Source organism: Mus musculus, chromosome 7, assembly GCF_000001635.26.
Source record: "Mus musculus strain C57BL/6J chromosome 7, GRCm38.p6 C57BL/6J".
In the NCBI taxonomy this organism is placed as follows: Eukaryota; Metazoa; Chordata; class Mammalia; order Rodentia; family Muridae; genus Mus; species Mus musculus.
Window position 1 is genome coordinate 78,743,638 of NC_000073.6, and position 143,759 is coordinate 78,887,396.

The 143,759-nt window shown below is 46.2% G+C and overlaps 3 protein-coding genes across 16 annotated transcripts; 1 reads left to right on the forward strand and 2 right to left on the reverse strand.

Annotated features, from left to right (window-relative positions):
- Positions 1–31,703: 31,703 nt before the first annotated feature.
- On the reverse strand, positions 31,704–39,452 carry Mrpl46 (mitochondrial ribosomal protein L46). The gene is made up of 4 exons (NM_023331.2): positions 39,170–39,452; positions 37,763–37,949; positions 36,801–36,974; positions 31,704–32,088 (listed from the first exon to the last, which is right to left on the reverse strand). Exons 1-4 carry the CDS (start codon positions 39,389–39,391, stop codon positions 31,820–31,822), a joined length of 852 nt encoding a protein of 283 aa, NP_075820.1. The 5' UTR covers positions 39,392–39,452; the 3' UTR covers positions 31,704–31,819.
- A 41-nt stretch (positions 39,453–39,493) lies between these two features.
- On the forward strand, positions 39,494–49,351 carry Mrps11 (mitochondrial ribosomal protein S11). Of its 3 annotated transcripts, none has more exons than NR_153793.1 (6): positions 39,494–39,786; positions 39,936–40,043; positions 45,038–45,136; positions 47,000–47,129; positions 48,241–48,302; positions 49,005–49,351. NR_153793.1 is itself a non-coding variant. In NM_001360702.1 (6 exons), exons 3-6 carry the CDS (start codon positions 45,087–45,089, stop codon positions 49,110–49,112), a joined length of 354 nt encoding a protein of 117 aa, NP_001347631.1. In that variant the 5' UTR covers positions 39,494–39,786; positions 39,936–40,049; positions 45,038–45,086; the 3' UTR covers positions 49,113–49,351. The 3 variants fall into 3 exon arrangements, 2 of the variants coding, with proteins under 2 accessions (NP_001347631.1, NP_080774.2); NM_001360702.1 differs by having other exon boundaries at positions 39,936–40,049; positions 48,237–48,302; NM_026498.2 differs by having other exon boundaries at positions 48,237–48,302.
- A 28,556-nt stretch (positions 49,352–77,907) lies between these two features.
- Det1 (de-etiolated homolog 1 (Arabidopsis)) lies at positions 77,908–103,887 on the reverse strand. Of its 12 annotated transcripts, none has more exons than XR_391369.4 (7): positions 103,470–103,887; positions 99,535–100,627; positions 96,368–96,555; positions 90,474–90,665; positions 84,326–84,475; positions 83,935–84,027; positions 79,319–79,623 (listed from the first exon to the last, which is right to left on the reverse strand). XR_391369.4 is itself a non-coding variant. In XM_006541268.4 (6 exons), exons 2-6 carry the CDS (start codon positions 100,615–100,617, stop codon positions 84,006–84,008), a joined length of 1,635 nt encoding a protein of 544 aa, XP_006541331.1. In that variant the 5' UTR covers positions 100,618–100,627; positions 103,470–103,887; the 3' UTR covers positions 83,834–84,005. The 12 variants fall into 12 exon arrangements, 6 of the variants coding, with proteins under 6 accessions (XP_011249211.1, XP_030098936.1, XP_006541331.1 ...); XR_391368.4 differs by having other exon boundaries at positions 84,132–84,475; XR_003946577.1 differs by lacking the exon at positions 84,326–84,475 and having other exon boundaries at positions 77,908–79,623.
- Between the last annotated feature and the right edge of the window lie 39,872 nt (positions 103,888–143,759).

Below are 143,759 nucleotides of genomic sequence, written 5' to 3' on the forward strand. Positions count from 1 at the left end.
TACCACCAAGCTCCTAAATTTGAGGCTGCTTGCGATGTTTACATTTAACAAATTGTCATTATATGTTTTAAATGCCATATAATTGCACTATCTATAAAATATCATAGGACTTATGAACTATTAATTCTTAGGGCACTGCAGGCGGCATGCCTTGGTAATGCAATGTACTTAGAGCCGGATGATGAATGTCTTCTCCTCTGAGTCTTGTCAGCTTATCTCTCGGACTGCACATGTAACCTCATTTGGAAATAATATCAAGAGCCTACATCTGAAGCCCTCGGTGAGTGGGAGGCCCAGCCAAATGGCTCCTGTCAACCCCTGAATGTACATTCACTGGCAAGCCCTGGGCCACACACTAACACCCACCCTACACGCTTGCTGCATGGAAAAATCCAGAGTGCTATGATTTGCTGATAACCTCAGTCAGCCTGTGATGGATGAGAACAGATCCTCTATGCCATCTGAATCAGCCCTCCTTAGGACACAGACCATTCCTGTAAACCTGGGATGACTGACCATTGTGCCTTGCCTTGCACTCTCCCTCCTGACACAGCAGCTGGGACCAGTTCTTTGGCCCCTAAGATCTGCCAGTTCCTTGTCTTAGCATCCTCTTACAGCTTAGGGACAGAAATGGAAACATTCCACCCTATTACTTCTCTCTTCTCTGGAACAAAAGGCTTTTGTTTCTGCCCACTAGTGCCTTGAAAAACACAGTGCAGATTCACACACAGGGACTTGCTCACACACATGTACACTCATTCACTTGTGCCCATGCATACACGTAGGTGTGAGGACATACGCATTTTAAGTTTCTTACCTTTAAAAGCAAACCATCATCTGAAGAGTCCTCTGTCCCTGAGTAGTGGTCACTTGGAAAGGTCACTTTTGATCTCTGAGCTTTAGTTTATTCCCAAGTCTAAATCAGATCACCCTAAAACAGCCTCATAAGTAACTGGTAGACCCTACCTGGGGTACCTACAGAAGCACCTAACCAAGTACCTGACAGAGTTCCCTTTCTCTGATGCTCTGTAGCTGACATGAGGAAAAAGCAGTCTTCCTGGTAAGGAGGCTGAAGGCAGAGGGATTGTTAAATTGAATACCTGCCTGGATGAGAGCAAGCTCACAGCCAGTCTGGGAAACCCTTAAAATTAAAAAAAAAAAAAAAAAAGCAAAAAATCAAAAACAGCTGAGGATGTAGGTTAGTGGAGCAGTGTTTGCCCAGTATGTGTAAGGCCCTAGGTTCAATTCCCAGACTACAAAAATTAACAGAAGGGAAGAGAGAGAGAGAGAGAGAGAGAGAGAGAGAGAGAGAGAGAGAGAGAAGAAGAAGAAGAAGAAGAAGAAGAAGAAGAAGAAGAAGAAGAAGAAGAAGAAGAAGAAGAAGAAGAAGAAGAAAGAGGAGGAGGAGGAGGAGGAGGAGGAGGAGGAGGAGAAGAGAAAGGAAGGAGAGGAAGGGGAGAAAGAGGAAAGAGGAAGAGAGGGAGAGAGAGGAAAAGGGAGGGAGAAAGGGAGGGAGGGATGAAAAGAGGGACGAAGGGAAGGACGAAGGGAGGAAGAAAGGCTTTCCCTTTTAAGTAAAAATTATTTAAATTTACCTTTTATTTTGTAAACTAATGAATATAATTTTAAAATGGCCTAAATTTGGTCTCTGGGGTGTGTGGGGGGTGACTATGTTGGTAAATTTCTTGCTGCATCAGCCTAATGTTCTGAACTTGATCTCCCAGAACCCAGAGAATCCTGATGCTGGGAAAGCGGAGACAGGGGAGTGCCCACATCTTGCTGAATCCGTGAGCTCCAGGTTCAGTGAGACCCTGTCACAAAACATTCCATGGAGAGCAATTGAGGGAGACACATGGTGTTGACCTCTGACCTCCCCTCCTCTCCCTACATATACAAGCACACACATGCTCACACACACACACACACACACACACACATAAATGTAAATGACCTGAATTCCAAGAAAACCCTATTCCTCTGTGCCATAGAGGACAAAGAGAATTAAAATAGGAATCCAAGGTATGAAATCTGGCTCTAGCTCTGTCAAAATTAGTTGCATACCATTGTCAGGGCTGGACAACGCTCAGTGTAGTACATAGAGAGGAAGCAGCAGAGCTGAGTCCAGGCACTCTTGGGTGAGCATGACACAAGACTGCTACTGCTTAAACAAGTGATAAGATTCTGAACAATGTTTTAGATATGGCTGCATAACATGTTTAGAGACATTTGTACTTGAAAACTATTTTCTGTTTTATTGGTGATTGTACTGGCTGGTTTTGTGTGTCAACTTGACACAGGCTGGAGTTATCACAGAGAAAGGAGCTTCAGTTGGGGAAATGCCTCCATGAGATCCAACTGTAAGGCATTTTCTCAATTAGTGATCAAGGGGGAAAGGCCCCTTGTGGGTGGGACCATCTCTGGGCTGGTAGTCTTGGGTTCTATAAGAGAGCAGGATGAGCAAGCCAGGGGAAGCAAGCAAGCCAGTAAAGAACATCCCTCCATGGCCTCTGCATCAGCTCCTGCTTCCTGACCTGCTTGAGTTCCAGTCCTGACTTCCTTGGTGATGAACAGCAGTATGGAAGTGTAAGCCAAATAAACCCTTTCCTCCCCAACTTGCTTCTTGGTCATGATGTTTGTGCAGGAATAGAAACCCTGACTAAGACAGTGATTTTAAACATATTACACTTATTTGTGTGTGTGTGTGTGTGTGTGTGTGTGTGTGTGTGTGTGTGTGTGTGTGTGTATGTGTGTGTGTGTGTGTATCTGTGTGCTCAGAACAGCACACTCAGAGCCAAGGCTGTGGTGAAGTCTTGAGATAGAACATAGACAGGCACACAGGCAAGCACTGACAGGTATCTTGGCAGCAGAGGTCAGGGACCAACTTTAGGAGTCTGCTCTCCCTTTACACCACGTGGCCCCTAGGGACTGACTTCAGGTTGCCAATCTGAGCATCAAGTGCCCTTACACACTGAGCTCTCTTACCAGTGCCTAATGATTTTTTAAATGCATTTTAAATACTTAATTTTCAACCCTAAGTCGTAATGCTGATACAGGCAGTCCTCTGGCTAATAATGGTTCATCTTCATCCCTGGGTCTAGTGCAATTGCAATAGGATGTACTCTGCCAGGCTGGCCTGGCCAGTGGTAACCACAGCTCCCAGCTGGCTCCACAATTCCGAAGAAAGACAGCCATGTAGCTAATCTGGGATATTCTTGTGACTAGGTGGATTCATTGCATTTGGGGATTCAGATTCACAATTCACAATGAACGTATGGGAACTTAACCACATCATCAGTGTGGGGGGGGGGCACCTGAATGTGAACATCATGTGAAATACTCAATCAGGCTATGAACACTGTGTCCTGATAACTGGAGTCAGAAATCCTCTGGTCATAATAGGAAACTCAACCTAGAACTGGCTGCTGCAGAAGGAATTTGATAACTGAAATGTCTATGTATTCTAAGAGTGGAAAAACTTCGAACCATGCTCACTACAATGGATAGAAATAATGCCACTACAAATGGAGAGGCTCAACCTTCCAGCTGTTGTCCTCCGTGGACTGTCTAGGGCCCCACCTACTCTCTGGGGATGGCCAGATGACAATGGTAGTTCTGAACCTCACTCTCTCACTTCACAGCCAGGTGGGAGGAGGCCTTAACCCAGACTTAACAGTGGAGTCTGGCTGCCTCTCCCACTGGCCATGGGTTAGGTTGTAGCCCACGCTGAAGCAGTTATGCTATGGGTTATGGCCCTCAGCCTCAGGTGGCCTCTAGAATGTGCTCAGCTTTTCTGCAGTTTGGATGTTGTGGGTCCCCACAAAGCATAAAAACCACCAAAGGAAACAGGGAATCGAACCAGGGACCTCTGGAACCACAGTCAGTTCTCTTAACCACTGAAGGCTCTATGCACCAGTGTAGAGGAATGCCAGAGCCAGGAAACAGGAGTGGGTGGGTTGGTGAGCAGGGAGGTGGGAGGGGGTTTTCAGAGGGGAAACCAGGAAGGAGGATAACATTTGAAATGTAAATGAAGAAAATATCTAATAAAAAACTGTAAAAAAAAAAAAAAAGAAAGAGAGGGAAGGAGGAGGGAGAAGAAGAAGAAGAAGAGGAAGATGAAGAAGAAGAAGAAGAAGAAGAAGAAGAAGAAGAAGAAGAAGAAGAAGGAGGAGGAGGAGGAGGAGGAGGAGGAGGAGGAGGAGGAGGAGGAAGAGGAGGAGGAGGAGGAGGAGGAGGAGGAGGAGGAGGAGGAGGAGGAGGAGGAGAAGAAGAAGAAAAAGAAGAAGAAAAAGAAAAAAAGAAAACAGCAAAGATGACTGCGCTGATGCTGGGTTACCAAACCTTAGACACACCTCCTGATTCCCACGGAGTCCTGCACAATCATCTCAGATGATTCATTTGCGAAATTTAAAATTAAAAAAAAATTAGAGAGGTCACAAGCCCTGCCTGCAAGCATGCTGCACAAGACAGAAGATAGCCAGAGGCCAGGAGTGCCACAGCATGACGAACAAATACGAGGTGAAGAGATGAAAGAGAAAGAGAAGCAGGGCAGTGTGGGCACTGTAAGGAGAGGCAGAACTGGAGACTTGATGGCAGTGAGGAACAGCCTGACAGAAGAGGCCTGCACTGGCACCTGAGGCCATGTGCTATCTGGACCCGTGCTGCTTCAGCAAACCATACCTGGGGCCGTGGCTCTACCACAGTAGGGGTCTATATTGATGGGGTCTGTGGATCTCATTGATGTCCAAGAGCTATGCTGCACTGGCCCCGCCCATCACCAGCCACCCTACGGTGGCACCAGCAGTGATTGTATGCAGGAGAGATAGCTCTGGTGTCATTGGCGCAAGAGAGCTGGCCAACTGACCAACTCATAAACAACCCAGGTCTAGATCCAAGGCTTTGAGTTGGCCCACCCCGACATCTATCGCATCTATGAACTGCTGGAGGGTATGAAGGGGCCAGTCCTGCAGATCCAAAGCTTCAGAGTCTTCATGACACAGGACAACAGGATATCTGAGAAGAGTCTGGTGAGAACCCAACACTGTTGATGTAGCAGAAGCCAAAGGCCTCGAACCAGGCCAACGACTCATTGCAATGGACATTTGCAAGTAAAGCTGTGTGGACGAAAGGGTATCGCTGTGTGACACAGCATGGCACACCACAGCTCCCACCGAGAGATTTATTTTTTTACATTTTATTTTGTATTATCTTTTGTGGGGAGGTGACAAAGGTGGAGGACAGATATGGAAGGACTTGGAAATGAGTGGGATTGGGACGCATGATGTGAAATTCACAAAGAATCAATAAAGAACTGTGAGAAAAAAAAATCTTAGACGAAACTGAGGACGACAGAGACTCCCATGCATTCCTATGCAACGCCTGGTGCCCTCTGACTGCTTCTGAACCACATGACCTAGGGGTTCGGAGTGAGGATAGCTTGTCTAGGAACCCTCTACATGGCTGGCTGACAGAAGAGAATTTCCTGGAGAGTTTTTACAACAGAGTTCCTGGCTCTATTCTAGCCTGACCCAAATTCTGAAATTCTGGTTCAGGACGCCTGAAGGTGCTGCAGGTACCCAGCTACACTTTGACAGCACCCATAGGAGAGCCTGAAGCATCCAAGGAACCCTGTAATACTCAGAAACGGGCCCTCATTCATGGAAAAAACAAACAAACAAACAACCGTACGACAAACAGTGCCCCTGAAGCTGACGGATTAACTGACCACTTCCACGAAGCTTTGCTCAATGGGGTTCATAATGAAAGAACTAGAACTTTCAGAAATATCTGGTAGGAGATTTATTCAATTACGGTAATTCGATTTTGAAAGGTATTTGTCCCTTCGTGGAAGCAAAGCTGCACTTTTCTAATTAAAAGCTAATTACTGGCTAGTACACTTGTCTCTCTGCTCATGGCACAAGGAGGCCATAGGAAAGAGGGAGCTTGCTGGCTATGCTGGAGCCTCAGGTAGAGGGGTTGGCCCCTGGGGGGCTTGCAGAAGAGAGTCGACAATACTGCTGTCTTGATCCATTCATGCAGCATTTGATTGATTGATTGATTGATTGGTTGGTTGGTTGATTGATTTGGTTTGGTTTTTCATTCAAGACAATATTTCTCTGTGTAGCCCTGGCTGTCCTGGAACTCACTCTGTAGACCAAGCTGGCCTTGAACATAGAGATTCACCTGCCTCTACCTCCAGAGTGCTGGGATTAAAGGCGTGCACCATCATTTCCCGTCCACTAAGAGCAACCAGCATTTTAAAAGAGAGACTTGAAATATTTAGTATGGTGAGTATCTAAATGCCTAAGTCCCGAGAGCCATCATGAGTTCTGATGCATGGGGTCTGAAACAGGATGAAGTACAAAATCTTTAACTCAGCCAAGTCCTGAGCAAACCACCTTTCGCCCATTCCTGCTTCATCTTGTGTTATTGGGCTCCTGACTTGGGAGCTAGTCACACAGAGCTTCTGTCTGTGGGTCCTGTCCAGCTTCCTAAGATACACATGGCAATCGCACATGGCATCATATACCTGAACGTAGAAAGACGAGAATCAGGTGACAACACATACTGACCAGAAACTGCTTCAAAATCAAATGTCTCTTGGGTCCCATGTGTGCTGGTGGCACGCCCATGTGACAGCACGACTTCACGGGAGCCTCAGCCCTGAACACACAGCATGTGCTTTTCTGGGCTGCATATGCCATCACACTGCCCAGTCAATGCCACTGAACGCTGGCTGCCCCCAAACACCTCGGCTCAGATTCCAGACTGTTCCAATGAATTGCAGTGGGCCTTTTTAAAAGATTTTGTTACATTTACTTGTGTGTCTGTGTGTGTATACACACATGCTCACGTGCACCACAGTATATGAATGAAGGTCAGAGGGCAATGTACAGAAAAGAGTTCTCCTTCTTCCATGTGGATCCCAGGGATTGGACTCAGGTCATCAGGCTTGGCAACAAGCCCCATTTCCCACTGAGCCGTCTTACAGGCCCCTGCAGGGATTTTAACTGTGCAAAGCTGTCTATTCGTATAGAAAACGAAGACCAAAGTGTGGACACTTTGCCCCTTCTTAGAAATGGGAACAAAACACCCATGGAAGGAGTTACAGAGACAAAATTTGGAGCTGTGACGAAATGATGGACCATCTAGTGATTGCCATATCCAGGGATCCATCCCATAATCAGCTTCCAAACGATGACACCATGGCATACACTAGCAAGATTTTGCTGAAAGGACCCAGATATAGCTGTCTCTTGTGAGACTATGCCGGGGCCTAGCAAACACAGAAGTGGATGATCACAGTCAGCTATTGGATGGGTCACATGACCCCCAACGGAGGAGCTAGAGAAAGTACCCAAGGAGCTAAAGGGAACTGCAACCCTATAGGTGAAACAACAGTATGAACTAACCAGTACCGCGGAGCTCTTGTCTCTAGCTGCATATGTATCAAAAGATGGCCTAGTCGGCCATCACTGGAAAGAGAGGCCCATTGGACTTGCAAACTTTATATGCCCCAGTACAGGGGAACGCCAGGGCCAAAAAGGGGGAGTGGGTGGGTAGGGGATTGTGGGGGTGGGTATGGGGGACTTTTGGGATAGCATTGGAAATGTAAACAAGGAAAATACCTAATAAAAAAAAAGAAAGAAAAGAAAACATTCATTTCATTATGCAAAACTAAGGTTTACCATTATTTTCCTACCATCACTACATACCATGTAAATATTAAATCAGAATATACTTGAACTACCTTGTGTTCAAACGCTTGACTTTAAAATCGATGTTTTGACTTGAATCTCAGAATAAATCACTCTGTGACTGATGACTTGGGGTTAGAACAGCTTTAGACAGTTTCCAAAATGGCCCTAGATACATTTCAGCCATCTTGGACTACTTCTTTGTGCCATGTGGTGTACTCAGTAGCGGCAATTATCAACTGCAGATCAACTTTGAAATACAATGATGTTCTCTTCCCTGTAGTACCACATACATCGGATCATAATATGATACAAACCTAAATAAACATATTCATCTCATTAATATACAAATTTGCTTTTTTTGTCTTTGATAAGTGGTAAAATTATATGTATACCAAAGAATTATTTTAAAACAAGTGTGTGATCAGTTGCCGGTAAATGTTCAACATGTGGCGGTATTTTAAATAACTACGTGCATAGAATGGTATAAAACTTATACTCTGGCAAAAGGGATTGAGAGTAGAACCATCTATTATGTATTGAACTGTGTAACCCACCCCCTGGAAATCACAGGTTAGTGTCCTAATCCTCGAGGTGGTAGTACATGGAAACATGATCTTTATTGACAGGGCCTCGGGTTGGAGAGATGGCTCAGCAGCTAAGAGCACTGACTGCTCTTCCAGAGGTCCTGAGTTCAAATCCCAGCAACCACATGGTGGCTCATGACCATCTGTAAATCTGATGCCCGCTTCTGGTGTGTCTGAAGACAGCTTCAGTGTACTCCTATACATAAAATAAATAATTCTTTTAAAAAAGAGAGAGAGAAAAGATCATATGAGGAGTCCATGTGAAAGATCTGGAAGCTGAAAAGAGAGGAAAGCCGCACCAGAACCCGGCCCTGCTGCTGCCTTCATCTGAGCCGTCTGGCTGAAGCTTGAGCCAGCCTGCCTGGATTCTGGTCACGGCTTCCCTTGCAGTCTCGTGAAGAGGCAATCCCTACCTCAAAGCCTTCTCACATGTGTAGCTGTTGCCCATCCCAAAGAGCGAGTCCAGTCTCCCGTACTGAGCCAGTGACCCCTGCTCATCTTGCAGGTCTCGGTGGAAACATCAACTCCTCCCACTTTTCCTCTAGAGAACCCACCAATGAGACAGATTTGAGATTCCAGAAACGAGTCCAAGTACGAGAAAAGATGAAATAGACGGTCAACACAACATTTTTAATCAATAAAACTAGAGATGGGGGTTCAACAAATGACGACAGGAGAACTTTGGCCCTAACTTGAAAGGAAGAGAATTGGGTCTCAGAAGCAAAACTAAACTAAATTCTAACCCAGATGTGATCGTATGTACCTACAATCTCTGCACTTAGGAAGCTGAGTCGGGAGGATTTTGAGTGATGCTAGCCTAGGCTCCTCTATGAGCTCCAGACCAGCCTGAGAACTGGTCTAAAAAAAATGCTGGCCTAAAAAATAAATAAATAAATAAATAAATTTTTAAAAAAAGTTTGCTCTTAGCTTTATTATTTACACCAATATAAATTCCTGAAAGAAGAAGCCTTTGAAAATGTAAGATAAAGCCATAAAAGCACCAGAGGAAACTGTACATCCCTGGAGTACCAAAGCTCTTCAGTTCCTTTTAAAATAGGCATGCAAGTTATTAGACATCATTGTGGTATCTTTTAGTGAAGTGTGCTTTAGTAGGTTCTCCTAACTCCCCTGGGACCTCTGATTCCACCTTGTGACCTTCCCTTCCTCATGGATTCATTCAAAGTTGGACACCCAGGCGAGAGCATAACTCCATGGGAGAGCACAGCATGTAAGGCCTCGGGTTTGATCCCACGGAGAACATACATGAAACTGATACAAACCCAAAGCCTGTGATTAGGAGACTGGCTACACGGACCTCAAAAACAGAAGGCTTTGGGGCTAGAAAGATGGTGACATCTGTAGAGTGTCTGCCACACAAATGGGAGGGATGCCTGAGTTCAATTCCCAGCACCAATGAAAAACAGCCAGTTGGGATGGCCCTATTGGTAATTTCAGCCCTAAGGAGGCACAGTCCAGAGAATCCCTGCAAGCTGAATAGCCAACCCAGCCAAAAAGAAGAGCTATGGGTAACAACGAGAAAACTCGTCTCAAAAACCAAGGTGGAGAGTTCCCAAGGAGCAACAGCTGATGTTAACCTCTGGCTTCCATACACAGGTGCACACCCACACGCACACACAAAATATCTTCGTGGAAAATGATGGGAGAGTCTTAAGAAGATTAACAAACTGAGGAAAGTGCTTGCAACGTGTCACAGACAAGCTAATTTGCATAATATACAAAGAGCTTCTACAAATCAATAAGATCAATAGTCCAATGGGAGAATGTGGGAAAGATAAAACAGTTAACAGTAACTGAAATGAGATGGATTTTTAAGTACATGAAAAAGATTTACAAATTCAAATGGGATGCCATTTTTACCTATTATGTTAGCCAAGTTGACAAAGCTTAATAACAGATTGTTGGCAAGATTCTGAAGAAGCTGAGGCGCTCATTCATATTCACTCTCCGTGCATGTGACCTTTATGGAGGCAATAAACCATAATATTTAAAATGTGCAGACTCTTTAATCCAGTAATTGCAATTCCAGAAAATTATCCTATGGCATGGCTATGCCTGCACATGCAAGAAATGACATATGCCTGAGAATATTCATGGTGGCAACGTTAAAAATTGAGAAGGGTGGGAACAAGCTAAATATCCTTTGCTATCAGGCTCGTTAAATAAACTGCAATATAATCCATATGACTGAGTATTGTACAGCCCTTAAAATGTAGGAGACATTTCCACAAACTGGCATGGCATATTTTTCTAGGATATATTGTTATGTGGAAAAGCAAGTTATTGAAAGGGGTATATACCATGCTACAGTGTGTGTAAAAATAAAAGAATATGCATGCATATACTTATGTGTGCATTGATTAACTTTGGAATGAAACGCCAGGCCTGGTAACCAAGGCTCCCTTCCAGGAAGGGTGGAGGGGAGGGAGACCGCTTCCTCCCTGCATAATCCTCTGTAAGGTTGGAATTTTGTACGTACTGTGCATCAGGATGAATTTCTGATTAGGAATAAATGAATTAAAAGCCATTTCAAGGGGGGAAATACCAAACTGGGAGATGGGGGCACAGAAAAAGAAATGTTACCCTGGCTGTGGTGCACTAAGGGTGCACACTTGTTTCCCTCCTGTATTTTTCTATATTTAACAACTTCTTTAATGAGCATGTACTGATTTAAAATGGGGCAAAAGAATGGCTTTTAAAAGCATTGGCAGAGCTGGTAATCAGCGTCTCTCATTGGAGCCCCATGTGTTCCCAGCTGGAAATCTCTAGGCCACAGCTGCCAATCCTGAAACATCCCCGCAAAGACCCTCCGAGCCTCCGTGTGTGGCTTTGGGGGAACCAAGCCATCCCTGCTGTCACTAGGGTACCTCTCCAAGCAGGCTGGAGGACAGGTCCCTTGTAGGTTGGCAGCAGAGTTTCACTCCAAGAGGAGGAAATGAGGCTCACTGGGCCCACAAGCTTGGAAGAATTACAAAACGATTAACATTTGAACAGCACTAGAGTTTGCCAAATGCGTCTTATACAACATCTTATTTGATTCCCGCAACCTGTGAAACGTGGCTCTGATAACTAGCCCCACTTAAAGGTAAAGAAACTGACAGTCTGAGAGACAGTATCATGTTCACGTTGCCAGTTATCTGTCCCGAAGCCAGGTGTTCAGATCTCTTCCAACCTCAAACATCACAAACATCAAACTCTCCCCTCCCAGCCAAGGTGCATCCCTGAAAGAGCTCGTGGAGACAACGGGGTGTCTCCATTTCCTGAGCACACGGCAAGCTCACATCCTCCTGCCCTTCCTACAGTTAAGTGTGGTCACTGAATGAAGTGCCTCTTTTCTAATCTGTGGGTTTGACATCTAGGACTTTACTGCCCTGGAGAAAACTGGCCCCTCTAAAGTTAGCAGGCCCTCCGGCTGGGAAACAACCTTCCCAAGAACGGCTTTCACGGCAAACTAACCAATCCGAAGCCAATTCCTCAACCACTTGCTTTACTGGGCTCTGATGCCATACCATGGGACACCATTCTCCCGCCCCAGTTACCAAGGACCAGACTTGTCACAATGATGTCTCCTAAACCCGTAAAACCACACTGCTGAAATTGTTCACGTTAGCCAATCAGAAGCCTGCTTCCCCACCTCATCCGCTCCTTCCTGGGTCATCAGTAATACTCTCCTGACGCTTCCCAACTCCCACCTCCTTCAGACTCACTCCAGTTTCCCCCAGTGACCTCATGCATCATAGCATGTCCCCCACCTCCTAACTGTCAGTCGTCACGGATGGCAGTCATCTGATGATGTACCGACCTCTTCATACCTGGTCTACATTGTTAGAAGTTGCAAGGCCAAAATTCTAGCCAATAGGGAGAATTGAAAGATGTCACTTCTAGGCCAGGCCCATGAAAGCATTCCATGTAGACAAACAGCATGTTTTCTCTCCCTCCCTCTCCATCCTTCTGCCCCTTTCCCCCCCCCCCATCCTCCCTTTCCATTCTAACTCTCCTTCTCTCTCGTTATCTCTCCTTAATGCAGAGTTTCTAACAGAATATTTTGAGGTCCTAGAGGATAATAGAGCTACATTGTGGAAGGAGCCTAAGTGTTTGAATTACCACATGGCAGGCCACCTGTCAAACGCCCATATCACACTTATATATGAGCAAAAAATAAACTTCTATCATGTAAAGACACTCCAGCCTTGGTGTCTCTGCTCTGGCACTCGAACTATCCTAAGTAATTTAGTTGCCAAAACATATCTTTGGTTACCTCCCTCCAAATACATCCCTAACTACTGCCAAGACTTGCCTCGTTCCTTTTCTCTATTCTTCCAGAGCCTTGGGACTCTACAGATCCCTTTAGATTGCAAAGGACCCTAGAAGAGAATACTATTACATCAAGCACAAGCGCCTAAATCCATTTCTGCAAATGTCTTCTACCATCTACCCTAAGTTGGTACAGAACGGGATATGAGACAAAGTCCCAGGACAGAGAATTGTTTAGTTCCAACTGTTGGAGGCCAGGAGCTTGGCAAGGCCCAGAAAACCCAGGGACAGATCAGGCCTCCTCTGTCACCTATACTGCAAGCTCTTTAGTTACTAGGATAGAGATGCTAGCATCAAAAGGAAGAGGAAGGTAAGAAAGAGGGTGGAGGATGAGATTGAGAATCAGTGAGTCAATGCAGGGCTGATGGAGGGCACCTCGGGGAATGAGGGACCATCTTGAGAGCCTTGGGCCAGGCCAATGGAGCCCTAGAACTGTAAAAGGAATGGAGCCAGTGAGAACTCTGGAGAAAAGCAATACTCATGTGTCACAGGGTTTTACAGAAGTCACTCAGGCTAGTTGTCTTCTGTCCAGAAGCTAACACCCCCATTAAAGACAGCCCAAATGTGTCCGGGAGCTAGCCAGCCTCTTCCCAGGGTTCTCAGACACAGTTCTTTCTACAGCAGCTCTTTTCTCTGGCTATGACCTATGCACCAGTGAGTGGCTCACCCCTCCCTTGTACTTTCATAGCCTCTGACACTCATCCATGTATCCAGCAACTCCACGGAGTGGGAGATACAGCTTGTGAGACACTGTCTTGATCAGGAATCACTGAACTGCAAAGAAAAGAAACTCCTTCCCAAACTAGCTTACTGAGTAGGGTGTTAACTGAAGGACTATGGGACCCTCTGGGAAGCACTGAATGGGAAGGGAGAATACCATCACCGTTGGAAGGATGATCCAGGTTCCCCCTCCCTCTCTCCCATCTCTCAGTGGTACCTTTGTTCCCAAGACTCCATCTAGACCCTGTGGTTCTAGCTCATCCATCACTTAGGTCTTCCACGGTTGTCCTGGAGCCAGGATGGCTGGATCAGACTCTCGGGTGCTTCCCTCCTCAACCTTACAACTCACCAGCTCATCTTCTCAGAGTCCTTATTTCAAATTCATGGGCGAATTGATTTGATGGAGGAACTGAGTATATCAGGTCAGAGAGCCACTCCTGGTCTGATCGACAGAAACAGGGACTCCAAGTCCTATCTGATTGATCAAGTTGTGTGTGGGGCCGGGGGAGCAGGACCCACATACGCAACTTCATTCACAAAGCCACTGCAGCCAGACCCTAGCTCTCTAAAATTCACTTAGCCTCCAAGAAACACCTTAACAGGAAATGACAGTAAGGCCTTGTTCCCAAAGGGAAATCATGAACCCACAGGAAAGCAGCCTGAGGCAGGTCGGGAACTCACTTGGTCCTCGATAGAAGTGATCTGCCACATTTCACTCTATCCTGGGTGGACAAATGTTACTGCTAGAAACTGGAAAGCGGCTGCTTGGAAAGCAAAGGTGACACGTTCATGGTGCCAGGTTACACGAGGTTGGGACATTGGTAAAAGTACATTTCCCACATAGACGTAAAGCATGGGAATGACTTCCATCAAAGCTATGGGTTAGCACTGCATCCTTCTATCAAGGGGTAAAGCTTAGCCACTGTTCTACCCACCCACCCACGAAGTGCCTAGGACAGGGCCTGCCAGGTACATGGTAAGAACTTAGTGCCAGCTTTTTGGGAACGTGTTCAAAATTCTGGGTGGAGCACATCCAAATTAACACTGTAGGCAGAGTGTAGGGGGGGGGCAGAGACACCATAAGCCTCATTCTGTGTGAAGGAAAGCTGAAGATTGCTGCAGCTAATTGACACAACCTATTGGTGAGTGTTGACACAGCATCTGAAGCTGGGGACTTCTCAACCTAAATATGGGCTTTTTCCTCTGAATGAAAGAAGGCATCAGCACTGGGGTGTGGGTGGGTCCCCAGCCCTGACTTGACTCAGCCACAGTAAGCCATTTTCCACTCCCTAAGCTAGCCATCAGTGACTCCATTCCTACAGAGAGAGGCATGGCCCTGGTTCTACATATCACAGAACCCTGGAAGTAAGAATCAGTGTTAAACCAGGTCCTGTGATGCCGAATGACAGGATGCATCTATCAGAACTCCCACCTCTTGGACCCCTCCATGCCTCTACTGAGTTTCAGGCCAGGTCTGAGCTGAGTTCTGTACCTCATTATTTATATTCAAAATATAAAACCCAAGGTTCTGCCCCCCCAAAAGATTCCCCTGAGCCTGTGTTTTTAAAGTAGCATTAGCCACTGAAAAACATTCCTGTCCATTTGGTTACTGCCTCCCAGAGAATTGATATGCTTTGGAGCATTTGTTTATTTAATAATTCCAAATTAGATTTAGAATTTTACGGCATTGCTATTAAATATGTGTCACCTATTTTGAACCATATATAAAACTGTTTATAAGAATTGTGTGCACTTCCGAGTATTTATTTAATCTTCTGAATTAACCTTTGGAGTTCTGCAAAGTGCCTCATTAAGCATGTCACTTCTTCTCTTAACACACTGCATAAAGACATCCATGAGAATTATATTGTTTTTAGCATTTATCCACTTAACCGAAATTGTGTGTGTTTGAGTGCATCTAATTAATTGAGGATTTTAAATTTTCGAGAAAGGTAAAAATGGTTAATCAAATGTAAGAACTCTGAGAAACCACTGAGGACCAGTGGTTATTCACCTTCAGAGGCGCAGTCACATGAGCTGTAATGCTGAACAGAAACCGCCATGCTGAAGAGAAGCAGGGGCTTGAAGTGGAGAAGAAAAGATGGGGGGGGGGGGAGAAAGTGCTCCCAGATGAAGATGAAGAGCTACTCCAGACATCCATCATCAGCAACCTCCCATCCATGGCGGACACAAGGGAGGGAGCACACAGCAAGTCTAGCAATCCCAAGAACTCACTCATACCCCCCCCACCACCAAGTTGCCCCCCATCCTCAAAAGAACAGATTTCTGGGTTGGGTTTTTTTTTTCCTTCCCACTGATCAGTTACAAACCCCAGGGAGAAGCTTTTGACAGAACTTCAACTAACTCCTAGAGAATGATATATTCTGTGAAGAGTTTTATCATTGGACTCATTAAAAGTGTCATTAGAGAAGTCTAAGATTAACTGTTCCCAATGAAACGGATGGGGAAATGATTGCAATCATAGAAGATAAGATCTGTTGGAATGAAGTGGGCTTCACTGGGAGTGGCTCATTTCCCATCAGCCCCTACCCGTTGGGTTCTCTGTGAGACATCCTGATCTACACTATGGGCACAAACTGGGTTGGGAGAAAAGGCAGCTGGGTAACGGTGTCCAGGGTGTGAGAGTGAAACAATGCAGTGCACTTGATGTGTGAGAGTCTTAGCTATTTAGCTTCCCTAAATGTGTGCATATGCATGTATGCGTGCATATGCATGTGCACACACATACTGCATGTCTCTGTCACCCTAATTCTTCCTCTAGAAAACACCATCATGTGTGGACTTAAGGTAGGCTTTGATGCAATCCAGAGACTTCAGTGGCTGGAGGTGTGAGTACATAGGGCCTTATCAAGTACATTCTTAGCATTTTTGCCTACTGTGACACTTAGGAAGGCCATGAAGAACCCAAGGTTACCATTTCCCAAGTACCAGCAGATCTTAACCAAAACCTTTACCCTGTTTCTTCGGGAAAATAGACCAGGGGCTACAAAATAAAGGCTCATGGGTTATCTTAGTCCGTAAAATCATTTCCTTTGTTCTGTAATTTTTAATAGTTGAAAAATTTTGCTAACTTAAAAATGGAATCATTTCACACTAAAGAACCAAGATCTGGACTTATGGGTAAATTGGACAAATCCATGAAAGATGAAAGACAGCCACTTTTTCCCATCATAACAGTGAGTAAAAAAGGGGGAGAAAAATCAAACCTAAGAGAATTGAGGATTAAGATAAATCTAAATGAGTTAAGTTCTAAAGATGGTGTCAGTCTTTCATAAGTCAGTAGGGACTAGAAACTGATTTCACTCTTCCTGAGGGATGCAAAGAGGGAAGCCTGTAGTGTGTAGGAGGAGGGAAGTACTAAATTAAGGAGAACCAAGATAACCTGGCAAGACATATTGGCTTTTAATGAAGAGGTGACAGTTATGACTGACCTTTCTACCCCACTGGATTTTCCCTGGATATACAGTATTATACAGACTTGATCTGGAAAGCAGAGAAAGAGTTCTTTCACATAATAAAAATGTGAAACCAGGTGAGAAAACCAGACAAAGATCATATAACCTTCTAGCTTCCAATGGAGAAGTTGGACCCCACTCAAAACATCTGAAACCACTGGTGCCCATATTTTTGTTTCCTGTCGAAAAATTAAAAAAAAAAAAAACATTACCTTTGAAGGGGCAAACATTGCCTGTTTTGATTTCTCCTACTTCCACTTTATATTTCATTTTATATAGCTGTGATTCAAAATTCAAATAAATGTAAAGAAGAATGATGCCAACTGACGTCAAGAGAGAAATAGTCAATAGAAGCAGACCTACAGGTGGCCTGGAGAATAGAATTCTCAGATAAGGACTTTAAAATAACAATGCAAGTGGTTTAGGAAATTGGAGAAAATCATAAAAGCAGAAGATAAACAGTGAGTTACATTTGAGAGTCAGAAACATTACAGAATAGTCCAACAGAAAGTTTGGACATATGGGGGGAAATGTATCTCTAAAATGAATAAGCAATTTCATAATAGACTGTACAGCCTAGAAGAGAGGATTGGTTAACTCAAAGCCATGTTAGTAAGACAAACAGCAGACATGAAGGCACAAAAATAAGAGGAAGATGATGTGTAAAGGAAGAGAATGGGGAGGAGGAAGAAAAGGAGAATGTGTCATTAATTATTTAGGAAAAGAAACAAGCTCAAACATTGCTATTTTCAGGAAACAGACTTTAAATGTAAGGACACAGCTTAAAAGTAAACAGATAAGAAAAGATGGTCCATAAAATCAGTAGTCGTGTCTATGTCAGGCAAATAGTCCTTTTACTAGAAACAAATGGGGTTCAATGTAATGAAGAAAGAATCAATTCATCAGAAAGCCTTCACCAGCATGAGTACCTGTGTATCTAAGACAGAGCTTCAAAGGATACAAGCAATATAATATAAGCTAAATGGAGAGACAAACAAGTCTACAAACATGTCTATGTTGATATATTTTCTCAGTAGTGGACTGAACAACTAACCAAAAATTAATGAAGTATATGGGCAACCAAACACTGTCAACACCATCAACTGTAAATACATCTACTTTGATCTAATTGAGATTCATCCAGAGAAAGCAATATTCAACATCTCTGGATTAGATTCTTTGTGAAATATAAATAAAAGAGGTCTGGGAGTGTAGCTAAGGGGAGTTTTTAATCTAGTATGTATCAAAACCCAAGTTCAACCTCCAGTACCAAAAATAAACCCACGCAAAATTACAAGGAAGAGTCACCGAAGTAGCCCACAGAGTTGGGACATAAACCAAAAATTGATAAATCTCAAAATCCTAAGATCATACAGCAAGTTCTCTGACCACAATGGATTAAAATAAAATAAAATTACTAACCAAATAAAGCCTAAAGAATACATATAAGTAATATACATGTGATGCAAACCAATAAGGGCCAGCAAGATGGCTCATCGGGTAAAGACACTTACACCCAGCCTGAAGACCCGCGTCAGATCCCCAGATCTACATAGTAGGAGGAGAGGATCAACTCCCAAGGGCTACCCTCCACATGTGCACACACACACAAAGTAAACAAACGTAAAATAACAACAGCCATAATGACAATGACAAACTACCTCAAGTTTGGTGGAAAAAAAGAGGAAGAGAAGAAGTTGAACTAGAAGGAGTTTGGTTGGTTGGTTTTCCTTATTTTTTTTTTCTTGCAATGCTATCAATCCATCTCTCACCTACTAGGCAAGATGTCTACTACTAAGGAACTCCTCAGCTCCAGAAAACAAACTGGCCAAAAAATATATGTCAAAATGACCAACTCATCATTCATTGAGGAAACACAAGTTAAATTCGCACTGGGGTTCCACTGCACAGTCATTGGAATGGCCAAGAGTGCCAACGAAGAGGGGAGCCACCAGAGCTCCCCCACACTGCAGCAGTGTAAATGGATGTGATCATTAAGGAATCGAACCAGTTACATGCACCAATCTCCCTGCCCACTCATGTGTATGTATGCCTCTAAGATAAAATGAATGCCTGTGTGTACAAAAAGAGACTCTTGGAAAGTTCACGGTAGCTTTGTTCACCAAAGTCCATAGTAGTTGGGAAGGAACATGCCAGACATGTGTTCCTCAGCGAGAGCGTGCACAGACAAATTTGAGAATTTTGTCATACTCAGCCACAGAAAGGAATGACCCAGTGGTTCGTGCAACACGAATAAATCCTGACAGTGGAGCTGGGCACAGAAAGCTAATGTTTTAAGAGGCTGAAGCAGGAAAATTGAGAGTTCATAGCCAGCCTGGGTTATATAGTAAGAACCTGTCTTAAAACAAAATAAAAACAAAAACAAAATGCACATAAATCTAGAAAAGGCTTAAGAAAAGGTGGCTGTGAGAGGATATAGACTGTGACGTTACCACAGGAGCTCTAAGGGCAAAGGAAGTTCATCTCTGTCTATTCAAGGCAACAGTCACCCCAGTGACCAGAACCAAACAGGCAGGGCATTTCTGGGGGTGGGAACCGACCAGATCTTTACATGGATTAGGCTTACATACATAGAATGGACACATATGTGAAAACTCATTAACTTTGTGTTTTATTGGATGCCAACTATGTCTCAAAAACAAATCCCCACACATATGTGGTTTCCTTTGAAAATACAAGACAGACCGTTAACCTTGGGCCCACGCTCCTACGTGGCCACAGCTGGCTCGTGAGACACACACTTCACCACAGACCTCACCACACTCTGTTGACACCTCCAGCCCATCCCACCCGTTTCTATGCCTGCCTTGCTCCCAATTGCCTGCATCCAACTATTTTGGCACATCACTCAGGCTCTGAGTCCTGAGCAAAGCCACCAACCCAACCTGCCAGCCAGCCAACTGATCTGACTCGAATTGTTTTTCTGCCTGGCGTTTGAAACTAGGACTACTTCCTTCATAAGGAGCCAACAACTCAATGGGGCAAAAAGCCTCAAAAGAGCAATCCTAAATAAACTTTTGAATAATCAAGCCTGCTCAAGCAGCTAATTGGAGAAATAAAAGAAATATGATACTCCAAGCCAGTGAAGCTGGTCATATTGATTGCATTTTTAATCATTTAAGCAAACCATGTACGACTCTATTCTAATGGGGATAGACACCTCCAATTACACCAGTTCAGACTCCAGATACAACGTTTGTCCCTTGTCTTATAGCCATTCTTTGAGACTGCAAGGGGAGGAGGTCTCAGAAAGTAGCTGACAGCAATGAAGCACGCCCATAAGTCAGGGACACTAGATAAACGAACATAACATCTTGGGGGACACAGGCCTGTGATACCCAAGTCATTTATCTACTGGTCCAGTTCAGCCATGATCAACCAGGAGTAGCACTGACTAGATCACTGACTCGGGCCCACTGTTGTGGTAGATGGATGACTGAGAGGTTAAGATGCTCACTGGAGGAAGGCCAAGGCTAATGGGATAAGGGAGGGGCTCTTGAAATAGTGACCATTTACCAACCAGTATGAACACCTGTCATTTTATTTCCAGTGCTGGCACCAAACCCAGGGCCTTGCGTATGCAAGGCAAGCACTCTCCACCTCTGAGCTACATCTGTGCCATGGAATACTTGTTACGGAACCTCCTCCCACCCATGGGCCACAGGCTTGAGCATCACTGGAACCAACTCTTTACAGCTACTAGCATGCCCCTCTTCTCAGCTCTGCAGTGAGTGGGACCTCAAAGCTAACCCTGACGGGAGTATTTACACCAAGGAAATCAGCATGAGGTACCATATCAAGGACACCTACCACCCATCCACCACCTCCAAATGCTTACCTACCAGCACGCCACGGGTGTGAGGGATCCACTACAACCTCACTCATAGACAGAATGAATGGGGCCCTGGCAACAGGTAGAAGATTCTTCTTTAAATGCAGACACTTAAGGGCTACAGGTGTGGCTCAGTGCTAAAGTGTTTGCATAGCATCGTGAGTCTATGAGTTCAACCCCCCAGCACTACAAAATGAATGAATGAATGAATGAATGAATGAATGAACGATTTTTTTAAAAAAGCACATCTGGGCCGGCAAGATGGCTGAGCAGGTAAAGGTGCTTGCTTCCAAGCTTGACAGCCTCTGTTCAGTCTCAGGAACCCACGTAGTCTAAGTTGCCCTCTTATTTCCACACACGCACTGCTGCATCTGTACGCGTAGATAAATAAACAATTTTTAATTTAAATAAACACACTCATTCCACGTAACAACCACAGAAGGTAAGGATGACTTGCTAAGGGTCATACGGTGACAGTGAATTCGTACTAGGTGGGCTAGAGCCAAAATCCATGTGCTTTGCCCCTGTACATCACCCTGTTCCGCTTCCTCCCCTTTAGACAGCTTCAGGAGATTGCACTCTGCCACAAGTGCATAATTCAAAGTCCTGGCTGCAGAGAACCTGCATCCCCTGGTTTGGAGGCAGAGAAGGGCTGGGATTCCATTGCTCGGGATTCTTTAGAAAGATGGAAGATGCAAGCATCTCATCTGGAGAAAAATTCCCCTCCCAGCACTCCAACCCTAGAAATGTGCCTAATGATGCTTTCTAAACTGCAAAGTCGGGTTTTCATTACAAACACAGGTTGACGGCCCATATGCAGCATTATTGGTAATGAATGGTTTTCCACATCTCTGCCCTGCTATAGCTGCCCTGCCCACCTCTCTGATACTGAAGGCACAAACTGTACTGGCCCTTCCAAGACCCTTGGAAAATGCTGCCCTGGCCTGAGGAATAAGGAACATGGCCATCCCTGTCCCCAGCCCTGTGTGGGGACCTGGGGGGAGGGGCGCTTCTGGGAGGTCCTGGCTAAGTGGCATCAAGGACCAGATGGCTGAGGAGATTACTACGATTTCGTTTCCATATAATCCATAAACTTGGATGAGTTAATGTTTCTTCAAATGCATTATCTTGTAATCCCAGGGAAAGCTGTGCAGAGCCAAGAGCCTGGTTCTCTGGCCTCTACATGCCTGGCATGCTGGGTAATCCCTGCTTTGCCCAACAGGTCTTAACAAAGGCCAAGGAGCTTGGCCAGCAGGGGAGGAGATGCTGGCGGCAGGGCAAGGCTGGCACCTAGGAGGCTGGCATTTGAGGGCAATTGGGCAGGCCCGTAGGCTCCCAAACAATGCTGGGAATCCCACACTACAACCAAGCAGAGCCCACAGGACATCTGAGCAAAAGCCCAGGTGGGGATGAAGATTTCCTACTCTCTTGCTTTTGGCTCCATCCTTGGCAAAATGACTAACTCTGGGCCTTATTGTCTCAAAATATAACAAGGGATAGAAGCAGGTGACTCAAAGAGTCCACTTCGATTCACTCTCTGCTACATGTGAAGCCAAGGTCAGCACTGTTTCCCTGTCATATGCCAGGAGCTGTGACGAATAGATTCCACCGAACCCACTCCATGCTCGGGTAAAAACTAGCTGCTTCCAGGATCCTGGGTGTGCTGCTTGAACCTGGCATCATGGCACATGAGGACTGGTCTTAAGATGGAGCTCTGCCACTGACTAGCTAGCAAGCCACCTCCCTCCAGCTCTTCCCTCATCTGTCAGCTAGAGTTGCTTCTTCAACTGGTATCTCACGAGTGTCAGAGAAACTCAGAACACAGGGTGAACCTACCAACCTGTGAATATGTAACATCGAGTCCAGTACGCGGCCGGCAACCTGCCTGCAAGCTGGTGTCCTTGCCCTTTCCCCCAGTTCTTTCTACCTCTCCTGAGCTGCCTCACCCTTTTAGTGATCTCAGCTTAATCCTGTCAGCTCCTTCTGATGCATTAAGCTAATGCATTAACGATTTGGTTGGTGACTTCTTCCTTGCAATACAGTTGCGTGTTTGCAGTGGCCATCGTGCCTTGACTCGTTGTTGTGGACAGATGGCCACCTGGCGGTAATAACACGCTAGAAAGCCTAAGAGCCAGTGGGGCTTTCTGACCCACAGCCCAGCTTTTGGCCAAGCGTACCTAGGAGGGATATACGTTTGTGTGTGGCGCCTCCCTGTGGATACGATGTGTACTGCACAGACTCACCCAATCCCTGACGCACATGAACCAGCAGCTGCCCCAACCAGGACGTGAATCCAACATTCTTACACTGCCAATGCAGAAAACGAGGCCCACATGCTGGCATAGAACTTGTTCAAGATTATACAGTTCCCTTGGCATTTTGAAAACAGTAATAAATGACTGGCAACAATCTCTCATAATTTTGAGAACAAGAAAGCCAGAATCAAAGTGTGGTTTGCCCAAGGGTGTGTCCATGAAATGTGAATTTAGTTTCGGTGGTCAGTTCTCACACCATAAATCTTTAGGGAGATAGAGATGGCTCCCATTCTTTCCTGAGGAGCCAGGTAGTGATGACCCACGTGGCTTCTGAAATCATATCTAGCTAAATGATGCAAAAATCTGGTCCTATAAAATGCCCCTTTAAGTTTCTGCAAGGACACTGTCCATCAAATGGACTCTATCCAAGAAGATGGAGTCTGTCGTGAGGCTGGGCACTGTTCTCTGTATCCACCTAGAGAAGGCAGAGATGCTTCCTGAAGCTTTAGCTCAGTAAAGCCCTGGAGAAGCAGAGGAGAAGGTGCCACTGAACTCAGCAAAATACTGAATGGTATGAACTAGGATTTAGTTCAACAGAGATTCAACCACACCTAGAGAGCTACGGGCAAGGGATGAGACTGCTCTCCTGTGAGTGTTGCTCCTGAGGATTATCTGAAAAGGAATCAAAACTGACACATGTCAGAGACTTCTGCGTGCTGGTGTTGATCACCAACGATTCACAAAAGCCAAAATGGTTCACCCACAGATGAACACAGAGAGTGTAGTATGTATACACAATGGAGTGCTACCTAGCCACAAAGAACAAACTCATGTCATTTATGGGAAAATGGACATTAAGTAAAATAAGCTGGATTCAAAAAATACTATCACAGGTGCTCTCTCATATGTATACTGTAGAGAAAAAAAATAATTGAAGATGCCCCCAAAATTGAAGAGATGACTATGGAAGAAGAAGATGAGGAGGTGGTTACTCCCAAATACATTACATGCGTGTTTAAGTGACACCGTGAAATCCATTATCGTCGTGGCGTTGGCTCAACATCAGTCAGGATGCAGTTAGGAAAATGTAGCCCACGCCATGTCGTTCAAAAGAGACTTTTCAACATGGAGAATGAGTTCCCATGGTGTTGAGAGAGCTGGAAACCAAACAGGGTATGGAGAGGCAATTTGGAGAGGAGCAAGAGTAAAGCCATCACCCTGAGGGCTGGGGACAGCAGAAGAAAACAATGCTACCAGGAGCAAGCCATGCTGCAGGAATGTGAATCAAAGAGGGCTGCCGGCTGTGGACCACAGAGATGCTGAGCAGGCGATGTATGCACGCAGTGGGAAGGAATATTTAGCCTTAGCTTCCCTTCCCTTTAACCTCCTGCCAGTACCTCTCCCTCACTGGCCAAATCCAGTTAGAATCCAGTCAGTAAGAAAGCATGAGATGTGTATTTAAAGGGGTTATCACACACATTCCCCCCAAACACACACACACACACACACACACACACACACACACACACACACAGAGGATCTGAGAGCAAGAGGCAAAGGACCTGAGATGATGCGTGAGGTGAATATTCATGAGTGTATGTGTGATGTGAATGTTCAAGAAGGTGCACGTGTATTATCAAATCAGTTTCAAGGTATGCAGGAATCGATGTATGCAGGCGAATGTGGTAGGTACAGTTGTATCAGAGGTACCGATGTATCGGATCGATCTCAGAGGTTTGTATCGTGTGTGGTAGGAGAAGCATCGTGGGTTTTGGGTGTGATGTGAACATTCAAGGGTATGTGGATGCGTGGCTAGAATATTGATAGCTTTTGATGTGCACGCTTGTGTGTGCTGTGAATGTCCAAGGAGCTGAATGTGATGTGAATGATCAAAGGCATATGACGTGATGTTCCAGAGAGAGAGAGAGAGAGAGAGAGAGAGAGAGAGAGAGAGAGAGAGAGAGAGAGCATTCACAAGAGAGATTTTAGAGAAGAGAGAGACAGGACAGCAGATGTGTACAGAAGTGTTCTCTGTGTAGCATGTGATAGGGAAATGCAGTCATGGGTCATCTTTGACAGACATGCATGCTAAGCTGGTTTTGCCCCCTTATGCACTCAAGATGTCTAAAGAGGATAGTGGCCTAAGCTTTTCATGGGCACTATGCCTCAAGATCCATATCAAAAGCTTGTGTCATCCCACGTCAAGATGCATATCAAAGCCTGTGCCTTCCGGTCTCAAGATCCGGATCACAGGCACGCCTTCCATTTCTGGATTGTCGATCATTTCAGATATAGCCAAGTTGACAACTGGGAATATCCATCACAGGCTCCATCAGATAAAGCATGATTAGTCCCGTCATCTGAGGACACACTGGCCAGGTTGGACTTAGGTGACACCTAAGATCCATCTCCACAGTTGACTTTGACAAGTTATGCATTGCCACTTAGATCCACTCAACATGGAAGATCCAGAAATGCCTGCCTTTGCCTCCAGATAACTGGCCTAAAACTGTTTGGGACAGTTAAGAACCAAAGACACAAAGATGGATTTCCCATCTGCTGCTCTTACACCCCACAGAACTCTGTCCCGGCCTCTGCAGATGGCTTTGTGTCTCTTTCTTGTCTGTCCTGACCTGGCTCCCTCCTCCTCATTCTTGGGCTCTTTATGATCTCCACTCTGCCCTGACTAGGAGGCCTTTGCTGAGCCAGATAGGAGTGAGAGGCAGGCCCATATTCCCTTTGGCTTGTTTTAGTCTGTTTCCTGCCCCCCTCAGAACTGAACCATCACAGGGACGTTAGCCAGTATTTTAATCACCATTTTATCCCCAGCGTTTGGCAGTGAAACCTTCTTCTCTGCAAATGTTTATTGAAGGATCACTGGACTATTTCAAGAATTCGCTCTCATGTGTGAAGGAATTCCTATGTGCTCCTTCCCAGAATTCCTACTACCATGCCTTACGCTTACTCATTCAGATGGAGAGCCGACCTCCTGGGTCAAGGAGGATCAAAATACCAATGGGAGGAGATACAGAGACAAAGTTTGGAACAGAGGCTGAAGGAAAGGCCATCCACTGACCGTCCTACTTAGGGATCCATCCTATATACAGTTCCCAAATTCAGACACTATTGTGGATGCCAACAAGTGCTTGCTGACAGGAGCCTGATATAGCTGTCTCCTGAGAGGCTCTGTCAGTGCCTGACAATTGCAGAAATGGATGCTCACAGCCATCCATTGGATGGAGCACAAGGTCCCCAATGAAGGAGCTAGAGAAAGGACCTAAGGAGCTGAAGGGGTTTGCAGCCCCCTAGGAGGAGGAACAATATGAATCAATCAGTACCCCCCAGAGCTGCCAGGGACTAAACCACCAACCAAAGAGTCCACATAGAGGGATGCAAGTCTCCAGACACATATGTAGCAATGAATGGCCTTGTGGGACATCAATGAGAGGAGAGGCCCTTGGTCTTGTGAAGGCTCTATGTCCCAGTGTATAGGAATGCCAGAACAAGGAAGCAGAAGTGGGTGGGTTAGTGAGCAGGGGGAGGTAGGATGGGATTGGGGGGGGGGGGGTGAAGGGGAAATGAAGAAAGGGGATAAAATTTAAAATGTAAATAAAGAAAATACCTAATTAAAAAGAAAGATCGTGACTTTCACCATTCTCTTCTGCACGCTTGAGAATCTCAGCTCCTTAAGCCCTACAGTTCTCTACTCCAAATCCTCAGACTCTCAACCTATCCAGCGGTCCGATCCACCCACCCGAAGCTGACTGCTCCTGGGTCAGTGCTTCAAGAATTCTGATTTAGCAAGGCAAGTGTCCAGATAGCAGGAGATATGGGTAGCTTCAGCATCATACAGCTCTGGGTTCAAATGCTGTCTCCAATATGTTATCTGGGAGACTGTCACAAAGTCTCCGCCTCCCTAAGTGCATCTCCTGATATACAAATGGTGAGAATAAAACTTGCCAATCGGGGCTGACATGACTGAGCCAGGTGGCGTGGACAAGCAGAACTGGCCAGAACCACACGAAGTCGCCCCAATACATAAGACCCTGGGTCCCTTCCCCTTCTGAAGGATACAACATCCATCTATGACACCCCCCAGAGATGGCCACAAGAACCCAGAATCTCCCCCCGACTGATAATAAATATGTCAGCTTCCAATTGCCGCAGGCCCAGAAGTCAGGGCATCGAGGACTGTGCTCAGCAAACGGCTGCTCCAGAGGCCAGGTACGGTGATGCTAAGTGCACATCACACACTTGTGTCACCTGTGGTACTTACATGCATAGCTCCACTCACCAGTGAAGAAACTGCGAGCTAGCCCTCTACCTGGCTTCTCAGTCAAGGGGGTTTTCCACTCATCTACTACAGGCTTCCTCACCTGGGTGTTTTCCCAAGCCCATTCTACCAGTGTGCCCATTCTGTCTATCAGAGGTTACACCCAAAGGAGTCCTCATCTGTGTTAGTGTGGTGTTCCCCTACTGGGGAAGAAGAGAGCTTAAGGGGAAGGCTCTTTGTGGTGATTTGAATGAAAATGGTCGCCATAGGTTCACAGGAAGTGACCCTATTAGGAGCTGTAGCCTTGTTGGAGTGGGTGTGGCCTTGTTGGAGGAAGTTTATCACTGGAGGCAGGCTTGGAGGTCTCAGATGCTCAAGTCAGGCCCAGCGTCTCGCTGTCACTTCTTGCCTTCAAATCTGGATGTAGAACTCTCAGCTAACTCTCCAGCACTGTCTGCCTGTATGCCGCCATGTTTCCCGCCCTGATGATAAATCTCTGAACTGTAAGCCAGGCCCAATTAAGTGTTTCCTTGTAAGAGTTGCTGTGGTCATGGTCTCTCTAAACAGCAATAGAAACCCAAACTAAGACACTCTCCCTCCCCCCAAGTCAGCCCCTTCTTCAGGGACTGAAGCAGGCAGGACATCCACTTTCAGTTTCCAGTGACTAGCGATGTCTGTCTGTCTGTCTATCTGCCAAGGCCTTCAAAAGGACTTGTTCATCGCTTTTCAGAGTGGGAGAGCTAAGAGTGCACACAGGCATCCCGGCATCTGCTTCTCCTTCTGTATTTCTCATAGCCTCCTACCTTCCTGGGGAGCAACCACCCAACCCCATTAGCTGAGGTAGCATCGCATCACATCCAGAATGACCCCCAAACCCTGTGCAACCCCCACAATGGATGTGTCCGCTGGCAACAGTGATGAGCGTTTTCCTCCCTCACCCCATTTTATGAAGTAAAGTCCCAAGGCAGGTAAAGTAACTGGCCATCACCCAAGCCTCTTGGAAGGGAGGGGGCTGTGACTGCCCTGAGATTTCAAGCTAATGGGTTTTATCTCACCTTGTGTGTCTGGAGCTCCGATATCTGGGAATGCTTAATAATTGGGTTCCTGGCCTTTCAGCTGGCATGTTTTCCCCTCATAAGATAATAGAATGGGTCGGCAGAGGTCTGCTTTGCTTTTAGTGCCCCCATAAGTCTGGGTCTAAAGGTAGCTCTAGAGTCCCTGGTCCAGGGTCGAGCAAAGCTAACGCATCCAAACAGCCAGAGGTAGTTACAGGGCTGATCCACTTCACTCCTTTTGTTGAGTGTAACCCAGTAATGTTCAAATTACCCATGTCCCTTTCCAAACAGGTCAGAAATGTTTGGCTATCACAATACACACCCTAGGAAAGGTGAGAGGAGTTTTAAAGAGATATGACCTACACGGGTGATTCCAGAAGCATTTGGGAGCCTACATAGGAAGCAGGACAGACAGACAGACACACACATACACACACAAACACAGTGATGTCAAGTCATGCATGGTGCTAAAGAGCTTTCAAAAAATTATCACATCTCCTGGGTGAAGCAACATCATCTTGGTTTTCACTGGCAAGAGAGTTCAGGCTGATTAAGAACTAGCTGCTTGCAGAGATGGACTTCAGTACCAGCCCCTAACACCTAACAAGAAATCCCGAGCAACAGAACTACTTCTTCAAGTCTACTCTTCATTGATAAAATTAGGGTAAAGATACTTGCCAGCTGGTTTAAATAAAAATGTACCTTGTGGATCAGTAACCTCATTCTGTCCCTCGTTCCTGGGAGTGCCTTCACTATGCTTATGGTAGCAGTAGCCAACACGTGTCAAAACCTCAAACAGCCTGCTGTTTGCAAGCCTGGTGTCCTAGGGAGAGCCGACTAACTGGCTACTCTCCGAAGTCCGGGTAGATAGAAGGATAGGCTGACTCGTCTTACTATAAAGAGTTAAGTATGGCAGCACACAAGAAGTCAGACGTAGGCCCAAAGGGAGCTGACCTTGAAGGTACATTTACAAGCATGCCAGGATTTTCACTTAAAACTAAAAAAAAAAAGTCGTCTCAAGAGATTGGGAATCACTGGGACAATCTCCATACCCCTCGAGACTCTTGGGGGGCTCAGAGGTTGTTTTACAGACTATCCACAGGCGCGCGCACACAGGCCCCAGTCCCAGCCCTTCCTGACTGCACAGCCATGCCTGCTACTTGAACTCCCTCGCCATCATGTGCAACGTTCTCTCCTTCTCTCGTGGTCCACTCTGAAGGCACTCAGCCCCTGAAATAGAACCGTCACTTAGTTTGCCCTGGCCTTCTCCCCCAGGACAATGTGCTGGATGGGTTTATGTCAATGTGACACGAGCTAAAGTCCTCTGAGAGGAGAGAACCTCAATTGAGAAAATGTTTTCGTAAGATAGGCCTGCGGACCCCACAAGCCTGTAATGCATTTTAACATCGATGGATGGGGGAGGACCCAGTCCAGTGTGGGTGCTGCCACCCTTGGGCTGGTGGTCCTGTGTTTTATAAGCAAGCAGGCTGATCAACACGTGATGGGCAAGCCAGTAAGCAGCACCCCTCCATGGCCTCTGCACCAGCTGCTGGCTCCAGGCTCAGGCCCTGTTTGCGTTCCAGCCCTGATTTCCTTTGATGATGAGCAACGCTGTGAATGTGTAACCTCTTCCTCACCAGCTTGCTTTTGCTCATGGTGCTTCACCATCTCATCACAGGAATTGGAACCCTAAGACAGGCAGATACACAAGAGACAGTTTTTGGTCGCATTGGCAGCCAGTGGACGGTTCAAGGCGACACTCGGCAGTCATTTCTAACACCGTGCCGATCACCTTTGCGTTCTGCAAAAGTCGCACTCTGAAAATAAAAACCGCCTTGGAGAAGAATCCTGAGACCTGTGAAATTCTGTAGCTAATGAAGACACGGGCACAGCTAACCTCCTCAGCTTGCTAGTCCCTGCCAGTCTGGAATCCTGGGCATGTTAGTTTTTGAGAGGTGAGCCTTGCAATACAAATCCTCAAGGACCAGTTCCAGCAAAATTAAGAACATGGTCTATGATGAGACCATCTTCATCAGTTTTTTTTTTTTAAACAAGAGGTTGGGGTACCCTCACAGCCCCTCTTTTACACTCAGCCCCCTCCCTGGCATGGCTGACCTCCTAGAAAGGCTACTAGTGATTCTGGCTACTAAGCCAGTCCCTATTTGCAATAAAAGAGGGCACCTCTAAAATCTCTAGCCTTTCCCTAAGTACTCAATCTTGTCCCTGCTATCTCAAAATATTGACCTTCTGGGGGCAATCTCACAGGAACTAGCAGAATGTCAGGTTATTCTGAAGCCATTTCTCAACTTACTGATTGTAAATATGCTATTTACCTCTGCAGGCACAGCTGAAAGCTGAGCATGTGGCTGTGTGGAATGCTTGCCCAACACATACAAAGACCTAGGCTGGATCCCTAGCTCCACAGAAAGTAAAAATAAACGCAGAAACACTAACAGGATCTTATGCATGGAAACAAAAATAAACCCGGTGCCCCTGCCTTCTAGGTTAGAGATACCCATTGCCCTAACAGCAGGCAGAACAGTTCACAGACACAACACACTCCAAAACCCAGAAAGTACACCTTGACTCTATGGCTATGGCCATTCTAAAGCGCCACTACCTGCTCCTAATGAGTCAGCCTCCCCTAGGGGCTATCAGTTATCGGAGAAGCCATGCAGAAGGTAAAGGCCAAAGAGAGAAGCAACAGGATTTAGGAACCCAATCTTGATTTAAAAAAACAAAAACAAAAAAACAAAAACCCATCCAATTCCCTGACCCTACGCAAGAACAGTGGGTCTGCGAGTGTCTGAGCACTCTGAGCAGACCCTGCACCTCAATCGCCTGCACTGTGGACTCTGCAGTAAGTGTTTATCTGTAGACCAGCTTCTGGGGATGAGTCTGACCCAAACACTACACTCACACATCAGCCAGAGCCCCAACCCCACAGCAACAAGCCAGCATCCTCCCTGTTCCCATGAATCTTTGTGCTTTACAAGCGGGGCATATACGATTCTGCCACTGGCAGGCTGGAGAGAAGCTGAACTTATTTCAGATGACCATTGCTAAACAGTTAAGAAGTGATTAATCTCCTAAATATAAAACTTCCAAAATGGAAGCTCATGAAGGTAGGAGAGAGGAAGAAGGTATTTCTTCCTATTAAACGGAAAAGGGAAGCTAAGATGGGAAACAGATGTATGTATGTATGTATGAATGTGTGTGTATGTATGCATGCATGCATGTATAGTCACACGCGTTCCCACACAGGCTTTTCATGGACCCAGAAACTATCAGCACTGGTGAATTTAGGTCAATTCATTTCTTTTTTTCCCCTGGGCCCAGTAGGTCTGTTAATTCACTGTAACATAACGCTTTTACTTGCTATAGAGAAATAAGCTGTCCAATCTGTCCTGGCCCTCTTCACTGGGTAAAGCCAGTTGTCCACCAAGGACAAATCAAAATTCAACACAATGACAGACACATTTAATTCTCGAATTGAGTCTGCTTCTTGACAGTCCTGTAAATGGTCTATCAACATTGTTCCTGAGGTCCTACATTTGGCTCGTGTGAGCAGCATTCACAGGCAGCTGAGTCCATCAGAGTCCAGGAGAAATCGCCTGACCTGAGCCAGGTACTTGGGCTGCAGATAGTCACCCAGCTCTTCCTTACTGGCCCACACATGGCGGCTCTTTTTCCCAGCCTGCACAAAGTCTCCAGTGAGCAGCAGAGCTTTGAAGAAGAAGACCTTGACCCCAAGGTCACTCTCTGTCTGAATTGCCTTGGGGAACTTGAACTTGTAGTGGCCACAGGGTGCATTCCCTAGGAACTTGGCTTCCATGTTGTTTTCTGAAGAGAAAAGAAAGAATTGGAAGATTAGGGTACAGCCATCCACTGCTGCTTCATCCAAAGCCACTTCTAACAGAGCTAAAGGTGATCCAGTTGCATGTGGCAGTCCTGAAAGGGGCTCCTCCCTCTCAAGTCAAATGCTCTCTCCCCTAGGTGCCAGGCTGCCACTCACTGTGGGCCTACAAGTTCACAGTGCAGTTAAGATTATCTGGGAGCCATGGCAGGTGGCTTCTGCACTCAGCCCTGTCATCAACTGTTAAAACGGGACCGATAAACTTGATATCTGTGCATCAAAGCTCATCACCTCTTAAGGGTTTCCAACCCAGCTGGGCGTGGTGGCGCACGCCTTTAATCCCAGTACTCGGAAGGCAGAGGCAGGCGGATTTCTGAGTTTGAGGCCAGCCTGGTCTACAAAGTGAGTTCCAGGACAGCCAGGGCTATACAGAGAAACCCTGCCTCAAAAAAAAAAAAAAAAAAAAAAAAAAAAAGGGGGTCTCCAACCTGACCTTAGGGGAGTGGCCATGAGGGAGCTTCTGCAAGCTTTGCCTTGTGACTTGGGTAGCTTAGAACCCTCTATAGCCCAGGCTGGCCTCAAAGTGGTGATCTCCCTGCTTCACTATCTAATACTAGGATCAAAGGCATGTATCACCACACTCAAGCCAGATCTGCGCTCTGCAGTAAGCAATGAAGGAAGAGTTAATAACCCTAACCTAGCATTTCAAAGATGGCAAAATGCAGAATTGCTAAATGGCACCTGAAGAACAGTCAGCTAAACAAAAAAGCAGAGTTGGAGCCCAACCTCTCAGTCCTCACCCTGTGACTGAGACCATGGGCACTTGAAAGAAACTTCATCATCATAAAAGTTTGTCCGCGTCAGATGATGCTTTCGTGAATAATTTGTATTTTCTCAATTATGATGTATTTTCAAATTTTTCAGTTAAAAAAAAAAGAGTATTAGAAGAATATATATTTTACATATCAAAAGGGGCCAGCCTACCAAACAAGACATTAAGTTAGAAAAAGCAATTATGTTTGCTCACAGAAAATTCAAATCTTCCAGAGAAAAAAATAAAACACACACACACACACATACACACACGCATACTACAAAAATAAAATGATACACTGGAGCAGAATGTGTTAGTGACACCAACACTCCCAATGTTCTCAAAGCAACCAGCTCCTTGGGAGGCAGAGGCAGGAGAATCAGCAGTTTAAGGTCATCATTAGCTATGCGGTGACTTCGAGGCCAGCATAAACTACATGAGATCCTGTCTCAAAGAACAAAACAACTCAGAAAAGCATTTTCAGCACACTTAACCAAGGAACAGCATCTTACAGTATCAGGAAGCACTTGGGAGCCAGGCTTGGGACAATGCCTCTCTTGTTCGGACTCTGGAGACGGAGCCAAGAGAGCTGCAAACTCAAGGGCAAACTGGACTACGTGGTGAGTTAGTTCTAGGCCAGCCTGGGCTACACAGTGAGATCCTATCTCAAAATAAGTGGAAGTCAGGACTTGGGAGGTGACACAGAGGGTATAGGTATTCACCCCCAGCCTGATGGCCTGAGTAAGATCACCAGGACCACGTGGTTCAGACAACCAATCAATCAGACCTGTTCTCCGACCTTACACTCCATGCACAGCATGTGCGTGACCACACAACATACACACAAATAAATAAAAGTAATTTAATTTTTTTAACAAAAAAATCTTTCTGTGCTTGAACATGTGCAGATCATTTCTAAACGACTGCACGGGAAAGCACTCTCAGTGAGCACGCCTCAGAGAAGCACTGTCAGTGAGCGCGCCTCAGAAAAGGTGAGAGATCTTCTCGTGCTGCGCTTACTAGAGCTTGATGCCATTAAACATATGCATGAACTGATGTTCTCAACACAACATGACTAGCACCAGATGAATTTACATACAAAACGTGCTCCCATGTACAGCGAGTATCTGCGCGGGCATCTGGACGTGGTGGGATTGAACTGGCACAGTTCTTTATATTTTCCTGCACTCTCCAAACTTAAGTGAATAAGGTATATAATTTTTCTAAATCTGGAAAACACAGATTAAAATATTATCAAGTTAAAAAACCATTTCACTACAAACAGGAATGAGGAGTCTGAGCTGACAGTTCACAGATTCACAAATATGATGAGCATATTAAAAGATGGTTGGTCTCAGCAACAAAGAGGCAAACACTACACACTAATTCAAGAGAGACTGTCTCTACCGCTGCCACAGCTACAAACTCAAATAAGAACAATCTCCTACACTGGTGAGGTCCAGGTAAGCTGGCTCCACCATAACAGCTCCTGTCACCACACAGGAAGTCAACAGGCTTGGCTCCCGAATCCTCACCTCCTCCACGTGCACACCTCTGGCCTGGCGCATGCGCACCTCTGACACGGTGACTCCACCTCTTGAAATTCCACGTTGCAGAAGGGTAGAGCCAGTGGGGACGGAATGTACTTTTGCTTTTCTTAAATATTTATTACGAAAATTCTTCTTTGTTGTTCCATTTTAAATTTTCTACTTTAGTAACTTTGTAATAAACTTCTTTACCATCAGTTTATATTTTATGTATTTATTAAATAGAAATATACCTATTTGGAACCCTTTATTTCCTTAAGCATTTATTCAGTGGGAATATTAAAAGACACCGTGTGCCAAGACAGAACCCCTTCCCTCAGGCAGAGAAAAGGAAGAGCCGAGCAAGCACCATGCATGCTTGTATGAAGGAGCCTGAGAATGTGCGCCCAAAACCCAACTGCCGATTCCTACGTGACCGCTAAGAGACCGACAGAAGCAATGTAGCTTGTGGCCTCTCCTATAGACTAAGGAAGACCCTAGTGAGAAAGGCTCAAGGGGCATTTCCTAGGAGTTCTCATCCTGGCACAGCCAGTCAAGTGGCCATGTGCTTACGCTACTACCAAAGCCACGTTCTCAACACCAGAAAGTGGACCACGTGACAGGTACTGCTGAGAACTCACTAAGAAGTACAGACTCCTGACCTTCAGGGAATTCAGAATTCTAGCAAGAACAAAATGTGCAAATAAACCATTATGGTGCAACGGTGTAGGTGAAAGAACGTGTTCCACACGACGGCAGAAGCAACCACAGGGCAGGCACTGTGCCCAGCTGCTAGATAGGCCTGGAAAAATGGCAGCCACAGAAATGTCTCCTGCATAAACTGCCTGCATATGCAGGAGCCTGGGGTAAAGAGCTCTCCACTTGGAGATGGCATTCTTCCTAAATGGACCTGCATGCCACAAGCAGAGATGCTTGCAAATCCACTGACTCAAGGAAATACAAGGGCTCTCCGTGGTTAGAAATCAGGTTATATATTAACTTGCTAAGAGCTGCCAGGATTGGGACCAGAATAAAAACTGTAGGCTACTTGTGTGTCTATGGAAAACAGTTAAAAATTCTATGCAAAGTGACATGGAATTTTTATGCAGAAACCACATGTCAGCAGCACTGGAGATATAAAACAAAATCGAGGCGGAACTTCCTTTTGCATTTTCAGTAGTGTTTCTCCACCATGCTAATTTTGCTCTCTAGCAATATGGAGAGACTTTTTTTGGTTGTCACACTGGGGCTAGGGGTGGGAAACAAAATATTGCTACTAGCAACTTGTGAGTAGAGGCCAAAGATGCTAAACACCTTACAATACAAAGAAGAGTGTCTCACAAAGAATTACCTGGCCTCTAACATTAACAATACCATAGTCTAATGAGAAGTGAAGGACATCACAGCTAAAGCTGTGAAAATAAAGCCGGATGACTTGCAACACTCCAGTATGACCCAAAGATGCATGCATCATAAAGACGGCAGGGATAATGTTGACAATTCGAGTTGAATCAATGGATAAGCTATGGTACAAGCAGCAGTGCTAGGAATAGAGGTCAGTGGTAGTATGCTTGCCCACTAATCACAAGGCCAGTAGCTCCATCTCTAGTACTTACTGAAAAACAAAACTTACATTTCCTGAGTGCGAGAATTCTGATTGATGCAATTGTAGCTAAGTGATTAAGGCAATGGACTGGAAATTCTTCTCCCAGCTCAGGTACAAGCTTGCCAAATAAGGTTTCTCCCCTTGGTGCTGGGGCTATACCTCAGCTGGCACAGTGTTTGTCTAACATACACAAGGCTCCGCGTAAGACTGTGGCTCAGGCATATAATCCCAACACGCATGCAAGAGGCTCAGAAGTTCAAGGTCATCCTCAGGTACAAGGCCACCCTGGCTACCAAAAGGAAAAGAAAGAAAAGAAAGAAGAAAGAAAGAGGAAGAGAAAAACAGAAAAGGAGGGAAGGAAGGAAGGAAAACGGAGAGAAGAGAGGAGGGAAGGGCTAAGAATAGTGTTTACTGTACCAAAATCTCAATATAGAAAGATAAAAATACTCACTTATTCTAAGGAAAATCATTGCCAAGATTTTTGTTTGATTGGGTTTTGGTTTTTTTGAGACAGGGTCTCTCTATGTAGGTCTGGCTGTCCTTGAACTCACTATATAGACCAGGCTAGCAGTGAACTCACAGAGACACACCCCTGCCACCTCTGCCTCCCAGGTGCTGGAGTTAAATAAGTGTGCCTTCATACCCAGCCTCTTACCTGAATTTTTACTCATCAGTATCCATTAAACTTTCCACTGTCTATCCTTATGCCAACCTGAAATGAATCTGGGGGGATTCAGAGGGTAAAGAGTCTACCTGAGAGTGTGGCCAGGATTCGCTCAGCTGTCCCCCGAAGGGTCTCCCCGGGCTGCCACTCGACTTGAGGAAGCATCCAAACATCTTGGTCTCCAAGTTTCTCTCTGACTAAGAGGACAAGGTTTCTGTCTAGCTTTCGATGCAACGAGGTCCGGTCATTTTTTTTGTCAGCTTCTATAAAAGGGATGATCAGAGGAAAGAGAAAAATAAGAAATAAAGGACTATGATGTACTACGGGCAAGGGTTTTGAGTTTTAGAGCTTTCCATCAGGAACTACCACAAACCCTGTCCTCTGTTTAAGCCAAAGTATAATCCTAACTCAAAATGAAAGCTAAGAATCGAAACCAGAAATAAACTCCTCTCAAAAAGCAACGTATAGCTGAAACATTTGGAAAAGAAGCAATGCCTGTGAAAGTTCGAGCGTAAACACTAGAATCTAGCTCAGAGGCAGTGAGTGCACTTGCCCTGCAAGCAGGAGGTTCTTGAGTTCAGACCTCGGCAATGTTACACAGTTACAAACAAACAAACAAACAAACAAAGTCTTGCCGTTGGATTTAACGCTATTACCAATCTAACTAACTAACCCCCACCTTCTCTGTTCTCCAGTCATCATCCTTGAAACAGGGACAATAGCACTCAGCCCCTGCTCTCAGAATGACTTCTAATAAAACAGGAATTGAGGAGAAAGGCTCAAGTCCTCCCACTCTCTGATCCAGTGACAACCTCAAGTTTTAACAGAAAGAAAAGACTCTTTACTTCTACTGAAAATAGCATAAGCCTTTTTAAAAACTCATGTTAGGGAGATATAAGGAATAGGGAGGGAGTACTACTTTCCTGAAAACTGTTTTGTTACTTGAAGCTTGTTATTAAAATGCAAAGCAAAAGACAGGCAACTGTCCTTCATTTGGAAGTGAGAATTCCTGTCTCTCGCTCCCTTGTGGTTGGCCCAGGAGGTCACAAACCTGTTTCCCGAGCTCCAGGTCTGAACTGTAGGAATGCCTGCTCCCACATATCTTCTAAGTCTTGTGCGAGCGTAATGCCCTGCTCTTGTTCCTCATCATAAAGGTCAGCTTTCTTCTTTGCCAGTCGCTGAGCTTCATCCAGAGCACGGAGCTCATGGTCTGAATACAGGCTTCTCTCTACCTCGATCTGGGAAAGGGAAAAGGAAAAGGAAGAAGAAAAAAAACAAAGCTTCTGTGACCTTGACAGGCTCAGACGTACAACTCTTAACACAATCAGAAATAGAATGAAACACTATACAGATTTAAAAAAAAAAAGCCCACTGGATTGTAAGTAGGCAGTAGGAGAACTTCATTAAGACTGTCAAGGAGAACAGAGGGCACTGAAGACCCACTTCCCACACACTAGGTCTACTCGTCTCTGATCAGCATCTATTCAAGGACTTTCCTGCCATGAAGACTTTCCAACATCCTTCTTCCTAGTCTCTCTTTCTCCTCATGCCATTTCTTCCAGATTTCTATCCATCCTTCTTATTTCAACTCAAATACCTCTTTCTCAGAAAGATATTCCTGGATACTTCTCAGGAAAATAAAACCTATGTGGTCCTGTGTAAAACTCTTCTAGTACTCTATGTTTTCCTTAATAGCACTTACCAAAGTCTATAATTAGTCATAAGACTGGTTACTGATTGTATCCCTAATTCCAGTACCTGGAAACTCTCTGCGAAGCAGAGCGATGTGCCTGTCACATCCACAACTGCCTATCACTTTGCACACAGACGCACAGTATTGGCTACGAATACCTTTATGGTGAAAGAAAAAGGACTACCAAAAAAAAAAAAAAAAGTCAAGTGAGTGAATACATTGAGCAAAAAGCACTGACGGGAGTTTCCATTAGTATTCTCCAGACAAAAGCCTTTTGGAGTCTAGGGATACGGAAGACCTTCCATCACTATCTCCTGACCCAACAGCAACAACACTTGGGTTTTTTGTCTTTCACAGAAATTGCTCCCTGAGGTAAAGCAAACTTTACCGCATTATCTTAAGGATGTGCCCACAGTCACCACGACTTTCGTCCTAACATCACAAACACTTCTCTATAGTCTGAGAGCTCCTAAGTTAAAGGGAGTGATTCCTGTTTGCCCCCGGATCCCTACAGTATTGAATGAACAAGAAGGAAGCTATCCACACCGAATGATCAAGAGAAAACAAGCCAACTAAACTCTTTCAACACCTGCTATATCCTAACCCAACTCAGTACGGTAACTTCATCTTGCAGATGTCACTAAAGGTCGAGAAATGAAACGTTTGCTCAAGGTCACACGAAGTACCAGAGTCTCCATGGAAATCAAGACCTCCTTGATACTGTTGCTTCCCTCCGCCGCACCAGGAAGCCCGTGACTGCCTTACCTGCTGTAATAGACCCGCCATCTCTTCCTGCAATGGAGTGAGCGCCTTGGTGATCAGCGGTGGCCGCTGCAGACACAAGGCGCCCGACAAGCGCCATGGAGACCGGCTGCTTGAGGACGCAGCCTCAAGGGACAAGCCACGAGAACTACCTGCCCAGAACCTGTCAAGCTGCCGCCAGCCTCTAGCCAGCCCTAAAAGAGTACGCCCTACGGGCGCCGCCATCTTTCTGTCTTCCCACAAGGTACCGCGGCGCCCGGCAGAGCCCTCAGCCAACCCCAGGTTCCCATGAGGCAACGCGGGCCGGCGAGGGGCGGGTTTACCGAGTGGAATGAACCATTCCCTTTGGGGGAGGTAGGTGAAATTCTAGTGTTAGACCACTAGAAAGGGGAAAGTTCCTACATAAATGGTTTTATAGAGCTTTAAATTTGAAGAAAAAATACTTACAGGACTATTTAAGAGCAATCAGGTGATTTCCTGTCTGTGAGCACCCCCACAGAGGCTCATGGTGCTGGCTCGAGCTAAGCCAAGCGCCGCGGAGGGTCAATTTCAGTCATGCAGGTTTTAAGAAACTCCGGGTCGTGGCTCCTGCGGTCCTGGGCTGGACATGGAATGACCAGGTAAGGATTACTCTTTCGAACCCACTGTCACTCTCGAGCCTGCCCGCCTACCTTCCTTCCAGACCTATGTGCCACTTGAACCCCCCAAAATACCGTTAATCCAGTCCCTCATCGTACTCTCTCTCTCTCTCTCTTTTTTTGCCCCCCAGGTTTGTGGGCATTGCCCCAGCTAAGAATATCCACACCGGAGCCCCGAGATTAGAAGACTCAGCTGCCAGGCAGAACACTGAAAGGGAAGCGGCTCCAAGTCGCTTCAGGTGAGGGTAAGTGGATGCAGCGCTCTGGAAAGTTGCATCCTGTGACTTCTGCCCGACACCGTCCAAAATCATAGAAAAAGTTAATTCCTGGCTGTCATTTGCCATCTGTGGGAGCTTGTGCAAATCAGCACACTATACGTGGAGATAATGCTTAGAGGGGTTGTTGGGAAAATAGAGGGATGAGCAGGGGCATAAGGTAGCTGTTCAATTAGCAACTGTTAGCTAAGTGTCCAATGTATATAAATACCAGCTTTCTTTTCCTTGTGAGATAAGCTTTAGATCCGACTAGCAGCTTTCTCTGCCTCCAACATAAAATGTCTTGAAGAACCACACTAACTGCACATCTAGATTGTGCCTTTCTTAATTTCGTGCCTAGCCCTGGGACCTGGCATCCTGCAGCATCCCACTAGTAGAAATACTTAATATGCAGGCGGTATATATGTTCACTTACCTTCACATCTGTTTAACAGTTACAAAAGCTACTACTACCTGTTGAGTACCAGGATAAATACAGGAAATATAGGTTATGTCTCCCCAGAAGTAGTACACAACTTGCAAAAACAACACACAGGCAAATGTATTAACCATAATCTGATCAAAAGGATAATAGAGGTAAGAACTGGCTGGACATTTAAGAGAGTAAGGCACACTTGAGGAATTCAGGAAAGACTAAGTACCGTGGACTGTGGAAGTGACTAGGATCTCAGCTGGACAAGATCATTGTGATCGTGGCAGGCAAGGGTAACGTCTGTGGAAAGGCAGGCTGTCAGAACTGGCTTGTGATGCCTCTAGAAAGGCATTTCGGAACCTGTGGGTTGCAACCCCTTTGGGGTTCCTAAGGCCATCAGAAAACACACATACATACGTTACGATTCATAACAGTAGCAAAATCACAGTTAGGAAGTAGCAACGAAAATAATTTTATGGCTGGGGGTCACCACAGTATAAGGAACTGTATTAAAGGGTCACAGCATTAAGAACACTGAGGACCACTGCTCTAGAAGGATCCAAATGGCAGAGGACAGCCCTGTCTCCCTAGAGCTTTTACACTTTATCCCCTGCAGGCAACGAGGAGCTACTGATGGAATTTGATCCAGGACCGTTGTAGCCGTTCATTTGGCAATCCCAGACACTACTAGGATTGTTGGGGTTCTGTCCCTGCTCCAACAGTAAAGCAGGCAATCAGGCATAGCCGTATCTGTCCAGTTCTGGGACGAGTTGATGCCATGTCATTCACTCACTCATTCATTCGTTCATTCATTCATTCATTTTTAGGATGGCCTTGCTGTGCAGCCCAGGCCACCCTCAGACTCACAATCCTCTTGCCTTGGCCTCTTGGGTGCCTGAATTACTAGAGCATGCCCCAGCCTCAGCCTTACTCTTTAGGGAGTCTATAACCACTGTGTTGATGTGAAGCCATGGGGAGCAAGAATGGAAGCTGAGAAGACTTGAAAGCAGTTAGAAAGCAGTGGATATAGGTAAAAATAATGGTGTCTGGAATAGGGTGATAGTTTTACTAGCCAGCGGACTTTGGTTTTTGTGTTTTATTTTGTTTTGAGACAAAGTCTTGCTGTGCAACCTAGGCTGGCCTGGAATGTGCGGCAGTCCTTAGTCTCCCGGGTGCTTAGGGATTACAGGCATCTGTCCACACCCAGCTACAGATCTGTTAATATAAAATGTGAGAAAAGGAGAGGTGTGAAGGCTCAAAACTGGGCGCCAAACAACTGAAAATATGGAATTGTTATATATTAAAATGTCAGGGACTAAGAGTTGAGATCTGTGTGGTTAAGTTTAAGATGCCTTATGCTTGCTTTCGAAAGGCCTTGTGTAATCATGTATAATAAAAGAAAACATTTGAGACACTTAGCATCAGAGTAGGAGTAGAGATGCCATATAGACGGATATCTGGAAGGAGGAAGAACCAGCAAAAGAAAACTCCTCCCCAAGACAGGAAGAAAGCCAGACAAGATTTCCCTTTTAGTGTGGTGCAGCAAAGTAGGGACCCGAGCCGTGTTTGGCACTGCAGACAGGATGGGGTGGCAAGCAGCTAGCATGATTGCTCATTGGATTTAACAGTATGGAGGTGGTTGGTGACCTTCAGTACAGCCTTTCTGATGGAGAGCTCAGAAATAACTTCTCATTGTTTCAAAGAAAATAAACAAGTATTGTCATTCCTTTAAGGAAGCATTGCTGTAAGGGAAAATGAGAAGTTCTTAGGAACTTGGGGTTTAAAATGTGTGGAGTTTTGGGTGGGGGGTTGTTTGGGGTTTTTTTTTGTTTGTTTGTTTATTTGTTTTGTTCTTGTTGTCTTGACTTTATGACATGACCGTATGTTTTGCTTCTGGGAACCAGAGAAAGACTGATACTGAAGTGGGAACATTGCCAGAGCAGTGTCCTTGTGGGGCTAGTGATGCAGCTGGAGCGCGATGACAGGAGAGTCCTCCAAGGCCTTGGGCACAGATGTTCCGTGGTGGAAGCTGGAAGGAAGTCTGATTGATTCTATTTCTCTGCAGAGGCCATCAGCTGGCCCCGAGGAAGCAGGCAGGGCTCAGATGTTTACAGAGACAAAAGGAAATATAGAAGAGGCATCCAGGAGAGTGGGAGGATAACTGAATTGAGGATGATTGTCAGGCATCTTGAGAGCCTGCTCGATGCTGGCAATTCATTAAGATGAAGCACTGGGTCTTGGTTGAGTCAGATTTTGCCCCTCCCCACCCCCAGGTTCTTAGCAGTGTCTAAAAAGTTCTAGTGGTCATAAATTAGGAGATAGAATCCAGTGAAGTAAAGCCAGAGATGCTACCAAGCACCCCACTGTTCCCAAGGCAGCCCCCCACAGAAGTGTTAAATCCAAAATGTCAGTCAAAAAGCCCTGGTGTAGAGAGAGACCAGTCAACCATGCCGTGTTTGCACAGACTCAAATTATCTAGAGAGATGGATTTAACAAGGGCTGGGAGTTTGCCAGGAGACTGTGAAGAGAGACAGGGGAGTTGAGACTAGGATTTAGTCCCCGTGAGGAGAGAAGTAGTACCTGAGGTATGTGGAGTGACAGCAATCTGACGGGCTCCTCAGAGTGCTGCCCTGAAGATAGCAAGGGGTCAGGGGCGGGGGTGACCAGGAATGCTTGAAGCCAAAGTTATGATGCATGCGTTGGTAATGATAATGGCTGCCTGAGACCCCAAAAAGTGCATAGCCAAGGTAGGACAGATGACGGTTAAAGGAGACAAGGTTTAGAAATAAAAGTGCAGATCTTTTGGAGACCTAGCAGAATTAGTCAGTAGCTATTTAGAAGTAGTGCCAGATGACACTGAGCCAGCTATGGTGTTTGCAGTTTATTTGCATTTTAAATATTTTTTTAAATTAAATATAAGTGTATCATCCCCCTTCCATTTTCTCTTTGTAATACTTCCTTTATATCCCCCTCTCTCCTTCTCAAATGTATAACCTCTTTCTTTTTTTTTTTTTTATTTAATTGTCGGAGGTGTATTCCTAACTACATAAATATTACCTGATCAGTCTGTATAATGTTACTTGTATGAATATTACCTCAGGGTTGACCACTTGGGATTGGATCTCCCATTTTCAGTATTCCTTAATTGCTTATATTTGCACTTTTAAAGATTTTACAATTAAGCCAGGCATGGTGGAGCACACTTTGATTCCAGTACAGTACAAGCGGGGGCAAGTAGATCCCTGTATTGGGGGATAGCCTGGTCTACATAGTGAGCTCCAGGCCAGCTAGAGCTATATACTGAGACCCTCAAAATAAAACAGTCCATTGGTAAATGAACCTCCCCGCCATGAGAGAAGGCAGAAAGACTAGTCCCAGAAAGCTCTATCTCTCTTAGAGCCTTCCTTAGAAGAACTCAGTATACCTTCAACCTGAGAGAATCTTGTCTTGTTTTGTTTTGTGATTGGCTCTTGCTATGTAGCCCAGGATGACCAGGAACTCTGTCATCATAGCTGGTCTTAAACTCATGGTTGCTCTCCTGGCTGGGGTGTCTTGATCTTGGCCATGCCCTAGATTAAGTGGCTTAGGCTCCTAGTTTAGATCTTGCTATATAAAGGGCATTGTACTGGTTTTACTCAGACTGACACTTGTATTTGCACAACACGGGTGGGGAATCCATGGAGAAATGATGGTCACTGAAACAGTAGTGTCATCTACAGGACTGGGACACTTTCCTATCAGTACAGAAGCTGATAGGCCAGCCGCCCACAGAGGCTGTGTGTCAAGCTAAGACTGGGCCACAGAAAGCAATGCAGTGTGCTGAGCTTTTGAAAATATCCCTACAGAAGCAGATGGGGCGGGGTGGGGGGATGCTTGAATGGTAGCGTGTTTTCAGCATAGTAGAAATGCAGTGTGGGTGTGTGAGTACAAGTCTGAGTCTGATTTAGGTGTGTAGGCATAATGAAACAGCCGAGTGACTCCCATCTGAAATGCTGAATGACAGTGCTGTGCGTGTTTACACTTATAAAGAACACAGACCCAAGGCCAGTCCCCTGGGCCCAAGGCCTGGCTTTTCGTGCGCGCTAGCCCTCTTTCTGTTTGGGACTTGAGTTCTCCACCTGAACAGGAAGACTCCAGCCTCAGGGGAACCCAGTAACCCAGCACACCGTCAAGGCCAGTGTTCCCAACGCTGAAACACTAGAGTCTCCATAAGGTTTGACCCGTAACAGGAGCAGAGCGCCTCCTCCAGAGCCAGGGGTTTGTCAGCGCTTTTTTGATCTGGTGTGTGTGTTGGGGGAAGGATGGTGTGGGAGGTTTGAGGCCTTTTGTGGTGGTAGATAACAGAGGCTGGGCAGTCTTACGGTATATCCTAAGCTGTACGTATCCCTGTTAACCTTGAATTCAGCCTTCCACCCTGCCCTCCACCTTGCTTGGCTCACAGTATTCAACTATTTTATTTTATTTTATTTTATAGCATGTATGTATTTCCTTTGATTTAAAGAACTAACAATCAGGAAATTAAAGAAAATGTTTCTTCTGATTGCAGCCTTTACCCTCCGGTTCCAGGACAGGAGAGCTCTCTGCAGTGGGCAGGGATGAAGTTTGAGGACGTCCCAATTGCACACATTAAAGCAACCTACAACAAGTAAGAAAAGGGTGCCCGCGTGAGTCCCCTAGGAACTGCTTCTGCCTCAGGCCTTCTTGGAGTAGAAGTCGGGTGTCAGATGCTAGCTTCGTCTCTTCTTTCTTTATAAGCTTACTCAAGTTTCATGAAACTATAAAATAGATTGAGTACAGTGTAATTGTAAGGGTTTCTGCCGTCCTTGGGACTCCTATGCTAGCATCAGAAGGGCTGCATTCGAAGCAAGTGGAGAGAGAAGCAGTGCTCAGATACATGATTTACTTGTAAAGTAGCCAGAATGTATAAGCCCCTTAGTTAGCCTTCTTACCTTAGGCCCTGTGCACTGCCCTTTCCCTAGCAGGGCTAAGTGTGGCGGTGAAGGAAAGACTACTGTGTGCTGTGGGGTGCTAGCACAAGACACAGGTGCAGTTGGGCTCCCAGCTGCAGAAGCATAGGGCACTGGCGACAGCTTTGCAGGCTAGGTCCTACTTGAAAGTGGGATCTGAGTTTGGTGGCATCCTGCCTGCCACACAGTTGCAGCACAGCACTGGAGACGATAATCCTGGCCTAGAATGCGAGCACCCAAGAGCCACAGAGCCTACAGCAGCATCTCTCTCCCTTCTCGTGAGCTAATGCAGACGTGGCTTCTGAGCTCTCCACACCCTGCTGTGTCTGTGCCTTTTCAGTACGCCCTGAATGAGAATGCTTCTGTGTAGCTCCTGAAGTGTAAGCGACCCCAGGGGAGGAGTGAACTCCATAACAAGACCAACAGGCAGGTGGTCCCTGCTCAGGGCTGACCCAGCAGGTCTCCTGGACAGCTCCCCTTCACTTTCCCCTTCCCAGGAACACCCAGAAAGCTCTGCAGAAAGTGGGGTGATGATAACCAAAGGGGAGACAGAAAACATGCCTTAGAATTTGCTTAAAGTCAGTCTTGGGGGGTGGGTGTTTTCTAGACAGGGTTTCTCTGTGTAGCCGGGCTGTCCTAAAACTCACTCTGTAGACCAGGCTGGCCTCAAACTTAGAAATCCATCTGCCTCTGCCTCCCAAGTGCTGGGATTAAAGGTGTGCACTATCACTGCCCAGCTTAAAGTCAGTCTTAATTACAATTTACCATTTTAAAGCAAATTAGGAAAAAGCTTCACTTACTTAAAATAATTTTTGGTCAGAGAATAGAATGTCATAAGCATTTGAATTATAATAATATTATAGGATAACTGGTTTTGTGGGATTATTTTGAGTCTTTATGGTTACCTCTGAAATGATAGATACTAGATTCGCTTCAAAACAGCCCATGGATGAGGGCATGTAGCGGGTTTAGAGGAGACACTGTATTTGGATGTGACGGTCATTGTTGGAGCAGAATGAGGTAACAGGTCTCTGGCATTTATTCATAAACTTTTTTAAATTACCTTATTACATGTTTACTTAGTTGTCAGGAGTGATCATAAACATGAGGTGGTCAGAGAACAATTTGCACAAATTCTCTCTTCCCACCGTGTGGGTGCACCTGTAAGCCATCCCTCACACACTCTTCTTTACATTGTTGTAGTGGAAGATACTCGAATTTTCTCAGCATTGTCTTTTTAACAGTTGCCTAATGCAACGCATGTAGGTTTTTATAAAACACCAAGCGATGTCACATCAGGGAAAATGCTGCCCCAGGGAAGGCTTCATTCAGGAGGAAGTGGTTCCTTCGGGTGACGCTCCCCTGTTGGGTGACGCTCTCCTGCCCTTGGATTATGGCACTCCCCCTAAGTGTGTGATTTGCCCATCTTCCTTTAGCGGAGGAAGCTAATGACCTTTTCTTTCTCACTGTGGCTCCTAAGGACTTTAGCAAGCTCCCTTCCTTCCTGAGCAGTACTAGATCTGTGTGCCTCCTTTTCCCAGCACACAGATCCAGGTAGTCTCTGCCACCAATGCGTCCCTGGCCCGCGCCTCCTGTGGCACAGAAGGCTTTCGCAATGCCAAGAAGGGCACCGGCATCGCCGCACAGACAGCAGGCATAGCTGCCGCAGCAGTAAGTACCTGACTACGTGGCTCCACTTTCCTTGTGGCTTACAGTGGGGAAGTCTCATTAAACCAGATTCGGAAACCAGCACATGCCAGTGTTTGGGGGCCTCTGATCTTTGCCCACCCCTGTTAGATGCCCTGACACTGCCGCTGCTTTAAGAGGCCTTTGTAGAAAGGTTACCAACTTTCTCTCTCAGCTTCAGTGGAGAAGAAAGATGTCATTTATGTTCAGAGGAATAAGCAGAGAGCTGAAGGCTTAGGAACCAACACTCCCTCCATGAAAGACCACTGGGCTGTATTCTATTCAGGAAGCATGTCTTATAGCACGGGTCCCAAAATGACGTCATAGATCTTTCTAGAAGCAAATCAGGCAGCTCCATTTCAGACACTTCATTAGTACCCTGTCTTCAGAAGAGCCTGCTATTAGCCACTCTTTCAAGAGACTCGGATGCTGGGGATTGGTCAGAGTCAGGGAGCCAGTTGAGCTCTCTGATGTGAACCCAGATGGGCCTTGAGCCAGAGCTGCGTGTTTTCTGGTATAGCAAAGACCACAGATGTGTGCACTCTGACAAGCAGGATACTTCCTGAAGGAACACCTTGACCTTTAAGCTAGACGTAAGGCAATCTTTGACTGCTATGAGTAGTGATCACCAAAGCACAGAACGATGTAATTGCCCATCAGACCATCAGACGGAGCATAGTCGGCTAAGCAGCACATGCCAGTGTTTGGGGGCCTCTGAGTGGTAGCTCTTGAGTATCTTCCAGGACCTGTAGTGAATGTGTTCCTAATCTGGACACATACTTAACTGTAAAGAAACTAAATCCCACTGTCTAAGTGGGCCCGACCTTGATATCCATGGTGACACCTCAGCATTTGGAGGAAAACCAGGCAATATCTACAAGTGTCCATTAGATGGCAGTGCAGTCCTGTCACCTTCGTTCCTTGGCTCTGTTCACTAGCATCTACCCTTGTCCACTAGGCCTTAACTCCCTCTGTGTCTTCTGCCTCACTGTTTGCTTCTGTCATTGCCCTTATCCCATGAGTCCTGGGGACAGTAGCCAGAGACTGGGCTGCAGCACTGTCTCAGGGGCATTGACACTTGCCTCTCTCCAGAAAGCCACAGGAAAGGGAGTGACCCACATCAGAGTCGTAGTGAAAGGCATGGGGCCAGGACGCTGGGTAAGTTACTAGCGGTTCTCCTGGGGGGGGGGGGGGGTCTGTGTATGTATGTCTGTGTGTATCTGTGTGTCTGTGTGTGTGTGTATGTATATGTATGTCTGTATCTGTGTGTCTGTGTATGTGTGTGTGCGCACGCGCGTGTGCATACACGTGCACACCTGTTCTTCAGAGTCAGGTATAGAGATAGAAATGTCCCTTAGTGAGTGACATGGTATTGTTTAAAGTTCCTTTCTGTTCCTGTGATCTGCTAATCCCCGCAGAGCAAGCCTGGGTCATGGATTAATTTATTACCTTCTTGGGTCCCAGCCCCTTGGATGGAAAAGTAGTCTCTGGGGGACCATCTCAAGCAAGTCCTCAGCACAGACAGTGAATGCGATGGAGAAGGGTCAAGGCGCTGGGCACCTTGAGAGGGATTCTGAGACCAGTGGGGCTAGAGCTTCCTCCAACAAATGACATCTCTCTGACTTTAAAAGAACGAGATGTTGGGGTGTGAGTGTGTGTGTCCCAGGAGAAGAAAACACTCCTGTAAAGCTACCAGAGTGCATAGATAGAACCTCTTTCCAGACTGTAAAACACAAGGTGGAGGCAGGGGGCTGGAACCGTAGACATCAACAGTGAGCTTCCATCCTTCTCGAGCCCTGCCTGACGATGGCGGTCATCATTTTGAAGCCTGTGCCTTTTGCCTATTTCTGATCTTTCCAGTCTGCCATCAAAGGACTGACCATGGGGGGTCTGGAAGTGATCTCAATCACAGACAACACCCCGGTCCCACACAATGGCTGCCGACCCCGGAAGGCTCGAAGGCTGTGACGGGAAGGGAGCCTGCACTTGGACCTGGCCTCAGGTCTTGACTCCTGTGGATCCTACAGAAGGCCCACTGTGGAAGCCGCTGGAGCCGGCTGTTCTCGAGCCCTCCTTGGGGAAACACTCCTCTCCTCGCACCGAGGCTGGAAGTGCCAAGCTGGCCTCTTGGACATGAGGGAGTGGGAACCCCAGGCCCACTGTGGCCAGCTCAGCCTCTGCTCCAAAAATAAAAAACTATTCTCTGTAGTAGCTGTGAGTTTTTGTTCCCAGTATTACAGACTTCTGAAAGATTGTGAATAGAGGTGTGCCTGGATAGAAGGGCTACGGTGTAAAGTGGGCTGCACCCCTTCTTCTCACACTGCCTTTAGAGCCTCTTAATTGAGGTGGCCAGATCTTGTCACAGCCAACAACTGAGCAGTTAGCCCGGGTGAGGGGAGAACTTTTTGCCATTCTCTGGAGTCTGTTGGATCTCACAGCTGCTGGGCATGTTTAAAGTTAGCCTAGCAGAGTGTGGGTGCTCTCAAGCTCACACTTTCTGGGACTGTTCATCCGTCATACTCCACGAACTTTGCCAGTCCCCAAATCCAAACGAAAAGTATCTCAAAAGTAGGCTGTAGGCTGGTGGAGTTTTATAAAACAGGATTTGCCAGGAAGAAGCGTGAATAGCACTATGAATTGTGCTGGTATAGAACCTAGGTGGGCCAGACAGATGGGCACAGCTCTGAAACCCCGAGTTGCCCCTCAGCCAATCATGCATCACCATGGGAGGCCAGGATAGGGGAGACAGCTCTTCCCAAGCCTCCCAGCTGAGAGCAGCAGATACTTAGCAGGAAATGCCCACAGCATAGTGCCACTCCTTCCAGGCAGGGCTTCGACTGGGCGGGTGAAGCCCTGAGCCTTCCCAAGCGTGGTAGAGTGAGGCCCAGAGCTGCCCTTGGGTAGACAGGAGGGGCTGTGTTGGAGCTGGAGAAAGGACAAGACTACCAACATAGAAGAAATGAAGGGAAAATGTCTCCCTGCTCCTTTTCATCGTTACAGGACCTGAGAAGTATCCTGAGTGACTAAAGCTCCTCCTGGAGTCTTGTGTGACAGTCACTGCTAGAAGGAGCGTTTTAATATAAAACTTTCCAGGACAGTGTGTTAGAAAGGACTTTGGTGTTTTAGAGACTCTCACTGTATGGCTCAAGCTGGCCTTGAACCTTCTGAGAACTACGATTACAGTGTTACCATGCCCCATACACACATACACAAACACACAGACACATGCTGGGTACGAAAAAGTGAAAATGGTGGCAGTTTATTTACGACAGTAAAGTGACGTCGAAGAAGATAGTCTTTAAAATGAGCTTTTGAAACCACGCTTTCTGGTTTGCTGTGGTTTGGCTTTTATCCAAGTGGAGAAAGGGCCTGAAGCACCTCATGGCTCAAGCCAAAATAGTTAAAAGGTTTGTGAAGATTCTCTGCAGAGGATTGGGCAGGGTTCAGAAAAGAAATGGGTGGTGGGTGTGTGTTAGGGGATCGAATCGAGACTACTGAGAACTAGAAGCAGCTGCCACCCTAAGCCTGAGGTCAGGTGAAGGATCTACAGCTTTGACAGGATCTGAGCCGTGGAGGCAGGTACCACCCAGGAGTGATCACAGACTGGCATGGCCTGGAGGGGGAAGAGGAGGAAGTTCCCCAGTAGCTCCACTGGGGCCGGGGTGGGGTGGGGAGGATTGCTTCCGGTGGAACCCCACAGACAGCTGAAAGACAGTAGTATAGTCCTTGGTAACTCAGGATGGATGTGGAGGGGCCCACGGTGAAAGAGCAAGCACAGCGACAAGTAACAACCACCATGGCCCACTACTGCGCAAAGTGCCTTGCTTATCTGGGTGAGGTGGCACATGTCTGTCATGTAAGCACAAGGGATGGGGGAGGAAGATCAACAGTTTAAGAGTGAGCTTGAAGCCAGCCTGGGCAGAGGACATGTTTTCATTTCTCTCAGCCAAGGCCATTATCTGACACCAAGATAGAGTGCCTGCCAAAAGAAACCTGTTTAACAGTGTGCCCCTGGGTGCTAGCAGAATATCTCTCTGGATATAGTCTCAAAACAACAAAAGGGTTCTGTCACCTAGACCAGGCCCACTGTGGAGAAATGCATGCCCCCAGCACATCCCTAGCCTCAGGAGCCAGCCCAATATGGGCCTTGTTTCCAAAGCTTCTCGAGGAAATGAACAGGCTTTATTTTGGCAAACTCTCAATACACTCTCGTTTCCAGCCTGTGAGTACCCAACAGCCTCCTCTTCTGTTTCCCGTATTAGCTTTCAGACTTGGCTTCTCAAGGGATAATGTCGACCTCCTCGCAGAAACTACAGCTTCCTTACTGCTCAATCTTGACAACTTTTGATTCCTCAGACACTGGGCTGTTGCCAGAGGCCCTGCTCTACATCTGTCTCTGCCTGGAGGAGCGGTAGCCTGTAAACTTAATTGTCCCACAAAGAGAAGAGGCAAAAGAGGTGTTGACATCCTCCTACCAGCAGGCTGTGGATACCCTCTATGACAGCATGTCCAGCACATACAGTTTTACTCCTACCGCCAGTACCTCAGGACTGGTGATGTAAGGGACCCCTTTCCGTTCCTGTGCACACAAAAAGAATGTCATCTCTCCACAGAGGACGCGCTTTCATTTCTCTCAGCCAAGGCCATCACCTGACAACGAGCTATAGTCCCTGCCAAAGGAAACCTGCTTAACAGTGTGTCCCTGGGCGCCAGCAGAGTATCACTGTGGCTTTCCAGAAACCATATCCTAATTGCACCTGCCCACCACCTGAAAATGTATACCTTTCCCCGTCTAGGCTCCCCCTCACCCCATGTTCTTTGTTTTGCCTTTTTTGAGACAGGGTCTCACAAAGTCCAGCCTGGCTTTGAACTTGCTTCTGGCTGGGCATGACACTGAACTCCTGGTCTTCCTGTCTTAGAAGCATCCACGGTGCTGCTTACTGATGCGTGTCACCACACCATGCTTGCTTTGCTTACTAGCTTTCACCCACACTCATGTTCAGTTACCTCTGCTACACAGCCCGGGTCCCCCTGCCTAAGGACGTCACTTTGTACAGTGGCCCAGGCCCTCCTACATCAATTACTCATCAAGAAAATGCCCCTACAGACAGACATGCCCACAGGTCCATTTGATGGAAATTTCTCAGTTGAGGTTCCCTCCTCCCAAGAGTGTCAAGTGACAACTGGATTAACTATCACAAGTGGACACCTCAGTTTTCTTGTACCAAAAGCAAAAACTGTCCACTCTCCAAAACTGAGCTCTGATAGGTTCTTCCACAGTCACCGGGGCTAGGTGTAGGGAGCACCGAGTTCTGCTGTGGATGATATTCCCCTGGGGATAAGTCTGAGGGGGTAGACAGGCATGTAGCTAAATTCCAGAGATGTTCCTTGAGGGAAACATAAATGTTACCAATGTTCATGGAAGTAGTGGTACTTTTAAGAGGATAGAAGGGAGGGTTTAAGGAAGAGGTGGCACTAGACAGAGTCAGATGGCTTAGTGCATGCTCTTGGAAACTGATTCACAGCCAAGGCAGGGTGAGAGATCATCAGTTCAATGGGGGGTCATGGGATTTCAGACTGGAGGGGGAGGCATGGAAGTCAAGGCTTACCAAAGAATCAGAGGGGAAGTCTGAGGTGAAAAAAAAAAAATATCTTATAGTTACACCAAGAATAAAAACAAGTTCAACTGATATGATAGAGAAAGGTACATATCTAGAAAGCTGTGGCCAGGAAAGACCTTGAGTGTCGGGTCTTAGAGATGGCTCAGTTGCAGGAGATAAAATTCATTACAGGGTGTCTTAGTTACTTTTCTATTGCTGTAACAAAACCCTGTAAGCAAGGCAAGTTTAGGTGAAAGTGTTTAATTGGGTTACAGTTTCAGAGAGTTGGAGTCCATGATGGTGCTGTGTGAGCGCTCACTCTTCACTCTTGGTCTGAGAGCAGCAGGCAAAGAGAACAGAGAGAAGCCTCAAGGGCCACACCCATCACACACCTCCTCCAACAAGACTGTCTCCTAACCCCAAACAGTTCCACCAACTGAGGACAAGGTATTCAAACAGATGAGCAAACAGATGGGAACCATTCTCGTTCAAATTAGCATACATACTGTCTGAAACTGAGTGCGTTTAAATAAAGCAGTTATGAGGTGTGAGCCAAGAAAACTATGGCTTTAGATTTATAGTAGAGAAAGAACTGGAACAAGGAGCAAGAGACATGCACAACTGTCTCAGCAAGAAGTGGCTCCACCCATCATTTTCTCCATTCTGAAGACATCCTTGTACAACACACCCCCATCTGCTGCCATTTGTTTGAGAAGATATCTGGTTCCCGTAAGATGGTTCTTTTATCCCAGGTTGTAGCCTTGCCTTCATGGATAACTCCCCTCCTCTGGGGTATGGGAGCTGTCCTGTGATGTTCTATTCTCCGTGGGATCTAAGGTGGCTTATGAGCCCAAGTGAGGAGTCAATGCTGTCTCACAGAAGCACCGTCTACATTCTCGTTTCCATGGTGGGGATGAGACTGCCCAGGGAAAGGTACAGAACTTGGCAAGAAGATGGCCTGGTCTATAAACACTTCAGGAGAGCCAACAAGGGGGCAGGAGAGAGTGATGAGAGACAGGGGAGCAGCTGGCCTCTTGGGAGCCACGGGGGCCCAGTACATCCTTCATAGAATGCTGCCTAGGGGTCAGCTAGCTGCTGTGTCGGGGAACCCTAGCAGCCTGGAAGGTCATGTTGATGTACCAAAGGGCAGAGAGAGTAGAGGGTCAGATCCTGAGTCTGGTAAAAGATGTGTACTGTCGTGGGATCCGTGAAGGGCCAACAGCTTCCCTCTCACATGTCTGGGTGTGGGTACATGGAAAGGACTCAGAGCTTAAAGGTAAGACGAGGCTTCCAGGGCTGTCACGTGAGATCCCAGAGGCAGGTGTGCCCATCGTGAGCCGGGAATAGCCAGACGAATCAGAAGCAAAATGTCCTTGGAATCAGTACACAGGGACCGTTCCTTGTTCTTCCTAAGATGTCCTATAATTGTCCTGAAACAAAAGAGTGTTCCTTCTCTCCCAGCGCTTACTGAGGCTCCACAGACAACTAGAGCTGCTTCAGAGGGGAAACTGGCTGTGTCTGTCACTATATCTTACACGGGGGGGGGGGGGGGGGGGGGGGGGAATGCTCTGGCTTTGTAATTGCTCGTAGGAATACTCCATCCCATAGGGAGCTCATTCCCCAGAACGCTGCCAGATGGCAACACTCTGCATATGCTCTGCCAGCACAAAAGCAGATCGCCCCACGTGGTTCTTCAACATGGCAAGTGTGGTTAAAGAACTAAATTTTAAGTTTCCATTGGCCTGAATAAATTTAAATATAGATAGCTATAGGCAGCTGGTGCTACTGTACTGAGACAGTATGGCCTTGGGTATCCTCCCTGCATGCCCACTATGCAAAGATAACTTTAAGGCCTGTGAGTCAGGCAAAGATGGGGACTGATGTGTCCATCAGGAGAGTGCTAGTGAAAGAAATGGCAGAGTAACACGGGGTATGTTGCCCAGGAAACAAGTCAAACTGTGTGGCTAAGTGACAAATGGAGAGAGAGGTGGGCGGTGGAATGATGTGTGTGGTATAGTTGCAGATGTTGGTAGGGAAAGAAGAGAATGTGGAGCACACATGTTTGTACGTGCATTGGCTCTCCAACAGTAGAAAGGAAGCAATGAATGGAAGGCATAGCCTTTTCCCTTCCTCACCTTTAGATTCAGGTATGCTGCAATTAACAAACCAATAAAAAATAGAAGTAAAGACCTGGTTTTACCATATGTATTCAGTGTACAGATACACACACACACACACACACGCTACAGTTGGGCAGTATATAAATTAATTGTCTGCTGAAGTGTGTACAGAACATCTCATGAATATAATTTGACACAGTGAACCTGTAACACTGCCTATGTCCCCCAGCTCCTCCCATCCTGTAAAAGAGGCTGGCTTTAGCCTAGAAGTTTGTTCTGCTAATTAATCTGATTTCTCCCCTCCACCAAGCCAGGTTCAAATCGAATTGTGCACTTGCTCTCAAATTAGCATAACAAGTCTTGCCAAAAAGTCACCTCAGTGTCTTTATTGCCTGGCTGGAAGTGGGGTGGCCCAGCAGGTGCTGTTTCCATAGTGCCCTGTGGCAGCTTAACCACCTAGGATTTGTGTAATCCCCTTGAACTAAAAAGAAATGTCAACTGAGGGGCAGCGTTGTGTCACAGGGGACCCGGGCTGGAAGGACACCTGCTGTCTAGACTCAGGTTGAGCCCACACTCCCTCCTCCCTCCCTGTCAGACATTGGTGGTCCCACACAGGATTATAGAGGAGATTGGTGCTGATCCAAAGAGCCTAAAGTCATTTTTGGAGAATTACTTAAGGGAGAACCTAAGACTGCTGCAAAGACAAGCTGGAAGCCCTAGAAACCCATTGAGGTCTCTTCTGGGCTCTGGATACTGTTCCCTGTGGCCTTTAATTCCTCCCCATTGGGAGGGAAAGAGCTTGGGAGTTAGAGTCCCACCTGTATTGTGTGACTTTAGAGAAATAACTGTACACTTGGAACCTCAGCTACATTAGTCACTAATGTGGGGATCTGGGCAGACTGCTGTACTCTGCTTCTCCTCAGCTGGCATCATCCAACCTGGCTCTGCCTCCACTCTGAACACATGAGATGGAGAGACCTTCAGCTCCACTCTGGAGCCCTGGCTAGGAACCTTGTAGTGAATGCAGATGTTAACCCATCTGGCCCTGGCTATACTGTTATCATCATCATCATCATCATCATCATCATCATCATCATTATACACTAGTTTTTATTTTTATTAGATATTTACCCTGAAATTGTAATTAGAAAGTTTGTATAAGAGCCATCACCCATCTTCCTGTTTCCCTTACTCAACTGTGGAATAAGCCAGATTGCTAAAAATATGTAGCCAAAATCTAAGATGAAATTAAAAAGCCAAATGATTCGAGAATATCCCTCATAAGAATTTCTTCCGTCCCTCCTCCTTCAACATCTCTCTGTAACCAAATGCAAAGTTCCGATGCCCTGGTAACTACTGTCCTGAGCAGATAAGAGGCCAGTGGGGAGAGAAATTCGGGAGCCTTCAGTAATTTCACAGGACAGGAAGTAAGTATAAGTGTGCATGTCTGATATGAGTGTATGTGGTGGCAATAGTATTGATAAGAAGGGGATCCAAAAACAGAGCACACTGGCACTCAAAATCCTAATAGAGGCTGGGAAGGCAGGGTGGTGGGCAACAGTGACTTTCAGCGAGGCCGTGGGCAAGCGCAGTGCACAGTCTATATGGCAGTCGCTTTTCTCATTGATGCAACCAAAATACCTGACAAGAAACAACTTATTTGGGCTCACCATTGAGGAGACACAGTCAGGGAGGCACTGTGGCAGGAACATGGATCTCATTGCATCTACAGTCAGAAGTCAGAGAAGAGTGGGGAGAGGAAGGGAGAGATAAGGAAGGGGAGAGAGACAGAGACAGAGGTGGGGAGAAGGAGAGAGGGAGGGGAGGGAGAGAGAGAGAGGGGGAGAGAGAGAGAGAGAGAGAGAAATGCTGTGCTCGGAACACTTCCCCCTTTTTCTTCAGTCTGGGACTCCAGCCATCAGTGGTTCCACCCTTAGAATGGTCTTCTCTCTGCACTTAAACCTTTCTGGAAACACCCTCATAGACATACCTAGAGATTCTAACTCCAATTTTGTCAGTAATTATGGTTAACCATCACAGTGTGGCAAACAGCACAATGTGAGGTCGAGTCGGGCACCAGATCCCAGGCAGGACCCTTTAGATGCTGCCTCATAGAACAGAGAACTTCATAGTCTTTGCAGATGCATTTTAATTAAGGATTCTGAGGCTGGGGGCAGAAGTGCCCCGCCACCCCCATTCCTTATAAAAATGTAGGAAGCTTTGACCATAGGTAAGAATGAGAGTCATGTGACTCAGAAGAAGACTAGAGAGATATGTCACAGGAAGCCAGAGAATCAAGAGTCTTTCTCAGAGCCTCTAAGGATGAACAGACCCAGGAACAAATCAGTTTTTGTCCACTGCTGCCTGACCTCAGGCTCCTGATCTCCAGAGCTGCAAACAACAAAGCTATTTGCCTGTTTGTTTGTTTGTTTGCTTGCTTTCCTTCCTTTCACTGTCCTGGAAATCAAACTTAGGGGCCCCAAACCCCTATGTACCCTACCTCTGGGTCCCAGCCCCAGTCCCAGCATGCCCTTGCTTTCCCCACTTTTTAATCTAATACAGATCTCAATAACAGCTAGCCTTGAACTTATTCTATAGCCTAGACAGGCCTTGAACTCCAGAGCCTCCTGCTTCAGCCTCCAGTGTAGCTGGGATTACAGACCTGTGCTACAAGCTCTTGCTAGCTCCGTTGTTTTGAGGCCTCTGGCAGCACTCATTTGTTCCAGAAGCCTTAGGGGTGCATACAGAGGGGCAGGAGAGAGAGGTGGGGATGTCGGTGAGGATGGAGAGGTGTGTAGAGGACAACCGGACCAGGCTTGGGTGGACTGTGTGTGGGGAAAGGAATAGAGGGCAGCTCTGGCCGGGAGTTGCCAGGGTCACAGCATGGGAGGAAGGTATTTGAGAAAGATCTTTCTGGAGCCTGGTGGAGGCAGGGAGATCTAGGAGCCCTGCTTTATTTAACCCAGGTGGAAAGTGAAGGAAAAGCTGAGTAACAGAGGAGCAGGAACATGATGCAGTGCTTTTCCAGACAGGCTGGGGAGGGCAGAGATGGGGGAGACGCTCTGAGGCTGCTGCAAGGAATAGCACAAAGGAGCCTGCCAGTCCTCCCCAGGGCCTCCTCCTCTGAGAGATGGGCTGCTTTTTCCTTACCTGCATCCTGGACCCTTGGAGGGGGCACGTGCCCCTAAGCACAAAGCACAAAGCACAGGCAGAGATCCTGGGGACACGCAGGGATCCTGAGCCCAGCGTCCCTGAGAGCAGGCAAAAGCACTTTTTTTTTGTCCTGTTGGGACTGGGATAATTGGGGCATTAAGGAAAATGCATTTCTCACCTATTTTCTGTCTGATTGAAACGTACTTTGCAGTCATTTAGAGCTCTCACACCTCCTCAAATCAGAGCTCAGCTCACTCAGATGGAGGCAGAAAACTGGGACATCACATGGCTCCTGAGGCTCCCAGGATTTGACAAGCAAAAAAAGATACAACCTCACCCATATCCCTAGCATCTGAAGACATGGCCAGTCTGGGCAGACTACGCCCCTTGCCTGGCTGCACCCTTCAGAAGTGAGGTGGAGATCCAGGAGGACTGCACTTGCCTCCCATCACTGCCTCAAGACAACTCTGTGTCTTGTCTTCTTCTCTAGATCCTGACGGCACCATTTCAGGAAGGGTCCCTGGCTCCGAGGTTATTCTTGATTGTAAGACTAAGAGCTTAAACAGGGAGTGTGGCTCAGTGATAGGGTGCTTGCCTAGCATGTGCAAGGTTCTAGGTTCAAGCCTCAGTCTCATACACACACAGAGACACTCATACACACACATACACAGACTCATACACAGAAATACATAGATGCACATATATGTACAAAGACACACACACATACACAGACTCATACACAGAAATACATAGATGCACATATAGGTACAAAGACACACACATACATACACAGACTCACACATACAAATACACACAAACACATTCACACATGTACATAAGACACACACATACATACACAGACTCACACATACAAATACACACAAACACATTCACACATGTACATAAGACACACACATACATACACAGACTCATACATACAAATACACACAAACACATTCACACACATGTACATAAGACACACATACATACACACATATATGCGCAAACACATATACACATATGTACAAGGCATACACATACACACATGAGGCCTAGAAGTATCTCTTTTCTTTTCTTTTCTTTCTTTTTTTTTTTTTTTTTTTTTGAGACAGGGTTTCTCTGTGTAGCCCTGGCTGTCCTGGAACTCACTTTGTAGGCCAGGCTGGCCTTGAACTCAGAAATCCGCCTGCCTCTGCCTCCCAAGTGCTGGGATTAAAGGCATGCGCCACCACCACCCGGCTCTCTTCTCTTCTCTTCTCTTCTCTTCTCTTCTCTTCTCTTCTCTTCTCTTCTCTTCTCTTCTCTTCTCTTCTCTTCTCTTCTCTTCTCTTCTCTTCTCTCTCTCTCTCTCTCTCTCTCTCTCTCTTCTTTTCTTTCCCACAACCATTTGAGTTAAGAGAAAAAGGCTGGTCTTTAAGAATGTCCCTTTCCTCTGGCACTGTATAAAACTGGGTGTAATGGCAGCAGACAGCTGTAACCCCAGCACACAGAGAGCAAAAGCAAGATCCGAAGTTCAAGGCCATTCTCCCAGGATATGTGAGACCCTGTTTTCAAAAGTTCAATCTGATAGTCCTTTCGGCGACAAAAGTTGAAAATCTGCCCAAATATTAAACCAAACTTGAGCCTCACTGACTACTCAGAGCTTTTAACCTTCCTCTGGCTCCTCTCCTCCACTTCAAGCCTGAGCAGAACATGGAGCCAAGAGGTGAGGCAAAGCCTCAAGCAGTATTCTTGGTCAGCACGCCTCCCTCACTGACAGTGTTGTAGATGGCCCCTACAACACTCCATTCTGTGGGCACCATCCCACCACCCTGCCCCAGCGTCACCCACGCAGAACTCTCTGCGCTAGACCTTTTCTATGCTGCCCAGAGATCTGTGCACCCAGACCTTCTCAGGGAAGGGCCTGACACTCATCTGCTAGGAGTGCTGCTGGCTGCAGGGACCACCCCAGACAGCTGTTTTGCCCAGTTCACATGCTTCCAAACTACTCTGGCTATTTTAGGCAACCAAGAGTTTGTTAACAGAAAATTGTATTTCCAAACTCTGGGAGTGGTCTAGCTTTGTCCCTACAGATACAACGTGCTCCAGTTTGACCTCATCAGGAAGGGATTCTGATGGCATTGTGAGAACGATGACCTTCAGACCATTGCTTCTCCTTGACCCAAGGGGAAGAAGAGATTGCCAAAGCTCCCAGCCATGACTGTCTCTTATAACTGGCAAAGCTACCATGGAAAAAACCCTACTGTTTCTCCAACCACCATGGGAAGCAAAGGAGATAGTGAGATAGTTTCTGACTCCCTTCTTCCTCCCAACTCTTATGCAGCTGACATCATCCATCTACAGTCCTGGCTGCTCCCCACTGTGCCACCAAGTGGTGGAAAGTGTGGCTTGGAGTGGGGGAGGGGAGGCACAGCAAACAGTACAGTCCAAAGTGAAAGCAAGACTCCCCAGTTACAGACCTGTGAACTGGCTCCCTGCCACCTGGAGAGCGGAGTCTAACAGGAGCGTTTCTCGTAGCAAAACATTGGTGATATCTCACAGAGCCTGACTATGGCACACACACACACACACACACACACACACAAGATGGAGATGGTGCCTGTTGCCACCCTGGAGAAAACAGCCTGTAGGGCAAGGGGAAGGGGCAAGGAAGCCATGTTGTTAACAACTGCTAGCACAAGGGTAGCCAAGGGCCAACACGGTTCTGCGGTCCAGTGGGAACTGTGAAAGGGGCTGGGCTTGAACCCATGTCGAATTGTCCTTCTCACCCTGTTAGATCCAGAACGGGGTGGACTCAGGGCTGGCGCTGAGAGGTATTGGAAGGGCTCAGCCTCAGGATTCCATGCTTGTTGAAGGTGTTTGGGTTCTCCAGGAAGCAGACGGTGAAGCAGAGCTGTCCTCAGGCCATGCTCCTCCCTCTAGAATACTGAGTCCTCCGCACCTCTGCAGCACGATTGTCTTGCCAAGTCTACCACCTTGACCGAGTAGAGAAGCTGCTGGCTTCCCTGTTTCCCTCCACCCTCGTCTTTGGGCACAGCCCTCAACTTTCCACCATTCCCAGAGTGATCTTTTCAGCACAAATCAGTTTCCTTGACCGTACTCAGGTTCATCAGCTTAGTCGACCCAGGAAGAAACTTGTGGGCCTGCAAGAGCGCCGAGGTGACAGCGCTCAGGAAGTGGGTGCTTAAGGGCTTCGCTGAATAGAAAAGTCTGGGCCAGTGGCTGGGGTGGGGACTCCATGCTAACCCCCAACCAATCTGGTTACCCAGGATGGCTCTGACCCGGCTCCATATTCAGTCATGTTCCAGAAAATGTCAAGGCCATGTTGAAGAACATTAGAGGTGTCACTCTTTACGTGGTTTTCAAGACTGTTTCTAGAACATTCCAAAACAATAATGGCAAAGCCAGGTTACCAACAGGATGACTAACATGATATCTATGACTCAAAATACTAAGCCAGGGTCTGATTCCAAAAAAAAAAAAAAAAAAAAAAAAACTACCACTGCAATGTCCCCAAAATATAACAAAGTTGGACATTAAATGGTTTAAGATATTTTTTAAAGTAAGCACTTAAAAGATATTTATTGAAAGAATCCTCTTTGTGTCACAAAGAAAATATGCCTAAAGTCACTGTGGGCTTTAAATATACAGCGATATCTGGGTATAACTACAGGAGCATCATTTCATTTTGAGAAGAGTACGAGGGAGTCTGGGCATTCTGGCCACCCTAATGCCTGCCCATGTATTCCTTTGGCTCTCAATCACTCCTGTCGCTACTTCATTCTCCTGCTCAGGTATTAAAACCACTGGCTGCTCCTTCCTATAAGAGGACTGGATTTGGTTGCCAGCACCCACATGGCAGCTCTGTAACTCCAGTTCCAAGGGACCTGAAGCTCTCTTCTACCCTCCCTGGACTCTGCATGACTGTAGTACACACACATTCATACAGGACACTAATGCATATAAAATAAACAAAATCTTTAAAAAGAGAAAGATTGTCAGTTAACCCTACCTGCTCGGTGCAGTGTAGAATATACAGATGTCTTTTAATGCTTCTGGAACCTTCTTGGCGCATCTATCAATGGGATACAACAGTTCTCTATATCGCCTGGCAGTGTGGTGCATGTCTGTAATCCTAACACTTGGGAGTCAGAGACAGGATGAGGAGTTCAAAACATCCTTAACTATGTATGGAGTTTGAGACCAACAGGAGAGGCCCGGAGAGTGACCCCTGTCCCAGCTGTAGATGAATGGCACATGGCCCTAGTGTTCCACCCTCCTTTCTGGAAGGGAGGAGATGGGGAGGCACTCTGGGAAATCGGGAAAAGCTGTCATTCTCAGCTCTTCAGACAAGGAGACATTTCCATGGTGAACAGTTCGGCCCTTGAGAAATGGGAGATGTACGTGTCTTAAGGATGGCTCTGGTACTTTCTGCTGTCATGGGGACAGAGATTAGCAAACAATATGCACCCAGGATTTGGAGTTGCTGGAAAGGCCACCCAGAAGGGCCCATGGTACATCACTATCCAATAGTCACCGAGGTCCCCGGTACACCTAATCCCACAAGTCACTCTGTACTCACCACTGGAGCCTTTTCCTGCAAACAGCAGCTGGTCCCAGCTAAGTTCAATGGCTGCCCATCTGTTCCTCACCCTCCTGGACCAGAGATTCACAGGTGTGTCTAAGCCAGCCCTTGTCCTTTGAGCATCTCACCCCATTCCACCTGCCTTGGATCAGTAGCTCATGTGGGGATTTGCATCTTTCCCATATGGCTAGCCTCCTACATGTGGCCTGGCCCCAGATATCCCGACTGCCTCCCTCCATCCACACCCGCCCCTCATGCCCCTCACCTGTCAGGTAAGAGGGTAGCGAAAGGCAGACTCTAATGTCTGCCTTAGAATTCTGGCTCCAGTGACTCACTTAAACTCTCTGCTGTAGTTCCTCATCCAGAGATAAAAATCACTCCAAAAGGAACCTCACACACACACACACACACTATACACACACACACACACCATACACACACACACACACACATCAGAGCACTGCATCTGCCTTAAGTGTGCAGGAAAGTATTACTCAGCTCCCCCATAAGCCCCTGGGGACTCACACCACAAGCACTGGACACAGTGACCTCTACGAGGGCTTCTATTCCATCTACTTAACAGCAGCTTTAAGAAGACGTTCTAAAACAAATGGACCTTAAGAACATACCAGAAAGGCTGTCAAATAAAAGCCCTGCACACCAGCCGTGTTCCCTCAGTTTTTGCTGACCTCCTTGTTCTCTTTGCTGGTTTCCCACGCAGTACAATGAGAATAGTTTTGACCAACCTTGTTACTCCAACCTAGAGTCTCAATACTTTTGTGCGGTTTCCAAATATGAGCTAAAAAAAAAATACTACTTTGCTACTAAAATATAGCCTTACTAATGAGAGGCCTACTGCCATAGCCAGGAAGCCCCCCACACCAGCCGCCAAACCTCTACACAGCTGGTTCCAGAAGTCTGGCACGAGAGGGCCAACTGACAGAGCCTCAGCTGCCATGGCCCTATGGGGGAATCTGGTCTTTGCTCACACAAACCAGGAAGCAGTTCAAATGGTGGGAAATAAAACTGACAAATGACATTGTCTCTCAAAAGTTGTGAGAACTGGGGAGGTCAGACCGCTAAGGTCATGGATGAACGAAGGCCTTAAACTCAAGGCTGCTGGGAGCTTCTGGCCAAGGTAGCCTCTGCCCCCCTTTTCCAGTTCTGCCTTTGCGTCAGAGTCCATGACACCCAGAACAGATCCCAGCTGCTCTTCTGTATTCTCGAGCAGGGTGTGGAGGGTCTAGCTTTCCCTGATCTTCCTGTGGTCTCCCTCCTCCAGCCAGGCTTCCTATTGTTCTGTGGCTCACACACTATAATATGCACACACAAGGTGTCTACAGGCTGGGACAGGCCTGTCTTGCCTGCTCCGCAGGGAGCGGTGAGGTGGTGGCTTCCTATTTTCACTTCATCAGTCGGAAGCAGCTGGAAGGGAAGGCAGGGTTGTCATCTCCCGTGGACTTTCTAGAAATGGAAAAACCCTAGTCTTTTCTTGCCATGGATGGAGTGACTCAAGCTAACGAGCAAGGTTAACCCTTCAAATGCTTGCTTGTGCTCACCTTACCAAATAAGAGGCTGGACGCTCTAGAAGGGAAAGCAAAGGCCAGTGCTTGGCAGGTGTCTTCTATTACTATTAATTATTAATGTGTTTGTAACTATGTGGATGATAGGAAGGACAGGCCACCACATATGTTTGGAGGTCAAACGACAACTTTGTGGACCCATTTCTTTTGTTTTGTAATTTATCTTTACATGGATTCTGGGCATCAAACATGGTTATTAGGCAAGTGCCTTTACTCCCTGAGCCATCTTGTGGATCCAGCAAGTGCTTTCTGCTGTGTGTTGAGAACCATGTGTCACCACCAGACTAGATCCATGGTCTCTGATTTCATAGACAGCACAACCCCGGGAAGTCAGGATTACCATCCAGCTATAAAGGAAATGAGGGCGAAGAGGTGATGAGGTGATGCGACAGAGTGAAGGGAGGCGGGATTCCAGAAGGCAAACCGTAGTCATTTGCCAGCCTTCCCTCCCTCAGTGAGTCTGACGAACCCTTTCCTTCTCGTGCTAGTTTGGATCACAGATGATCCCTAACAGCTCCTGAGCGGACAGACTGGCCCCCGGCTAAGTGTCACTAGAAGCTGGTGGAGCCTTTAGGAGGTGGAGCACAATTTTTGCGGGGCAGGGAAGAGAAGGTTTGTCCCTCTCTCTACTCCCTAGTGGCCACTTTAGTCCCCACCATGATGCCTCACCATAATCCCAACAACAGTGACCCTGACCTGAAGTCCCTGAGGCTGTGAGCTAAAATAACGCTGGCCCCCTTCCAGGTGATTTGCTTGAGTATTTTGTCACAGCAATGGAAAACTGACACAGGTCCTCCTCCTACTTACTCTCTGTACTGGCTGGTTTTGTGTGCCCACTTGACACAGCTGGAGTTATCACAGAGAAAGGAACCTCCCTTGAGGAAATGCCTCCATGAGATCCAGCTGTAAGGCATTTTCTCAGTTAGTAATCAAGGGTAGGAGGGCCCAGCCCATTGTAGGTGATGCCATCCCTGGGCTGGTAGTCCTGGGTTCTATAAGAGAGCAGGCTGAGCAAGCCAGGGGAAGCAAGCCAGTAAAGAACATCCCTCCATGGCCTCTGCATCAGCTCCTGCTTCCTGACCTGCTTGAGTTCCAGTCCTGACTTCCTTTGGTGATGAACAGCAATGTGGAAGTGTAAGCCGAATAAATCCTTTCCTCCCCAACTTGCTTCTTGGTCGTGATGTTTGTGCAGGAATAGAAACCCTGACTAAGACACTCTCCCTCCTATGTGCATTCTCAGTTAGGATTACTGAGTATCAATGAAGCACATGACCAAAAGCAAGATGGGGAGGAAAGGGTTTATTTGGCCTAGGCTTCCACACTGTGATCCATCATTGAAGAAAGCCGGGACAGGAACTTCACCATGGCAGGAGCTGTGAGACAGGAGCTGATGCAGAGGCCGTGGCGGGTGGGAGGTATTCTTACTGGCTTGCTCAACCTGCTTTCTTATCAAACCCAGAACCACCAGTCCTGGGATGGCACAATGGGCTGGGCCCTCCCCCCATTGTACTGGCTAGTTTTCTGTAAACTTGACACAAGCTGTAGTTATCACAGAGAAAGGAGCTTCAGTTGAGGAAATGCCTCCATGAGATCCAGCTATAAGGCATTTTCTCAATTAGTGATCAAGGGGGAAAGGCCCCTTGTGGGTGGGACCATCCCTGGGCTGGTAGTCTTGGTTCTATAAGAGAGTAGGCTGAGCAAGCCAGGGGAGGCAAGCCAGTAAGTACATCCCTCGATGGCCTCTGCCATCAGCTCCTGCTTCCTGACCTGCTTGAGTTCCAGTCCTGACTTCCTTTGGTGATAAACAGCAGTATGGAAAGCATAAGCTGAATAAACCCTTTCCTCCCCAACTTCCTTCTTGGTCATGATGTTTGTGCAGGAATAGAGACCCTGACTAAGACAAATTGGTACCAGCATAGTGGGGTATTCCTATGACAACCTGACCATGTTTTGGGGAGGACTGTGGAAGGACTTTGGAACTTGGGCCAGAAGATCCATTTGGTGTTAAGAGCTCTGTGGAATGTTGTGTAGGAGCTTGGAAGATAATGTTGAGAACAGTGCAGAAGATGGAGGCCTGGCTTGTGAAATTTCAGAGGAAAGATTAAAGACTCTTATCAGGGCCGTTGCTATTTTGATTGTGAAGATTCTGTGGTTCTGGTTAGCTGGGGCTTGAAGAATCAGCTGTGATTAACAAGATAACCAGAATTACTAAAGTGAAACCTTTGCATTACTGGGACTATTGATGCTGGTGCGCTGGAGCTAAGAAATTAGCAGTGATTAAGAAGAGACCAGCATCATTGAGGTGACATCTTCTGGAAAGTGTTTTCTGAGAGCACAGAAGCTGTGTTCCAGAGATAGTCAAGGTTGTATAATGTGCTGTGGTAACGTGTAAGAGTTACACAGGTGGTACTGGTTTTGAAAGCATGAAGGGGTCACACAGAGCAGCTGAGGCTCGGCACTGTGAGAGGCCATGGAAGGTCATTGGTGAAGGTACAGCCTGGGTTGCAATTAATGGACCAGGACTGAAGGGGTCATGCAAAGGAGTTGAGGCTTGGCACCATGAAGAGAGCCTATGAAAGGCTATTGGTGAAGCCTAGTTACAGTGGAAGACAGCAGCGTTTTGGAGATGCCAGTACCATGAGATCACTACCAAGAACAGCAGCAGCAGTGGAGTACAGGCAGCTGGAGCCTAGAAGACAAGGTGTGTGCTACAAAGGGCAGGGCTGGAGAAGTGACCTTGGAGGAGCCCAGAAGATCGTGAGTGGATCCCAGACATTGAACAATTGGATCAAACAATTGGTTTGATTTTGATTTTGACTGTGCCCTGATGTTTTTCCCTCTTGAAGGAAGTATTTTAGTGGAGCCCACAGTTAAGAGACTTTTAACTGTAAAAAGACTTTGCATTTTAAAAAGAGATTGGATATTTTAAAGAGATTGAAATTTTAAGAATTTGCAAAGACTGTGGGACTTTTAAAAGTTATCTTGGGAATGAATAAGAACTAAGGGTTGAGGCTTACTAGTGATGTGTTTGTGTGTCAAGTTGACAAGGGGTCAATTGTACTGGCTAGTTTTGTGTCAACTTGACACAAACCGGAGTTATCATAGAGAAAGGAGCCTCCCTTGAGGAAATGCCTCCATGAGATCCAGCTGTAAGGCAATTTCTCAATTAGTGATCAAGGGGGAAAGGCCCCTTGTGGGTGGGACCATCTCTGGGCTGGTAGTCTTGAGTTCTATAAGAGAGCAGGCTGAGCAAGCCAGGGGAAGCAAGCCAGTAAATAACATCCCTCCATGGCCTCAGCATCAGCTCCTGCTTCCTGACCTGCTTGAGTTCCAGTCCTGTCATCCTTCGGTGATCAACAGCAATGTGGAAAGCATAAGCTGAATAAACCCTTTCCTCCTCAATTTGCTTCTTGGTCATGATGTTTGTGCAGGAATAGAAACCCTGACTAAGACACCCATCAATCACTAATTAAGAAAATGCCTGGGGCCGGAGAGATGGCTCAGTGGTTAAGAGCACTGAAGTCTTAGTTCAAATCCCAGTCACCATATGGTGACTTACAATCATCCATAATGAGACCTGACACCCTATTCTGGTGTGTCTGAAGACAGCTATAGTGTATCACATATAATAAATAAATCTAAAAAGAAAAAAAGAAAAGAAAATGCTTACTGCCAGATGTGACTCAGGATATCTAAGCCAAACAAAGCCTGTCCTCCCCAAGTTTCCTTTGGTCATGGTGTTTCTTTTCTTTTTTTTTTTTTAATTTATTTATTATATGTAAGTACACTGTAGCTGTCCTCAGACACTCCAGTCAGATCTCGTTACGGATGATTGTGAGCCACCATGTGGTTGCTGGGATTTGAACTCCTGACCTTCGGAAGAGCAGTCGGGTGCTCTTACCCACTGAGCCATCTCACCAGCCCGGTCATAGTGTTTCACATCAGCATTATTGATCAACCCTAACTAAGAGCACCTCCTTGACACCCAACTCTTTGGCTTCGGGTCTACATGAAGTCTTGAACATCTTCACTAGCCTAGTCTGGACCTAAAGACAGAATTATCTGTGAAAACAGCTGGCATTAGAATCTGGCAAAACTAGATTCAAATCCTGAATTTTTCTCAACGTGCCCAGTACTTTGTTCCCACCTGAAAAACAGGAATACTGTCATTCCCCTGCCAGAGCCTCTATTCTGACTGCATGCCTGTCTGATAATGCTCTAACACAGGAGCTCAGAGGCATAAGGATGGAGGCATGAGACCATGGGATAGGACTCCATAGATGCTCGGGAGGTAGATCACTTACTTTCAACCCATAACCAAGACCAGAGGCTGAGGACCTAGAAACATCTCCTAATCGCCACTTGGTCATCCTCAGAATGACAGCTCGTAGTTCCCAGCCCACTGGCTTTGTGTTAGTTACTTTGTCATGGTTGTGCCTTAAATACCTGCTAGAAACAGATGGAGGGAGAAATTTATTTGGTCTCACTGTTCCCGAGAGCTCCTTAGCCCATCCCGGCAGAAAGGAGATGAAAACTAGGACCCTTTCATATCCGAGGCCAGCAGAGAAAGGGGACTTTCCCATCACTCTGCTGACTTTCTTCTTCATCTTCTTTTTATTCCACCCAGGCCCCGCCTCCACGGAATGGGACCACCCACATTCGAAGGTGAGTTTTCCTCCTTTAGATAATCTGCCCTGGAAATGCCCTAATACACATGCACAGAGGTGTGCTTCAATTTCTCAAGTGAATCTCTCTCTCTCTCTCTCTCTCTCTCTCTCTCTCTCTCTCTCTCTAATGTGTGTTAGTATTTTGTGTGCCTGTTTGTGCACCCTGTATATGGTGCCCACAGAGGCCAGAAGAGGGAGTCAAATCTCCTGGAACTGGAGTCAGAGATGATGGCGAGCCACCGTGTGGGTGCTAAGAATTGGATCTGGGTCCTTTGCAAGAGCAGCCAGTGCTTTTTGGTACTGGGCCATTTCTCCAGCTCACCTGAGTGATTCTAATTCAGACAGGTTGCCGTGAAAATGGCAGCAGCTCATAACTTAGACATTTCTTCTTAAACAAAGCACTTTCCTGGGTGTGCCCTGTCCCTGGCTCCTTGGGGTCAGTGGATACTTTACCTCTAAGATCTCAGGGACCTCTAGACTAGAGCTCTGTCCCTCCAGATTCATGCCTCCCTGCTGTCTCATGAACATGGCCAGCCACTTGTACCTGCCACCTTCCCCTCCCAAGGGGCCTAACTCATCCTTCACTCTGTCCATCCCTCATTTCCCACATGGGACCGCTCACTCCTTTACAGTTCCCCCACCCCCACCCCCAGAAAGAACTCCATTATGTAGATTGTGTTATTTGGGTTTTTTCTTTTTATGTTTCACACTTTCATTTCCCCCCAAAGACCTAATATATTTATCCTTTTAAAACACTATTAATGCATATTAATGGGCTTCTTAGTATTTCCTGTCATTAGTTGCAGTAATGTTGTGAACATAAACCTGACAAATGGCTTCCAGATTAAACTCTTCAAGGGCTCTGTAAGCACATAGCCTCAGCAAGCCAGCAAGGCTCTTCACATCTGGGTTGGCTCCTACCATCCCTGCCTATCTACTCCACAGATATGCATAGCTTTAGGCAACTGAATGTCTTGTTTGCTGGTCCCTACACATGCCTCTGTCCCCATCCTTCTTGACCTTGTCCCCTGCCTCTCCCCGTCTGACATCAGGTGAATTTTCCTAATCATGCAGAATTTTCTGCTCAGTCAACACCTTTTCAGAATTTTCTATGCCATCTCCTTCAGTTTGGTTCATATATCAGAGATCTTTGCATGCCCCAGGGGGACCCTTCTATCTCCTGAAGACAGTTTGTATCTGCCGCCTGTCTACTTATCTAGCTCCCATTCTGGCCCATAAATGTATAGAGTGCAAGGACCATACCTTATTGGACTTTTCAGCCACGTTCCTGACTCAGGATCAGACACTCAAAGACAACTCAGTAAATATGCCCAGGATAAGTGGGAAAGGTCACCTTTGCCGAAGGAGCCATGCCATGACGGTGGCCGCCAACTAGCACAGCAAGCGTCACATACTCACACAGGACTGGATCAGAACACAAGCCCAGTCTACATGGCCCCAAATAGTTGGCATGCTGGACAGGAGGGCCCCTGGTGGCAACATGAAAAGGCAGGATATTAAGTTGGAAAAAGACCAAGTATGGCAAATGAAGCAGAGCAGCAGGCAGCGCCTTGGCTCACAGCCTCCAGCACTGGAAGGAACCAGCCTCAGCTTGGCCTTGGAGTATGTCTCTTAGGCACTGAAGAAAGACAGCTTCAGCTTCAGAGTCAAGGCTGCTGCCTCCCCATTGCCCGCTTTCCAATGTTCTACAAACCAAACACAGCTAGCTGGCCATCCACTCTGAGGCATCCTGGTTAGTCCCACACAGATGGTGTGTGCTTCAGGAGCCTAGAACAGCCCCCATTACCTCCTGAAAGCTAGACTCACCCACTGGAGCCTGTGATGTTCTCTCTTCTTCACGTACCTCGTTTTACCTACACTTTAAAATCCCAGTGGCCTTCATTTCTTAACATACATTTACTGTGTGTGAGAATGCATATGTTCATATGTATATAGATACACACATGCATATGTGTATTATACATTCATATACATACGTATGTATATATAATATACTCATGTGCTATGGCAGATGTATGGAGACCAGAAGATAACTTGGAGTCAGTTCCCTCTTTCTAAGGAGTTCTGTGGATCAGTTTCAGGTTACCAAGCTTGACAGCAAACACCCTCACCCTCTGAGCCTACTTGCTCTCACCGGGTGGACTGTCTGTGGCTGTGGCTGTTTTACAGCTGCAGTGTTCTTTCTGTCTGCTTTAATCATGAAGGCAGGAAGAAGAGGGTAAGGTACCTGAACCACTGGGAATAGGTCATTCAAAAGCAAAGGGGCTTAAACACTGTAGCTGGCAGAAATAACAGGTTCAGCTCACTAACACCTCTGGAAAATTAGCCCAAGACCCAGGGCTCCCTACCCCCCACCCAGACATGACAGCAGGTGGACAGCCATGGACAGAGAGTACCTTAGAGCAATCTGCTGTACAGGCTGCATGTTGCTAGGAAGCAACTGGTAACAGCTGGCTGAGAAATAAGTCCTGGCCTTGGCAAAGCATGTTCCTGGCTACTAATTAAATGCTGCTACAGCCTCTCTTTCTTCAGGGAGCCACAGAAATGTGCTGAATTAATGCAGACTGGAGTAGCTGGGTTCACAAACAGTCTAAGCCTCCTCCTGCCTCTGTATGAAGGCTCTGGGGGCTAGAATGAAGTTGCCAGTCCCCTTCCCCCAGGGAGAGGGTAACAAAAACTCTGGCCTCAGCATACTTGGTTCATCTCATTCAGAGTATCTCCCTGATGCCTGTACTGCCAACACAGATGAATTCATGGGGTTAACTACTTCTGAGAAAACCCATTAAGTTCCATGTCTGGATAGATATCTAAAATAATGGAAAGCAGCTTTCAAGAGATGTTTGTATTTCCATAATTCATAGCAGGCAACCCTGTGATTTAGCCAAGAGGTCACAAGCCAAGCGTTCATCAGTGACTAAGTAGATAAATAAATGTATACTGGGCCATGTTCTACCTTAAAAGGGACATGCTGCAACATGAACGACGAACCTTATGCACATGGTGCTGACACAGTCAGGACAAGCCACTCGTCTGAGAGGACAGAGTAGGCGAATTCACAGACAGAAGTAGGATGGTGCTCACCAGGGACTTGGGGAGAAGACAATGGACAGTTACTATTGGATGGAAACACAGTCTCAGTTGCACAAAATGACATTTGCAGGGGCTGGGTTCAGTGGTGGAACACAGGCTTAGCAATCCCTAGCACTGAAAAACAAAACGAAAGTTCTAGAGACTGACATTAAGTATACATAGAATAATGTGCATGGGGCCTTGAAGATGTGGCTCAGTTGGTTAGAGTGAATGTCTAGCATATGGAAAAGCCCCAGCGTCCCCAGTACCACACAGACCAGGGACGCTAGTGCAGACTTGCAATCCCTGCTCGGTCAGGATGGGAGGATCAGCGGTTCAAGACCATCCTCCGCTACATAGGAAGTTTTAGGCTAGCCTGGGCTACATCAGACCCTGCCTCAAAAAAAAAAAATCAATATACTTAACGCTGCTGAACTGTGTGTGCACTTATAGTTCATATGACAAAATTTGTTCTTCACTATAATGAAATATTTAGGTAGAACTGGGGATTGAACCCAGAATCCCACAAATGCTAAGTGCTCCACCAGTGAGCTATATACCAACCCTGTAATCTGTTTTTTTTCTTTGTTTTTGAGATTTTATACATGTATTTGCTCCATTCCCGCCCCCACTCACATTCTCACAACCCACCCCATCTTTTTAACTTTTTTGATAAGCCACTATGTCTGTGATGCCCTTACATGCACATGTAGGGAGCCATCCGATGGAGCATGGGAAACCTAACAGAGGCCACACCTAAAGAATGACTTTCTCTCTCCTCAGCACCTATCAACTGTAGGTACCAGCTCAGTAGGGGGCGGGGCCTGGAGATCATCCATCCAGTTTATCCTGGGATTCTAGCTGTCTTGATCTTGTTCAGTGCATGAAGGTAACCATAGCCGCTTAGAATCCACAAATGCCAAAGCATGTCGTGTGCAGACGCCAGCAGTTTAGGGCTCTCCGTCCCATCCTCCAGCTCTCTGCACTTCCTGGATGGTCTTAAAGGTCTTGTTGTTTTTAAGAAACACATGTTCAGATGGACGGGATAGCTCATGAATGTAATTCTAGCACTCAAGAGACAGAAGCAAGAGGATCACTGCCAGTTTGAGGCCAGCCTGGTCTGCATAGTGAGTTACAGACCCTGTGCCAAACAGAAAGCGATAAATGAATTTTTTTTTTGCTTTTAAAAATATTTTTTTTAATTGAAGGAAGATCTAATACTGGATAGAAAAGATTGTGCAAGTTCATTTTCTTATGGAGAAAGAAATTTTCAAAGTAGCAATGTTCATCTGAGGTCAAATTTATAGTTTTGAAATTAGACAAAAAAAAAGTTTGGTATTTTTACTGGCTCTTACAGAAGTTTTGTTGTGTTCATGACAGTGTTAGCACTAAGGGAGAGGTCTAACCTGGGACTGAACACAGACATTTCTAGTCATCATAATAGGCCAAACTTTCCATGTGGTTATCAATAAATCTATGCGCCTTGAGTCTAGTTATAAATGAGAGACAAGCTATGATTTGCTATACATTCATCAAACATTACGATGATTGGCTTTGCATCTTTTCTAACTGATAAAAGAAAATTTAAATCTTTAGAAGAAAGGAGGGGACAGAAGGAAGGAGAAGGGAGAGAAAGAAATGTTTACAGCCATTCACAAAGGAACTCACACAATATGTACTCACTGATAAGTGGATATTAGCCCAAAACCTAGGATATCCAAGATATAAGATACAATTTCCTAAACACATGAAACTCAAGAAAAATGAAGACTGAAGTGTGGACACTATGCCCCTCCTTAGAAGTGGGAACAAAACACCCTTGGAAGGAGTTACAGAGACAAAGTTTGGAGCTGAGATAAAAAGATGGACCATGTAGAGACTGCCATATCCGGGGATCCATCCCATAATCAGCTTCCAAATGCTGACACCATTGCATACACTAGCAAGATTATGCTGAAAGGACCCTGATATAGCTGTCTCTTGTCAGAGTATGCCTGGGCCTAGCAAACATAGAAGTGGATGCTCACAGTCGGCTATTGGATGGATCACATGGCCCCCAATGAAGGAGCTAGAGAAAGTATCCAAGAAGCTAAAGGGATCTGCAACCCTATAGGTGGAACAACATTATGAACTAACCAGTACCCCGGAGCTCTTGACTCTAGCTGCATATGTATCAAAAGATGGCCTAGGCGGCCATCACTGCAAAGAGAGGCCCATTGGACACGCAAACTTTATATGCCCCAGTACAGGGGAACGCCAGGGCCAAAAAAGGGGAGTGGATGGGTAGGGGAGTGGGGGTGGGTGGCTATGGGGGACTTTTGGTATAGCATTGGAAATGTAAATGAGCTAAATACCTAATAAAAAATGGAAAAAAAAAAAAGAAATGTTTACAGCAGGGCTCACCTATGATCCTAGTGCTCGGGAGCCTAAGGTAGGAGGATCCCTGCTAGCCCCAAACCAGCTTTGGCTACAGAGTGAGTTCAAGGCCAGCCTGAGAAATATAATAAATCCAGTCTCAGAGTCAAAACCAAACAAAACAACAAACAAGAAACTCGAGTTTATCATAAGGCTAATCGCAAAGATAAAAGGATTAAGCAAACTAGTACACGCCTGCCTCACCCACACCCAGGCCCACCCTCCAGCTGAGCACGGCAGCCTGTGCCCTCTCAAAATCTTCCCTAGGTGTAACAAGCCCACACCTATTTATATCTGTACTGACCTCAAAGCAGTACAAAGCTCAGAGCAGTGATTCTCAAGGTCATATCGGGTATCCTGCATATCAGACACTAACGTCACGATTCATCACAGCAGCAAAGTGAGTTATGGTTGGGGGTCACCACAACATGAGGAGCTGCATGAGAGGGTCCCATCATTAGCAAGGTTGAGAAACACTGGCCGAGAGCTCAGTTGTTTGTTTGTGGGTTCGTTTCTCCCTAGCACCACCCTAACCGCCTTCGTCAGCCTGGGAGAACCATCTGTCTACACAGCCTCGCTGTTATCTCTCAGAGCCCGGTCAGATCTCATCAGCTCGTGGATGTTGCACCATCTAGCCTGTCTTCTATCAGCACGCATTTAATAGCTTCCAGTTTTTTTTATACTGAAAACATTGCAATGAACATGCATCTTGCTCACACGTGCAAATATTTTGCCAGGATACGTGTTAGAATTTGGCTGGTTAAAATTTAGGTGAATTTATTAAAGTATTGCTTTGTCTTATGGGAAATCTGGATCAACCTATTCTCCCAGCATCAGTGGGCCAGGGCAGCCCATGTCCCTGTCAGCACAGAAGCAGCAGGTGTGTCCGACCTTTAACAATCGACTAGGCAGAAATAGATACTAAAGCACTTTCTATCCAGCTGCTGTGCGCTTGTTTTTCCTCTTGAACACCCTGCTGATAATAGCTTTTACTTAGGTTTAGTTTTATATTGTTCATATTTTTCAATTATAAATCTATAAAACCTAAGTGTTATTACTATTGAAATCAGCCCTTTGATAAAGGTATGTATCATTTGACTTTGTATGACTTTCTGGTATGCTTTGCCATACAGATATTTTCCTTTGTAGGAATTCAATTTCATAGGATCTTCCTCCCTCTAAAAAATGACAAACGGCATCTCGGCTTGTCTCGTCTAGTCTGCAGCCCCGGCTCTCTCTGATCGTGACACCGGCTCATCCTCCCACGAGAAAAACTGGTATTTTTCTTTTTCTTTCCTTTTAGTCTTCAGAATGGGATCAGATTATATAGCTCACTCTGCCCTCAGACCTGTGTGAGCCTCCAGCCCTGGCTTCCCAAAGAGCTGGCGTAAACAAGGGCACAGTGAAGCCATCAAACTAGACTGCTCAGTGGGGGCAGAGGAGGGGAAGGCATGTTCCTTCTGGTGAATTCAAAACTATCATGGCTAGCGCTGGGGGTCAGAGGAAAGGGCAAAAATGGTAGAAGATTCTTGCAGGTTATACAGGGATATGCTGTGGTGAGGGGGCTGGGGGGCTAGTTAGCTGGAACAACCTAGGAATCAACTGAAGGCTTGTTTGAGGTAGTAGAATAACTAGCTGTCCTTTCCAGAAGTTGGAGAAGCTGTAGGTGGGAGACAAGAAAGTAATGGCTTTTCCTGGCAAACAGAAACCCACTTTTCAAGGTTCCCGAGGAATGCCAATTTTGAGTAGCAATCCTTCTTTCTACCGGTCTGAGACCAGCCTGAGGAGAGCACAGACTGCAACCCACAATACTGTCCATGGCACTGCCATGTTGGGCGTGGGGACGACAGGCATGTGCCACCATTCAGACACGATATTTTCCTAATACATTTCTCAACCTTCTAAACCTTGCAATGCTTCCCACCCCTGTGCACACCACCAGTTTGATAACCAGGAATAGCAGGCTATGTTTAACTATCCATTGTTACATCCCCTGGAGGACCCCATCAGGAATGTTTCTCAAACTCTTAAGTTTCTAACATGAAAACGTATGTACTTTTTACTCCTCCCCAAAATGATGCTGACTGAGGTGTTGTTGTTGTTGTTTTCCAGCTGCCCTCAGGAGGACAGATTCCAAACCTCTGAATCTGCAACAAAAGCTTTCAAAGAGCAGCCTGAGGAGTCTGAGTTTGACCTCATGAGCAGGCATTCCCAGCCTTTCGACATAGGGACGTGACATCACGGTCTATAGAGTTCATACACACACAGAGCACCATGCAATAGAGATCCAAGACATATCCTGGGTTTTAAGTTTGCAGTTTCGTGCTGGGTGGCGTTCAAGGCATTGTTGAAGAACATGCAGTTTCTCCAGGGTTCCATATTCAGCTTACATCATCTGATTCCTGTTTTCCTGTATTGGATCACCTATCTCAGGAGTTAATCAGCTCCTGTTCAAAGTCAGCAGGGAGCGTCTGACAAATCCATTCCCACCTTAGCGATTGATTAGCCCTGGGCTTTATAAGCATAGGTCATGCGAGGTTCTGGCCCTATTAAAATTTCTTCCATTTATTTCAAGGGGAGAGACAATCTCTCCTCCATTCACGTGACTTCTTGATGTGACAGGTGATAGTTCTACCCAGTTTATCATGTCAGTAAAATGTCATTTCTTGGTGACATCTTCCTCTTTTACTTATAAAGAGCACTTGCTGCTCTGGAAAGGGCGACGACTTGGTGACAAATCTGCAGTTCACTAATCTGAACACTGCCCCCACGGCTCTGCACCTGTCTTGGTTAGGGTTTCTATTCCTGGACAAAACATCATGACCAAGAAGCAAGTTGGGGAGGAAAGGGTTTATTCAGCTTACACTTCCATACTGCTGTTCATCACCAAGGAAGTCAGGACTGGAACTCAAACAGGTTAGGGAACAGGAGCTGATGCAGACGCCATGGAGGGATGTTCTTTACTGGCTTGCTTCCCCTGGCTTGCCTGCTCTCTTATGGAACCAAGACTACCAGCCCAGAGATGGCACCACCCACAAGGGGCCTTTTCCCCTTGATCACAAATTGAGAAAATGCCTTACAGTTGCATCTCATGGAGGCATTTCCTCAACTGAAGCTCCTTTCTCTGTGATAACTCCACTGTGTCAAGTTGACACAAAACTAGCCAGTACAGCACCTGTGCCATATACAGCAGCCTCGCATTAGGATACCCAATCATTGTAATCTTTTTGACAATACCTTACAAGGCACTTCTGTAGAATACCAGTGAAGCCAACAGGGAACATTACAGAAGGAATGTCAACAGGGACAGACACAGCCAGTTTGCATGTGCACAGGTGATGACAGCAGTTATGTCACAGCAGCTGCATGCCTGATCCTGACAAGAAACCAGTCATAAAACAACCTCCAAATTTTAAAAATGTATCGCAAAAACACACACACACACACACACACACACACACACACCCCACAGAACTTCCTACGGAAGGCACTTAGTGTGGCTTCTGGCTCTTGACAATGGATAATCAACAACACCACAGAAACAAACCCATGGGAGACCAAAGTCTCTTTAATCAATGGGCCTCGCTGCTGCAAGGAGCAGAGGGACAGGGATGCGCAGGTCCTCTCAGACATAGGTGTGCTGGCAACAGAGACTGTGACACCACTTGAGATGCTACCAGTTGTCATTCAGTGGCCAGGAGTTGAAACTGGAAAGGGGTCAAGTTGAGTTCAGTTACCAGAGCTGAGAGAAATCTCTGAGGGGCTGAAGAAACAAGAAACTTCCCCTCAGGCCTAAATGGGTAAAGAGAAGGAAGAGGGCAACAGACATTTAGTGAGTCCTTAGTAGGAGCTTTAACTGATGTCCACTGTACCAAGTCTGTAAAGTAGGGAAACTACCCTCATTTTATAGACGGGAAACAGACTTGGTAAAGTTCTGATAAAGGGCTCAGTGTGTTACCCTGCTAGTAGGTGATAGAGCCAAAGCTGGTACTAGGCAGTCATGCCAGCCAGAGCGAATCCCATAATTAGATAAGGGTACCATGGATGAAGAATCTCGTTCCTACTACTCACCCCTCCAGTCCCAGAATGCATCTCTCAGTTTCCTTCAAGCATAATCAAATGTTGTCTGATGCAGAAAGCCTTTAAAGTGTTTTCTTTGAAACAACAGAGTTACAGCGATCAGAGATATGTAGACAGCAAATTAATGTTGTAAACAAAATTGCCCCTTGGAACATTCGAGTCACTTAATAGGCTCAATTGCTTTCAAGGCACGCATTTTGGGGAACTATTATGCTGATTAGCAATAATTATAATCTACTCCTTAAGAAATGTCCCGACGGGCTGCTACGGCAGAGCACTTCCTTGACGAGTCTAAGATACTCTGTGTGCTTGAAAATAATGAAGCTGCTGTCCTTTTAAAAATTATCTAATTTAGGTTTTCACTCACTTAGGCTTGTCTGCAGGGGCTACAAACGAAACAGGCAGTGCTAAATTAAATGGCAGCATTCTCTGAGGTCCACAGCAGCTTCGAGCCAAGGCCAACATGGCCTCTCTGCCGAGAGTGAGGCTCAGGAGGCTCAGGGAAGATTTAGAGCTGAAAGACATTCCCTGAAGTCCACTCCCTTTTTTTTTTTTTTTTTGGTTTTTCGAGACAGGGTTTCTCTGTGTAGCCCTGGCTGTCCTGCAACTCATTTTGTAGACCAGGCTGGCCTCGAACTCAGAAATTCGCCTGCCTCTGCCTCCCGAGTGCTGGGATTAAAGGCGTGTGCCACCACGCCCGGCTCCATGTTTTCTTAAACATCTGAGTTTCAAAGAAGTTGTTTCTCCAAAGAGTCCTGAGATTCTTTGGACACTTACTGAGCAGAGATGCCAGAATTTACTAAGAGCCACCTTAAATCCTGCAGGCGCAATATAAACAATATGCACAATTGAGAGCCTAATAGCAGCAAGTACTCAACGGGCCAAGTGCTTCAACTCCAATTTTAGTTAAATCTCCACAGTTATCAGAAACACATAAAGAAACTCAAGGAAGGCTGCAGGGAAGCCGAGGGAACACCAGAAACTATCACAGAGTCCTGAGAACAGGAACCCTGGGAGCTGGCGTCATGGAAACCAGGACCAGATCCATCAAACTCCAGCTTCCAAAAAATCCCATGGATCTAAGATGGGCACATGGAACTGTATACTCCGGAACGCTCTGAAGCTGTAATCCACTCCAGGCCAGTCAAGACAAGAAGACCTCCTGAGTTCAGGAATCAAGGCCAGCCTGAGGAACATATCGAGGGAGGGAGGGAGGGAGGGAGGGAGGGAGGGAGGGAGGGAGGGAGGGAGGGAGGGAGGGAGGGAGGGAGGGAGGGAGGGAGGGAGGGAGGGAAAGGAGGAATGAAGGAAAGAAGGGAGGGAAAAAGGAAGAGAGAAAATGAGAATGAAGGACAAACCTTTCCACAAGGACCTTTCTCTTTGCATCTATGAATTTGCCCTCAACCAGACCCACCCCATCCAACGAGCTTTAAACAAGAAGAACTTTGCCTCACAGATCTGAAAATGCAGCGGTAGGATGGCTTCCAGGGCCAACTAGTTCCTTTCTGTCTTTGTTTTACCTCAGCCCAACTTTATCCTAAGGCTGATCCTTTTCAATTGGGATGTAGAGCCTTGCATTACGGGAGGGTGGGCTTATTTCTCTATTGGTAGTAGCAGTGAGGGAATGTATATTACTCAGAAGCCTGTACCTCATTATGCCATTGACCTAAATTAAGTGCACGGCATCTTTAAAATAACCCTGTAGGTTAACAGGTTTTGGTCTAGGCTCCTGTCTAGTTAGTAACAATGGATACAGGGCTGCCAAAATTGCTTTAGAGTGCTCATGGCAACCCCCTGGAATAAAGCCAGGTATGGGGTAGAGAACAGAATAGACAAGGTATGTCCTATTATTTGAACTCCAGTTAATGGGTGTAGATTTTGAAGCCATGGGAAATCATTTTGTTTGATTGGTTGGTAGGTTGGGTTTTTTTGAAACAGGGTCTCATTTAACCCAGGCTGAAAACTCACTATGAGCTGAGGTTAGCCTTGAACTCCTGATCAACTTGCCTCAGCCTCCCAAGAGGGCCACCATACCTGCCTGGTTCCTGATGGGAAATCTTGAAGGAAAAAGGTTGGAGAGAGGGAAAGAGTCAATGGTATTAGGAATGTTTTGAAAAGCATACTAGATATCTGTGTAAGTCATGGGCCATGTGAATGAGGGCCACCAAGGCGTTGGGGGGAGGGGCAGCTGGAGTTACAGCTTTGAGGACCATCAGTCTCAGTCTATAACTAAAACTACATGGATGGGGGTGGGGAAAGAGGTAAGAATTCAAGGTCCAGTGCTAGAGCAGCCCAACCTCTGAAGATAGAGCTTAGAGAAGCCAGGAAAGGAAACCAACAAAGAGCAATCACAAAGGCAAGAGAACTGGAAACCAGTTCTAGAAACAGAACCAGGTGTTTCTCTCTTGACACACTACTGTCCAGCAAAACAGCATATAAAAGGCAGTGCATTAGTAATGTGGAGAGTAGAAGAATTTACCAAGATGTGAAAAGACAGAAAACTTATTGAAATACTCTGCAAGATGCAATGGGCAAGTTCCCAGAGTGGGGACTGTACCATTGGGGTTGAAGGCTATAGCAGTTACATCATCTTATCATCACACAGATGATTCGATGATCAGTTTTATCAGTTTTATTATTGTTTAACTTGAAACAATCACATGGGAAGAGAGTCTCAGCTAACTGTCTAGATCAGGTTAGCCTCTGTGAAGGGGATTATGGTAATTGTGTTAACGGACGCAGGAGGACCTACCCACTGTGGGCAGTACCATTCCTTAAGCTTAGGGCACTGGAGTGTTTAAGAATAGAGAAAACAGCCTTTTAAGCTCTCACTTTTCTTACTCTCATCTCTAGCCCTCCTTCTCTCTCTCCCTCCCCCCCTCTCTCCACGTGGCCATGGCCAGCCTCTCTCCCTCTTTCTACCTTCTCTCTTTCTCCCTGCCTTTCTACAATAAAACTCTAAAACCATAAAAAAACAAAACAAAAACAAAAAGAATAGAGAAAACAAACTGGACAGTAAGCATGCACGCATTTGTTCTCTCTGCTCAGAACTGTAGATGTCACTGGCTATATCAGGTACCTGTAAGAAACAAGTACAAACATATCTCCCAGTTGACATGGTAAAGGAAAGGGAGGGGAGGGAAATTCCCATCTGATAGTTTCTGTCTAGACATGGAGGGGCAAGGTGGCAGCTGAGAAACATAGAAAGAATTCTGAAGCCAGAGGCAAGAGAAAGTGAGAACCAACAGCCTCCATGGAGTAGAAAACAAGACAAGAATACATGAGGCTAACTGCAACACTGAGAGTCTTCAACGTCAGGGCTGTGTCATGCACTCAAGAGCAAACATGGTTTTCAGCCACTCAAACACAGATTAGGCGTTGAAGTTGTTCTAATACATCACAAAGAAAGCAGAACAATATTAAAAAAAAAAGTCAAGTGCACTGGCAAGATATTATCCATATTACACCAAGCCAACTAGGCTGAATAAGGAAAAAGAGAACCTTGAGGGAGGTGAGAGCTAATGAAGAAGCTAAGGTCTCAGTCAGTAATGGCTACTTGTCTATCAAAACTCAGCTTTCCTCCTTCTGGAAACAAGAAAAGCCAGCACATGGCTAGCCAGGCAAATGACAGTTCTCAGAGTCTCTTGCTTAGGTGTGTGTGGAAGGGATGTCTGTCACTTATGAATAGGGGCCTAGGACCAAGCAGAACCTTCTCCACACTCCCCACTACCCCAACTCAATGCAGGATGACTGCCACAGAGGACAGAAGAGAACCAGATGTAAGACTTTTGGGTGCTGGAATAGCCGTGAGGCAGAAGCAACTCACTGGCTAAATGTGCCTGGTCCTGAGTACAGAATGTCCCTTGCAGGCTTGTATGTTTAACTACTCATGTCCCCACATTGGTGATGCCAGTCTTGGAGGCTGTGGAGCCCTCTGCATCTGAGGCAGATGTGGAGGGTCATCACAATGGATTATACCTGGCCATTTCTTTCCTAAGGGGTCTCTTTCTGAGCTGAGCCAAGATGAGAGAAAAGTGAGCGTCTCCGGCCCCATGGACATCGTTGCCTCTTCTTCACCAGGTGACTTTATTGTGAACTAGATAAAAAAGACCCTTTCACCCTCAGTTGCTTCAGTCAGGTTATTTGGTCAAAGTGACAAGAAAAGTAATACAGGGGTATACAGGGGGTGTCCATCCTGGCATTGACAGGAACTGGAGTCATTTAAGAGACAGAGCTCTGGGATTGTTGGTGGCCGTTTCGGCAGGGTTAATGGAAGCGGGAAGGCTCATGGGAAAGGTGGGGTGGCACCATCCTGAGTCACATAACAGTCAGTGCTGCCATTCCCTAAGCTCTTCCCCAGCATTCCTCTCCTGCTGCTTCGCCTCCCCCCACTGTCCTCAGAGAAGCTCTGCTGGGACCCTTCTTCTCTGCTGAATGCACAGCCACATCTTCCTAGCTCTCCTCAGTCTTAGCTCACTACCACCCTGATTCATATTAGGTGCTCAGAGCTTGTACTGAAGGCAGAGACTAAAACTAGCTACTCGCACTGTGAATACAGCTCAGCTGATAAAGCACTTGCCAAATATGGGCATGATCTTAGGTTCAATTTCCAGCAGTGCAAAAATAAAAATTGAAACAAAACAAACAAAAAAAACCCAAACACACAAAATTTAGGCCGCTGAGGATGACCTTAATGGGACTGGTTTCAGAGGGGCTCAGCACCTCCTATCATTCTTAGAGTTCCCAGAAAAGTCTGACTAGCAGAAGGCATATGGGACCCAGCTGCTTGTATCCGTGGCTCCTTTTAGATTGCTTTGGTACAAAACATTTCAGAGGTACCTTCTGAGACAGATGTTTCTAAACAAGCTGACTACATTATGACAGGGGAAATTATGCAAATGAGATAGAAACAGGCTTACAGGCCCTCTGGAGGAGCCTGGTGGACAATGTGACAGAAGGGTGCAGTCTGGTGCCAGCAGGGGGCTACAGGAGAGCTATGAGAGCTCAGGCACCCGGGGACAACCAGTTTGATCTGTTTAGGGACACCTGGAGCCTTTCAGCTTCTGCTACTCAGAGGACAGTACGTGCTACTCAGTGTTTGTTTCTGCCAAGCCTCACAGGGCTGCATGCTCTCCCACCAGCGTGACACGGGCAGCAGATGTGAGCATGCTTCCACATGAGGCTGTGTGATTACTCCCACCTCTCCGGGGCTAACAATTACCAGCAGAAAGCCCTGGGGAAGGAGACAAATGACTGCCTTTGACAAGGGCACTGGCCACTTAGCACGCAGGAGCAGCTGCCGCATCCAGGGCCTGCCTGTCGCTTCTCTCTCAGTCCCTCTCTACCAAGTGGGGAAAAAGCACCGGGGTGAGGGAAACATCAAGGAAGAGACAGTGTCCTACGAAAATACCAAGGCTTTATTTTCTCGTATAAAGCCAGCCCTGCCTGTTGTGGGAATGGAAAGGAGTACATAGTTTCCAGAGTAAACATGATTTACCTGCTGCCAGCTTCACACCATAATGCGAAGAGCGACATCAAGGCGGAAAGGCGGGAAAGGTGTAAATGCTTCTATCTCCACAGACATAAAATGCTAAGTAAACAAAATAAAATGGATTTAATGCTAGGTGTTCCCACAGGGAAAAGCGAGAGGACATGAAAACTGATCATCCGGGTAAGAGGAAAACAGAGTCCCACCAGGTTGCCCCCCATCCTTTCTCTCAGGCTCTGTGGTAGGGGAGGCACAGCAGTCTGGAATACCGACGAAAGCTGGCAGCTCAGAGCTTTTGCTTTATTGCCCACTGAGCGAAGCAGGGGCAAAGTCCTGGACAGCACGATTGTAATGAGGTGACTAGGTGCAGCAGTGTCGCATGTGGAAGTTGACAACATACTCTGCGTTAGTCCTCTGCACAGAAATGGCAAATGGCTCAAAGGGGTGAAAGGTGAAGGCCACGAGGCGTCGCACTGTGTGGTTGATGGGGCGGCCCAGCAAGCCCGCCTGGATCTCAAACTTCAGCAAGCCAGAGTCCCGGGCATAGAACCTAAACAGAAAAGGGACACGATGTTGCTATCACTGCCACCTTGAAATCTAGCCAGCAGGGGATGCAGACAGAAGAGTTCATCGGATAAATGAGACAGCCTCTTGCAGCAAGCCCAGCTCAGCAGAACCTCAAGCCACTCATCTCATTAGTGACTGTAAAGTCAGCTCCTGACCTTAGTTCTCACAGTGGCCCTGAATCAGACTCCAAATTACAACCCCCCACTTGCAGAAGCTCCAGCCTAAAGATGTCTAAGCTGGCATTAGAAGTGAAATACTAACAGCATACATAACTTCCTGTGTGCCTTTAAATCTCCAAAGAGCCACATTGTAAAAAGAAGCAAAACAAAAAAGTAGAATTTATCTTGTAATATATTTAATTTAATTTAATATATCTGAAATAACCAGCTACTGTATACCTACACATGTCTCAGCTTGGCCTCATCTCACAATAAGTACCCAACAGCCAGCAGTGGCTAGCAGAGACTACACAATAGTGCCATTTTGGCCTAATCTTGAAGATTCTCAGTTTTAAGGACAAATTCTCACACCAGGTGTAGTGCACACGTCTGTAATCCTAGCACTCTGGAGGCAGAGGCAGGAGGGTCAGGAGCTCAAGGCCAGCCTTGGCTACACTGCAAGTTTGAGGCTTGCCTGGGCTCCATGAGTACATCTCAATACATAAAACACTAAAAAATGAAATGCATTCTCTCTGAAGGTTGTCGCTTTTCACATATAGCAATCACATGGCATGCTAGTATGCAGCTCAGCAGCAGGGCACTCAGGAATAGACCAAAGGGTGAGTGGGTGAGCTTGGGAGTCTCCGTCTGATACAATGAAGCAAAAGATGTTTCTGAATGACTTGTGGTTTGGGAAACTAGAGATGGTGAACAGGCTTGAAGATAATAACTAAAAAGCTCTGATTACCCTTTCCTGAAAGCAAAGAAACAAATATAAAGATACTTACACTTTTTATTACTATTACTATTTTGCAGAGCTGAGGTTCAAACCCAGGGCCTTGCACATACCAGGGAAATGTGCCACCCCTGAGCTCAGTGGTGTTCATACTTTTTGATAAAATAACCCCATCCCTAAGAATTCATACCCTCAGAACTTAATTTAAATGATTGACACTATCAGAATTGCTGTAATATAAAAATGCATAAAAAGAGATGGGCAGGAGGCTGGGTAAATGGGGCACATCTACTCAATGGACCAGTGTCAGGATGAAGACTGGGTAGCTCAATGGAAGACACCCTGCAGTTAAAGCAGTCAGCAAACTGTGGTGCCTCCTGGGACTAATGCTACAGATGAAAACGTGCACACAATTGTTGGCAAAACCAGAATGACATAGACAATGACTGTGCCTGGCAACACCACCTCCTCGGACGTCTTCAATGTCCTTTCAGGTCTCATTTTAAGTAAATTACAAGAGAAGCCTCTTCTGTCATAGCTATGACATCGCAGGCCTGTTATTGGGGCTCATCTTTTCAAACCAGAAAAGCAGGAAGTTTTGTCAGCAAGGACCAAAATGAATCTGTTTGGCTGTATCAAATGAGGCCCATTATGTGCTTTTATGCACAAAAAGCACATTAACCTACCCACATAGTTCCCAACACACATGGCTTTATAATTTAAAGTGAGTTGTCTGTGCCTCTAAATCTAACTACCAGTTTATAGAAAAGCAGGAGGGATAAGGAATACCATAAATACAACTCCCAGCATGCAATGGACAGAGCCCAGGTGTGAGAAAGACTACAGGATGAATGTGTTGGTGATGAGCAATGATTTCATTGCAAGAAAAATAAAGAGGAAAGCAAACCTAAGGTTTAAGGCTAGCAGCCACATGTATATGAGCCTTGTTTAGCACATGAGGCAAAGGAACTGTGCAAATAAAATTCTCAGGCAACACAGGGAATACTAATTAAATGGTTGGTGACATTATCAAATGTGTGTTTGTTCTGAGGTAGGGTCTCATATCCCAGGCTGGCCTCAAACCTGCCTTAAAAACCCAGCAGTAGGAGTGAAAAGACAGATGGCTCAGTAATTAAGGGTACTTGTTGCCCTATCAGAGAGCCTGGGTTCAATTCCCAGCGTCCACATGGTAGCACACAACCACCTGTAACTCCCAGTACAGTGGCTCACAACCAACCAGAACTCCAAGTCAGGGTATCTGGCACACTCTTCTGACCTCTGTGGGCACCGGGTACACACAGAGTGTGCATATACACAGCAAGCAAAACATTCATACTCATCGGATAACCTTAAAAAAAAAATGCTGGAGAGATGGCTCAGTGGTTAAGAACACTGACTGCTCTTCCAGAGGTCCTGATTTCAATTCCCAGCAACCATATGGTGGCTCACAACCATCAGTAATGGAATCTGACACCCTTTTCTGGTGCATCTGAAGACAGGTACAGTGTACTCAAATCATAAAGTAAATAAATAAATAATATTTTTTAAAATGCAAAAAAAAAGAATTCCAGCAGTAAAAAATTATCTCTGCTTTTTCTACTAAGTAACTTGGATAAAATAACTTGAGTAACATACACTAGATACAAAAATCTGTGAGAGAATGTCATTAGGATATTAAAAATGAAAATTACAGTTCCTTTTCTTGGATGCTTTTGCTTTTTTGTTTGTTGTTTTCAATACAGGGTCTCTTGGTATGGCCCTGGCTGTCCTGAACTCACTCTATAGAACAGGCTAGATTCAAACTCAAAAGACAGACAGAGATCCACCTGTCTCTACCTCCCAAGTGCCAGGCTTCCTTGGACACTTTTAAAAGCAGACAGCATTTATCTGAATAAAAGTTTTATTCATGGGGCTAGAATAATACCTAAGTGATCCAAGCTCTCACCACACAACACAGACAGCCTGCTCTTTCCATCCATCAGAAGCACAGGAGAAAGAGTCAGTCATGACCCATGCTATAGAAGAGGGAGAGAGAGGAAGCCTCAGTCACTGACCTATGCTATAGAAGAGAGAGAGAGAGAGGAAGCCTCAGTCACTGACCCATGCTATAGAAGAGAGAGAGGAAGCCTCAGTCACTGACCCATGCTATAGAAGAGAGAGAGGAAGCCTCAGTCACTGACCCATGCTATAGAAGAGAGAGAGGAAGCCTCAGTCACTGACCTATGCTATAGAAGAGAGAGAGAGAGAGAGGAAGCCTCAGTCACTGACCCATGCTATAGAAGAGAGAGAGAGGAAGCCTCAGTCACTGACCTATGCTATAGAAGAGAGAGAGAGGAAGCCTCAGTCACTGACCTATGCTATAGAAGAGAGAGAGGAAGCCTCAGTCACTGACCTATGCTATAGAAGAGAGAGAGAGAGGAAGCCTCAGTCACTGACCTATGCTATAGAAGAGAGAGAGGAAGCCTCAGTCACTGACCTATGCTATAGAAGAGAGAGAGGAAGCCTCAGTCACTGACCCATGCTATAGAAGAGAGAGAGGAAGCCTCAGTCACTGACCTATGCTATAGAAGAGAGAGAGAGAGGAAGCCTCAGTCACTGACCTATGCTATAGAAGAGAGAGAGGAAGCCTCAGTCACTGACCTATGCTATAGAAGAGAGAGAGGAAGCCTCAGTCACTGACCCATGCTATAGAAGAGAGAGAGGAAGCCTCAGTCACTGACCCATGCTATAGAAGAGAGAGAGGAAGCCTCAGTCACTGACCCATGCTATAGAAGAGAGAGAGGAAGCCTCAGTCACTGACCTATGCTATAGAAGAGAGAGAGAGAGAGGAAGCCTCAGTCACTGACCTATGCTATAGAAGAGAGAGAGGAAGCCTCAGTCACTGACCCATGCTATAGAAGAGAGAGAGAGAGGAAGCCTCAGTCACTGACCTATGCTATAGAAGAGAGAGAGAGAGAGGAAGCCTCAGTCACTGACCCATGCTATAGAAGAGAGAGAGAGAGGAAGCCTCAGTCACTGACCCATGCTATAGAAGAGAGAGAGGAAGCCTCAGTCACTGACCTATGCTATAGAAGAGAGAGAGGAAGCCTCAGTCACTGACCTATGCTATAGAAGAGAGAGAGAGGAAGCCTCAGTCACTGACCCATGCTATAGAAGAGAGAGAGGAAGCCTCAGTCACTGACCTATGCTATAGAAGAGAGAGAGGAAGCCTCAGTCACTGACCTATGCTATAGAAGAGAGAGAGGAAGCCTCAGTCACTGACCTATGCTATAGAAGAGAGAGAGGAAGCCTCAGTCACTGACCTATGCTATAGAAGAGAGAGAGGAAGCCTCAGTCACTGACCTATGCTATAGAAGAGAGAGAGGAAGCCTCAGTCACTGACCCATGCTATAGAAGAGAGAGAGGAAGCCTCAGTCACTGACCTATGCTATAGAAGAGAGAGAGAGAGGAAGCCTCAGTCACTGACCTATGCTATAGAAGAGAGAGAGGAAGCCTCAGTCACTGACCCATGCTATAGAAGAGAGAGAGGAAGCCTCAGTCACTGACATATGCTATAGAAGAGAGAGAGAGAGGAAGCCTCAGTCACTGACCTATGCTATAGAAGAGAGAGAGGAAGCCTCAGTCACTGACCCATGCTATAGAAGAGAGAGAGGAAGCCTCAGTCACTGACCTATGCTATAGAAGAGAGAGAGGAAGCCTCAGTCACTGACCTATGCTATAGAAGAGAGAGAGAGGAAGCCTCAGTCACTGACCCATGCTATAGAAGAGAGAGAGGAAGCCTCAGTCACTGACCTATGCTATAGAAGAGAGAGAGGAAGCCTCAGTCACTGACCTATGCTATAGAAGAGAGAGAGAGAGGAAGCCTCAGTCACTGACCCATGCTATAGAAGAGAGAGAGAGAGGAAGCCTCAGTCACTGACCCATGCTATAGAAGAGAGAGAGGAAGCCTCAGTCACTGACCTATGCTATAGAAGAGAGAGAGGAAGCCTCAGTCACTGACCTATGCTATAGAAGAGAGAGAGGAAGCCTCAGTCACTGACCTATGCTATAGAAGAGAGAGAGAGAGAGGAAGCCTCAGTCACTGACCTATGCTATAGAAGAGAGAGAGGAAGCCTCAGTCACTGACCCATGGTATAGAAGAGAGAGAGAGAGGAAGCCTCAGTCACTGACCCATGCTATAGAAGAGAGAGAGAGAGGAAGCCTCAGTCACTGACCTATGCTATAGAAGAGAGAGAGGAAGCCTCAGTCACTGACCCATGCTATAGAAGAGAGAGAGAGAGGAAGCCTCAGTCACTGACCTATGCTATAGAAGAGAGAGGAAGCCTCAGTCACTGACCTATGCTATAGAAGAGAGAGAGAGAGAGGAAGCCTCAGTCACTGACCTATGCTATAGAAGAGAGAGAGGAAGCCTCAGTCACTGACCCATGCTATAGAAGAGAGAGAGGAAGCCTCAGTCACTGACCCATGCTATAGAAGAGAGAGAGAGAGGAAGCCTCAGTCACTGACCTATGCTATAGAAGAGAGAGAGGAAGCCTCAGTCACTGACCCATGCTATAGAAGAGAGAGAGAGAGGAAGCCTCAGTCACTGACCTATGCTATAGAAGAGAGAGAGGAAGCCTCAGTCACTGACCTATGCTATAGAAGAGAGAGAGGAAGCCTCAGTCACTGACCCATGCTATAGAAGAGAGAGAGGAAGCCTCAGTCACTGACCCATGCTATAGAAGAGAGAGAGAGAGGAAGCCTCAGTCACTGACCTATGCTATAGAAGAGAGAGAGGAAGCCTCAGTCACTGACCTATGCTATAGAAGAGAGAGAGAGAGAGGAAGCCTCAGTCACTGACCTATGCTATAGAAGAGAGAGAGAGAGAGGAAGCCTCAGTCACTGACCTATGCTATAGAAGAGAGAGAGAGAGAGGAAGCCTCAGTCACTGACCCATGCTATAGAAGAGAGAGAGGAAGCCTCAGTCACTGACCCATGCTATAGAAGAGAGAGAGAGGAAGCCTCAGTCACTGACCTATGCTATAGAAGGGGGGGAGCATGGGGCCTCTCACTTCAAGCAGTTTGTAGCTGTGGTGGTGATAAAGTACCTGATCGGGTGATCTCCACAAGTCTTGGGTCGCTCCATGACTGACACCCACTTGTCATCGTAGCTGAAGAGAGACAAATCCAGGTATGGGCTCCCACTGTAAGACTGGGCACTGATGGGGAGCTGGCCTAGCAGTCGGCGCACAGCCTCCGTGTGCCCTCCATACTTGGCATTTATAATCGTGTCTTTGAACCTAAAACAAAGCACCAGTAAGGAAGGCTTTCTCAGTAGCTGCCGCAGTTTAAAACTCACATCACGCCTCAAATCTAAAGCGCTCCCCAGGTGAAAGTGCTTGCCACACAAGCCCAAAAACCTGGCCTAAGTTCAGTCACCAGGTCCCACAGTCGAAGGAAATATTTGACTCCCAAAAGTGGTCTTCTGACATCCTACATGTGCCAGGGCACATGCATGCACTCTACACATACACACTCTACACATACACACTCTACACATACACACTATACACATACAGTGATTTTATTTTACAAACAATTAAAATCCTAACTTCCCCCACTGCTCTTGTGAACGAGTTTTCTCAGCTATACTCCTACTCAGTGCTCTCTGGAACCACCCTAAACCTCACTCACCAGAAAAGAAAGGTTCCTTAGCAACACTTTTAGATATAACCATAAGTCCCCCAAACCAGTTTATATAGCTATTTAGACATTTAATCACAACTATCATTTGAGAGCTCAGATCCACGTGGGCATAGCTCAACTTTTCCCAAGTGTCTCTCTGCTAACCCTTGTTTCTAAATCTGTCCGAAATGTTTTTTAAAAACTTTCTTTTTTTTTTAAGATTTATTATATGTAAGCACACTGTAGCTTAGCTGTCTTCAGATACCAGAAGAGGAAATCAGGTCTTGTTACAGATGGTTGTGAGCCACCATATGGTGGCTGGGAATTGAACTCAGGACCTCCGGAAGAGCAGTCAGTGCTCTTAACCACCGAGACATCTCTCCAGCCCTTTAATAACTTTCAATTCTGCCACATCCTGAGACTCTTTTCTGTAGCCATGCCATGGATCTGCAGTAAAGGTCCCCAAAGGATAAGTAAACTCCTCAGGCTACTTACAGGTGACACCATGGAGCTGTTTCTCTGTCCCTGCCACCACTGATGGCCACACGATAGGCGCTGACTCACGGCTGTGTAATGACCACAAAGTCTCTAGGACAGCCTGCAGATCTGTACATTGAAGCGGCTCCTATTCTTCAGCAACACTCACCTGATCTCCATTCTCCAGCCCCACACTGCCTGAAATATAAAGAAGCCATCTCTCTGGACTCTGCAGTTCTTAGCTCTTTCTTAGCTGTGTCATTCTGTCCAACTAACATCTCTTAACTCTGGGTGACTCCAAAATTCTTGGTAAAGATCCTTCTAACAGCATAGCCTAGCCTGGCTTTCCCCTCAGCCTCTGCCCTGTATTCCAATAACCTCGCCTCACCCTGCAAGCACTGCACTCCAGGTGACCATCCCATGTTCCCGCCATCCTCTCCTAGCTCCCCAACATTTTTCTTCCATCTCACACACCCATTAAGTCTTCTTTCTTCTTTAGGCATCTTAGAACTCATAGTCAATCGTGAAACAGCTCCACCACCTGCATGCTCAACAACCTTGAATTCTGCTTTCCAGGACACCAGTGAAGTTCAGCTCTCTCTCCTGATTCTATGCCTGTGGCTGGAGAAAACTGAAAGTAACGCTCACTCCAACCTTTGGCCACAAAGCCACATAGGCTCTCAATGTGGGAGGATACTAATCTGAACTTCCACAGTCCAGCCTGCCTCCCACTCTCTTCCATGGTTACCTCATCTCCCCCTAGTTTGTCACTAACAAACACAGAGGACCTTTTAAGGTCTCCACCGAGCATCTGTCCCTGCACAGCACTCCAATCTCTCTATTTGGGTGGCAGATCTCATGCCCTCTAGGCAGGATACTCTCCCGGATCAGCCCCATCAACACACAAACATGCCATTATTACTTCGGGTTTAAATTAAGGAAAACCATCTGGTTTAGTGACATGGGTCTGTAATTCCAACTATTTGGGACACAGATTTTTCAGGACTGAAAATTCAAGAACAAGATTAGACTAGCCTGGGCAACTTGGTAAGACCTCCTTAAAATAAAAGTGTAAAAACCTGGCTGGGGATAGAGCTCAGCAACACAGCACTTGCCAAACATACAAGAGGCCTCCAGGGTCAGTCCTTAGTGGACAGAGGCAGGGAGGGAGAGCGAGCGAGAGATAAAACCAGTATCATCTGCCACTACTCTGGACCACCTGAAGTTGTAGAACAGCCAATCGTTTGTGTCTCTGGCCCTATGTCCAACTACTGCTCCTTTCTCTCTCAAATCCAGCCACCTAACCTCATTAGTGTCCTTCAAAGGCCTCAACAGCTTTTAGGCTTGCTCTTGTTTCTTCTGATATCATCCTGATTAGCCCTGGGTAGTTCCTGGTCTCCTTCAATAGCTCCGCATCCATACCATTGACACCTCTACCAGAACAGCAGTGATGATACACTCAGACCCACCAGATACCGCTCCAGCTCTGCCTTTTCCAGTAACACTTCCTTCCTGGATCCTTCACCACAGCCTTCAAGGCTGACCTGTGACCTGTGACCTGTGACCTGTGACCTGTGATCCTGGAGCTTCCTATTCAGCACCTTCAGAACTCTGACTCTCCCTGGTGCCCAAAACCCATTCCTTTGTGGTTTACTGGTGACAGGTATTTTTCCAAAGGCTTCCTCAGAAAGATACATAGGAGGTGATTTTATTGTTTAGTCTCACAGACATGAAAATATCTTTGTTCTATTCTATTTGAATACAGGATTCTACATGAGAAATCATCCTTTTCACCAGGACCAGTAATCTGTAATTCCAGCATTCCGGAAGCCAAGGCAGAAGAACTGTAAGTTCAAGGGCAGCCTAGTCAGCTCTTCTCATGAAAGAGAGAGAGACAAAGAGAGACAGAGACAGACAGAGAGAGTTACTTTTGGGTATCTCTACAGGTAGAGACAGGATTGAACCCAGAGCCCACTGAATGTACTAAACTACATTCCCAAGGCCTTGAAATCATCCTTTTCACAAAATTTTGAAGGCAAGATCTTAACATCTAAGCATTTAGCATTGTCACTGACCAATCTGACAGCATTCTAATAACATTTTTGCATGTGAAATGTAAGTTTACTCCAAGTTTTTATAATTTACCCTTATCTCCAATGTTTCAAAATTGTACGGCATGTGGGCCTTCTCTCACTGACTATGCTAAGTACCAGAATGCTGGGAAAGTGGGTGGTTTTTCTTGGCAGGGGGAGGGGCATAATTTGTAGCATGTGCCAATTTCTGTGGTATCAAGCTTCCTGCTGTGGCCAATTTCATGGCACCGGCGTTAACATCATCAAACCCAGCTGGAGATGAGCCATAGCCCTGCACTATGCAGCATCCAGCATCCGGATAACAGAACCTCAAAAACATGGACAATTGTAAACAAAGAAAATATCTAGTAAAAAAGTTTAAAACAAAAAACCATGGATAATGTCAAAAGGAGTAATTACAGCTTAGTAATGGCTATGTTTAACAATCAGCTTGCAAAATTTCCTCAAAGTTTAACAGTTGGTTCCAATAGTCATGGATGATCCTGCTAATCTAGAAAGTTCTATCCGTCCAGGTCAGGAAGTACTCACATTGTTTCTACCTCTTTGGCCCTCAATCTTTCTCTCTCTCTCTCTCTCTCTCTCTCTCTCTCTCTCTCTCAGGAACAGCAGATACAGAACTCTAGGGCAAATGCTCCCAATTTTTCTTTAACTCTTTTCTTTTCCATTTTGCTATGCCCTCACTCCCTCTTTCCCCTTGGAGAGTTCTTCAGCTAAATCTAAGGCATTTCAGGTCTCCTAGAGCCTTGCTTACATCTCCACCTGTCTCCGTGACAACGATTCTGCCTCTTCCTTTCCTAGTCCTTTTTTTTGGGGGTGGGAGGGGTGGGGGGCAGAGGGAGGTCTCTTTTAGGATAAAGGTACTTCTTTTTGTTTTGTTTTACTTTTTCTTTTCCTTTTTTAAATTTAATTTTATTTGTAATTCATTTTTTATACTCCATATTCCATTCCCTGCCCCTCCCCATCTACTCTCCATTTTTTGGTTTGTCTTTTGTTTTGTTTTGTTTTGTTGTTTTGGTAAAGGCATTTCTTAAATGATTCCGGTCTTAAGCATTCATTTTGTTTGCTTGCACGCTTTATGCTAAAAAGTGTTTTTACATGAAGATTACTAGAGAACACTTACCACACAATTTTGCATTAAGAGCCGTGTATTCACAAGAAACAGAAAATCATTTCAATTTCCATGTACATTATAGTTTTAATAAAGTAAACTATGACTGTGTAGCTTAGAAAACCTACTCAAGATAGTGCACATTTATAACTTTTCAGTCTTAAGTGGCAGGAAAAAACTTTTCAGCTCATGAAATGAGCTTGCAGCTCCTCTCAGCTGATAACACACTAGCCTTGGTGTGGACCCAACCGTGAACAGAAATCAAAATTCCTGACCACATGGAGCGGGCCTCTTTAGTGCTTTCACTGAGGGTACCCACTGTACTAGCTAATTTGGAAGAGGGACCCACAACTGAAGCATTGCCTGTGGCCATGTCTGTGGAGAACTGTTTTAATAGATGACAGATGAAGGAGTGCCCAGCCCACTGTGGGCAGATGATCCTGGACTGTATCAAAAAGCTAGCTAGGAACAAGCCAAGAACAAGACTGTAAGCAGCATTCCTGTCAGGTTTCTGTCAGTGCCTGCCTCTAGGCTCCTGCCTGGACTTTCTGCTGACTTCCCTCGGTGGAGGACTGTGACATGGAAGTAGAAGCTGGAATAAACCCGTTTCTCCCAGGCTGCTGTTGGCCATGGTGTTTATCAAAACAACAGAGAGAAAACCAGGACGCCTACCTTCTGCAACTCACTGAGGAAATGGCTAACTTAAAAGTTAATGGTGAAAGAAGACACTCAGGTTCAAGACCCAGCACGGCCACCAAAATGGGAGGGAAGTGGTCCACACCTGTGCACTAGGAGACTGGGAAGGTGAAGCACCACGGGTACAAGACCAGCCTGGGCTATACAGGGAGACCCTGCTTTCAAACTGAAAAGAAGAGAATGAAGCTACTATGGCAGAAGACAGATGTGTCGGAGAGAAGGCAGAGGCAAATGAGGGTCAGGATCTGTGTAACCACAACTGTCCCTGTGCCCAAGCATGGAGCCACTATAGGACGTTTACCTGTTTGCTCATCTTTCCCACAAGTAAGAAGGCCCCGATTCATCCGCTCAGTGTGGTCTGGCCTATTTGGGGACCAAAACCAGATATTTTCCTTACCTCATTAAGGCTAGAGCAATTGAGGTATGAAAGCTGAGGAGGCCCAGAGACTTTAGCCCAAAGGAACTACTCCTATCATGCTAATATACTAAGAAGGCTCTTAGATACCACGCGTGGACTTCCTACTTCCAAACCCGTATCTATAGTTGTGGTTTGTCTTCTCTGCTCTTAAGGGCCACCCCTCTATTCCTTTCTTTATTTCCAATGGAGCAGAGATAGGTGGATGTGTTCAACATGCCATATTAACCAGAAGTTCTAATGTGATCTCCATCACTCATTCCTCAAATATTTAAGGACTTGACAGTACACCACTGAGAATATAGCAATAAACAGACTTTCTGTCTTTCTGCAGCTGACATGTGGTCTAAGGACCCAGAAGATACACCAACAATTACACAGGTTCTCAGAGATGGATGACAGTGCAACAGGCAGACCTACCAAGGCCAGGTGGGCACACAGAATACAAAGTGTCCTGAAGCAAATGGCTACCAGCCTAACACCAACCATTTTCAAGTTAAGCCTGCGAGGCCTGGCGGGACAGCTTACCGGCGCTGGATCTGCCTTGCAAAGTTGTTGCTAGAAGCTGAGCAAGGGAATTGGACTTCACTGTGCAGGGTGGCGTTGCGGAAGAGGTCACAGAAGTTCTCGAAGAGTTCCAGAAGCTCATCGGATGTGTTCTCAAACACGGCAATCACCTCTGTTGTCACCATGTTGTATACCACAAAGAAGGAGGCCTGCAGAAAGAGGCAGCCAATGAGGTGGCCATGGCTAGGTAACTTTCCACTTCACCTGAAATGCACTCCGCCCAACCACACACTCGGGGACCTCCGCCTTGGCACTAGCTAGGGAGCACAGCTCCACAAGGTCTGGGAACGGAGGAGGCAGCATTGGCTCCATCGTTGAGAACCTTGATGCCACCAGGTTTCCCGCGCCGCTGCGCTGCTGGGATTACCGAGCTGGCCAGCATGTATACATAAAAAGGCTTTCAATCTTCCATTTCAAACTGTGCAAATTCAATATTTTTCCTTCCAAGTGTTTATTCGCTACTTGTTCCCCAATCTACCCTAAGGTTTTTTGTTTTTTTTTTTAAGTTTTAAAAATGCCAGATTTAATTTTCTTTCCTGCTGGGAAAGTGATTTGCAGCCCTGGGCTGCCTGTTGGAAAATGATTTTCTCTTCTATGTGTACAGTTGAAAGTTCAATTTCGGGGCATTTATTTTTCCCTCTTAATATTTCTAGCATGCAGAGAGACGCCTTAAGTACAATGTGTGCTAAAACTGCCTGGGCAAGTTGTATCCACGCAGGATACTAAAGATGAACAAATGAAAAATCAGACAGGCATTTTCCATCTCTTTCTCCACAAATGTTCTTTCAGTCAAGAGCTTTTGTAAGAAACATCTGAGATTTCTGCCAATTAGGATGGGGGTGGGGGTGGGGGACCTGAAAAGCATTCAAATGCCATAGGTGGCAGTCACCACTTTTCCTGAATGGAGCCCTGGTGACTGGGGCCTTTTCCTTGACATCTTGAGTGCTCTGCCTTGCCTAACAGGAAGCTCCAGGTACCTCGAGTTTTTTGTCACAGTGAACTAAATCTGCAAGCTTGCAGCAGGAGTCTAAGATGTCCAGGACACACGGATTCACATTTCCCCTGATTGAGTTCTAATCTCTGTTACCCATCTCTGCAGCCATGTGGCCCACCTGTCTCATAGTAATTAGTCCTTCCCAGAGCTCCTCTTACATGACTTTGCAGTCACCTGGAAATTAAATTTGGCTGCAAATTAAAGAGGCTGGAGACAACCTGAGAATAATACCCATAATATTACCAAGGCTTTGTCTATGGATGCAGTTTTTACTCATTAACCTTATTGGAACTTATCAAATTAAACTGGAAGGGAAGAAAAGAGGACAACTGGGGCACAGAGACTAGGTGTCGAGTTTCAAACTCCGAGCAGAGGACACAGCCCCGGCAGCATGTCCAGCTATAACTGACTCTAACTACCAGGAAAAAAATAGGTCACCTGTTAGCAAAAGAAGAAGGATAATCTTAGTGCAGTGATAACAGACAACTTAGTCCTTCCAAAATAGAAAGGTAATTATAGCAGAAACCTAAATAAAAGAGTGACTCATGGCCCATCTATAGACCAGGACACCACTTTGATCATATCAGGGTTTTAACAGGATCTTTCATAATTATGTGACTATAAGATTACACAAACGTTTACCAGATTTCCCGCTACAGCAGACTGGGAAATTAAGGACAGGAGGGGAAAGAAGTTAAGGACTCTCCCACCTATCTTCCATGACGCAGAAGATGAACTGGATGTTCACCCATGGTGGCTCAGTGACCACCCATCATTAACAGGGGAGACAGCCAAGTTTAAAAATAGACTCGGATCTGACCACTTTCCCCTTTTAGAATATACAAGCTCTGATGTTTTTGTTTGTTTGTCGTGGAGGGGGTCACTGTTGGAAGATATTTTACCACAAGTTAGGTGAGGGCTTAGAAATGATGTCCTGTATACTAGCTCTTATTCATTCATCCATTATTTATTATTTATGTTCCTCATGCATGTGTGGTGCGTGTGTATGTGTGTGTGTGTGTGTGTGTGTGTGTGTGTGTGTGTGTGTGTATGTGTGTGTGTGTGTATTTTATGTGCCAAACCTGGGCACATAAAGGCCCAAGGTTGACTGATGTTACTAGTCTTCTTCAACCACTGTCTGTCTTAGTCATTAAGGCATGAAAGTCTTTCACCTGAACTCAAGAGCTTGCAGATGAGCCAGCTTGCTCTTGGAATTGTCTCCACTTTCTGAACTCTGGAATTACAAGCAGGCCGCCACTCATCTGGCATTTACAATGGTTCTGCTTTAACCACTGAGTCAACCCCCAACAACGTATAGTATCCGTTGAAGGGGGAGTCGACTGACTTCCTAGTTTACTATCTGCCTCACTGCTCTGTTTCCAAAACAGGAGGATTGGCTTGGGGCAAGGGAGCCAAAGATGCAGCGAGGTGGGCCTCTTACTCAGACCACACTGAAGTGGAGAGCTTTCTAGGGCTCCCTGGATTTCCAGAAGGTATCTGAACTCAGCTCCTTATCTTTTTGTTTGCTTGTTTGTTTCATTTTGTTTTGTTCTTTGAGACAGGGTTTCTCTGTGTAGCCCTGACTATCCTGGCCTTGAACTCAGAAATCCCCCTGCCTCTGCCTCCCAAGTGCTGGGATTACAGGTGTGCGCCAACACGCCTGGCTTTTGCTCCTTATCGTTTTAAGTCAAGGTCTGGTAACAAAGACAGGTCTGGAGCTCATTGCCCTGGATCCAAGCTCTGTAGTCCCACTGCTGGGATTGTGGGCATTACGCCACAAGTACGCCCACCGTCATACCTGGCTGCAGTGGCAGCTTTGTAGGTTTTGTTTTCGGTGCTGAATAAGCTGCTTTCCACCACTGAGCCCTACGAACTTCCAGTTGTGCATGGAGTGCTCATTCTTCCTGCCAGAACCTGTGCGGTTCGATGATCAGTCTTATAAAGTTTAGGTGAGACTACATCTGTGTGGTCTAAACCCTGACCCTACAGCATCTGAGCTCCTACGTGACAGGGACTGAGAATGTCCTGAGGAGTAATTTGGCAGACTTGGCTGTCCACGTGGCAGTGGCTTGTCACTGACCCAAACTTAGCAAGACTTGGCGGCACAGCGCCCAGGCAGGAGCGCTCCCCGTACCTGAGACGGGTCTGTGACCCGCAGCGTCACTACGTCCTCGCTGGTGTACTTGATGAACAGATGGTTCTCGTCCAGGAGCTGCATCTTCCACATGCGCAGCTGGCGCAGCTGGTCAAAGTACTGGAAGAACCGCCTCTTCGCCATGGCACTGCCATCCTGCTCTGCCCGGCGCCAGAGGTAAACCAGCAAGCGGTGCTTCAAGGAGTTGATGAAAGGGTCCCTGAAAGGGTTGGCCATGCCTGTCTGGCTGTCCCGCTGCACCTCAGGGAAAACGGCAGACACAGTGAGCAGGTCATCCTCATAGCAGAAGCGGCCGATGGTTCGAACGTCGATAAAGGTGCCTTCAGGGGTCACCTGGAAGACATGAATCGTCTGCTGCTGCACAGACAATATGGCCAGGATGTTTTTATACAAGTAGAGCCCTTGATTGTGCGACAAGACCACTTTGTCACACTTGAATGTGCGTGTGTCACACAAACGGCCAGTGTGAAGGTCAATGATGTGGAGGGAATAGTCCTCAAGTGGGGACCGTGGATTGGGGGTCACCGACTCACTGTTCCGATACACCTCATAGAATGGAGGGTGAGGCTCGTCTGGGAGGTAGGCAGCAGAGCCCACGATGACGCAGCGGCAGTCATCTGTGAAGAGGCTACACTCCCGGTTCAAGTGCTCGCCATTGGCCGCCACGTTGGTAATGTGCAGCAGAACAAAAAAACGCTCAAAGAGCCGACCTCGGATGCTGACCGACCTCTGGTCATTGCCATTGGACAAGATCTCCCCTTCGTATCCCTGCAAGAGGTCCTCTGCTGCCTGACAGCCCTGGTACTCATAGATTTCAAGAGATGTCTGGTCAGATGAAAAGGCAATAAAGTAGCGCCCGTCAGGCGAGAATTTCCGTAAGAAACAAGGAGGCTTTTCGACGTTGACAACCGTGAAGTTGGGGAAGACGTTCTGGTGGAACACTCGGACCTGATGCCAGTGGGTGCCCGCCTTGCCTGAACTGATGCGCCGGCGTTCGAGGCGGTGAATGACATTTTGATTTTGGATTCTTCGAGGTTTAATTGTGGAAACATGATGATCCATTATAACATCTCTGCATGGGGAAAAAGAAAAAAAAAGCAGAACTCAAGAAAACGGAACAAAACATACTAACACCTCTATATGAACCTGAGAGCTTCCCGGACAACAGTGACCTGGATTCCTCTGCGATTACAGTTGCACAGTGACCCTGACATTTTGAATTTTAATATCTGAAAAGAAGGATACAAGACACGAAGAATACCTTCCAAGTATAAACTAACAGGAATTTTCGAAGAATAAGCCAAAAAGTACATCAAACATGAACAGCACAAAAATCTCCTACTCAGGGTCTAAGGGCACACAGTAAAAAACCCCACCACCTCCACTCAGGAGGCCAAGGAGGGAATATCACTTGGAGTTCAAGGTCAGGCTAATGCAGGTTGAAACCTTGTCTTTATTTCTGAGACAGGAGCTCAAGCAGGCTTTGATCTTGCTATGTAACCATGGACGGCCTTCAACTGTGATCCTCCTGCCCCAGCTCTCCAGTGTAGGGTTAAAGAGTTACGCACCCACACTTCACTTATAGGGTGCTGGAAATTGAAGCTGGGGCCTTGCACAGGTGAGGCAAAGGGTCAACTCTTTTACTTTCCCCAACTTTTTTTTTGTTTTTGTTTTTGCTTTTTAAAAAAGTTAACATTGCAGATTTCTGAGTTCGAGGCCAGCCTGGGTCTACAGAGAATGTTCCAGGACAGCCAGGGCTACACAGAGAAACCCTGTCTTAAAAAAACAAAAACAAACAAACAAAAAAGTTAACACTGGACTGCGCATATACATTTGCTGGGCTGTTATATTAAAGCAATTTGTAAATTTAAGCAATCTCTATCGAAATCCTAATGGCATTTTTTTTTTGAAAACAAAATTTCACGCTAAAAGCAGCAGGAAATCTCAAAGAGTAAAAAGTAGCTAAGATGATATGAACAGTAACACAGGTAGAGCTCATACTTCCTGCTTTCAGAACCTATTATACCACAATCAATCAATCAATCAATCAATCAAATGATTAAAAAAAAAAAACACCAAGTTCTAACACTTGTATAGACAGGCCAATGGAGAATAGAGTCCCAAAATAAGCCTTCTCTTGCCACAATTAATCTTGTCAACATGCCTGGCTTCGAAAACTCTAGGAGATCCGTGAAGCATACTTCTGGGTGTCTATAAATCAGTGCCAGAGACAGGAAGACTATGAGGGCTTTCCTCAGGTATCTAGCCAAAGGGTCTCATACATGAACAAACACCATTTGGTAGTTAATAAGGCCTGGACCAACCGCAGGCACGTGGATCTCTGTGAGTTTGAGGCCAGCCTACTCTACATAGTGCGTTCCTGGACAGTCAGAGCTACATACACAGTTAGGCCATGTCTCAAAACCCCTACCCACCTCCTACCCTGCTACCCCAGGGAAAGGGGAAAGGAAAACCTACAGGGTGAACAGAGTATTTGCTGTCCAAATATCTGGTAAGGGGTTAATACTTAACATATTTAATGAACTCTTAGAACTCGACAAATAGCCACAAACCCAGATTCAAATACAAATGGCCAACAAAGAAGGTTTGCACATCAATAATAGAAAGAGAGAGAGAGAGAGAGAGATCTATCTCAAAAGCTTGGAGGTGGTAGTAGTGTTCTGGCAAAGGCTTTCATAAAGAGCAGCATAACAGATTCCCCAGGACCACAAAACAAACAAAACCCTTACAACACATAGTCAGGGTATTGTTTTGCAATCCTTTTGTTTCAAGCTTATCCTCATACAAGCTACATCCATTGGATAAAGATCTAAAAGGCTTGCAGAGCCGCCAGACCAGAGGGAGTCAGGTCTCTAAACTACCACCTCTGGTTGTTTTTTGGAAGGAACCCTTCCCTGAAAGCCACTCGCTCATTTGCATATTGCCTAGAGCCACTTTAGCCCTAGGAAAAGAGCAGAGTGACTGCAACAGACCACACACTGAACTCTACTATCTGGTCTTTTGTAGACACTAAATTCTTCACCTTTGAGAACTGTCTCCAATATCAGCCTCATCATCCTGTCTTTGAAGGCCTTCCTTCACTTAGTGAGACATAGATTCCAACACACTAGCCACTCAATTGCAACTCTCTGTATTTTACTAATGTGTATATTTATGGTGATCTCTCTGGGTCAAGTATACACTTATCTGTTGTATGCCCACCACAGTGCTTAACACGTAGCAAGCTTCCTTCTTAAACGGTGGGCATACCTCAAGCCATCTTCTTGGCTAACGTGGGTAACCACAGGGGAACTTTCATTTTCCGGAAGACATTCTCTCCGGTCCACGCCATAAATTCTCTCGTTGCAACGTTAGTAGTGTCAAGTTTTGGGGAAGTCTTTCTGACCACCCCACCTAAAGGACTCATCTTTTTCTTGTTTCTTTCTCTAGTCATCTGTCACATTTTTTTTTTTTAATTTACACGGTCGCTTGCATGGTTGTGTTTAATGTTTGAGTCTCCTCGTTGAACTGTACCCTCTCTAATGGAAGTAACCAGGTCTACTTCGGTCACCGCGGTATACTCTTCCAGCCCTGGGGCTGGCACATGGTAGACGCTTTGGTGCGGTGCGGTCTGAAACGAAAGCCTGGCTAAAGCGGGTCACTAATTGTGTGAACGCAAGGTTTATTCCTCGTTGGAGCAAGTGCACATGTCCCCACACTCTTGGCGACTGCTTCCAAAACAAGAAAAGGATGCCAAGAGGCAGACACACATGCCCATGGTCGCCCCCGGAAAGAAAAGCCCAGGGCGGGGCCTCCCCGGGCAAAGCCGGGGGCCGGAGCTCCTGAGACCCGGCGAGCATGCGGGGAGGAGCCCGCCGCGGAGCTCTCGCGGGCCGCAAAGGGCAAGTCCTCACCTGTCGAGTCCTGGCTCATGGGGCCAGGGCAAGGGTCGCCCTAGCCTGCTCCGCGCACACCTCCCCCGGCCCCGCCCCCACCATGCCTCGGGACCCCGGCGTCGGCAGCCACCAGCCCGGGTTTCCGCCCGCTACCGGAAGCGCTGCGCAGCGAGAAGGGAAGATCGGAAGATCGAGACGCCATGCAGCTAAGGAGCGGCGCAGCGCACCCTGGCGTCCGGAGGAGAGATCGAGACCATAGAGGCTGGATAAGCCCCGGACCAAGTGATCCAAGGCACGTTCATAACTACTATGAGTAGGAGTTAAGTTTTCACCTGCTTCTTGCATACTGGTGGAAGATGGATTATACATGCACCATGTCACTGCGTTTTCCATGCTCGTGGTTGCACGTGGGGATACAATAAAAGCTTCTGTACTAAATGAATCCAATACCATTGACTGGCCTTTTCACCTACACGTTACTTCATTTAATTTTCTTTTTTCTTACAAGCTATTTCTTCCCTGTGAGTCGGTGGCTTCTCTCCTTTGTGCTTGCGTGTGTGTGTGTGTGTGTGTGTGTGTGTGTGTGTGTGCGCGCGCGCGCGTTTGTATTTGGGTGTATGGTTTATTTTTGATGCTTTGGCAGGAAACCAAACCCAAAATATCTTCTCTTAAGGCTTCTGGGTAGCCACCGCCACTGTTCACCCACCACTGTCAAATATCTGTTTCTGTTGATGTGTATTGCTTTGTTGTGTCTCTCCTCCCTTTGGTAGATTATAAACTGAGAACAGGGATTTTTGTCTTATTTTCTGTTCCAGCCCCACCTCCCACCCCATAACAAGGTTTGACATCTTATAGAATCTCAGTAAATATTCCATCAGTAATCCATTGTGGTCTATCTCTTCTGGACCCCCATGCCATCTCCATTCTATATCCCCAGCTCTTCTGAGACATAGGATATAGAATTAGAGGCTAGGTTGAGCCTTGCTCTCTCTCCCAACCCTCTCCATACCCAAAGGACTCAGAGAATGAATATCTCTGCAGACCAACACATGAGAAAGGGATATGTGTTGACTTTGACCAGGGAGAGAGGAAAATTAAGGTCTAAAGGGGAAAGGTGACTTGGGGATATAGACTGACTATGAAGAGAATGATAGGTTTCTGGCCCAGTCCTACCATTTCCAGGCTCAGTATTCTTAGGTGCTGGCTTTAGAAACCTCATGCCTTTTTCTGGAAAATGACTATACCTGCCTCTTAAGGTTATCCCAAGTATTAAACCTGTTAGCCCTAAATACTTGAAGTCTTGATAAAATATTACTAAAGCTTTCCAGCCACAACTCTCTTCCTTTCCCATGATGAAACTGAGACCCAAAGGGGACATACATCTCTTGCACAAGTTCATACAAGAATAAGAGCCAGTAGGGGTGGGGCCACAGATTATAACCCCAGCATTTAGGAAGGGAGGCAGAGGAATCAGTAGCTCAAGGCCTGTCTTGGCTGCACAGCAAGTTGACCTTGGCTACATGACACCTTGCCCCAAAGCAAAGCAAAATAAACATGGGACAGGGCTGTGCTAATACTCAAGGCATCAGGTCAGATCCCAACTCGGACAGGTGGGTCCCCATGTGGCTTCAAGACACGCATCAGCTTCTCCGAGTCTGGGTTTTTCTTTTTGTATTTTTCATCTCTAATGTGTACAGTGTTCTGACTTCGTTGTAGAGAGGTCAGATAGAAGGATAAATTTAAACTAGCAAAAGCTTTGAACTTGGAAATAGTTCAAGCCTGCTCCTTCAGTTCTGGGCCTGGGGTTTGAAGGTAGGCGTTCCTTAATAACTGCTGTTTAGGATTAGAAAGCAAACTCTCCCTTCTGTGTGGTTGTGGTAGGGGCAGGGTAGGGTCAACCTTCAGAGGGACTCCACCCTTATCTCATGCGGAACAAAAATAACTCAAAATGGATCTAATCCACAAGTCAGGCTAAGCCCTGGGAAGACATCTTAGACATAATTTATTGTAACCTTGGGTTAGTCAACAGCTTAGAGGAAAGCAAAAAGGAAGCACGTATCAATGACTTCCTTAAAAAAAAATAGTTGTTGTATTCCAAAGGACAGTTATTAGAGTATAAAGTTAAAGCTGTGTTCAACAGATACAGGGGGATTGAGAGTTCGAGGCCAGCTTGACCTACGTAGCAAGTTTAGGGCAAGCCTTGGTTGCATGAGACTCTGTAGACCAAACCAAAAAGAATCAAGTACTGGTCCATGCAAACACATGGGTGAACCTTGAAAGCATTATACCAGGTGAAGGGAGCCTGATATGATTTGCCACATACTGTTTGACTCCATCATTTGAAATATCCAGAATGGACAAATCTATAGAAATAGGAATCAGATAAGGGACTTGGAATGCTTAGAGAGGTATACAGTGGTTGCTAATCTGGATCGTTTTTTTTGTTTTTGTTTTTTTTTTTTTTTTCAGGGGCAGGGGTTGATGAAAATGTATTAAAATTAGGTAATGGTGAATGCCACACTTCTTAATATACTACAAACCATTGAACCAATAATTTTGAAATAGTAAATTTTGTAATCTGCAGGTATCTCAAAAAGAATTTGATGGTATTATGGTATCTCCAGCTCCATGGATGGGATTCGACATCAATTTTTCTACAAAGTAATTCAGTTCTTCTTTACAGCTGGAGAAAGTTCCTAGTTCACACGTGCCATGTTTTCTTTATCCATTCCTCTGTTGTTGCACACCCAGGTTGGTTTCATGATTTAGTGAATATGAATATTTCTGAAATTAATTGATGTGCAAGTAAAGATAAATTAACTAAACAAATAGGCCTGGGGATGTAGCTCAGGGGTGAGGTGCTTGCCAGGCCTGTGGGAGGCTTTAGATGCCATCAAAAGGAGGAGGAAGAGCAGGCAGAGGGGTTGGGGTGGGGGGTAGAAAGAAGGGCAGTTCATCCATCTAGATACAGAGCCAAGATCGGCTGCCCCTGACCACAAGGGACAATAGGACAACAGAGAGATGGATAGTAGGCCTTCTCTTCCTCAATGGCCTTCCTTGGCATCTACACTATCCCTAAAAGCCCATTCTTCAAGCTTTAAATTCAATGGAGAATGACCTTGAACTTCTATCCCTCCTTTCTGTACCTCCCTGGTGATGGCATTTCACACATGCACCACCATGCCTCATTTATGTGTTGCTGGGAATCAAAGCCAGGGCCTCAAGAGGGCTAGGCACTTTACTAACTGAGCTAGACCTTTAGACCCACTTCCTTTCAAAGATATCTTAAAGGAGTGGGGCTTGAAGTGAGACTAGTTCACCTCATCTTTCAAACCTCCTACCTGTGAATTCCTTAACCTATCTGCATCTTGACCTTCCCTCCTAGACGATGAGGCTAATGACACAGATCATAGGGTTGAGGGCAGGGAGTAAAATTCATTATATTCATAATAGTGTTATAATTAGGATGTGAAATTCTTAGCACTCAGTCTAAAAGAGCTGGTTATGCAGCAAAAGCCAATCTCATGTGTTGCGCCCACCTTGTCCGGCAAGGAAAAACGCAACACGGTCGGATTCTTCTCAACAGCTTTATTGCAGGAACACCTCGATGCTACGGGAACCCCGGAAACCCAGGGAGGACTGCTTATATACACCCCAGCACTGGGGAGGGCTATGTGTCCTCCTGGGATTGGTCAGTCTGCCGGCACCTTAATTTGCATGCACCCACTTGGGAGGGGTTGGCTCCAGATTTGGGCTAGCGCCTGCACAGTGGTGTTATTTACTGCGACCTGTACCGGAGACCGGCGCTATCTTTTAGGCGCCGGCTGCCTACACTCATGATCCCCCTGCCTCAGCCTCCCCAGTGGTGGGATTATAGGTAATGTCACCTAAGTGGGCTTGTGACTCTTATTTGGTTGTTATCAGTTAAGGCCACTTTGCCTTTAAATACTGAGGGTTTGTTTCTCCAGTGAAGCTCAGTACTCCTCAAACAAGTCAGGGCTGCTGCAGACCCTACTCACCACTTCAGGGCAAATACTCCAACTTCTCTGTGAGAACTCCTTTTCTATACCCCCAGATGTGAAACCTCAGTAGAACACTTATTCCTAGTTGCTTTTGCATCTGTGAAATGGGTACATGTGGGGCTAGGGTATAGGAGAGCCACTGTATTTATAGAAGACCTAATTTTTATATGAGTTTTAAATTAGTCAAATATGAGTATGCTTACACTTTTTTTTAGATAGTGGGGATGGGACATGGGGCATTACATATACAGGGAAATGTATTTTTACTTTGAATTTAGAGATATAGTCTTACTAGGCTGGTCTTGAATGCACTCTGTAGACCTGGCAGGTCTTGAATTTGTGATGCTCACTCCTGAGTAGCTAGGATTACAGGTTTGTGCTAATAGGTCCAGCCAGAAAAAAATTTGTTTTCTTTTGAGACTGGGTCTTCTGTAGCTCAGCTTCGTCTCAACTCAGTATGATCCCAGAAGGCATTCAACTTCTGATTCACCCTCGACCACCACTCAAGAGCTGAGATTATAGGCATGAGCCATGCCAGGCCACACTTAGTTCCCACCCAAATGTTTAACTATACAAATAGTACAAAACCACATTAAGTGTAAGTAGAAGCAGAGAGACCTCCTCCACATGGCAAGCCTGCCCCTCCCTCAGTAGTTAGAACCAGCTATCCCTCCAGGCCGTTCTATGAATTAGCCACGTCAATGTATGAGTACACAGAGTTCTATTTACTAGTTTTCTTTCACTTTTGTCCTTAAATATGAAAAAGATTCTGACGTAGATGCTGTTTTGCAACCAGCCTTTCTCAAATATCAATGTGTTTCTAAGATTGCCCTATGTTGCTATATAGAGACCTAGCTCAGGCGTGCTGCCCTATATAAGTAGTGCCTATGTGCCTGATGGGATAATTCTCCCTTTGGCTCAGCAATAAAGGCACTCAACACACAACCCTGAGGACCTGAGTTCATCCTGACTCCTGACAACTGTAATCTGACTTTCACATACATGCCTGGCAAGCATATGCCAACACCCACAGACATGCGCGCACGCACACACACACACAAATTTTCTTTTCCTAAAAGAGAGAGAAGAGAAGAGAAGAGAAGAGGAGAGGAGAGGAGAGGAGAGGAGAGGAGAGGAGAGGAGAGGAGAGGAGAGGAGAGGAGAGGAGAGGAGAGAAGAGAAGAGAAGAGAAGAGAAGAGAAGAGAAGAGAAGAGAAGAGAAGAGAAGAGAAGAGAAGAGAGAAAACTCCCCTGCCAGCATTCAAGTTTCTTCCATAAGACTAGAAAGCTTGCCTAACATGTACATAACTGAGTTGGATCTCCACTACTGCATAAACCCAGCTTGGCAGGAGGACATCTTCTAATACAGAGTGAGGGATAACCTGAACCACATAAGATCCTCGAGGAAGAGGAGGAGGAGGAGGAAGAGGAGAAGGAGGAGGAGGAGGAGGAGGAGAGAGAAAGAGCGAGAGCGAGAGAGAGAGAGAGAGAGAGAGAGAGAGAGAGAGAGAGAGCAAAGGGAAAGAAAAAACAAAGTTTTCTTCTATTTTTCACTGTTAATCATTCTTCTTTTCAATGAGTGCCTTTGGTTATAAACACCGTTATTAACAAAGTTACTAGACCCAGAGTTAGGAAATTATGCCTGGTGATGTAGCTCGGTTGGTAGAGTGTTTGCCTAGCACATACGACCCCAGGTTCAACCCCTGGTACCACATAAACAGGGCAAGATGATGGTACATTCCTTTAACCCCAACATTCTGAAGACAATACTGCAGGAGGATCAGAAGTTCAGGGTCCTTCTCCCGGTACATAATATGGGACATGTGAGAACCTGTCTGAAATATATAGATTGTGAAATTTTAAAATTAGACATTTAAATAAAACTTTAGCTCATTCCCTCGATGCTGCCTTTGGAAGTGGTAGCTCTCTGCTACTCAGTACCAGGGCTGCCCTCAGACTTCTGGTGAAATGCAAGATCATAAAAACAAGGAGCAAAAACATCATCGATCACAGTCAGTCAGATATGTCAAAATTAAGGAAAACTTGGCATAAAGAAGATTCAAGGGCCAGACCCTGACCTCCAACATTGATCACAGGAAAAACAAGGAAACAAAACACGTGCTGCTCAATGGCTTCCAGAAGTTATTGGGCCACAGTGCCACAAAACTGGAAGGGCTCCTGATGCCTGGGAAATCTTACTACGTTGAGATCATGCATGTTTCTTCCAAGAACCATCACGGGGAAAAAAACAGCCCAGCTGACCATCAACACGGAAATGAACAACATAGAAAATGAATAGATGGCTCAGCGCACACTTTATTTATTCTTAAATAAAGCCACAAAATTGTCCCCCCAGAGATACTGTTGTAGCAAGAAGGATAATAACCTTAATTGAGTGTGTTAATTACAAAAAGATTGAGCCAATGTGTACTCTGATTTCAATAGTTCTTACTCATTCTTTATATAACATATCTTTCTAAAAACTGTATCATATTTATTTGTATATTCTGTCTACTTGTCTGTCTGTCTGTCTGTCTGTCTGTCTGTCTGTGTTTATGTGCTACAGTGAGAGGACAACTTGCAGGAGTGGTTTCTCTCCTGATCCATGGGTCCCAGGGATTCAACTCAGGTCATCAGGATTAGAAGCAAGCATCTTAGTCTACTGAGCCACCTCCTCAGTCCCATATCACAAACCTTTCTTATTTTTGCCAGTTACATTAGCAAAAGAAAACATCTTATGGTTCAAATGTGTGTCTCCCTGATTCCTGGTGAGATAAGCTCTTTTTTTCCCCCTCCTAGATACATTCAGGACATTTAATTTTCTCCTGTGAATTATTTTTTGCATTGACTTCCCCCTGTTTTTTTTTTTTGTTTGTTTTTTTGTTTTTGTTTTGAGTGACACATCTTTTTCTTACAGGCTTATGGGAGGTATTTATATATTAAGGTGTGTTAGTATTGCACATTTTTCTATGTGAAACTTATACTCATCTTTACACTTTGTCTTTTATTATTTTAGAAACATCTGACCTCTCATCGCTTGTCTTGCTGTTAGCCAATTTAACCCAGGGCACAGTGTGGGGAAACCACAGTGCTACACTTCCTGGAAGTCCTGCTAGTAGTAGGGGAGAGCCATACTGTCTTTGCTCCCTGCCTCTTCCAGGAAGTGGGTTTCACTTTATTCTAGCAGACAGACGTGACTGCTGTCAGAGCACAAAATGGGTACTAGAGAAGCAACCAGGGTCAAGGCAACCTTATAGATCACTGTAGGGACTTTGCTTTCATAAGAAAGTAAGAGAAGGAGTCGTGGGAATACTTGGGGTTGGGAATCGGCATAAGAACATGTGTTTTGGGAGATTCGTGTTGGTTGCCATGGGGAGAGGGGGCAAAGACCATCTCAGAGGCTCCTGTAACAGTCCAAGAGATGATCACGACCTGGATTAGGGTTATAGGAGTGAGAAGTGGTCCAGATTTTTGATAAAGTGAAGATGGAGCCAGCAGGGCTTGACAATTAATTGGATAAACAGTGTGAGAGAAAGATGTCAAAAACATTCCAAGGTAACCAGGAGCATTCTGACTCAGAAAAGAATAGGATATTTTCTTTGAGCTAAATTTGATGTCATCTTCTCGAAGATTGGTCCCCATCCTTTTTTTTTTTTTTTCTTTCTTCAGCTGCATACCCCAAAGCCCAATGCAATCCCAGGCACACAGACACTCAGTAAAAATTTTCTAGATGCTAAATCACAGCCTTTTGTACAAACAGGCAGCAGGGTGGTCTCCAAACACACCAGGTGGCACAGTGGTTCTCTACATCCCTCCTGCTTCATCCTCTGTGCCCAGAAGATGCCCCAGCCTCAGGAATGGTAGAGGGGGAGAGGGGGTGGCAAGGAGGCCTGAAGGACTTGCAAACCTTTTCCATGCTCATTCTCAGCTCCCAACAAGGCTTTTAGCCTGCATTAGCCTCACAAAGGGCAGACGGGAACAGCAGGGTAAAGAGGCTCTTGTCCTTCCTCCTCTAGAAGAGGCCGCTGAGTGCTTCTTCCCTTGGCATTGTGGTACCATCACAGTCCTCAGAAGTCTATGAGTCTTAATAATCACAACCGCCATTTAGTAAGTATTTTCAGGATGCTGGATCCTCTGTAATTACCTCACTCACATTGTCATGTTAAATCCGCTTGATGGCTCAGTGAAGCAGGTGTCATTATTCCCATTTTACAGATGCACCTCTCAAGAGCAGCTTCCTCTCCCAGATCTCCCTATCTTTGCTTCCTTTTCACCTTTCTTTCTTTCCTCTGCCAGGAAGGAGGGGAGACCCACCAAGATCTGAGCCCCACCCTGCTCGCTTCAAGCATTAAGAACTACTCCCAGGGCAGATGGGACCCATGGATAAGAGGTTCTTGCACTGTCTGTCTTTCTAGAAGAGGCAGACACTTGACCCTGCCCTGTTCTTCCTTGCAAGGCTCATCTCTTCTTTCCTATTTGCAGAAAATGTCAGGCTGCTGCTTGCAATTTGCTCTGCCTTCAGATTTCAAAACAAATTGTCAGCTTTATGAAGACTTTCCTTCCCGGCATGCTTTCTGTTCAGGTCTTATTGGCCTTGATTTGCTTTGCCTATCTTTAGTGACCCTGAGACTTCGGTCTTTGTTAGATACCCTCATCCCATGTCTTCTATTTATCAGTGCTCAGGGAAAGCAGATGAGTTCTGTTTGTTCTGCGGGGAGAATAATATCTGACATGGAGGTCAAGGGAACATGGTAGCAATGGTTTAGGACATTTACTATTTTATTAGTTGCTTTTCCTTGATAATATTTCTCTATCCCTGTTTCTCTCTGTGTCTCTTCCTCCCACTCTGTCTCTCTGTCTCTCTCTGTCTCTCTTTCTCTCTCTCTCTCTCTCTCTCTCTCTCTCTCTCTCTCTCTCTCACACACACACACATTTCTCTTCTCTGGAAAATGCTGCAGTTGAGGGATCACAGTAAGGAAACTGCCCATATGCCTGCCTCATGATTTGGTTAACGTTTTTATTGTTGATGGGGGGAGGGAGAGGGGAGGGGGAGGGGGAGGGAGAGGGAGAGGATGCATCTGGAAGCATCCAGATCAGAGAGAGAGAGAAGTAGATGGCACATGGGCAGACTGGACATAGCCAAGGCTGGAGAAGTGAGGGAGCAGGAGAGAACAGGGGTGATAGTGAGGTAGCAAGAGATGGAAACTGGAACTTGGCAGGAAACACTAAGAGAATAAGTGGGAGTAAGAATGAGTGTCTGGAAGGGAACTGGGGGGTAAGGACGAGATGAGAGGGGCTGGGATGACAGCATGGGCTTTGAAATATATAAGGTACCTGTGAATAGGGCCTGGGGGAGCCTGGAAGCTGGCAGGGGCTTCCTTATGCAGCCACGGGTATATGCCAGTGGAACCCTTATGTTCTTTCTGCCAGAAGTAAGGAAAATGACTCCTTTTAGCAATTGAGAATCAGTTTCACAAGTTCCTGAAAAAAAAAATGCTGGCTTTATCCATCCACCAGAAATCTTCCTATGGTCCAGCTTGAGCTCATTTCTGGATATTTGGACAGCTCAAGAGACACAACAAATGCTGTTTCATTGTCTCTGCTCTTTCGGCAGAGAAGAAAAACGTGGCCTTTAGTATCAAGCTGAGCTGTACATGAACAGGCTGCCTCTTGCCATCCCTAAGATGGGAGCTCTGGCCTAACTACATTAGGAATGAAATTAAGTGCATGCTGGTCCAGCCAAGCCTGGGGTCTGACCAGGGATGCGTCGGCTGGGAGAGGCGTACCTTACCCACTGGTCCCCCAAGAAAACCTGCTCTGCAGTCCATCCTCCCGAGACGATGGACTTTTCTTAACTCCAGCATGCAACACAACCATGGTTCCAAACAGCCAATGACTTCAGCTCTTGGTTGCTCGGCCCATAATTTTGGAAGCCGGGCTTTGTGCTGAGCTGAGGTGGCAGAAAAGAGGTGAGAAGGTCACAATTCGTGCCTTAGGACTGCTTGGAAGGACACCTGCAGACAAATAAAAACAAAGAAATAATAAAGGAAGGCAGGACCTGGCTGCTCCCAGGTGTGGTGAAGGAGGTTTATTAGAGATCAAAGGAAGAGCATCGTCAGAGGCAGGGACATCTGGGAAAATCCAGAGTGAACATGAGCCTAGCTATGTGATGGGGGGTGGGGGGAGGGGAAAGGAGCTTCCAACCAAGAGATCAGCCAAGAGAGGAAAGAGTAGACAAAGAGACAGGTAACCAAAATGGCTGATTATATGGAAAAGGGCAGCTCAGAGCCTGGCCTGGAAACATTTGCAGGGATTGAGGTGGAGGGTGATGCGGGGCATGCTTACCAGAAGGATTCTGTGATGCTATAATCAGCTGTAACGGGTAGGGACTGAGGGATGCTGGGAGAACCTGGCAGCCAGGTCCACTTTGATACATTAAGTAAGCACCTCAGCTATTTGTCCTGGGTTTTAGACCTAACATCACATAGCTCCCCTCCATCAGCAGGTGAAAAGCACCAACCAGAGCTACTTACAGCAAAGTAGGTGGGTCGATAGAAAACCATCTAATCTAAGGCTCCAAAATAGATGCTGAGAAGGCTGGGGGATGGCTCCATTTGTAGAATGCTTGCCTAGCGTTTGTGAAACCCTGGGTCTGCCCTCCACACTAATAAAACTGGGTCAGTAGTGGTGCACAGTACACAGGCCCAACAGGGTGGAAACAGAATCAAATGTTTAAGGTTTTCCTCTGTAGTGTTTCAAATTTGAGGTCAGCCTAGGATACGTGGAGCTCTATCTTTAACAAGGGGATGTGGGCCGGGCGGTGGTGGCGCACGCCTTTAATCCCAGCACTTGGGAGGCAGAGGCAGGCAGATTTCTGAGTTCGAGGCCAGCCTGGTCTACAGAGTGAGTTCCAGGACAGCCAGGGTTATACAGGGAAACCCTGTCTTGAAAAACAAAAAAGAAAACAAAACACACACACACACACACACACACACACACACACACACACACACACACAAAAAGAACGAAAACAAACAAACAAAAAAAACCCCAAGGAGATGTGGGAAAGAAGACACTGAAATATGAAGCAGAGAGCATTGGAGAAGGAAGCTCAGACAGCTTCCTGAAGTGAGCTGGACAGAGGTGTGAGAGCGGTCTAGTGCTCTAAGGCTCACCTTCCTCATCTCAAGCAGGTAGCACACTGTTGCCTCTGACCGTGCTGGGCCAAACTATTACTATTTCCATGCCCTGATAGATTTGAAGCTTCTCCAAAGTGGAGAACAAGTCTTAAACTTAAGGCTGTGACTTTGCTTTACCCATGTCTTGTGCTAAGTGGCCTCTGATTGGCTGGTGCCTCTAATGTGTATTGGGGGCGTGGCAAGTCTTCTAGCTTAGTTCATTTGGTTGTTCTGACAGATCCCATGACCAAAAGCAAATCTAGGGGAAAGGGTGATTTCTGCTTATGGGTTGCATTTTATCATTGAGGAAAGTCAAGACAGAAAATCAAACAGAAATTTAAAGTGCGACTTATGGATGAATGCTTCTTGCTAGCAAAGTCAGAGTCATTCAGCTATCTCCCTCCTATAGCTTAGGACCACCTGCCCAAAGAAAGGTACCGCCCACCATGGGCTGGGCCCTTCTAAATCGACTACTAATCAAGGCCATCTGAAACAGACATGCCCACAGGCCAATCTGATCTGAGCAATCCCTCAATTGAAACTCCCCTCTCAGGTGACTCCAATGAGTTGTCAAGTTGGCAGTGCTAACTAGGACACCAGCATGGTGGGTCACCTTTGTAATTCCAGCATCTGGGAGGCAGAGGTAGGAGGGATGTTACAAGTTGGAGACCAACTTACATCCTGACCCCCAAAAAGTCATAATAAACAGAGTAACAGGCACCTGTCAAACAGATGGACCAATGGTGCCAGTTTGAAGCCTGGTGCTCACCCGTTTCTAGATCCACCTAGGATACAGTATAGAAAAAATGGTCTCTAGAGAGTCCTGTGAAGTGTTTTACTTAAGCCTGGGTCACAGGCACTTCAGCACCTTTCCTCCCCTTCCTTCTTAGGGACCGGAGGAAGAATAATGACTGAATTATAAGAAGCTGGATGAGGAACAGGTAGAATCCCAGGGTAAGGATGTCTCATGCTGCTTATGGAGGGAAAGGAAGAGGCTGGAGCTAGAGAGGCAAAAAGCAGGGAACATAAAATAATCTTTGCTGCAGGGAAAAGCTCTCTTCTGCGCAATAACATTAGAGGCAATTGTAAGACACTGAAATTCGATAAGACCTAGAGAGGCTATCAGGTGAGGGCAGCCAAGACTGGCTGGGCACTAAGCAGCTGTTCTTCCCCTCTGGCACTGGTAATCACCTCTCCTATGAAGACTGAAAAAAAAAAATAGATCTCTCTGGATCAGCACCAGTGCTGCCTATAATGGAGGCAACTCCGAGAGCCAGAGGAGGTAGGCTGGTCTGGATACCCACAGAATATAAACCTTTCCCTAACCTCTACCCCATGTCTCACCTATGAGCCCTGAGAGTATGGACCTGCTCTTGGGGCAGGAGGCAAACAGGAACTACTAGGAACAACGTGACACTGTGACTTGGTGGCACAGGACATTTTCTCCTGGTTTGTCCCTCTCTCGTCTTATTTTTCACTTTCTGCGTGTGGATATAGTTGTGAGCAACTTACAACATAAAACAGATGGAGATACAGAAAGTGTTAGTTAAGAAGCACAGGGCAGAGCTGGGCGTGGTGGAGCACACCTTTAATCCCTACACTTGGGAGGCCGAGGCAGGCGGATTTCTGAGTTTGAGGCCAATCTGGTCTACAAAGTGAGTTCCAGGACAGCCAGGGCTACACAGAGAAACCCTGTCTCGAAAAACAAAACAAAAAAGAAGGAGGAGGAGGAGGAGGAGGAGGAGGAGGAGGAGGAGGAGAAGAAGAAGAAGAAGAAGAAGAAGAAGAAGAAGAAGAAGAAGAAGAAGAAGAAGAAGAAGAAGAAGAAGAAGAAGAAGGAGAAGAAGAAGAAGAAGCAGCAGCAGCAGCAGCAGCAGCACAGGGCCTTGTGGACATGTAGCAGGGACAAGCCACCCACGTGGCCCTTGGTTACAGCAAATGTTCTAGAAGAGAGGTCTCTCTAATCAGGTCTGAGGTGCACCTATGTGGGGATAACAAGGGGAACCTTATGTGAAAAGGAACAAGATACAAGACACCTTCGAGATATTGTAGTGGACTCTGAGAGACAGATTTTTGAAAGACATTGCTGAAGTTTCTTCAAAACAGCTTGAGGAAAGGTACCACTAACTGTCCAGGAATCACAGGCTCGACTCAAAGGAGATGGAACAGTGGGCACCAAATCTGCCAAATAACCAAGATATTCCACAGCAGGAAACGACATATTAAAGACCCAGCAAAGCCAATGATGTGGGTTCTATTTTATGAGTTTATGGTGAGCTAAGAGACAAAGTGGAACCCAGACTGTATACACACTGGGTCTAACACATACACAGGTCTGTCATGGTGACCCATGCCTATAATCCAGGCACTTGGATCGTAAGCTCAGGAAGATCAAGAGTTCCAGTTCATCCTTGACTACGGAGCAAGATGGAGGCCAGCCAGGGATATGTGAGACCCTCCCTATAAAAACAATAACCAAGTCATATGGGAAGACAACACATTAATTTTAAAACATAACTGGATGTGGCAGGAAGTGGAGAACAGGAAACATTGATGCTCTGAAATCTCTCTCCTCCCCGCTTTCATTCTGTCAGGGCCTCTATCACACAGAATAGTGTTGTCACATCCAAGATGGGTCTTCCTCCTCCGAAAACACAGAGCAGACACAGCCAGACTCATGCTTCACTAATGAAAGGGTTTTATTGTGAAACAATGCCTTGGCCATCAGGCCAAGGAATGCCACAAAAATCATAACATGTGTCAGACCTCATGCAAGAGATTTATTGGGGGAAGGAGGACGCAAAATGGCCACCTCTAAGATAGGATGGAAACAGCAGATGACCAGGTCATGAAGGTGGATTATGGAGCATGCACGTAGGGGAAAATACAGAGAAAACTAATTGCATTGGCCTTTAGCAATGATGGAGCCTCATCCCCGAAGGCAGGGCTGGGGAGCACCTCACTCTGTAATGTTGTCAGTTCTTAGTTGACTAACAACCAGTCTCCTAGGTGTTTCTAAATCTGGTCAAGTTGCCAATGAAAGTAAAACATTACAACACAACAAGAGAAGGTAGTACATTCAGTGTGTAGGGTAGAGACATCAATGGTCTTAGTTCAGCTCTCTACAACAAAGTATCATAGGAAAGGTAGCTTAAACACCAGAAATTTATTTCTTATAGTTTTGTAGGTTGAAAAATCTGAGATCAAAATCAAGGCCAATATCTCACTTGTGGTTGGATCCTCGTTCTAGTTATTGTTAGATTATTTTTTAAAAGGCAGTGGAATGCCCAAATTTAACCTGTAAGCCCCACATGCCCAAGGACCAGGTAACTTCCTGGAATGCTGGGAGTTGTAGTTCTTGAAAATTAGCAAAGCTTCATGGGGAAGCATGGTGACCTATAAGTTTGTCTTCATAAACACCTGCAACAAGTGTCTCAGGGCTACTCAACTGGAAAATTCCAGGGAGTGGCTCTGACCAAAGTCCATCTCTTGGTCAGTATTCAATATTTTAAAAAGCTTGCTTTAAATTTAGGCCAAAATGGTAGAATTTGGGTATTTTCCCAGCGAATCTCAGGATTAACAGCAACTGTAGAGAGATTAAACAGAAAGAAAAAGGCTTGGTCTGATTTTAGGGTGACCATGTTTATTTACAGCAAAGAGCCATCTTTGTCACCCATGTGTGTGGATAACCAGAATGCCTGTGGAGGAAGGGGGGTAGTCCTTATGGGGCAGAAATGACTCCCATGGTCTGAAAGGGGAAGCTGGGAGGCGTCGTCCTTCGCTGGAAATGATCAGTGATGACCTAACATCACTGGGGCAGGGAGTAAATGGATCAAGTTCTCTTGTCTCTTCATACAAGGTCACTGCTACCATCCTTCAGATGCTGTCTTCATGGCCTAGTTACCTTCAACCACCAGTGTATGGGACACTAAGATCCAAGCAAACAGATTTGGGAGGTCATACACAGATTGTTTCACAGCACACGGGTCATAAAATGTCAGCACATTTAGACTGGGGTCTGTTGACTGATTATAACTAGTGAGCAAAAGAGTGAGTTACCTTTGCTTGATAGACATCTCTGTCTTTGTGTGTGCACATGTGCATGGATGCCTGTGTGTGTGTGTGTGTGTGAGAGAGGAGGGTACATGTCTTAAGGCAGAAACCTAACTGAAACCATTTTGAATAGGGGGGGTCAAATAAAATTTAAGTTCCCAGGACCTCTCTGGGTAGCTGATATCCTGGCTTGGTAGAAAGAGACACATACAGGGGTAACTGACATCCTTGTTGGCAAGTTGAGGCATGAATGCTCGGCAGGCCACCCTGCCACAGTTGAATACCCCAACCAATGGGAACAGGATAAGTGTACCACAAAGACCTGCTCCTAAGGAAGTCCCCTATCTCTAAATCCTGACTGGTGGACTAACTTGACACAGATGTTTTGTGGATTTTGGGCTTAAAAACTCTGGAGAATTCTGGCTCTGGGTCGCAAGTGAGCTCCCGAGTTCTGTTGTTCTGTGGCCCTGATCAATCAGTTCCAGCCCTGAGTAGCCCCCCCAAAAATTGTCATCTGCTTAAATACTCACTAAGATCAATGTTCAAAGACTCAGCTCCCAAGTCTCTCCTGCTGTTGTCCCTCAGTGGTCAGTTTTTGCTGCCTAATTCAAATCAGCATCTTGCTTTGTTGGACTTTTGAGCCTGCTTCAGTTGTTTTGGATTTTCAGACCCCAACAATGTATGTACATAAGTGTACATGGTGGAAAGGTTCAGGTGTCATTCGTTAGGAACCACCCACCTTGTTTTTTTGAGGCAGAGTCCCACACAGTTCTGGAGCAACCTGACTAGGCTAGGCTTGGTAGCAGAGAGCCCTTGGGATCTTCCTGACTCCCTATTCTATTTCAGTAATCAGTAAAATGATTAAGATATGCTTAGGATGGTTTTGTTTGTTGTTTGTTTGGTTGGTTGGTTTTTGGTTGGTTGGTTTTTTGAGACAGGGTTTCTTTGTAGAGCCCTGGCTGTCCTGAAACTCACTCTGTAGACCAGGCTGGCCTTGAACTCAGAAATCCACCTGCCTCTGCCTCCCAAGTGCTGGGATTAAAGGCATGTGCCACCACTGCCCAGCTAGAATGTTTTTAAACAGTAAAAACATGTAGATTTGGAAAAATGTATGTATGTATGTATGTATGTGTATATATACATATATTAATATATATTTCCTTTTCTCTTTTAGGACAATGCCATTCATGAATGCAGTGTCTCAGCAAAGACAGATTTTTCCTTCCATTCTGCAATCCAGGCACCCTGTGTTATGCGAAGCACCAAGTCACCTGGCTAGATATGATTACAAAGGTGGGGATGAGGACAAGATACAAGAAGACCAAGAGGGCCCCCACACCCAGGTGACCTGACACATACAGGATAGGGGAGGGGATTTGGTTATAAAGAAAAGTGTGAGAATGGTGGGTGATCCTCTTTGCTAGGACTCTAAAGACTGCAAGGAGTTCAGAGCTGGGAGTGACAGGGTCAGAGCTGGTCCTAGCTTGGGAAGAGCAGGCAGGGCCCCTAGAGAAACACTGGAATACCCAGTATGGATACTTCCTCAGAGAGGTCGAAGCTAAGGGTGTTCTGCATCCTAGGTGAGCCTGGCATGCTGGAAGCAGAGGGGTTCAGGAGGGAGGTATCCTAGCAACCTCTGTGATTGCCTAGCAGGCTTCCCTTAGGGCAGCAGGCACAGGGCTGATTCATCCACTTCCTGGTGCTGGAAAGAAGAATGTGAGCGAGGGTGGTGGTTCCCAGTCTTGGCTGACCAAAGGACTCAACAGAAGTACTTTTAAAATACTGAGTCCTAACTGGGACTGTAGCACAGTGGTAAAAGGGCCTTCTTAGCCTGCGCAAATCATTAGGTTAGACAGTTAACTGAGTAAAACTGACATGTGTTAGCAGATGCCTGCAATCCCAGCACTCAGGAGGTGGAGGCCGGAGGATCATGCTCAGCTACACCATAAATTCAAGGGCAGCCTGGTATACACGTGACTCCAGCTCAAACCGAAAAACAGAGAGAAGATAGGCAACCTGAGGTCCAGCCCCAGCCCAGCCCAGGGCTCACTGAAGAACTTCCACGCTCCTTGTGTGCAGTTAGGAGCCACACTGCCTTAGTGCACAGCCAAGCACATGTAGATCCCATGGCTTTGTCTCAAATTAGCTCTTCTACCTTGTCCTGAAGTAGATACCAGGGAGTGAGTTGCTCTTTATCTGAGCCTAAACTTGGAACCTTTTAGAGGAAGTGACAAGGTCCACTGCAGCATTGTAGAGTTCAGCAGCCTCTGCCCACCATTGCCCGGAACTTTCTGCCCTTGCCTCACTCCCACCCCCACCCCCCGCTCACAGGCCCTGCTCCTGCCATATCTACTTCCTTCTGTATACGACTCCCTTTACGACAGAACTAGATGAGGGAAAGAGGAAAGTGTGTGTGTTCACAGTGCCACCTAACTAACCCCAGACCCCCACTTCAGCAGTTCAGCAGTTTGTGGGAGCTGAAATACTGGGAAGGGGTTGTGACCCTGGGATTCAGAGGAATGCCTACATATGAAAAAAATAAAAATAAAAAAGCATCTTTGGAATATCCATTAAGAAGCTGAGCTTGGTCCCAACATTGTTGGGGAGGCCTGAACCATAGAGAGTTAATATTTGTGGTAGATATCCAACAACTACAATAACGGGACATGAAACTTGGACTCCCTCCTAAAAGTGAGGCCATCTACAATTGTTCCCCTTTGCACCCATCCAACATTTTCAAGTGACCAACGAGAAGGCAGAGGTCTAGCATAGGAGAACAGAGAAGTAAGCGGAAGGGCAGAAGTTTGGGCAACAGGACTCTTGTCGGGCTTTTTGGTCAGCCAGGGAGGGGTTTGTTTTTCCCCCAGCCCCATTTTCCGCTCAGTTTGTGAGTGAGGAGCTTAGGAGACCATCAAAGTTCTGCTAGGGACCGAGTGGTGGATGGGAAAAAGTCACAGTAAACAATTGAGAACCACCTGGATGGTCCTCTGCTCAGCCCGGGAGGAGGGGAGGTGGGAGGAGAGGGAACACCTTCCCTTCACTAATCAGGGTTGTCTGTGGGGGCTGGGCCCTGAATGCATCTGATAAGGCTGTTATGTTCGCAGGCACACCTGCTTGGCCATCTGGCACTTCCATTCTGCAGACAAGCCGCACTGGGCCTCCTTTGCTCACCTCTTCAAAGGTCAGGGCTGGAGGGGTCCCAAAACACCTGCTGGGGAAAAAGAGGGGGTCTTTCTAAACCCCAATGTTGGCAGGCAGCCTTCTAGGTCCTCAGGTAACACTTTGGAATGGCTTCTTGGCTTTGTCAGAAGATGTGTGTGTCCCTAGCTGTGAAGTGGCGGGGCAGAGTCTGCGCAAGCCACCCTTCCCCCGTGCACCCCTCCCCCCCCAATAGTTTAAGCATGGATTGATTCTGACCTTGCTGAGATAACAGAGTGAGAGTCGGGAGCAGGGATAGTTTAAACAAGACTCCCCTCTCTTCAAGCCCATATCAGACCGAATCAGAGCGGCAGCCGGGAACCATTAATCATCTCAAAAGCTGGGTTTCTGAAGCTTATCTACAGTACAATCTCCACACACCCCTCCTCTTCTGCTCTCTGGAAACCATAGCATTTAGGAAGAGAGCTTGGTACCTATGCTAGCAAATCACATTAGGTTCTGTCCAGCTGCACATGAGCCATGAATGCATACATTGAACTGTTTCAAGATCTGATATGCGTTACAGAAAACAAGGAGGCTCTGCTGTGTATGTGCCATGTCCAGACCACATGATGGTTCTTCAGGTTTGCGAGAGCTTAGGAAGGAGCCAAAGTCATCACTGAGTGGCTGAGAACATTATTACAAATTACAGCCTGCGCTTGTATGTAATGTACTGTATGGATGTAATGGTTTTTCAGTACTGGGGATTGAACCTAAAGGCCTCAGACATGCTAGGCCAACACTCTGTCAGTGAGGTACATCCTCAGTTATTTAAACTATATGCTCCCCATCTGGAGATAGAGTCATATGTTGCCCAGGCTGGCCTCCAATTTGCTAGGTGGGACTATGGGTAGCCAAGTGCAGGGATTAAGGGTGTGTGCCACCAATTTTATATGGTGTTGCAGACAGAATCCAAGGCTTCCAGCATGCAAGACAAGCATCCTATCACTTGAGCTACATCCCCAGCCCCAGACCAGCGAGAGTTCACTTGACTCCTCTGCTGTATTAGGATACTGTGAAGAGGAAGCCACCAAAGAACGAGGAAGCCAGCGCTTTGATTATGATATCTCTGCCTGGAGAACTACAAGAAACAAATTTCTATTGTTGACCTACTACCTAATTTTGGGAGTATTTTATTACAGCTGCCCAAACAGACTAAGAGATCAGGGGCAGGTCCTTTGCTCACACACTGAATATTTTATGCCCATTCAGGAACGGAGGCTGTCAGAAGTGAGGTATCCCAGAGCCTGCTCACACTTGACGAATGCATCAAGAGCATCGGGCCCAGGGGTCTTCTCAGGCTCATAGGTCTGTGCTACATGCACTCCATACCTCCCCAAGACAGACACTTCCGTAAGAAGCCACCCTCATCTCCACATACCCCCTGGGCTAGGGATGACGCTCACTTGGTTAAGCCTTTGCCTAGCATGTATGAGGGCCCTGGGTTCAATCCTCAGCACTACATAGTGTTAGGACGCGTACCTGGAATCCCAGTGCTCAGGAGGCAGGAGGTTTCAGAAGTTCAAGGTCATCTTCATCTGCATATGGTGCTCAAGGCCATGCTGGTCTCTAAGAAACCTTACATAAAAATAAGAACGTACTCCCTTCTTCTGGACCTGCACTTCCAAAATTGCCATGTTGCCCTTTTAGGCTCTAAGTAACTTAAATCAATCATGACTCCCAACCTCACCAGGAGCCTTGTCTGAGTTATAGACCCCATATTCTTTCCACAATAGGTCAGCCACGAGCCTCAAAAGCCCCCCTGGCTGGGCCCTGTACCATGTTCTATCATGGAGGCAGTAGGAAGAGAAATTATTTGTGGGTGATTTTCATACACAGACCTTTACGAAGTCATGGCTATTGTCATGACAGCTCCCAAGTGCACCTTGCAGGACAAGCTGTGCTCTTCACACTTTTCAGCCATCCCGCGTCCCTCCTTCTCTCAGCATTGATTCTGGTTCACACTAATTAGGCCCTTCTTGGACTGTAACAGGAAGGAGAGCTTTGCCATGTTCTTTAAGGAAACCATGTGAGAGTTCGACCTGCTGGTGGTTGCCAGGCAACCTGGATGATCCTACAGTAAAGACAAACCCTTGAGTGACTGTGTCAGGGCCAGTGAGCCTAGTTAGTAGCTATTGAATATGAGTCTCTAAGGCGCTAAGAGGTTCGAGAAAGTTCTGGATGGTATTGGCTCCAACTGAACCACTGTCTTTTGTTTTTCTTTTTAGATAGATTCTCATGTAGGTCTAGCTGGACTTGATGTACATATGTGGGATAACAAATATGTGCAACACACAGAAAAGTTCCACTATCTTTTTATATTAATTGTTCCTTCGTGTGTGTGTGTGTGTGTGTGTGTGTACAAGTACCCTCAGAGACCAGAATGTATCAGATCCTCTGGAACAGGAGTTACAGTCCGTTGTGAGCCTTTGTGGGTTCTGGGAACCAAATTCAGGTCCTGTGGAAGAGCAGCAGGCCCTGTTAACTACGGGGCCATCTCTCCAGCTCAGGGTCAGCTTTATCTGAGCGAAGGTATCTGGGTCAGGAAGACTGCTCAGGCTGCTGGACATAGTCCTGAGTTGCATACATTTCCAATGCCAGAATTTACCACAAAAATAATAACACGGTCAGTACACACATAGACATGTGCATGTATTGACACATGCACGCACACACACACACAAATAATACACGGTCAGCACACACACAGACACGTGCATGTATAGACACATGCATACACACACACACAAATAATACACGGTCAGCACACACACAGACACGTGCATGTATAGACACATGCATGCGCGCGCACACACACACACACACATACCTGTAATCTCAACATTCAGGAAATTGAGGCAGGAGAGTTATGAGTTTGAGGCAGCCTGGGTGGAATAGTGAGACCCTGTATCAAATAATATTGTCACTGTTAGTAGCACTTGCACTAAGGCTATAACTTACCATGATGGTTATATGTCTGATATTTTACTCTATGATGATACAAGAATGATATCCACTCAACAGGAACCACATTTCAACAGCGTGTGTGACTGTGTGTGTGTGTGAGTGAGTGTGTGTGTGTGAGTGTGTGTGAGTGTGTGTGTGTGTATGTGTGTGTGACTGTGTGTGTGAGTGAGTGTGTGTGTAACTGTGTGTGTGTGTGAGTGAGAGAGTATGTGTGACTGTGTGTGTGTGAGTGAGTGTGTGTGTGTGTGTGTGTGTGTGTGTGTGTGTTTTCCCAGCTCCTGGGAGGTGAAAGCAGGAAGCGGCTCAGGAGTTCAAGTCATCCTCAGCTACACAGTAGTGAGGGTGGAGCCAGCCTGAGCTTTGTAAAACCCTGCCCACCCCACTCCCACCCCCAAAGACAACATACTCTGAATTTTGATCTTTTCCTAGGCAGGAAATACGGACATGAAATCTCTTCCGATGCTGAGAAGCTGCAGGAAGCTGTGTCTGCCAGTAAGCCACATGCAATCTGTAGTCACAGGGAAACAGAGCGAGCCCTTTCACGTGTGCTGCTCTGCTGAGCTCAAGTGTCAGTAGATCAGGTATGTTAGGTGTTTTTTTTTTTTTTTTTTTTTTTTGACCTATAACGTTTTCAACATAAAGATGGTTTTATCGGAAGTAATCTGTCACGGCCCAGAGCATCTGCCCAATGCATTGCCACACCATTGACCCCAAAAGACCAGAAGCTAACTGAACACTAACTGAACAGAGGAAAATGGTAGCTGTCCCCATGGAATCCTTCCTAAAAAGGGCTCTGCCGCCATTAGATCCAATTAGTCCTATATACTAACATGAAATGATCTCCAAGGTGTATGTTATACAAAAGCATAAAATTAGGCATAGAACCATATGTAAGTCATACGACCATTGGCATAGAGGAGAAAAACATCAACAGTAGTTATAGATATAATAAATATTTGAGAAAGGTACTGAAGAAGCTAAGAACATATGTGGTCTACTGAGAGAGCAAGGCACCTCTGAGAAACAAGAACCAGAAGGACTGTTCCTGATGTACATAAAAATCATACCAGAAAGACACCACTGGGCAGATCTTATCTCTGGGCTGGAAGTGGCCCTGCGTGGCAAGAGTAAAAACTTTACAACTGTCCTCTGTGAACTGAGCCTGAGATTATATTTTATACAGAACCTACAACTAAAACATTGCCTTAAGAAATCAAATGTCTCCTGTAGCTAAAATCAGGGGATGAGGATGCTGGATACTATAGCCACAGAGCATCTCTCCTAGGGGATGACTCCGCAGGGGTAGCAGGTGCTTGCTAATAAATCTGAAGATCCTAGTTAGATCGCTCCCTTCCATCCATCTCCCCACTCCATACCCCAAGAGGCACATAATAGAAGGAGAGAGCCGGCCCCAGCAAATACACCAAAGCACGGGCACGGACACCCACACACAAATAAGTGAATAAATAAATAAACAAATTAAAAAATGTAATTTTTGAAAGCATCTGTTCAAGGTATTTAATCACAAAGGTGTCGATGATTTTCTAGTAGGGAAACACGTCAGGACCACTCTAACCAAGTGTTCAAGGCAGACAACAGCCAGAGCAATAAAATATCAAAATCGTGGACTTCCTGAAATGGTGGGCTGAGAAAAACACATGGCCTCTTCTCTTGTGTAAGACCCAGATGTCTTCTGTAAGACACACGATCTCCTCCTGATAATATCTGCCATCATCTTCATCAATAAGACAACATCACTGGGGACTGGAGAGATGGCTCAACAGTTAAGAGCACTGACTGCTCTTCCAGAGGTCCTGAGTTCAATTCCCAGCAACCACATGGTGGCTCACAACTATCTGTAATGGAGTCTGATGCCCTCTTCTGGTGTGTCTGAAGACAGCACAGTGTACTCATAAAATAAATCTTTAAAAAAGAGATTGAGAGAACATCACACTATTGACACATGGGAAGAGAAATAGACATTGATTTTTTTCTACTGATCTTGTAATTGTTATTTAAATTTAAAGAGATTTTAAAAGGAAAGAGAAATTGGAACAAGATAGAGTAAGCAGAAGAAAAAAAATGTGAAGAGTCAGAAAATCCAAATTTAATAGTGCCTTAGGTAACCTTTGTTTGCTGAGCAATATCCTCACTCTAGGAAATGACTCAGCCACTTAGGGGTCTTACGCTATTGAGGAGATAGATGTTCAGGCTACCTGGTATTGACTCTTTAAGAAAAACTATAGGTCTCTCTCGAAACTTGATAAGAAACCACAGGCCCACGGACCTGTCCACAGGAAGAAAGCACACTAACCGAATTTCCACATCTAATCTCTTTTCGAGAGTTCTCATTTATAAAAATGTGTTTTCTTTCTTTTGTATGTTTTCAGGTTTTTGTTTTGTTTTGTTTGGGGGGGGTTGTTTATTTGTTTGTTTGTTTGTTTGTTTGTCATAGGGTCATGTAGCCCAAGCTGACGTCAGACTTGTTACATAATTGCTACATTCAAGGATTGACCTTGAATTCCTGCTCCTCCTGCCTCTGTCTCCCGAGTGCTGGGGTTACAGGCGTTGAGCATCATGCCTGGCTCGCAAACATACATTTAGCACAGAGTCTAGGAGTTCAGTCATCGTGTAGCTGAATCTGAGATCTGTGTGGACCAAATGCCTGCCCTTTATCAGAGCGATAGACTCTCTTAACTGCTAATCCATCTCTCTATCCCCAAGAGTATTGAAAACTCAGTCATGGTTACAAGCAAGCAATCCATAGCAGAGGACACTCAAAAGGACAACAAAATTATGAAAGATGCTTCGGGAGCCTGCAGATGTAGCTCATTTGGTAGAGTGCTCGCCTAGTGTGCACAAATGCCTGGGTTCCATCCCTAGCATCACATAAAGCCAGGCTTGATGATGGATAGCTGTAATCCCAGTCCACTTGGGAGGCAGAGGGAGGAGGGTCAGGAAGTCAGGGTCATCCTTAGCTACACAGCATGCCTGAGGATATAAGACCCTGCCTGCTTCACCAATAATAGTACCCAAACAGACTAGCCATGGCGCAGTGTAACTTAAAACATTGTAACAGAGGCTGGGCTCAGCAATTAAGACCCAGCAGCTCTCCTTATTGATACATCCACTTAAGAAGCTCATGTCTGAACTTTGGCACCTGGAATAATGTTATTCTCTCTGGAACATTCTAGAAGCAAGGTGTTCATTGTAGCGCTGCTTGTAAACTGTAAAGCACTGAAATAACTTAAAATTCTATTTAGGCAACAAAATAGGGGTAAAAAATAGAGTGATCAATGAGTAATCAATGAACTAGAGTGATCAATGAACTAGAGTGATCAATGAGTGATCAATGAACTGTGGGTCTTAGAAGTGGACTTGAACATTCAAGAAATACCATGTTACAGGAAGCCAAAAGCTGGAATGTTAAAATTAAAAGTAAGGCCAAAGCCAGGCATGAAGGCACACACCTCTGTTCCTAGCACTAGGGAGGCAGAGACAGAAGGGTTGACAGTTTTAGGCCAGTTGTGGAAACACGGTCATATCTTGTCTCAGAATAAATAAACAAAACAGATAAGTAGATAGGTAAACAAACAAACAAACAAACAGCACATAATATTAACATAGACTATTCTAGGTAAGTGTCAATACAATAAGTGTTTAATAACATGGACAGCAAGACCGGGCTCACCCTCAGGATAGCATTCACATCTGACAAGAAAGAGAGAAGATGGGATGGAGGCATCAATACTTGTATACTTTCCTCTTATGTTTAAAAAAAGTATCTGGAGCATTGGGGCGGTGGTGCTGCACACCTTTAACCCCAGCACTCGGGAGGCAGAGGCAGGCAGATCTCTGAGTTTAAGGCCAGCCTGCTCTACTAGTAACTTCTAGGACAGCCAGGGCTACACAGAGAAACCCTGCTTTTTTCCACTCACATACACATAAAAATTGAAAGTACCTAAAGCAAATATGTTAGCCATCATCAGAAGAGGGAAGTAGAGGGTTTTTTTTTTCCCTGCCACATCTTCCTCCTAGCCACCAGTTGTCCAAAACTCCTTAAGTGGATGATGTAATTAAGGTGTTTTCAATGAGTTGTGCCACAGCCACGGAAACTGCTGTTGATGCTCTGGCTGAAGAAGGGTTACGTGATCCGAATCGATGCTGGGAACGACAAACAAGATTTCCCCATAGAGCACAGTGTCTTGACCCACGGATGGCAGAGTGTGTGTGCTTTTGAGTAAGGGGAATTCTTGTCATAGATCAATGAGAACTGGAGAGAGGATGTGTTGTGGCTGCCAATCTGCACACTCTCAACACGGTTACTGTAAAAAAGGAGAAAAGGCTGTTCCTGGACTGACAGACACTCCTGTGCCTCGGCAGTTGAGACCCTAAGGAGCTGCAGAATCTGAAAACCTTTCAATCTCACTTAAGAAGACGATATCTGCCAACGTGTTGTCAGAAAAAGTCTTAAACAAAGACGGCAAGACACACCCACCCAGCCCAGGGCCAAAGTCCCCAAGGTTCAGTGTTTTGATACATCACATGTCCCGCAACATAAACTCTGATACATTGCTCTGAGGAAACAATGCACTAAGAAAAATAAGGAGGCCATAGGATGTGCTAGACTTTTGGCCAGGAGAATGAAGAAAGCCAAAGAGAAACAGGAGGAACAGATTAGCAAGGGACATGGGCTGTCCTTGCTGAGAGCATCTGCTTCCAAGTCTAAATACAATCAATAAGATCTTTAATGGCAGGGGGCTGGCGTGATGGGTCAGTGGTTAAAGAGCACTGGCTGCTCTTCCAAAGGATCTGGGTTCAATTCCTAGCACCCACATGGCAGCTCACAATTGCCTGTAACTCTAGTTCCAGGGCTCTGACACTCACACAGACACACATGCAGGCAAAACACCAATGCACATAAAGTAAAAATAAAAAGAACTGTAAAGAGTCTTCAAGAGTAACAAATGGCAGTGTGGTGGCCTCTAAGCCCAGCACTTGGGAGTCAGAGGCAGGTGGATCTCGATGAGTTTGGGCCTAGCCTGCTGTACACAGTGACTTTCAGCATAGCCAGGACTACATCGAGAGACCCTGTCTCAGGAAAACAAAGCAAACAGACAAACAAAAATACATAGCCAAACAAATGATTAAATATTTTTTAGGGGCTGAAGAAATGACTCAGCAGTTAAGAGCACTGGCTGTTCTTTCAGAGGACCCGGGTTCAATTCCCGGCACCTACATGACAGCTCAGGACAGTCTGTAAAACCAAGATCTAACACCCTCATACAGATATACATGCAGGCAAAACACCAATGCACATTTTTTAATTAAAAAAAAAACATTTTTTAAAGTAACATTTTATTTCTGAAGAGTCTCTTTGTCTTCCACCTTCCAGCAGTGTGGCTTCATTGTGTCCTGAGGTACAGGAGAGCAAATCACATTATCAGTGTTTAAGGAGAAACCAATTAACAGGATATGTGCCCCTATTTGTCCTAAGGATTTACATGAGTGGGTCATCACAATAAATTATACAGACATGTAGTACATTTACTTGGAAATGGTAAAAATAATCCTAAAAAAAATCTATGCACATATGCTTAAAAGAACACAAAAACGATAAGTATGTCCACTGTTTTCCTATAACATGTTGCTTTTAGTCACACAGTCAGTGGGAAGAGCCTGTATCCCCCGCCCCCTTGGATAAGAAAGTGTGACTTCATAGGAAAACATGGCGTCCTTAACTCCAACAATGCTTATAGTTAGAAATAGATGGAATGAGGCTTTCTAGGTTTGACACGCTCTGCCCTCAAGATTGGGCCTTGATGATTCCAGAACATGACAGTACCACCTTTTTCTTTTATTTATTTATTTGTTTATTTATTTACTTATTTATTTATTTTTAGATGTCTATGATCCTCAGGCAAGCAATATGGCTGAAATGATGTTTGAGGATCGGTCTCCTCCACTTGGCAATTGATGAAACTTACAGTAAAGGAAACAATCCTATCAGAGGCGGCCCTTAAGGGGTTGCAGTTTCCACTGTGAGGTAAACCCTGGCACCTTAGCATACCGCTACCACCAAAGCGCTGCCACCACAACCAGGCAGAGGGTGAGCCACCCTGTACCATGCCCTGACTTGCCAGAAAGCTGTTTGGGGCTAGTTTTTTGTTTTTGTTCTTGTTTTTTAATAATAAATCTTTTTTATTTAATTTGACACAATGTAATTTAAGTCTATTTCTCTGGGTGTTTTTGCATACATTCACGACTGTGCAACATGTGTGTGCCTGGAGCCCTTGGGCCAGAAGAGGGCCAAATGGTTAAACCTTGATTAGAACCTTGATAAAGGAAGGAAGGAAGGGAGGGAGGGAAGGAGGGAGGGAGGGAGGGAGGGAGGGAGGGAGGAAGGAAGGAAGGAAGGAAGGAAGGAAGGAAGGAAGGAAGGAAGGATAGATGGACAGAGTGCTATAGATGCCTTTCTAGTTTCTGTTTTGTTTGCTTCTTTGTTTTTCTTTGTCTTTGTTTTTGAGAGTTATTTATGGCCGGCCTGAAATTCACTACGCAGCTGAGACTGCCCTTAAATTTTCCATCCTCCGGTCTGTATTTCTCAAGGACTAGGATTAGAGTCACTCACCTAGCCTATGCTGGCCAGATAAGCCCTATGTCAATTAACTCATAGTCTCAGCACCTATTTCATACGTTTTTAACGACTCCTGTAGTAGTCCAGGGTTCTCTAGAGTCACACAACTTATGGAATGTCTCTATAGATTAAAGGAAATTATTGAAATGAGTCTACAGCCCAACTAACCCAACGATGGGCAACTGTGAATAGGAAGTCCAGGATTATAGTAGTTGCTAGTCCCCCGAGGCTGGGTGTTTTAGCTGGTCTTCCATATAAGGTGGAATCCTGAAGAAGTTGGTTCTAACAGATGTGCACGCAAGTAAGTGCTAGCAGGCAGAGAAGGAAGCCTTCCTTCTCCCATTGTCCTTATGTAGGCCTCCTGCAGAAAGTGTGGCCCAGATTAAAGTTGTGTATCACCACATCTGCACCTTAACTGTTTTTACTTGGAACTTGCTCCATCCCAGGCTAGCCTTGAACTCAGAGATCTACTTGCTTCAGTCTCCTGGGATTAAAGGTGTGTACCACCTTTCCTGGGCCGAAGCTACTCTGCCTCAAGATCCTGATCAAAGGCCTGTGTCTTCCAGACTCAATATCTGGATCACAGGTGTGCCCTCCATTTCTAGATTGTATCTCATTCCAGACAGAGTCATTGGCAACTGGGACTAGCCTTCACATCTTCAAAAGTCCTAACAATTAATTTTATTTTCATGTGTATCCTTGGTGTGGGGGAGGTTGCATGGGCCATGGTCCACATGCTAAGGTCAGAAGACAGCTTATGGCATTCCCAGTTCTCTTCTTCTGCCATGGGGCCCCAGGGATTGAACTCAGGTTGTCAGGCTTGGTGGCAGATGCCCTTTTACTTCAGAGCCACCTCCCCAGCCCAATTAACTCATTAAAAAAAAAAAGCAGGCATGATCTTTGCACAAGATTGTTTGGGGGTAGAAGTTGGTGTTTGGTCTTGGGGAGCTCTTTCTCCTCCATCTTATAGGTTCTCTTCACTGTAAACGGAATGGTGACCCTTCATTTTCTATGGAGCAGTGGAGCAGGGCTTTGATAACAATCAAATGTGTGCAGAGATGGGGGGAGGGGGAGGGATAACAGAGAGAGGAAAGAGGAGAGAGAAAGAGCAGAGAGAGGAGACAGAGCAGAGAGAGGAGAGAGAGGGTGAGGAGATCAAGCAGAGAGAGAAAAAGGAAAGAGAGGAGGGAGGGAGCTCACGTGGAAGACTCTAAGTTCTGCCTAATGCATGATGCTATTGTTATCTCATGAAATGAAATGGCAAAACCATAATGAGCAGACAACTCAATCTGAGATTTATACCCACAATCATTCTAATTTTGAATTAGGTTACAGAGAAGGGACTTAATCTTCCTGTGTGTTCCCCAGGGTGTTCCAATAATACAGATAAAAGCTGCCTGCCCAGGGAGGAGATCCTGCCTCACCAGTCCCAGCAGCCCAGGGCGCTGTCCATCACTAAAGCCTTTTCCTGGACACTGATAGAGGCAGCCACCCAAGGCAGCTGCTAGGAGTCATGCTGAGGTAAATCGGTCTAGAAAGGATGCGGGTGAGCCGTGGATATCCCTGAAACAGGGAAGCCAGAGGAATCCCCTCGAAGCAGTTCCGTGTTGCCTGCCCTTCTGAAGAGAATGGAGGGGTCCCATGCCCACATCCCACTATTGCTTCAGGTCCTAAGCAGTCATCAGATGTCCTCAGCCTGTCTGGAAGACAGGTTCCTGAGCAAGGGGAATTCTCAGTAAAAGTATCATTTTCACATCTTCCTGAGTGCCCCAGGAACCCCCTTTGTAGGGAGCTGTCCCACAACACCAGCAGCCTCAGCCAGGATTTCCTATGTATTAAAAAAAAAAAAAAAAAAAAAAAAGACTCATTGCTCCAGGCTCTAAGTGCTCTAAGTGCAGTGCTAAGGAACTGACTAAGTCTGCTATGCACATGTGCACAGGTTCTGTGTGGTCTCAGGAACGTGACTACTGGGTCATACGTAAGTGTGATAGGTATAGGCTTGTCAGTTTGACTGGATTAAGAGTCATCATGAACACTTCTGGATATGTCTGAGGTGATTCCAGAAAGATTTAATTGATGAGGGAAGATCCACTCTAAATGCAGAAGACATTATGCCCCAGGCTGGGGTCCAGCCCGAAATAGAAGAGAGAGCTAGCTGGTCGGCTGCACACATCTCAGGGAATCTCCTGACTGCAAAAGCAATGTGACCGACTGTCACTCTCCTGCCACCAGGATGGACTGTACCCTCAAACTGTGAGCCCAAATCACTCCTCCTGCCTTAGGCTGCCTCCCTCTGTTCCGTGTCACAGCATGGAGAGAAGATGTACAGAGGGAAGTGTTTATCAAACTGTGTCATTCCACATCCCTACCAGTATCAAGCTGCTTCTGGACCCATCCTCACCAGCACACGGTGTTACCGCTGTTCCAGATGTTGGCATTTGAATAGGCATGCTGTGGTACCCTGTTGACTTAGTTGACATTTATCCAAGTATATGGTATATGGTATATGGTATGGCTTTACAGATCTTGGCTTTGAAGAGGTGTCTCTTCAGGTCTCTGTCTCAGTGTTGTGTTAGACTGTTTTCTTCTTGTTGAGGTTTAAGAGTTCACTGTAAGTCTTCGGACAATGGGTCTCTATCATATACCCACAAAAATCGAGTGTGCCTCCTAGTTTATGGCTTCTCGACTCTTTCTCTTCCCTGAGTTAGTTAGTGCGGACGTTTATTTTGATTAGGTCTAATTTATCAGTGACTTTTTTTTTTTGCATGAGTTGAGTCTTTGGTGTTGTATTTAAAAAGTCATAACCAGGCCAGAGACCTTATTAAAGGCTCTCCCTGAGCAAGGCCTTAAGTTCATCCCCAGAGCTCACCAACTCCTGAAAGGTGTTCTCTGCCTTCCACATGCACACCATAGCACCGTGTACCCTTATGCACAAACACACACACACACACAAATACACACACATACACACAATAAACACACACACACACAAACACATACACACAAATACACACACATACACACACAAATATACACACATAATACACACATACACACACAAATACACACATATACAAACACATACACACATATACACACATACACACACATACACAAACGCACACACACACAAATACACATACACACACACACACACACACATATACACACATACAATTTTCAAAAAGCCATTATCTTCTCTAGGTTTTCTCTTGTATCCCCTTCTTTAAGTTACTTTTGTTGGATATTTTGCCCCTGACGGGGAGAAAAGTATCTAGTATGACCTGTTTCCAAAGCCAGCAAGGGACAGGCTCTTGTCACCACAGCCTCGTTCCTTCAGGTCTGGAGGGAAGTGTGCTCAGAAACGGAGAGAAGCTTTTCGGAGAAGAGTCTGAGGCCAGATGGGTGGATGACGTATCTTAGTTAACTAGTGACCAACTGGGCCTTATCAGCCTTTTTGCTGACAAACTCAAGCTCTGCCATGGTCACTGAACACCACAGGCAAGATCTGAGGCAACCTCCGCACCTCCACACCTGCCCCAATTATGTCCATCTGGAACAGGGCAAGGTGAAGGGTGGCTTCATGATGAATCCTGCTCCCTCCCCTGTTTCTCCCAAGGTGCATTTTTCACTGTAGAAAAACTGCACGATCACACTTCAGAAAATTTGGGAAACAGAATAAAAAGAAAAAATGGTGAAGGTCCCCGTTGTTGCTTGCCTGTAGTATAAACGGCCACATTGTGATGTGCCCCCTTTCTAGAGTTTTAGGGCTGCGTGCTGTTTATAAATGCTGCAGGTAGAACCCACTGGGCAAGCATTAAGCAGCCCCAGGTGTGCAGTTTAATGATATTTTCTCACTATGACCTGGGCTTCACATGTAGATCAGAGATAGAACATTTACCTAGCATGCACAAGGCTCCAAGTTCAATAATACCAGCATCTCACAAGCTAACTAGAAGAATTTCAATTATTGCTGAGCAAGAAAGTCTACATCTCATTCATTTCCTTCCATAGCATTCTGGCATGAATATTTTATTTAGTCATTTAATATAAACCTTAATGTATGCATTTATTTGGTGGGGAAGGTGCTGGGAAGGGAGATGTGTTCATGCCACAACACAAATGTCAAGACCAGAGGCCTTGGTTCTCTACATCCACCTCATGGGTCCTGGGGATGATCTACAGGTTCCCAGGCCTGGCAGCCTACCTTTACCCACTGAGCCATCTTACCAGGGCTAAACATAGATTTCAGAGTTGGTAGATCACTCCATCCACTCAACCACTGATATGGCATCACTGAATGTTGAATATTTACGCTGCTTCCATTTTTACAATCATTAAGCCATGCTACAAGGCTCCCTGTGATGGTTAATATTGATTTTCAACCTGGCAAGATCCAGCGTCACCAAGGAGGCTGGTCCCTGGGCAGATCAGTGAGGGAGCTTCTAGGATGGGTTAATTGTGGTGGGGAGATGCATCCTGAAAGTGGGTAGCAGCCTTCCACAGACTGTTTCTGAACTGAGTAAGGATTGAGCTGAGCACCAGCATCCATCTCTCTCCAAGTCCTGGCTGAGGATGCAGTATGAGATGCTGCCTCAAGTTCCTGCCGCCCAGGCTGGAAGGACGGCTCAGCAGTTAAGAGCACCGACTGCTCTTCCAGAGGTCCTGAGTTCAATTCCTAGCAACCACATGGTGGCTCACAGCCATCTGTAATGGGCGTCCGATGCTGTCTTCTGCTGTGTCTGAAGACAGTGACAGTGTACCCACATATATGAAATACATATGGCCCGAGCAGGGCTGGAGCTAGCAGGGCGCGCAGGGGTGGGGGGTGGGGCAGTTCCTGCCATCCTACCTTCCCCATACACTTGAATTGTCAGCCAAACAAATTCCTCCTCCTTAAGAGGCATTTGTCAGGCATTTCCTCATAGCTACAAACACACGCTCTTTTGTATAGTTATTATTCCCTGCATTTAACATCAGAATATTCAGAACTAGCCCAAAGGGCGTGAACAAACCAATAGTTTTTGATACACATTGCAAAATTATTTTCTAATGAATCAACTAACAAATGTACAACCTCCACAAGGTACGAATCTTCATTTTACCATGCCCTCCCCAGCACTGAGAGGTAAAGTAAACAAACAGGTAAATTCAGTAGGTGGGAATTCCTATTTTAACTAAAGCAGGGTTTGGGAGTTTGTCGGTGTTGAGGAGGTTTGTTTGTTTGTTTGTTTGTTTGTGAGTTGCCTGTTTCGTATTCTAACCTCAGCTAAATCCCAGCCCACATCCTTAGTTATTTAATAAATGATTTGATAACTGATACGGAGGGGACAACTGTGTCTTTTTAGTAGAAGAGCTGTAGTGACTGTAGGTGACCCAGACTGTTCTTCGTATACAGAGTGAACAGCCAGATGGTGTGAAATGTGGATGAGGTATATAGCAGATAGTGTGAACGTGTTGAACTGTCCACCGGATACACGTGAAAATGTTGGACTATCCATCAGACACTTTGAAAATGTTGGCAAACTCTCCAGTGCTCCTAGATAGTAAAGTGGATTACCGTGGACACGTGAGTCCGAAGACTCACAGACACCGTGCCTCCAAGAAACTGGTGCTCTGTTAAGGGACAAAGCAAACAAAACAAAAAAAGCTGGAAGATTCTCCCTCCCACGAGAGAATTAGGCAGATCTGCCTGAGAGGGACAAGCTGCAAAGAATCCACACTGGAATTGATCTAGTGCAAAATCACTTTTCTTCCCCCCCCCCTCACCTATTTATGAAAGAAATTATTTCTTAAATTAAACAATGTAAAGAATGTTCTTTTTTTAAGACTCTGGTTTCAGTTCCCAACACTACAAAAGAATGTTCTTTGTGACCAAATGCCTTGGAGATAAATGAAAAACATAATTCTTAAGTGTTCCCAAGCAGCTGGACATTTTGACCTTGAATTTAATATGGTCCTATCTGCTTTATACCCTGAACCTAGGGTAATAGGCAGATAGAACCATGCCTGGTTTATGATATAAATAGTGAAGATAGAAAAAGTAAATGATTCTGCCTATACACACACACACACACACACACACACACACACACACACACTGATCAGAGCATACCCTGCTGCTTTCCCAGTCAGGATGGAGGCATCTGGGATACCCGTGTGTTGGTCCAGCTTTGAGCCTGCAGGGCACTTCCCAAGTGTGAAGTGGGAATTGTTCCTGAGGGAAGCTACCAGGAGCTTCTGCGCAGCGTGGGGCAGAAAATCCACACAGGTACAAGACCCCACCAGCAACATTCATGATGTAGTAAGAAAGGCGGGGACAAAGGTCACTTTCCCTTTCCTTTAAGGGGAGATGCAGGTTATAAAATAGCCTTGGAGACACTGACAAAAGGGAGAGGCAGCCTTGAGCCCCAGCCCTTTCAACAAGGGAAGCGAACAGTACATTGACCCTTCATTGAAGTGGAAAGCCCAGATTTTCATAAGAAATTCTCCGTTCTTTCTGGCCAGCAACGGCTCTGGACTATGGAGTTTGCTGCCACGGAGTTTGAAATCAGAGATCCTAGGAGGGCTTGCTATTCCCTGGCTTGCTTGGTTGTTTCTGGAGCCCTGGGGGAGCTTTCAAGCCAGATAGATATGAGGAATGACACAGGTGGCTCTGCGTGGGCGCTGACTCGTAGGGGTGGGGTGGGGAGAGCTAAGAAGCCGGTCTGTGGAGAGTGGGAGCCTTGAGCTCAAGTCCTTGAATTCAAGAAAAAAAATGAGTCTGTGTGTGGTCAGGTGAACTGGACCCCATCGGTTGAATAGGGATGGGTCATGGGGTGGGAGGTTAGAAACTTTCTCCTGAAATGCAGGATTATGCAAGGTCACACTAAGGGCAAGCCATTCTCAGGATCTCGCCGGCCTGGGCAAAGACAGTTGCCTGCCAAGTGAAGGTTTAAGACTTGTAGCAACACACGAAGCCCTTGGAGGTTGCAAGAGGGGGCAGGGGCAAGCGCAGAGGGAGAAAACAGAGAGAGAGAGAGAGAGAGAGAGAGAGAGAGAGAGAGAGAACAGAAAAAAAGAGCAGAGAGAGCGTGTGTGTGTGTGTGTGTGTGTGTGTGTGTGTGTGTGTTTGTAAGAGAGAGAGGGGGAGGGAGAGGGAGAGGGATTTTAAAAAGCAGAGAGAGCGGGGAGAGAACAGAAAAAACAGAAAAGGAGAGGAGGAGGGAGGGAGGGAGGGAGGGAGAGAGAGAGAGAGAGAGAGAGAGAGAGAGAGAGAGAGAGAGAGAGAGAGAGAGAGTCCAGGCAGACGGGCGCTGGACCCCTCCACCTCTCCTCTGAAGCTGTTGCCATGGCCACTGGGGACTTTTGATGCGAAGCGCGATGACCCCCTCCTCTCTCTTTCCCCGCTCGCTTTCAGGATGACATCACAGACGTCCGCGTCCCTGACAGGCCACCCGCAGGCTGGTCTCGGCTTTAAAGCAGCTGTGCCCCTGTCCCCTCGAAGTCCAGCGGGCAGCCACCGTGTCCACGTCTGGGAGTGTGCCGGGACCTTCCTACCTCCTCTCGGTGTGAACATTGCGGTGGACAGCACAGACGACCGGAGACAGACAGGTAGGTACCCACGGAGGATTCCACCACAGAACATCCTCCACACCCACCCAGTCCCCGCGCCCACGCTCTCACTCTGGGGCAAGGGATTTCTTCCACAAGGAAGCAGTGCAGAGGCTTTCTTCCTCGGCTGCCTCAAGCCTCAGTGGGTAAAAATCTCATTTAGTGCCCCCATACCCCCGGATCCCTTCCCCCTTGTCAAGGGCTCCTCTTGGAAGGGCTGCCAACACCAAGTCTCAACTGGATTCAGGAGGTCAAGTCCCAGGATGCCCGGGAGGGAAGGGAAAGGATCTGCTCAGCCACAGGTGCGATGTCTCCCTTTCTCCAAACTGGGGGTGGGAGGGAGGGGGTGCGGGTGGTGGCGGTGGCTGGGAAAGCCGTTCTGGAGCTAGCGCTGGGCTCTCCTGCCAGCTGGAGTAAGAGGGTTGCATGTGAGCTAAGCCCCGCGCTGCCGCTGGGTCTCTGGTGCCTTTCGCCCAGACTCTAGGTGTAGCCGACCTGTTGCCTGCGGGAAAGCGTCCCACAAGATCTGAGAGCCAGGAGTCCGTGCTGAAGTCAGCCGCGATCTTACGGGCGAGCATCCCCAGAGTCCAGCGCCCACGGGAGGAAGACGTACACGGTGCCGGGAAAAGCAGCGGGTAACCATCCCAGGACAACCAACCCCTTTTCTTACCCTTTGTGTCATTAGTTGGTGGCCCAACGAACCCGGGGAAAGGGAGTGTGAGGGCTGGGGAAGTAGCTGATGAAAAGGCGCAAACAGGGCAGATAAATCCCAGTCTTGCATCTCCACTCACTGGGATCCTGAATGGAGCTCGGGATCCAGCAGTATTGGAGGTCCGTACAGCTTCAGCACCACTCATTAGGCACCTTCAGAAGCTGGACAGCACCGGGGCCGCAGAGTACCAGAGGTCGGTTCCTGGGCTCTTCCCAAGACGCCAGGCCCATGTCCACAATTCCAGACTCCATTCAACCGAGGCCAAGAGGTGCGATGCGGTTTGTAGAAGAATAACGGTGTGTGTGTGTGGGGGGGGGGGGGGGTCCGGGGAGGAGATCGGCTTTCTCGTTTCTCCAGGGCTTTGGGTGTCTAAGACATTCTATGTCACCTTCACTATCTAAACCAAAGGGGAATCGCCACATTTAGGTCTGCCTTCTCCCCAAACCTTACTCGGGGTAAACGAGGGAAAAAAACATGGAGTTGGAGAGAAAAGAAACCGAGGCTATGGTAGGAAGTAGTACATTGTGTCTGGGTGCCTCACCTCTGGGTGTAGATGAAGTCTGCCCCAAATGAGCATCCAGGTAGGCAGGCAGGTAGGTATGTGTGTGTGTGTATACATGTATGTGTGTGTGTGTATATATATGTGTATATATATATATATATATATATATATATATATACATACATATATAAATATAATATATTTATATAAATAATCAGAAAAAGCCCTAAAAGCCTTTGTAGAGGAGCACAGATAATTGTTTTGGCAAGGAGGAAAAAGTCGGGGGAGGGGGGAGCTGTCACAAAAGGACTAATGGAGGTGGGGGAGGAGGAAAGCAGAGCGGACAGGACGCCAGCTCTAGTGTGGTTACCTAGCAACCACCCGCAGCCCCTGCTTCCTGTTGCCTTGGTAACAGTGAATGGAGGGGCTTTGGCTCCTGTTTATCTGTGAGTACCTTGATTCTCTAAATTAAATATCTACTGGTAGCCCCTGCCTCAGTCCTGGCTGCGTGGGAGTCCCTGCCATTCTCATGAAATACTCGAGGGCACCCTAGAAGGTGATTTTTTCCCCCTAAGTCAAGGAAATAAGACCCCCGAAATCCTCCCCAACCATACCCCAGCCCACTTCAGAGATGTAATCATAAGCTGCCCAGCCATTTTCTTGGGACTTGCGATTTGAGGTCCTTTTATTTATCCCTTTATATGAGGAGGTGATCTCCTCTTCCCTACCCCCACCCCCCCCACACACACACGCCCCAATTACCCTACAGCACAGCAGCACTGGATTCTCCAGACGTTTATCTAGTCTTCCTCCTCTGCATTGGCTTCCTTATAAAACCAGCACTCGGAGGGTCAGTCCTCTGGCCTTTCCCCTTCCCCCGGACTGACAAGCGCTGACTGCTTCCTACACCAGCCTCACTTGTCTGTATTCATCCGTAACACACGGGTGGGAAATCATGGTCCCTACACATTTTCCAAGGTGACTGTAGCCTTCTCTTGGGTGGGGTGGGAGAGGGAAAAGCCCAGGAAGTTAGCAGAGCGACCTGTTTTATACATTCATCATCTAGAATAGCTCTCACTAAGAGCCAAGAATCTGCTACCTCTGCACATCTGACACCTGACGACACAGACAGGGGAAACCTCCTGTTTCAGGCAGTAACTACGAGGATGCCTTACACCAACAAATCATGTTTCCTTCAGCCTTTCTCTTTACATAATACAATTATATATAATATATTATATGTGTATATATAATACTCACTGCCCCAAAAGCCTGTTTAGATATATCAATATAGGCATTTATATCAAGATACCTTGCCTTACATGTTACTATAGAAACTTCATTTACACCAAACCAGGTAGCTGGTCTGCTTTTTGAGTTTTCTACTCAGAGAACGGCTCTCCTTTACTTTACTAATTCTCTGGGCCAGCTATCACTGATCACTGATCAGTAATGCCCCATGGCAACAATAGTAATTTTTAAAAATAATTATTTCTTTTTTTGCTCATTTCTTTATGGACAAAGGGTTTAATTTCCTTTCAAGAAGATAACTGAGACCTTATTGGCTAGGAAAGAAAAGCCAGTCTCTCATTGGTTGGTATGTGTCACTTCATCAACCAATAAGAGGATGCCATTTATCCTTTCCTGACTAGCTGAGAGAGCAGAGTACCCAGAATGATTGAATCTGCCTTAGTTTTTATCCAGGAGCACAGGGCGGTTTCTGAGTTCTGGGTCCCAGGATGAGGGTTTTGCTTTAGCCAATCGGGATTGCACATGATTTCCCTGAGTCAACTTTTCTGCTGCCTGGCTGCTTGTGGCTCACCTGAGCGCACCCGCAGACTACGTTGTTCTGTGTTTTCCCATTTTCTGATGCATCATAAATCTGTTTCCAAGCCAGTGCAGGATATTCTTGGGGAGCAGCGGGTCTGAGATCGCTAGAGATACAGACTTGGTCTTTTAGTGTGAGGGGTTTGGGAAACTTCGGCGGGGGTGGGATGGAGAAGTAGAAGAGGTAAGAGGGAAGCGCCCCCCCCCCCCACCTGCAAGGAGCAGGCCGAGGACAGACGAACACAGCGACCCTAACACAGGAGAGGAGCAGACGGATCACTTCCTAGGAAGGGTACGGACAAGTAGGTGCCAAGTTGGGTCCGTGGAACTGGACTCGGGCTGTTCTTCTTTCCTGTCATGGTTTATTTCCTTTCTCTGCTCCAAGCCCTGAGATGCTGATGCGTATTTCCACTCCTCACAGGGGAGCCCGCTGAAGACCCTCCTCACCTTGGACACACATTCTGACGACAGCCTGGAGGATGCCTGAACGTGAGTATAGTCTCCTCGGTTTGTCTCCCCTTCATTCTTGGGAATACACAGACACCTGAGCAGGATGCTGACCTGAAGGGCCACCTCCTTTCCCCACCTCCCACCCTGTGCTGAATCCAACTGGGACCTTAGGCTCCAATAAAAGACTGGATTAGGGACTCTGATTTCTCAGAGGTTAGTCATGCTTGATTGAGGCAGAGGCTCAAGACTAAACCTTCCTGGAGCGTATCTGGAAAAGCCCCCTAACTTCTCTCCTAGAACGATAGTTCAGATCCTGTACCCACCCCCACCCCAGATTCATCCTCCATATCTAAAGCTTCATATTCTCCAGCCTGCCTCACAAAAGATACACGAAGGCTCAATTAATTGTTTCCATGGTTACGTGGAGTGGCCATACTGAGGATTCCTATCACCCATTACTGTCATGAAGTAAAAGAGAGGAGGGGTTTGGGGATGGTTGTCATGGAGGAAACCATGGAAACCAGGGTTGCTAAGGGGACAGCTCTAAATTCAGAGGAAAGAAATGAGAAGTGGGGAGTGACACTTGGTGGGGGCTCAAGGGCAGGTCACTTTTCCAAGAGTCTGTCATCGGAGACTGACAATGTAGCAATGGTTTGGACACCTTTCTCCAACTCAGAGAGAAGCTGGAGTTTAAGAATTTCAGAGACCCCGAATCACCTGTCCTCAGGCCAAAACCATCATCACTAGATCTATAAGAAGAAAACCAAGGGGACCCGGATTGGTCCCAGTCGCCCCACGCATTGCTGCTCTATCTCTGGACTCTGCCTCTTTGCCACTGTTTTACCAGGCTAGTTAGTAAGAACGCCCACTCGTTCAGGGAGCTTAGCATAGGGCAGTGACTCAGCTGGTGGTGTTTGAGTCAGGGGTGCTCAAATCTAGGTCTGCAAGGTGGTCTACGGATGGCTCCTGAGAGTCTCTCCAAAGTCTTCTGTCATGTCCTTTAGTGTGTCTCTTGTCACCTGAAGGTCCCCAAGAAAGTCCAATTTCCCCCCAGAAGTACTGTAAGTATCAACCTCTCTTACGACCAGCAGCTCAGTTAGACTTGTTCTTTTGTGTGCACTGAGGCAGGCTCTGCACCTCAGAGTGGTCCCGGGTTTGGTGACACAGTC

Excerpts from the sequence above, each read along its gene's own strand:
- Mrpl46 (NM_023331.2), bottom strand. The coding sequence starts at position 39,391 with ATGGCGGCGCCCGTAGGGCGTACTCTTTTAGGGCTGGCTAGAGGCTGG. Across the intron at positions 37,950-39,169 it reads TGGCGGGTCTATTACAGCAG|ATCGAGGTAGAGAGAAGCCT; the intron begins GTAAGGCAGTCA and ends TCCCTTTCCCAG. Across the intron at positions 36,975-37,762 it reads ACCTGGAGCTCGGGAAACAG|AAGCTGACAAAAAAAATGAC; the intron begins GTTTGTGACCTC and ends TCCCTTTTATAG.
- Mrps11 (NM_026498.2), top strand. The coding sequence starts at position 39,722 with ATGCAGGTTTTAAGAAACTCCGGGTCGTGGCTCCTGCGGTCCTGGGCT. Across the intron at positions 40,044-45,037 it reads GCGGCTCCAAGTCGCTTCAG|CCTTTACCCTCCGGTTCCAG; the intron begins GTGAGGGTAAGT and ends TTCTGATTGCAG. Across the intron at positions 48,303-49,004 it reads GCATGGGGCCAGGACGCTGG|TCTGCCATCAAAGGACTGAC; the intron begins GTAAGTTACTAG and ends TGATCTTTCCAG.
- Det1 (XM_017312371.2), bottom strand. The coding sequence starts at position 100,617 with ATGGATCATCATGTTTCCACAATTAAACCTCGAAGAATCCAAAATCAA. Across the intron at positions 96,556-99,534 it reads GGGTCACAGACCCGTCTCAG|GCCTCCTTCTTTGTGGTATA; the intron begins GTACGGGGAGCG and ends CTCTTTCTGCAG. Across the intron at positions 84,476-90,473 it reads TGTGGAGATCACCCGATCAG|GTTCTATGCCCGGGACTCTG; the intron begins GTACTTTATCAC and ends TTTTCTGTTTAG.